We start from the raw sequence: 117,924 nt of genomic DNA, 5'->3' as shown, positions 1-117,924 counted from the left end.
GGGGAGCGGCGGGGCTCCGGCTGTGAGGGAGAGGGGCGGCGGGGAGCGGCGGGGCTCCGGCTGTGAGGGAGAGGGGCGGCGGGGAGCGGCGGGGCTCCGGCTGTGAGGGAGAGGGGCGGCGGGGAGCGGCGGGGCTCCGGCTGTGAGGGAGAGGCGGCAGGAGGGGGGCGACACCCAGCGCGTACCCACTAACGGCCGCGAGGAGGGGGGAACGGGACGGTTGCCACGGCAACGGGAGACGCCCCGCTCTTCCCACCCCCCCCCCCCCCGCCACTTCCCTTGGGAGCTCTCTGCGCTTGCGCGCGCGCGCTCCGTGCCTACGTGAGGTCCGCGTCGGCGCCGCGTCGCCCCGCCCCCTCCGCCGTGAGCCCGGCGGAGCCCCGCCCCGCCCCGCGCGCGCCGCCGTTGCGCGGGCCGTGCCGCCATGAGGCGCGGCGAGCGGCGGGGCCCCGGCGGGGCCGCGGGCAAGGCCGCGCTGGAGGAGCAGCCCCCCCCGCAGCCCAACGGCGGCGGCCCCCCCGCCGCGGCCCCGGAGCGGCCCCCGCCGCCCGGCGCCGAGAGGGACAGCGCCGGCCTGCGCCGCAGCACCGAGTCCGAGGTCTACGACGACGGCACCAACACCTTCTTCTGGTGAGAGCCGCCTCGCGCCCGCGCCCCTTCCCCCCCTCAGGGGCTCCGTGGCGAGCGGGCCCCCACCGCCTCCCCCCCCTCCCGGTTCCACCCAGCCTCCCGCTTGCCCTCCGCGGGGCTCCGCGCTCCTCCCTCGCCTGGGGCGGGCTGCCCCGCGGGGAGCTGCGGGGCGAACGGGGCATGGCGCCTGCGGTTCCGGGAGTGCGAAACGAGAGCTTACCGCGCGTAACCGGCCAGCTTACGTTGCTCTTGCTTCGCTGCAACAGATACCGGCGCTAAAACCGAGACGCCGCAGGCTGTGCCTCAAGATGGTTTTCCTCGTATTGCGGTAGTGCTAATTACCGTTTCCTGGCAATTTATGTAGTCGTTTAGGACTGACTTCTGGGGGTGGCACCTCCTTTCTCAGGCCTGGCGATAAACCCTCTGGCCAGCAGTACCCACGCAGCTGACCAGAGCGGCTGGTCCGGCCAGACGAGCGCTTTGGAGGGGCTTCGGGAGCCCCCCCGGCTGCGGGCAGCCCTTCGTGCTTCATTCCGGTTGTTTTATCAGCATCATTTATATGAACTCTACATCTCCCTCAGTCTCAGCAGAGGCCTTTTCTGGCCATGCTCTTGCCTGTGACCCTGCAAGAAAGCAGAAGTTGTTAAGCCTATGTTCTGCTGGTCAGCTATTTCATACAGTTTTGTGGCATGCTCAGTCCAGAAAATTGGTGCAGAAAACCACAGCTGTCAGTGTTAGGCCAGTGGGGCAAGTCAGGTTTTTGTTAAACTCAATCCTCGCAGGGAGAGATGTGTTTGTACCTAGAAAAGTGCTTCTGAATCCTGTCTGTGCTGGAATTGTTCCAGAAATCCACTTCAGCACATGTGCGTGTACGTCCATAGTTTTTCCGTGTGTGTTAAATGCTTTTTGATTAAGGAAACCACGCTGACGTTGACGTCCCTTGTTTGGAAGATGAGCTGAGGGCGATATGATTTGGCTCGAGTTTGACATTAAGGAGGAGAAGGGGAGGGCGCTTGGCTCTCACCCTGCCAATCTGGGCAGCAGTGGTGCGGAGGGTGTTGATCTTGATGAAGCCGCTGATTCTGGGTGATATTTCTACCAGTACAAACTGCAAAGCAACACTTAGATGCTGCTGGATCGCGGGGTGGTTTCTGCAGGAGCCTGACATACACAAGCGTGGCCGGGGACAGTGTCGTCTTGAGGGCAAGAGGACCTTTCCTGGAGAGCACGCAAGCGTTGCCATATGTAGGCTGAGTGAGCGAGTGAATAACTGCATCCTGCCAAGGTCTGTGGAGTAGTGCCATCATATAAATGGAAAATGGGTAAAGCTGTCATTTTCTTACTATCTAGTTAAGATGGCTCTTGCCAGCTGCTTTGTGATGCCTTAAAAACACCCAGTGCTGTTTTTATTGTATAATCTCACCTTATTGCACCTTTTTCCTGTTGTGGGGGTATGGGGCCAGCGTGCCACTGTTACAGGATTGTCATTCTAAAATGGCTGTAACTGCAGCCAATTTGTCCATATGAATTGTTCCTTTGAAAGCCTGAATGTGCCACCGTTCTTTACAGAGCTTCCCCTGTGTCAGCTAGTCCCTTCCAGGAGGTCAGTGTGAACAGGTGTGGTGTTCAGTTGTTCCTTATTTTATTTTATTTTCCCTAGTAACATATGTCACTAGTGCTGGCAGACAGGAGTTTAAGTGCTTGTAAAAGTTTTAAGGTTTTTCCTACTGTTACTTTTGACCTGTGCATGACAGCGTTGAGTGTGTTATCGTATCCTTTGGTAATGACTCAGTTCTTACAGTGTCAGAGAATATGGATTATACAGAGGAACAAATTTTTTCCCGTGACCCTTGGTACTCTTCTTGTGCTCTGTACTGTGGAGGTGGTCACAGAAAATGGAAATAGAGTAGGCACCCTTTGTCTTTGCCCATGTGGAAAAGTTTGGAAAGTACCTTTTCTCTTTGAAGTTCAGAAGCTAGGTGGTAAGGTTACCCACATGGCTTGCTCGGTTTGGAAAAATTCAAGAATTTGGAACTTGTAGACACAGTCAGGAATCATTCTAGAAGTGGTTAAATTTGCACAGGTAACTTTACCGCTATAAATGCGATCCTTGGGAAAGCTAGTACTTTCTAGCTGTCTGCCTGCTCTTTTGAAAGCTTTGAAAAACAAGTCACATCTTGTGTGAGACTTCTCTTCAATCTTAGTAACTTGAAACTGGAAAATACTATATTTTAATTGCGTTGTGGGAACCTTCTCAGTCAATACCTTGACAGCTCTTTGTTATTGGGAAATGTCAAGGAACGAAACAGGAAGAAGCTTTACGAAACAAATTGGCAGTCTCTGTATCTTTTATCCCTGAACTAATTTCGAAGTGTCTATTACTACTAGCAGAGAGCTGGAAACATCAGGCCTGCCTGGCAAGCTGCTGTTCTAGGCAAACATGTTCACTGTTGTTTCCAGTACCTTTGATTGTTTCTTGCCCGCCTGCTTACAAAATTAGCTTTCTGATTACAAACAAAGGACCTCTTTGTGGCGGAGATGTTGACTTGTATTTTTTATATGGGGTGGAGCACAGTAGATCTGATATTTTTACTGAGCCGGCATGGAAATACCACTGGTTTTGTTTGTTTGTTTTTAAATATCTCCACATAGAGCTTTCTACAACATCTCTGTGGCTTTGTTCTTGTAATCTGCAGTAGAGTAAGTGCTGATGTATCTTACACGTTTTTGCTACTGGGACTTTTTTCTGTGTGGAAAAAGGTGAATCCAGTAGAAGCTGGGGTTTTGCTACCTGTGAGCAGTAACCGAAACAGATGCCTAAAGATACTTGAAACTGGAAAAAGAAGAGCTGGGTATCGTTCTGTGGGGAAGCAAAAAAGTTCAGTGAAATAGTAAATTGACTTATCTCCACTAAATAAAATAAATAATAAATAAACTATAAATGTAGTGATGTGCAGCAACTTTTTTGAAGATAAGTTCTTCCCCTTCCTAGCAGTCAGTGAAAGGCAAAGGAAGGTGGTGTGGTGTTGAATGTTTTCATGCAAGCCCACTCTGGTCTTGGATTACCAGTTTGGGATCATCTGGCTAGATATTGTGCATGATTTTCTCCTAAAATTTCTGTGTTACCCCTAATTTCTGTACATATTTCATAGCTTGTATTTAACTAAAGCATGTCTTCCAGGAAGGCATCCAGTCTTGATTTGAAGATGTTGGGAAGTGCCAGATACATCTTTGCCACCACATTATATTGTGACTCTATGGGTTAATTGCTTTTACTAAGCCTTACTTTAATTTGAATTTAATTAGCTTTAATGTCCTCTGTTGATTATTGATGTGCTTCTGACTCTCAGAATAGATAATTCTATATTGCCGTCATGTGGATATGATGTTAGTTACTAAGGTCATAGTGTGGCAGCAGAGATCTGTGGAGCTCAGGAAGTTTTGTTTTGTATTTTTTAAAAAGACAAGAAAAAAAGGAGAAGGAAAAAGAGAAATGGTGGGTAGAAGGCTCTATGGGCTAATACAGCTTTTGTAGGAATGAATTCAGCCTGCTTGGTGCAAAAAGCATAGCCATTGCAGCTAATGAAAAGGTAGGCCGTACATGCCTCTGCCTGGATGTTTCTCTTGTTTTATTTGTTATTATGAGAAATCTTTTCTGATGGCCAGCACAGGGACATTTCTTCAGAAATGAGGATACATATGTGCAAACCAGCCATTTTTGGAAATACAGGATGGATATTCAAACTGAAGTATTACTTAGCCTTTCCTTGCACATTGTTCTTATCTCTAAAAAAACTAACCTCACAGCAGCAGGAGATTTTCTAAAAGGCTGTCTGGAGGAGGAGATGGTGATTTATCTGAAAGAGGAATTAGGGAGATAGAAGATCTGCAAGTTGGCAGGAACTTTTTTCTATACCCTCTCGTGGGGGTTGGCTGCAGCACTTCCAAGGCAACTCTCCTCAAGCTTGTTGGAAACATTTGCTGTGTTTTTTTTTTTTTTCCACACCATAAGAGCTTGCCGCTTTAAAGCAGGCCATGGTGAGCTTCTGTATTTGCTGACCCACTCTTTTGATTCTCTACCTGGTGAGAACTGACCAACCTTGAGCATGTTGCTTTCCTGATGCAAGATTTCTCTGCTCAAGTTTACTGAGGTGTCACCCGGGCTGTGCTGTTTTAGTGTTTTGGTATGGCCTGGCAGCGTCTGGTTGCTCAAACATCCAGGAGGCAGGTGTGCAATCCAACTAAGCCATGCTAAGTGCCTGGGTGTGTTAACTCTTGTTGCAAATGAGGGTAGCTGTCTCCGGAGAATGCTTTATTAAAACGTTGTTACCCTTTCCTGAAAGGAAGGAAGTGCATAATTCATTCAAGTAAGTTAGAAGTGTAGAAGAAATATCTTTATGAAGAGACCCTGTGAGAGTTTAATGCCCACTGGGCTTTAGGCATAGTATTAATTTTCTATATCTGTTTCTTTTTTGTAAACATGCTCCAGAAGTTTTAAAGAGAATGGGGGAAAATGTGGTGGGAGTCAGCCTGGGGCTCCTAAAGGCAGACCCCCACCAGCACGAGCAATACACGTGAGCCTTCGGTACCCGGTGGAATCAGAGGCTCAGTGTGCCAGGAGTGCGCAGGATTCGTTTCACCCCGGGGAAATCTTTGCCTTCCTTGCGATGGGGTGGGCTGCGCACGGACCGTTCGTGTTGGTGAGTGCGCACGGGGATGGTCGGAGCTCTCTGCAGACGGCTTCTTCCATGCTGGCATTTGAACTCTGGCTCATCAGCACACTCTCATAGGACTTGAATCCTACGACAGTTCACAAAACAAATCATCAGCCTGAAAAAGTAGCTCCCTGCTTTTATGGAGTTAAATCTGGCATAAGAGCACCTTCCGTTCCTGTTTATTACATTTTCTTGAAAGACCTACTTAAAGCATGTGTTATCTGTAATGAAAAGTTGTGCTGTCTCAGTGGAACTGTTTTAAACTAAAACCTGAAACAAACATTAATAGGTTTAAACATACAAAAATGTTCAATATTTAAAATAGATTGTTTTGGGAGCTTTAACTTGAGAACTCTGTAGAACTGATGAATGGAAACTTTGCAGTTTCTCTTATTCAAAGGAAAACGACTAATTTGCTGAAGCTTTGCTTTTTAATCCATTGTTCTGGTTTCTCTACGGCAGTATGTGTTACTGTATTTCTCTTACTGAGTGTTTTATGAGAGACACCAACTTATGGCAAGGAAAATAAATGTTACTATTTTGGAGTGTCACAAGTATATACAGAAATTTAATCAGTGTTGTGTACTTTATAGATGTGCTGAAGACTTGTTACTGGTCTAAGAATAGGTACTTTTTATTATCTCTGAGAGTTTCAACAGATTTTAGAACACAGCCTACAGCTTAAAACCACCAGCCACATTTCTGTTGCATTACAGATGTAGATGCTTGTACCCTTCTGGCAGTGTCATGTACAAAGTACATACGTTGGTTTGGTTGCCACTGATTATTTTTTTGTGATCTACGTGGATGAGAGAGCTCTCATGTCACAAACCGACAGTTAAACTCTTATTTTTGAAATGCTGAGGCCTGACTGCTTGCTTTGGCCCTATGCAGCATGAATGGCTGTTTCGTATGTATAGTTTTGGATGTATTATCCTGATTATGCCCAAGGTTGAATTTTTGTTGAAGGTTTCAGAAACCTTTCTATATCCAAACAGGATTGTTTCCCCATTAATTACAATTTTGATGTTGAATGTCAAAATATCGGTCAATTTTAAATTGTTATTTTTGTTGTATTTTCCTGTATCTTATTCTTCACAATAGCTTAAATGCTGTAGTACTGTTGAAGTAATAGATTTGTTGTACTGTCTATCATACTTTCTTAGAATTCCCAGCATGTGTCAGATGATGTGTGGGTATATGGAAGTTAGAGAGCTTTGACATTCATTCACCTTTAAAAATCTCTTTCAGAAATGCTTTTATGACTTAACCATTATTTGGAATAAAGAAGAGATTTCTTTGTGAAAAAGTTGGTGGTAGGCTAAGACGGGACTCTATTTTTGTTGACTCGTTCTTTCTCTAGCAGTAGCTATTGAGAGAACTTTTTAAACTAAAGAGACAAACTGAACTGGCTGTTGTTTTTTTTTTTTTTTTTTAATTTTGTTTCACTTGGAGAACTGACAAAAAGATTAATTAATAAATCCTTTGCATGGTGTTCTCAATGATTGTTATTGTTCTTAATGTGGTGATTGCATCATTTATGACAAACAAGAACACTAATGCAAAGTAATGGCTAGTAAGGGTGTGGTCCCATGTGCTTGAGCTGATTTTAGTTTGTGCTGGAGATTGATTGGGGTCATTGACCGCCTGCTCCGCCCGGGTATTTCTCCTTCTGTTCCCACTGAGAAGTGGATCTGTGTGAATCTCTCCTTGCCCCCAAAAGAGATAAGTTTCTCCGACTTTTGGACATAAACGCCCCTGGAATTGGCTGTAGTCTGTACCACCTTTGCTTCTGGTGTTTTGCCCCAACTCCCGTAATGTTTCCAGGGGAAGATACCTGCTCTGCTTAGCTTAGCTCTTTTCAGCCTACTCAGACTCCAGGCTAGGAGAACATAAGCCTTTCTGCATAATTCCGGTAGTGCTTACCTTGCTGGGGATGTTCTTAGCTCTGTCTTCTTGCTGTATTATTTTAAAGTGTACATGGAGACTAAAATAATCCCTCTTTATGCAGTTTAGTTAATACTGACTTCACTTGTACAAGTTCTTCTGTATGGTATTAATTTTTCTGGCTACTGTAAATGCTTCACATTTTGTCTTGTCCCATATGACTGTAGATTTCTATTTTATTTGTTCAACTCGCAAGCTGTGGAAAGATATGGTGTGTATCTGTGTTTCCATTTTTTAATTTTTTCCTCTGACAGGTAGGCTTGTATGATGTTCTGCTACCTCAAGCAGCTGCCATCACTTTGCCACTACTTGCCATTTTCTGGTTAGAGCTGCCGACTTGTTCTTTCCAGAAGACAGAGCAATCTAGAAAGTCTTTCACCCTGGCTTCTGGATTTCATGCTAGACTGAAAATATGTTTACATGGCTAACTGTCTTGAAAACTTGCTACAAGAGAATCTGGCTTTGGCTGGAAATGAAAACTGAGCTAAAAGGGGTATGAGATATCTAGCCTCTTTCTTACTAAAGAGAGGAGCTTGTTGAAGTTGATGGTTGTGGCACCAAAAATAAACCGAAAGCAGGGCTCATGAAGCTCTCAAACACCCACCATTTATTTGGCTACAAACTCCCCACAAAGATGAAGGAAACTAGACCGTCCTTCTAGTAGCTGAGTTTCTGGATGTGTTTATCTAAATGAGGATGTGCCGGTAACTGATGTTTTTGGCAATTTACATGATACTCAATTCACTGAAAAAGTAACTGGCTTCCTATAGATGTTCAGAGGGTGAAATGGTAAGATGGAAGGCAACGTTTCTAGATTTATTTATATATATATTTGTAGCCTCTTAGATACTAGTTTCAAAAAAATATACAGTAAAACAAGACATAAAATATAAAGCATAACCTTGCAGTTAATGTAACCTTTTTCTGTGATCAAAATAAAGGTTGTTTTTGTATTAATTATATACATCTATAAATGCAGTGAACGAGCCCATGGTCTGATTTAAGTGAATTAGAGCATTTAATTCAGTCCCCTGCTGTGCTGCCTTCTTTGAGAAGACTGTATTTAGTTTTTTAAACTACTGTAGGTTACAAAATAGGCACCGCGTCACGTGGCTCTTAAATGAATGTTCTGTATGGGATGTCTGAATCACCTGGTGTTCGGCATCCTGGGAGGCAAGTCAAAGGGAAAATGCATCTGTTGAGCAGAAGCTTGCTCCTGCGAAGTCTCTGCGTGGTTTTTTTTGACATGCTGATTCCTTACTATTTTTGAAAATACTCGTGGGTCCTTCTCTGTTTTGTGTTTGGTTTGTTTTTTTTCTGGAGCTGGTTCGTCTGTGTCCTCTGGACTGGAAGGAAGGATAGTGTTAAATGCCAAACACCTTTTTAGCAGTGGCAGAAGAGGATTGCATCTGCTTATGAGGTACTGCATGTGTTTTCCAGTGGGATTAAAAGGATGCTGTGAGAAGTGGCCGTGTTTTGGATTAGCATGAAATTGTAGTTCCAAATAATGCTTACCTTAACTTTCAGAGCAATTTTAGGTAGATTACTGCGTTTGGTGGTGTTTAAAAGTAAGTCGGTGGATTTAGAAATCCTTGGTGATCTCTGGTTTATCATGCACTGTACAAATTGAATATATACAAACTTTGGTCTTTTGGCACAAAATGGAAATGTAATGCTAGCTTCTATTACAATATAACATAAAAAGAAAAGGTAAAAAGAGCCAGTCTGTACAAATACTTGTCACATATAGTCATTTTCATTCACAGTTTTTCTGTGCTCTAAGCTTGATGCTTTATACCTGTGTTATTTTAATATTTTGTTTTAAAAGATGTTGTGTAATCTAAAACAGAACTCGTGTCCTTGTGATTTGATCTTAAATGGCCAGACTTCCTATGCTTCCGAGCTGAGGTCAGATAAGTTTTCCACTGAAAACAACAAATGGCTTCTTATTAGGAAAGGAACTTTAAATTTTAAATAAAAAAAAATGCAGGCAGTACAGTGTAAGAATATTAGATATGTCGTAATCAGTAGATGTACATGTATGCATATCAACTAGCTACAGTTAGTTTTCTTCTTAACTCCCAGCTCTGGCTGTGTGTACTTAGCTCTTTTCTTTCACACACAGTGCTTTACCAGAATCAGTCAGCAAACGGACTCTCACAGATGGGGAAGTGAGAACGTGTGACTTGGTGTACACCGGCAGCGTTCTGCCTGTATGTTACACCGGCAGGGCCACACGTTTTAACAGCGTAGAACAACCACCACGGAGCTTTACTGTGGAGCTTTGGCATGGCTGTGCCCACGGGAGCTGCTTTTCTGGGGATGGCTGCATGTAGTTCTGTGGGCATGGACCGCTAGCCATCAGCCTGTGCCTGCTCTACAGATCTAAGATGGAATGGAACTGTAAGAATTACTGGAATTAAGGCATTTAGAGGCAGCATCGTAGTTCTTACAATTGTAACTGGTCTCATTCAGAGATTTAATTTTTTTTTAATGGCTTGTTTTTCTTGTAAGGTGTAATTCCCACATCTGGAGTGACTTCCCTTCTGTTTAGTCTTAAGAGTGTTCAGTCTGCTGCAGTTTTTATTAACAGGCTTTGAATTAGAGCTGTGCAGCAGCACCATCGAGTATATACCTGACAAACCAGGAGAGAAGTCTGGATGTTTTTAGATCTAAGTGTTAGCATAGTTGGTGCTAATTTTCTTCAGGTTGCTGTTGTTCATTTGGCAAGTGTTTGTCCAAGTCTTCCTTAACTCAAAGCACTGGGGGGAAAATGAATAAGAGCCGTTCTTGTGGTAGGCTTCTGTCACGTGCTAGTGCACTAGGGGCTGATAACTAAATCTGGTGTCATTGTAAATTCTGTTTTCTGTGCTGTACAATACATAGAACTTCTTTTGTATTATTGACCACTGTCTATGTATTAGACTTACTGGTCTTCACTGACAGGGGAAGATGTAAGTTTTTCTGTTTTCTGATGTCAATTCTCTCTGTTCTAAATTTTAGGAGAGCTCATACCTTAACAGTCCTGTTCATCCTCACGTGTGCGCTGGGCTATGTAACCTTGCTTGAAGAAACACCACAAGATACAGCCTACAATACAAAGAGGTAAATATTGAGAAATAGTTTCTGTAAGGTGTATATTAGAAAAGGGTAGCTGTATCAACAAGTTGCCATACATGCCTTTACCTTGTGGATAAGCTACCTCAAATGACCTTTGCATTAACTTCTTTAAATGCCTGAACCCTTGGAAAGTGACAAAACAAAGCATAAGTCTGTAAGCTCCTTTGGTGCTGGTGGTTGAATTTAATTTCTAATCAGTTTAGTGTCACTCACTGTCATGCCTGGTGGCTGCTGTGCATGTGTAATTTAAAACAAAATATGAAACTCTTTCTAAAGCCTCAGTACTGGCTGTGTTTCTTTGGCAATAATTCTTCTTAAAATAGCCTAACTTTCTAAATTATGTGAGCTGTGACTAAACTTTTGTGATTTAAGTGCTTTTTGTAAAATTATGTTCAAGATTTCTATACACCTCAATATTTGTTGTTGAAAATTAACATGTGAATTGTAGCCCAAAGGGAAACTCTTGAAAAATAAGTCTTACATATGTGGTCCATTTCTACCATAACTTAAGCTGATTAAATGTAGTTTAATTTCTCTTCTTTTTAAAGAAATATAGTAAGGAACAAAAAGGGGGAAGAAAAGTGGTCTTTTAAAAATCTAAGTATATTTTAAAAATTATGGGGATGCTTACAGACTGCAAAGCATTCTTGCTATAAGCATGAAAATAATTCCGTTTTCTACCAGTCTGGTTTCTTAAATATAACACTCTTTTTTCCCCTTCCTATTACAGGGGTTTTTCCTCTTTTTTTTTTTTTTTTTAACTAAATTTTTTAATTGACTTAGGATATAGTATTCATTGTCATGGAGATGCAGGAATTAGGGCATTTACTGAGATAATCTTGGTTGTTACTGTCAGTTACACAATGGATGTAGCTCATATAATTCTCGCTCACATGTGTGTGCTGAGCTGAGCGGTTGTATTTTTTTGCGCAGGGGTAGAGATGGAACAAGTTAGAACACAGTGCCCCGTCTGGAGCTGGGAAAATTTCTGCAAGGCTTTGGTGTGAACAAATGCCATTTTATTCCCAGTTATAATGAGTGAGTCTAGGGAACGGACAGAGGCGTGGCATGCTCTGGAATGGCAGTTCAAAATGAGGGGAAAAGCTGAAAGAGAAGTGATGACACATCGATAGGGAATAATACAGATCTAAGGTGACTCAGTGGAATATCTTATTATTGAGATTAGAGCCTTTACTGCTTTAATAAAAACAAAACCAGAGAAGATTAATCAGCAGATTAACCTTTCTTTCATGAAATAGAAGTTGCTTTCCGCATATTCAGTGCAGGGAATAATGTACCCAGTTCTTAAAATCCACTTAACAGCATCATACCAGGCAATGAGTAGCGAATGTTTTTTGATCACTTCTGCATCTCTGATTGTGGTATACTGCCTGAAATATTTAGATGCAAAAATACTTGAAAAGCAGCATCCTGAGAATTGTATATGGTCTTCCAAATACTGGGTTTTTTACTGGTTTTGAAGGGCACATCTGTCTTTCTACTTGGGCTCCACACTTACACTATTGAAATAGTCATTCAAGCTACGTGGCAAATTCTGAGGTTCAAGTTAACTCAGCCAAATTGTTACTTTTTCCAAGCTAGAGATCAGTGCAGACATAACACGCCAGTCCTGTGGGCCTTCCCTAGGCTTTACCTCTACTGCCTTGGCCCCAGTTTACGGAGCGGATGGAAGTGTCTGTGTTGTTCAGCACACCCCTTGTGCTGAGTCAATTTTCAGTGAACTCCCACCTGGTCTCAATTAAATCTCTTTTCAAAGGTCTTTGAGGTAAGTCCTATGCCAAGGTTAGCACCATAAAGCATGAAGCATTCCAGCTCAATTCATGTCCCAGCCATTTGTTCTTACATTCTTCATGATCTGTGTGCCTGCCACACTCTCATCTCTCACTGTTCCTGACCAATTTTATGTGGGTCTTTTAAGAGTCTATTTGAACAAAAAGAGGCATTTCAGAGCAGGAGTAAGATGGTCACAATATGCATAAGTATATCCATAGCCCAAATTTTCACTTTTTTTTTTTAATTTTAGCTTCCATAGCTTAAAATACTTTATCCTATCCTGCGATCTTTTTCAGTCCTAATATAGAGCTGTTGTGTATTTTGATCTAAAATCTTGGCCTGCGTGAGGCTGTCACTGTGTGCACATGTTTCATGGGAACACTTGCCTGCTTAATGAACAGAAGTAGTTTTATTACCAATGAGCAGTGTCTCTAGCTGTCATGCTTTTTTATTTCCAACTACTGCACAATGACAGTGGAGCAGTGTTTCGGTGCTTAGGTGCTAACTGAATACATGCTTGCAGACACTTAAACCTCCTTTGTTTTCAGGCTCTAGCTGACAGCTGCCACAGTGCCTGTGAACTGCATTAGGTGCTTAGAGCAGAACATTAAACTGAAGCAGAGTACACAAATTGCTGTGCTAGCTGCTGTTGCTGTGTTTCCTGGGTTAGCTAAAGCAATAGGAAGTCATCTGAGGCTCCCATCTTCTCTCCTATAAAAGTGCTTCATCCAGTCACTTAGAGAAGCAGCTGAGGGCAGGGTGAGCGGCTGGATTAATGCAGTAAGTCATCAGGAGAAATAATGGACAAAAAAGAAATTAGAGCATGAACCTATAAGATCGTGAGGTGCAGTATCTATAGCTAAGATTTATATTTGCATCTGTTTATATGCTGACATTTGAGTGCTGTTTTCCTTTCTGTAACACGTTAGGCTAATTAAGGGAAGAATTTATTTTTTTAAGATGTATAAGAATGTTTTATGTGTAAATCTAGTCAAAGTTCATTAGGATTATACACACAGATGTTGATGTGATCATGTGATATATGTGATCAGATTGCCTCTGTTGTAAAGACAGTTGTAAATTTACTGTTAGCCAAAGAGATGCTACATTGCAAAGCCCATTGGATCAATGAGACTTTTTATTCATGTAGTTCCTACAGCATTCAGAGCAGCTTTGAAATAGTCTATCGCTGGCAGGACTGAGCTCCAGCTCTGAGGGTAGCTAAATAAATATTCAGTGACCTCCTTTGCATACAGTGGCTGTGGAAGAAATCCACATCTTTCAGATACTTTGAATGCTGAGCAGGTGTCCTTGGGAAAAAAAGTGAAACACATTCAGTTTTTAAAAAATCCTGCATGTATCAGGGTTGTACACTGAATTTCAAGCCATGAAACAGGCTCTCTAAGATGCCTTTCTACACTAGTTTTTGGCAATAACTGATGACTGCTCAGCCATGGTAACAAATCTAGGTGTATGTGCATGTGCAAGTTGATGATCTCCAGTTCCTGTTGCTGAACACCCATAGGGAAAGCAAGATAACAAGGAGGATAGACCTCCATCCAACCGTCCACCGGTTCTTCAGCGTGTGGTACCACTGAGGGGATTGTACCAGTCAGGGCACTGTAGATACAGCCAGAGAAGGGACAGGGAATGTCTCCTTAAAAGCCTAGAGTGAAGGATGATATCCAGATACTCAAAGACAAGCTTCATTGTCTCGTGTCTCTGAATCAACTCTTCAAATAACACAAACAATAGCTTGTTTGTCCTAATGAAACTGTTATCCTGTTCTCCCTTTCTTATTTGGTTAAGTGCTAAAATTATTTTTGTAGGCGCGCTTTGCTGTTTAGTGTCTTCCTGATCTGCTACTCAAGACAGTACATTAGCTCAAGAACGTACATTAGCCATGTCCATCCAGACTGCCTGTAGGGATAGTTTGAAGAACTCCCCTCAAATCCTGAAGTTCTTACCTCAAACCATGGTAAGCCAGCAGGCCAAGCTGCTGGTTAAGCTTTGAAAGCTTCGTAAGGAGGCAGTATGATGATGTTAAGGGGAGAAATTTAGTTACCACAGGAAGAAAAAAATATAATGGAGCTGGCATGGTCATTATGCAAATTTGTGATTTTCTTCAAAACTTCCCACGGTGAATTTGAAGTAAAAATAATATAGCTGAAACTCCAGCTTATTTTCAGCACAGCTGCTTCATCTGTTGTTTGGCTGTGAGTGGATTTTAGAAAAAGGAACATAACTGTAAATTCCTGTGGTGATTTAGGTTCAGATCATCTTCAGCTTTAGGAAAATTGCTCTCACAAGGCCTAAAATGATGATCTTGGACATCTTGGTTCATGGCTGAGCATAATGATAGTGAACAAAGAAACCTGTATTGTTACATGATACAGAATGTGGACTGTTCTCTGTAAATGTAAATTTGTAGTCCTGGTATTTCCTAATAGTGTCTCAAAATGCAGAATATTCTCATTATTTGAGATCAGCTGAAAATTTTTTTAGCATCTTTGAAAATTATGATGATCTATCTGCTGTTTCATTCAGTAGTTAATTTTCTTGTGCTTCCCAATATCTTAAGAAAGTGAAATAACTGAGTTACATTTGTTAAGTAAACCCCATTTTTATATTCAGGAAGCACAAACTTTTTCTACTCAGGTGAATGTTACAAAATAGTTTTCATGAATCCTTTTATTGTCAATTTTGAAAGAAATTTTTAGAATGTTTACAGTATGAATAGTCTACTGTTACTTTTGGTATGTAACATTTTCTCAATAAAAGCAAAATTATTGGGTATTTTCTCTGGCTCCTGCAAACAGAGCCATTTTATTTAGTCAGGGGTTGCATCATTTACTACTAACATGGCCTACACTTACCCTGCAGTGTAGTGAGGTATTTCCCAATTACCTGTCTCTTCAGCTACGTCTTGTGCGGGTAATATGCAAAAGTGTGAAAGATTTATTAGGAGTTAAGATGTAGAAAAAAGAGCATTTTTGGATTCTTTATATTGTTTCATCCATTAAGACTAAGGGAATATGCCCAAGTACAGACCATGGGGCCTTGTCCTCTTGAAAAAAGAGGTGTGACCCCTGAAAAAGAAATGCCATTTTGTGCATGTGAGATGTTCAAAACCTCAATTACTTAAAATCTCAGAAGAATTTTAAGTTGATGTTAGGTAATTTGAAATGAAATGCCAGACCTCACCCACCTACCTCGCATCTCAGTCTCTTCAGGTTTGTTTTGCATACTGAAGGAGTGATGCTCCTGATGGTAAGGGTCAGGCGTTCAAACACAAGTACTTGCATTTTCTAATTTTTCTTTTACTTGCAAAGGAAAACTTTATTGAAAAACATACTGCATGCAATTAGTGGGTTTCAAATACTGGACCTTTCATGTGGCTTGCTTAGTTTGCTGTTTAATCAGTAAGGGTCTCCTCCTGGAGCCTTCTGGCTGCCCTTAAGGGTTCAGTTCCACACTGGCTTAAGCTGGTGGTTGGGCCTTAACTGGGGGCTGCCGTGTCCCTTCCTCGGGGGAGTGGTGAGCTGAGCCCACTGAATGAGAGCTGGTTATTTCCTCGGTTGGTTTTCAGCCAGGTCAGTCCTTGCACCATCTCATTCTGGTAGCGTTCAGAGATGCTGCCTCCTGGAAGGCAGGCTGTGGCAGTCCTTATTTAGGTCTTACCTTGCTGAGCATGAGAGAAAACTCCGCAGGTCTGGGCTTAGGGTCTTGGGATGAGGTGTTGTGGGACTTCAGTATACTTGGGCTCGTGGTCTGATAATAATTATTTTTCTTTAATGTTTCTGTTACATTCTGTTAGGCTCTATATTAGAGTTCCAGATTTTGAAATAGCACCAGTACTGGTTCGGTCTTACAAGGTCCTCATTATCTTTAGTTGATTAATGTTTTGGAGTAGTGACAAATTCAACAGTTCATTTTAAAATTTCACTGAATTTTTACTGGAGCAATGAGAAGATCTCTAACTTGAGAGCTTACCAGCTGCTAAATTTTAAGTGTCTTTTTGACAAAGTGAGCATAGAAGCTTCCCAAAGACATAGGGAAGTGTTTGATTTATGGTGCAGCTCGTGCCCATCTGCAGCTAAGGGTCATCGTGAGGGTCAAGGAACTGTGGATTTGTTTTGTTTTTGCTGGATGAGTTCTCAGCCAGGTCAGGCTCCTGGCCTGTCTGGCTGGGTGCAAGTCAACGGCAGCACAGTGGCAGCGTGCGGTTAGTGGGGAGGGAGAAGGATGGATGGGTAGACTTTGGGGTTTGAGACAGTCTGTCATGAAGCTACGCTTAAAAGTACAGGAATTTATACCTGTTTCCCTGAAATATAATCTCCAAATGGCATCTATTGATGATTGACGTGTTTATTAGTTATGCAAAAAATGTCTGGTCTTTATTTCTTCAGAGAATATAATGTACAATTTCATTAGGAAGATGAAGCAATATAAACAGTTTGTTCTGGTTTTCACTTTCAGAGGTATCGTTGCCAGTATTTTGGTTTTCTTATGTTTTGGAGTTACACAAGCTAAAGATGGACCATTTTCAAGACCTCATCCAGGTAATTTATGTTGCTTAAGTCACTCAAATATTTCTGATAAAATGCATAGCTTATGGTGAACGTAAATATTTGTGTTATTATGGAGAAGGTAAGTTGCAATTTAAATAATAATATAGTTTCATTGATACTGCACACTTATCACATAGCCTCCTGGCTTCCAGCCAGCCTCCAAACAGCATAGTGATCCTTCTGTGCTTCCAATCTGCATGTAGCATAGGATTTCTTTTTTTTTTTTTTTTTTTTTCCTCTGGATCTACCACCCTGGTGTGCTCTGTCTCAGAAACAGCAGTTACTGGGCTGAAGCTGAGTATCTTTCAGCAGAATGACATTGCCCATGAACAGGGTGATTGAAGAAGCACCCACGTATTCAGTCACTTCAATACTGAGTGCATTCATGTGGTCTTTTGCCTTAACTTCACTCTTCCTCTAGCTTGTTTGGTGGGGTGATCTTCTGAAGCGTGGTTTTCGGGGGCTGTAGCAGTTTGCTAGGATAGCGGATACTTCTGCAGTCATGGCAGCCCCCCTGGGTGCCTGTGGAAAGGAGAGCAGCAGCCTCTCTCTGTGCCTCGGAAGGAAGGCTGGCTCTCGTGGAGGGCAGGGCCCTGCAGCCCTGAGAGGCTCGGCGCCAGCTCTCCCGTTACAGGGACGTTATCAGGAGGTTCCCATCAGGCAGCCGAGGCTCTGACCTCAGCTTCGCGGTGCTGTTCCGGGAGGAAGATCTCATCTCAAAGGAACTGGCAGCGCAGGCCGCTGCTGTGCGCTGCTTCCATTTATAGGGCCGAAGGAAGCCTTTGGGCCAGGCAGGTCACTGCGATCACCTACAGCCACATCAGATCTGTTACATAGACTCTTCAAGCTGTATCTTAAAAGTAGCTGGGTTTCATGCTCTGCTTCTGTCGGGCCATTTTTGGAGCCCTGTTACTCGGCATGTGTGTACCTATTTATGACCAGCTCAGAGATGTTTTATATTTTTGTCTGGTTTTTGTGCCTAATGTTGTGCTGTTTAAATAACTCCTCTTACTCAGTGTTTATCCACCTCATTTATTTGTACACAGCTCGCTATGCCAGCTCACTGCTGGTTTTGCTAAAGCAACAAGTTTTGCTTTTAGTCTCCCCCCTCAAGTCTGCTTTCCTTAGAACTTTTTCAGTTTACTCATTTAGCCTTTCAGGTGGCAGAGGTCAAACTCAAACCTCTGTTGATAAATAGGGTGAGTGGCTGGTTGTGCTCTCAGCCAGGCAGCACGCCGTTGTGAAATGTTCATCTTGTGTTCTCAGGTCTCCCTGCAATGGGAGCAGGTTAGTGTTTGAGCACAGCAATCACTAAACTATGAGGTATGTAAATGATCAGCTGAAGCCTACTTAATCAGGAAGATAGTCCTAATTTGAGGGAGGTTCATGGTGACAAGTGCATTTAAGGAAAACAAATATTAAAGGTATGCCAAAAATAACTTTATAGCTAAAGCTGGGGCCAGTCCAGGAAGAGAGAGAACACAATGTTTGTACAGCTTTGAAAACATCTTGTTTCTGGTGTACATGTACAGATCTAAAGTAGTCTTCAAAACCTCTTGAGTACTTATGTCAGCCAGGAAGAAAGCACACTAGATTATAACTAGATCTTATTTTTTCATTATGAAGTACTGCTGAGTGTATTCAGCAGCTGCAAGTCATCTATTGCCAGAACCCGATGTATACAGAGAAGAAAAGCTCAGATAAGGATTTAGATTTTTCTGCTCTCTGAACTGTGGGTACATCTGTTTCAGAACTCGTCTGCCATGTTTATGTCAGTGAGTAGTGTAAAATCTGTCATACGAGGCTTTACAGGTCAGAAAAAACTTGGTATTTTTAAGATTCCTAGTCTGAAGGTGGTATTTGAAGGAAACAGTGCTCAGTGTTTGTGGGAGGTGTGTGTTAACGAAAGGTTAATTCTGACTTCTGGCTTGAACATAATGTTTACTCTTCAAGGTATGCAGAACTATAGGAAAGGATAGAAAACACCTTATCAATTACAAACCAATTTTTTTTTTTTCAATCCCTTAAAACAAATCACCACTGTGTTTCTGTTCTACAGACTCACATTCAAAAGGCTGAAGTATTTCTCAGCAGCACAGTGGTGCCGGCCTGGGGAGAGGTTCCTCTCTTCCAAATAACCCTCTGACCAGTGGAGGGTGGTTTGCTTTTCCCAAGCTGCATTCTAGAAAGACAAGAGTGTGCACACACACTCTCAGGCAGTCCTTCCAGGTGAAATTGGGCAGTGGATTTGAAAGTGAATCAAATCTGAAGGAAGGAGAAAAGTCGCAAGTAATGATTTCTACAACCTTTCTGTAAGGACAGCGGCAGGAGAGGCGCGAGTTATTGTGTCACCACGGAGAAGGTAGGCTGAACTCTGCTGTTCCTTCCCTCGAGGAGACTGAGGGGCAAACCCACCCCATAACATGTGTTTAGAGGTTTGCTTGGTTTTTTTAATGACTGTCCCCCAAGACACTTCATTGTATTGCATAATTAGGAAATGACAGTTATGCTTATAGACTTAAGTAAAAATCTTAAAGTTCCAAATTTCCAGTGAAAGCTGTTACAGATCTCTGAAATTCCTGTTATCCAGGCTACACCTGCCTTTTTTATTTTTCCCCTCTTTTTTTTTTTCCTGGAAGTGCAAAGTAGGACATTTTGATGAAATTAATTTAGCAGTTTTGTTGCAAATTCACAGCTTCTCACATTTCAGTCTATTTTAATGATGGTATCAGAAGCAGGCTGTTAGACAATTCTTTTAAAAATGTGGATTTTTTTTTTATGGTTTAATTTTTTTTGTAACTTGAGGCTGAATTGGGCAAAGACAACATTTACTTTTGTTTTGGTGGGCAGACAAGCCTCCAGGAAGCTCTGCAGCACCATGACTAGTTGGTTTCGGGTTCTGGGCTTATCAACTAGTATGTTTGCAAGCCAGGAGTTTTAGGTCTTGCATTATTTATGTCATGGTCCTGCTTTTAAGCAGGAAAATACCTAAGTTGCCTTGGAGTTAATAGAGATAAATGCCCAAATCAGGCCTGAAGGTTCTTGGTTATTTCACTTCATGGCAAACCATGTTTGTGCAGGTGTATAGCTTGCTGCCTCTGCTCAACCATATGAACGACTGTCTTGATTCCTCTTTGCTCCAGTCTAATTCTAATTATCACCTAGATGTAACCATGGAAGGACAGCTCTGTTTTAAAAGTATAAACAGGAAACACCTGAAGGAAAGTCTATTAAAATCATTCCAGAGTGATTGGTGTGTGACGTTACTGAGAGATTTACATATCCACTTGAGTCAAGCTTTGCTGAATTACCTTCTGCAGATTTTTGGATGTGGTTAGGAAGAAATGCTGGAGCACTCTGTACACACACTGGATCTGCATTAACCAACTTCCTCTCATATAGGAGTTAACAAAAGTGCTGTATGAGATTTCAGAGCCCAGAAATCACTTTACGGAACGAAGGCCAAACCAGTCTCTGGGGTGGAGTAGGTTGAATTAAAGGCAAGAATGTGGCTTATGGACCACACAGCTTATACCCAGGACATTCAGAGAGCCTATTACCTGACGACTGAGTCTTTCAGAGGAACTGAGGTGACAATGATGGAGTTGGAAGTGTACAAATACTTTAATTTGTGTACCCTTTAGATTCAGGTGTTGCTTCAGTGTGAGAAGATCTGTGAATCATACATTTGGGGAGTGTGAGAAATGACTGCAGACACTGAAGCAGCTGAGTTTTGCATGATATTTCTCTTATTATGAAGAGTTTCAGATAATCTCCAAGGTTTTGCATCTAGTACCTGCTAAACCTTCGGTGCATTTTTTTTTTTTATTTAATTCCTAGTAAAAGTGAAAATATCTTTGACATTTTGAAATGCTTTCTGCCTCTTGAGGAAACAACCTTGTCTTCAGGGGAAAAGGTGGGCTTATAAAAGTAAAAGCAGTGATTCCTGCTGCCAGTCTTGGTCTTGTCTGTTTTAGCAGTACGTAGGCAGAAGTTGGCAACGCACATTTCCCATGGTAGGGCTGGGAAAACCAAAGTTTGGCAGCTCAGGTTACATGACATTGTGAAAGAGAAAAATTGATTGAGTTCAGGAAGGATATAGTTCTCTTCCACAAACACCTAGAAAGCATTGCAGGTGGCACGTATCATTCCTTCTAATTCTTAAATGTTTAGTTCATTGGGTTGAAGCGTTCTTATGGATCCTGGTCCATTCTCACTGATCCAGGTTGTTGCCTGAGCAGTTCTGCCAGATTTGCACACAGTTAAAGAGCCTTTCTGGTTGTGCTCTTTAGGAAGGATGGTGAACACTTTACTTGAATGCTGGGCGTCATAATTTCTTGGTGGGAGTAGCTCTTCTTGAAATGTTTAGTTATATTACAGTGAAATGAATAACTGACTACTCTTTTGCATGGAAGGTTGCTAACATCCCATTTGTCTGTTTCTGTAGCTTACTGGAGGTTTTGGCTGTGTGTCAGCGTTGTGTATGAGCTCTTCCTCATCTTTATCCTCTTTCAGGTAAGTAACTTAGACCTCTAGTTAATAAATGCCAGTTTAATGTGGATACGGAATCCTTTGTGGTGTTCTTTAGGATTCTTGCTGACTGCAGGAGATGCTCTTCATTTTTGTGAAATTGAATCATTGTGCTATTTAGTGAGACTTCTAGGTTGAGAAAAAATTATAATCTTATGAAAATACTTCACCTTGTTATCTAACCTCCAGTTAGTCTCAGCCTAGGTGATACACCACAGTGAAGAGTTCTTAAATGAGTTGACAGGAAGTCAGAATTCTTGTTTAGATCAAATGGTCGGGAGTTGGTGCTTCTGATGCTTAGTCTCTGATCTGCTGGACTTGATGTGGCTTGCTGAAGTTGCATACCAGCTACAGATCCTGCAAACTGTGGAGTGAATTCCTGTTGTTTAATCTTTTGAAATACTTTTCATCTCAGATAAGTGCTTTGAACTACTTTTTGCAATAAACCAAAACCATACACAACCTTGGGTAGTGGCAGCAAACTGAGGATTATGCTTTTTCTAGAAAGACATGCTATCAGTACCTCCAAATAAAGCACCATATTTTTTTTACCATATTCTTGTCCTTTAGTAAACAGAATTTTCCCCTGCCTCTTACACCTCTGTGACTTCTCCGAAATGCAGCAGTTAAAATACTTTGAGATAAGCAAGAGCAGTAAACCTGACACTATTAACAAAGTCGTTGTGTTCCTATATGTATACTTATACCACTGCAAATCAAGTCTGAGTGCCAAGAAAGAGCTTGAGATTTTGAAGGAGACTGATCCTTTCCTCAGTTACTCACTCCAGTTATTGCAGTCATCTCCTCAGGCAACAGCGTGATTTGAAACCATAAGCAAGCATAGGGATATTAAATGATGAGAGGTAACTGTCTGGTTATGTCAGATAGCTGGCTACTTTTCAGATTTAGATTCCGATTAGAGTCCCCAGTTGTTAATTTTCAGATAAGTCCTTGCTGACAGTAACGTTTGGTGCTCAGTACTTTAAAAGGGTTGTGTAAGTACCATCAGATACTCATCAGGTAGCTTTAAAAAAATCATATGAGAGAAAGATGAGGAACATGTTTTTTTTTTTTTAAATAATGTTTTGCCACTAAAGGTCAAATGAGCTTGAAGAAGTGGGGCTGGAATTCAGAGGTGTCAGGATCTGTCTTCTGTTGGAGTAGGGTATTTGCTTTGCAAACAAGTTTTTAATATTGATCAAACCCTTTTCAGCTAATCAGAGATTTCCTTTGGCTCTAGCATTTCTTCTTCTGCTTGGCCTTCCTGGAGCCTCCACAAAAGTCAGTGCCAGGCTCTCTTAAGAACACAAAGCTGTCTTTTTTTTTTTTTAATTTTTTTTTTTCTGTCTCTTTTTTTTTTTTTTCCTGCCTGGCTCATTGTTTCTGACAGTGTTTCAGTGGGCAGCTGGAATGTGTCCACAGTAGATCACTAAACAACAATGTGAGCTTCTGTCCCGTTGACATAACTTGAGGGTTCAGTGTAAACTCAGGGCCCTTACATCTCATTAGGGTTTCTTTCAGGCTGCCTGTCCTGCTGGGAGGGAGTGGCGTTCTGACCCTTTCACAGGCATGAACAGGTCTGTCTTGCCTTTTTTGTTGTTATTCCTCTCCACTGAGGAATACTTATTCAGTTCCAGTTTATTCTTATGTTCTTACTGTTTCATGTCACCCTGTTTTTTTTTTTCCAGGCATCCTTGTACATGATACTCCTGACTAGCTGCAGTCAGACTGAATAATATGCTTCATTTTTGATAGTACTGTTGTAGTTCTGATTTCTTGTAGAAAAGCCTGGAATCGCTTTGCTTTCCTGGGGCAGTATGTTATGGTAGCAGCCATTTAGTTGTTAAGGACACTTGCTAGCAGTTGCTCAGCTCTTTACTAAAAATACATTATTACTTTGCACAGGTTTAAATAAGGCTAAAATTATGCTGAGTCTGTAAGTGACTGAATTTCCTTAAAAGCAAATACAAGCTTGCTCATAGTTGAAACTTGTCTTACAGTTAATGTGACTTCAGTGGTTTTATTCTATAATTTTATTCTTATTGCTGTTAACTAATTTTGACCTTGCCCTGCTTTTACTGTATACTGGTCCGTCATAAATGTTTTTGCATCTGTTGTAAAACATTGACCACAACAGGGAGCAATTCCACTGGGAAATACTTATTCAGCAAGTGTGTGTCTGAGTTACTAGTAAATTAGTTCAAGTTTTGGCTGCTGTTTGTAACTAATATTTTGATAATTTCTTCCTTGCTTTTTGCTTCAAGCTGGCTTCCCACCTGTGCTGCTAGTGGGACCTTATTTGAAATGACTGTTTGTTCAACAGGCTGCACTAAGTTTTTTCTGCCATGAAATGCAGCGCAGGTCTTGACTTTCTGTAGCTGAAGTGAGCTGAGCACACATGCACGACTAATCCTGCTCACAGTGTGCCTCATCGGTGTGCTCCATCTGCTGCTGTTTGCATGTACTGTATTTTGTTCAAGCTGCATGTTTAAGGTGCTGCTGGACCTTTCCCATCCTAGGAAACCAGAGGGTCACTACACAGGAGCTGCAGCTGGTAAACGAGCCTTTTCTGAGTTACTGGCTGCTTTTTCTTTATCCTTGCCATGCTCGTGGAGGGGAGAGGAAGGGCAAAAAAGTCAGTGGGAAAGGGTGAATTGCGTGCCAAGTTAAGAGTGCTGAGCTTTTGGGAGGAAGGGGGCATAGAGGAGTGGCTTAGGAAGCAGAATTAAGGATCTCTGATTTTTCATCTCTAAGAAATCTTAAGTTCATTCTATAGTTATTTTTTTTCCTTAATATTTAGCATTAGATGCCCAGAAAGTCAGGTATATATGATGTGTGATGCTTTGAGGTCTGGATGTATTTCAAGAAGTGTTCTGCAGGAGATTTTTAAAAAAAACCACCCAGTTGATACAACGTTGAGCTTAATTATCTCTGCACTTTTGTGTGCATTAATATGGAATAAGAGGGAAACATGGGTTTTGTGTTCCTTTCGCAGACTGTACAAGATGGCAGGCAGTTTATGAAGTACATTGATCCACATTTAGGTGTTCCTTTGCCAGAAAGAGACTACGGTGGCAACTGCCTAATTTATGATCCTGGCAATGAAACCGATCCATTTCACAATATCTGGGTAAGAAACAAATAAAGTTACTTGCTAATAAGTATGACTAGTTTTTGGTAAAAGGTTGCTTAATTGAACTCTTCAAAGTGCAGTCATGAACCTTTGAGTGTTGAATGAGAGGGCAGCTCATGGATGACTCTCTTTAGCTTCCTTATTTCTATTCTCTTGACCTTTCCTGTTGATCAGATGGAGATGTCTCTTTGTACCTATTTACGTTGCCCAGGAGAGAGAGTAAACTGTTTAATAACCCTTGTTTCTCAGATTATTGATGTAAACCTTTTCCCCTAGGAGTTTGGGTTTATTTGTGTGCTTAAAGAATCTTCCACTTACAGTCACCCCAAGGCACAAGCTGCATGTTGCCAAGCAACCCATAAGTTGCACTTTTCTGAATACCAGAAACCATCTGGCAAACAGAGGACTTGAAATTCAAGGGCAAAAGAATTCTGATTATTTACATCCTTCTTATGCTTGGGGCCCCCGAGCTGGCCCCAGCACTGCAGGGGGGTCTCCCCAGAGCGGAGCAGAGGGGGAGAATCCCCTCCCTGGCCCTGCTGCCCCCCCTGCTCTGGCTGCAGCCCAGGGCACGGGTGGGTTCTGGGCTGTGGGCACACGGTGCTGGCTCACAGGCAGTTTTCCTCCCACCAGCACCCCCAGTCCCTCTCCTTGGGGCTGCTCTCCAGCTGCTCCTCGCTCAGCCTGGATTTGTGCTGGGGATTGCCCCGACCCACGGGCAGGACCTGGCACTTGTTAACTTCATGAGGTTCGCCCGGGAACCTTTTTCTTGGAAAAAAAAGTAAGCCTTGAGAATGGGTTATTGTTTGCAGTGCAAAGTGACCTAAACTCTCTTCTTGGTTTATAGGACAAACTGGATGGATTTGTTCCTGCTCACTTTTTTGGCTGGTACCTGAAAGTAAGAATGGGTGTTCTGTTACATTTCTGCTACAGTACTAGTCTACTTTTAAAGCTTGACTGCTTCTGTTTTAGTGATGCCAATCTTCATGATCAATTATATTAGGCAGTCACCTGTGAACTAGAGTAAGTGTGTGTAATACATGAAAGACTTTTTTTTTTTTTTTTTTTTTGTATCCCTGTTAGGTCACCTCATTCCTTTCCAAAGTAACATTACACTTACAAGCTCCTGCTTCTACTTTAATTCATTCTGAGATCAGATCAATAAAAGTAAAAACCTTTGCTCCTATAGCACGATAAATGCTTGAATGACCTTTGAATATAGACTACAGGGAAAATAGTGTTCAGAGACAGCAGTGGAAGTCTGCTGTTACCCAAACATAGGAGCATGATGATGTACTACTATTATGCTAAGGCAGGCTTTTCCCAATGGCATCCAAATCAAGATTTTAAATCATTAAATGGGTAGTGGTTTAATTCTTGGTTTTAGTCAATATCAACCAACTCTGAAAGGAATTCCAGATGTGCTTGTCTCTGGCAGAACACTTTCAGCACATGTTTTGATGATTACTATGGTCTAAATATTCGCTTTTTAACCTAAGCAAACTTACTAACTAACTTTATTTTGCCCTGCAGAGCTTGTTTGTATTTTTTTTACCTACAAGACCACTATAAATAATAAACTGAGAAAGCTCAGACTGTTTTAAATAGAAGCTACAACTGTTGTTTTGTTTTTCCATTTCAAAAATACAGATGTATTCCTAGGAGTGTTTTGTTTTGGTCTGTTTTTTTTCTCCCCATAACCAGAAGATGAGTATGCTAGGCATGGGGAGACTTTCACTTCAGATCAGCTTGTCGGTGGCTTGCTCTGTTAGTATACAGAATTGTAAATTTAGAGAAACTTGAATCATCTTCATCCAAGACAATTACATTTAGAGACTTAAATATCAAGATAGCATTTCAGTTACATTCTGTATTTATTTTTACAAATAATATCATCCTGATGCCTAAATAGTGAGAGCTTGGTAACCAGACATAAGGGAAGTTAGTAGCACGTTCCTGAGGAACTAGAATGGGATAGAGTTCAATGTGCCAGTCCACTCAATCAAGCTATTACCTGCCTTGGTCTGGAAGAAGCCTCATTTTTATTAGAGACTGTCCCTGCAGAAATGCCTGAAGTGACCTGTGATCTTGTCACCCTGCAGTCTGAGTTGAGGAGCCCAGCATATTCCACAGGGTGTTTGTTTCTGTGCTGCTAAGCTTGAAGGAAACTGCCTCCAAAAATTTTTTTTGTCAGTTAACATATGTTTCTATAAAAAGCTGGAAGTTGAGTGAGTTGTCTTCATAAACAGAGATGTGTTTGGATTTTTCCCTTTTTTTTTTTTGTATGGTTTGAGTAACTGCCTCTTAAGTTATATCTCAAAGCACCAGAATGGCAGTATTAGAATGAATGTGTGTCATTCATCAGAAATTATTGTGGGCCTCCCCATTTGCTTTGGAGTCAAATGTTATAAGACTAATTTGTGATAATGCGACTCTTACATTTTTCCATCTTCAGGTTGAGGCAGTCAATGCTAAGCTACATTTACTTTTGCAGATTCAGTATTAGCACACTTGGGGTTGCCATCATCTATCTAGGCACCCTGTTGAGGATACAGAAGGCTAGATGTACAGGCTCTCTGTGCTCTTACCCACTTAAAAATATGCAATAAAGTGTTACCACAAATCTTTTCCCTTGTTTTGACAGTAGGCTGAGGTGATATGTATGTTCTAGGACTTCAGCTCAGCTGAATCCTTATGCTGAATGTGGAAGATGATGCTGCTCTTTATTGCTCACCCCAACAAGCTGCTAGCTGTTAGAGAGTAGACCCAGTTGTCCCAGCACAGTCAGGGCTGAGATTCAGTGCAGGTGACTTTTTTCAAGCCTGCATTGAGCAGGCTCTGAAAAGCCTTTTTTGAGCAGCATTAGAACAATGCTACCTGTGGTGGTGGAGTACGCAATAATTCCATTAATTTAACTCACTTACTTATGAATCCCGTCTTGCTGCCTTTATTCTTTCATGTAATGGTATTAATGTCATCATCTGTACTCTTCAGTGTCTGTCTTGTCTATTGTGCCACATACTTGATAAATTCAGAGGCCTGTGAGCATTTGGCTTTACTAGACTATCACATGATAAAAATAAGATTGCAGTGAGTTTCCAGATCCTTTTCTGAATACTGGAGGCAAGATAGTCAACTGTAGAAATAACCAGGAAACAAAGCACAGCATGTGTGTCCTCTGTGTTCAGAGTCTAGAAGGGTTAATCTCATATTCCTTAAGTGATTGGTTTTGAAATTAGAAAAAAAACATAATTTTTCCACACACTGTTGCAAAACTGTAAATCTGGGCAGTCTCTACAGTATTTATGGAGTTCTCCTTTATTTAGATTACCAGAGGGCATTAGTGTAAGTGGTATCTCAGTCTGGTGTGCAAGTATTCATTTTTGTCATGGTTTTTAGTATGTTGTGCAACTGCTGTGGATACTTGAAAGACTTTTTTTCTCCCTCTATACAGACATTGATGATTCGAGACTGGTGGATGTGTATGATCATCAGTGTAATGTTTGAGTTTCTGGAGTACAGTCTGGAACACCAGCTTCCAAACTTCAGTGAATGTTGGTGGGATCACGTATGTACTGCACAGATCATAATATATTTGTCTTAATGGAAGTATATATTTTTAAAGGGAGGGGGTAGGAAGTGGTGAGAAGTAAATTATATCATGTGCATGTGGCCAAAGATATATGTGGGGCTGCTGCAGCTCAGGAGCACTGGTGCTTCTCTGTGTTGAGTGTGTAATGAGCTTGTCACTGCTTGTATAATTTTTTGGGCTTTCAAACTATTGAACATGGTTAAATATTTGATTTGGTTTATTTCACACCAGAGAAAGAATCTAAAGTTTCACCTGAACATTTTCAAATATTTCGTGATGCTACAAACAATAAAATCTGAAATTAAGATAAAGGTAAAACTGTGCATGAAGTTTCACATGGTGACTTTTCTTGTCTGTTTAAAAAACAAAAACAAAAACCAACCAACTAAACAAAAAAACCCAAATAAAAAACAAAAACACAAAAATCAGAGTCAGTGCAATTGGTGTCCAGCTATTCCTTCTGTGCAAACCTATTTTATCTGTTTTCTGAAAAAGTAAATATTACTGTGTTTAGAATTTGTGGTGTGGTTTATAAAAAGGTTTTAAAAGCTAAATGTTTGGCTATATTGAAAAGCTGCATGGGCTTTGCAAGTGATAGTCTGTAACCATTCTTGTCATTCTTGTATTTCAATACTGCTTGTGTGTATTTTTTCAAACTGGAGGGACTACAGTGATCTAGTTTCTCTGTGGAAAAAACAAGTTCTGTAGCTTAGTCGCAGGTTTTTCTTTTTCTTTTTTTTTTTTTCCCATTTTCCTATGAAATGTAAATTGGTTACCAGAGTGATCAAAATTATCTACGTTCAGAGCACACAGATATGGTTCTTACGCTATTTCAGCTTGGTTTTATTCTTACAGTACAAGCTCTTTGCCAAGCTTGTAATGATTTGCTACATGGTTATATTTATAAAAGTAAATGCATTATGTATAAAGACATCAAGCAAAGCTATTTTGACTTCAGAAAAACTTCTCATGAAATTAACACTCTGCGCTCTGCTGCTTTGAAGGCAGAGGACAACCAACTTTTTTACAGCTCAAGAGCTCCATCTCTAGAATTAACACTTGGCAATAAGACATGGGGAGAAATCACTTGTTTAATTTCACATCTTGAGCCTGGAGATAAGTAATTGCTTTAGGAGGCAGTCTGAAGCTTAAAGAGTATGTTAAGTTATGGGGTACAGTAAAATCCAGTCTGTAGGAACATACTCAGATATTTATTTTTTTTTAGTGTGTTTCTACAGTTGTCACTTAAGAGTGGAGTTGAGCTGCTAGTAAGTAGGAGGAGGTCTGTTCTGTAGAATGAATAAATACAGTGGAAGAGAATCCACAGACGTCATCTGTGGAACGCTTTTGCTTTAGCTGAGTAGGCTTGGGCAGCTGAGATCTCCTCCTGCTTGTGCAGCTCTTCTGGGGATGCTCAGTCCTTGTGACTGAGAGTGTTTGCCTGTGTGTGTACCTGGAGTATCTTCCCTTTTACAAGCGTTGGTGTTTCTTCTCCAGCATCACTGTGTTGTGTTTTTTTTTTTTTTTTTTTTTCTCCTTTCAGTGGATAATGGATGTGATCTTATGTAATGGATTAGGAATTTACTGTGGGATGAAGACTCTGTCTTGGCTTTCTTTGAAAACATACAAATGGCAAGGACTTTGGAACATTCCTACATACAAGTGAGTTGGTGTAGAAAGTAACTCCACAAGCAGTAGCCCAGTGCAAAGTTTGGGCCCATGTGAGAGATCTTGGTAGCTGAAAGGTTGTTCTGTTAGGGTTAAGTAATTTACTACTGTGTGGAAGCTTGTTTATGAGAGATTTATTTAACTTGCAGATGAAATTGTTGAAAATATACCTGTCATGAGCATTGCCCGATGTCTAGGAATTAGGGCATCTTGTGAAAATGAACTTAATGAAATTGTTAAAGGAGATGCAAGAATCCAAGCCAGGATCATACTCTTTCATTCACAGTGAGGATCTGTTTGGTCCTTGTGCAAATAATGCATTGCCTAGTAATCAGAACTTCATGTAGTAATTGGGACACTGAAACTTAAAATTTAATAAACCCCTTGTAGTCTTGTACGAGTAATGAACCATTCTTTCCTGTAGTGTGTCTTAACTTAGCAAAGCAGAACTGAGGAGCTGCTTGCTGCGAGGGGTGTAGTATATTAGAGTTTAAAATGATAGGCCAAATAACAGGCTTCTCTAACTTAGAATGTTAATCTCATTAGAGTAGTAATTTTTATGGAGTAAATGGAGGCGTTTTGCATACATGAATTGGTGTCTCAAATGGAAATGTTAGTAGATGTCTCTTATGCGTTGTTTCTTAACATTGCAAGAATGTGTTCTGCTTTTTTTCAGGGGTAAAATGAAGAGAATTGTCTTCCAGTTCACCCCGTATAGCTGGGTCAAATTTGAGTGGAAGCCAGCATCCAGCTTACGCAGATGGCTAGCAGTTTGTGGCATAATCTTTGTAGTAAGGAAACTTCTCTGTCTTGTTTTTTCTCTATCATTTGATTTAATGTTTTGTAGCAGTCAGGCAAGTGTACCAATGGTAACTTAGGCTGAAACTCTGACCTGGTGATGTTTCTTTAGTTGAGGCCAGAAGAGATCGCTTCCGAATCCTGCAGAAAAGGTGTCTGTTTCCATGTCTCTTGTGGTTTCATTGCATAAATATTTGTTCTTGCTTGCTGAACAATGTTGATTAGCAGTGTGAGCAATATAAGCTATGATCTGCACATAATTCAGCAAGTAACTGCTGCTACCAAAAACATTGCCTTTGGACAAAAGTGGCTTGTTTCTCTCTATCTTAAGCAGCTACGTATCACATTACAGCTGGAGAGGATGTAACCAAAGCCTCTGGCTTCTGTATGTTAGCTGTGAGCAGCATGGCTCCTGAAGTGCACAGTTTTGTCTCGGATAATATTTTTGTACAGACTTCAGTAGTTATCCTAGATTATATTTTTTATGTTTCACTGAATACTTAGTACGTGATGGTGTTAACAGTATCCAGCTTGACCAGTTCAGGTAATGTAGCTCCCCCATCTAGACAAAAAAGAAAGTTGGCTTCTCCAGCAGTCACAACAAATTGACAGTCTGCCTCCTTGATCTAGCCACCTGGGTGGCTGAATCTGTATTATGGGAATGCATCCTCTTGAATTCATAACTTCTGTTTCACAGTTGCAAGTATCACGCACATGACGCTGATAAGGAGGATAAACTTGGCAGTTTAAATGTTTTTTTCCCACGCCTGCCTCTTGTCAGCTGGGGGACCTTGGCCTTTGTGCTGTCCATGGGATGTCATTTGGCTCTGGTCTGAGCAAGTCAAATTTACTTCAATTCAGCAACCATGAAGTTTAACTAAAAAACCCCTTGTGACACTTTAGTGATTCCAGAGACAGTGGGCGTTAACTGGTTTCTGTATTACTGCTGTGGTACAGGATATAACTCTGTGTATTTTTTAACAGTTGTTAGAACAGCATACCTTTAAGCATCTTGAGATATGCAGAATATGAAATCCGGTTTATTTTGGGGCCTGTCCAGTGCAGTTCCCTGTTACGGTTTGCTGAGTGGGACACATTAGTCAGCTTGGCCAGCCACCACCCCTTGCTCTCTCTCTCCTAATAACATTGCATTTTATGCTGATGTCAAATTGCAGACTTGAGTGTGCTTTGAGAACAATGTGCTGTCTGTAAGTAAGCAGGCGGCATACAGCAGTGCCAGCAGTGAGTGCCAGGCTGTTTGCAAACTCAGCCAGTGGAATACAAGTTCACATCACCTGATTTCCACTGCATAAAACATTTGCCAAGTTCACACAGCCCAGCAGACGTGCTGAGGTTCCCATAGTTTATGGGAGAAGTAAAGTAAATGTGCCTGCACAAATAAAATACGTGTTTCTCTGGTTACTGTGTGCATACTCCCAACTTTGCACCCTGGAGAAATTGGGGTTTAGGTGCTGGAGCAGATTTTGCATCTGAAATATTCCACTGAATTTATACTAGTATTTGGTATAATCATGTTTCTTTTAGCAAAGCCTAGCTTCAGCTGACAGTTTATAAGCAGCTTCAGGTACAGGCTCACTCCTTCGGATTAAACAATGCTTAAGGCCATTTGTTATCATTTCTTTTGAAGTGAGAAAGTTGGGTCTACTTGCTCGCTTAATCACGTTGCTGGGACAGCTCACTTGAGATCATTTTGCTATAAATGTATAACCGATTCTCCTAAGCTGGCTTTGGCAGTGATGTTTTCATAACTAAAAAACCTGAACCAAACAAAAAACCCAGGATGTACTGCTCATGCCTCTTGTTATTTTGGGGTTCCCTCAGTCAGATTTTAAATGCTAGTGAGAGGACAAGTTGTTGGTTTTAGGGTTTGTTATTGGTAGTTCTGCAGGTACTTCAAGTTCCCAATAAACTTGTTAAAAATTAGAGACAGTGCTTGTCCTGGGTTTCTGTTGTGTTTTTTTTAATGCCTCTACCAACACACAGAAAAATTTTAAAAACTCTTCTTGGTCGTTATTGCAACTGATGATGGTGTGCAGAGCACAGAGCAGGACTTTGTGGCGTTAGAGAAATGATGGGGGGAGTCGTGCAGGGAGAGAGGGAGTTTCCAGACTTCATTCAGTGAAGTCTTCTGAATGTAATTAAAATGTCCTTTTTCTCAGTTTTTATTGGCAGAGCTGAACACATTTTACTTGAAGTTTGTCCTTTGGATGCCACCAGAACACTACTTGGTCCTGTTACGACTTGTCTTTTTTGTCAATGTGGGAGGTGTGGCTATGAGGGAGATCTACGACTTCATGGACGACCCGTAAGCGAGTCCTCTTGTGTATATACCATGTCAAGCTTCACTTGCTTTATTTTGAATTTGCTCCAGCTTGTTGGCATCCATCTCAAGGCAGTAGTTCAGCTTGCTGGGGACAAAAAGACCTAATCCCAAAGCATCTGCTTTGTGTTCTTTTGTTTTGGAGGTAAAATTCTGAGTACGTCTGGTTAAAGAGCAGCTGTTGTTAAGGGCATTCGATGTGCACTATTTTTAACCTCAGTTTTTAATAAGTGGACATTCTTTTGAGAATGTAATGCGTAAATTAGATGGAGTGCCACTGGCTTGTGGGCAGAGGAGTACTGAACTCCGCTTTCAGTTTGGTAGCCAGGAACTACAGTCCTTAGATGTACCTTCTAAGGACAACAGGGCCCAAACTTTAAAAAAAAAAAAAAAAAAATGTTTCTTAAAGGCACTTCTTTTCTTGAGCTGTCTTCCAACTGGTCCCTGGTCCTCTGGAGCTCTCGTGGCATCCTCTTGCAGATCAGAGGACCCTTTATAGCCAAGTGTATTGAAGGCGAAGTACACCCATACACAACAGTGCATGTACTTTCAGGCTGTTCCTACTTAAGCATCATATTTATCCTTGCTGCTTTTGTTTCTGCAGACCATGTAAGACCTTAAAAAGCTTTGTTCTCAAAATCGCATTTTCTTTTTAAGTTTTGGTAGTAATGTCACAAATTGCCTGAGCCCACATCTTAAGTCTAAGACAACGTCTGGCTTCCAGGATTGTCTGTCACTGACCAACGCAAAAGTGTCTGTGTTCAGAATTTAGGGTTCCAACATTCTCTGAAGATCAGTTTCCCTTGCAAGGCTTTGACACCTAGAACTGGGAAGGAGGGTCAACCCACATTGCTTAGTCGGATTTCAGGACATTCAGCAGTGGCAGGCAGCCCCTGCCTTTGGTGTCGGACCTACTGGTTTGGGACGTGCCTCCAACTCAAAGGTAAGAAGAGGTCTCTGCCTCTCACTGGTGAGCTCTTCTGAGCACCATTCACAATCTTCTGGTCCTTGTGTTTGGGTCAGAAAAACTCCTTTGCCCTCTGTTCAATCACATGGCGTAACACTGAAATTTAGGAGCATCATCAGTCACCAGTGCCTCATTGCTGATTCAGTTTGCCATTCTTTCAGTGAGCTGGAGAAGTTCACCCAGCAAGCAGAGACTCATCCTGAACTTCATGACTTCATCATTGCCACCACCACCTCCTCTTCAGTTTCTCTTGGGTGGGTAAGGTGACTAGCCCCTGTGCTGCTGAGGTTCATAGCTCTGCTTGATGCACCACAGAGCTGTCCTCATCAGACTGTTCATGCAAAATGTCAGAACCTAGCATCTGGTCTTACCTAGTGTCTTCTCTGTGAAGGCTTTTGCAACTGCACTTTGATTCCTTTATGCATTTTGGGTCTTGAGTTTTATCAGCTTAACTGGGGGGTATTTTCACTTGCACATCATTTTGAGCCAAGGAACTGTTTTGATTCTTCCTCTTGTGTTGTAGGGAGATGCTGCTAGGGAAGAGCAGGCTGTACCAGAGGCTAACAGCACATGAGAAACCTTCCTGTCCTTTTCCTTTTGGAAACTCACTCAACTTCTTAATGGACAGAGGTTGGAATATTCCCTTGACCTTCCTTGTCAGAAACATGGCTCATTGCCTTGTCTGGTAATGATGGGATTGTCTGAGATAAACTGATTAGATCTCTTCAGCTAACCTTGCAATATTTAGTCTAGAAAGTGAAGTTCAAATATGAAGACTATCTTGTTCTCATTTAGGATTACTAGTATCTGCAGACAAGTCTAGGGCGTTGCTTTCAGGAACTTGATCTGAGCATGGTGACGGTGAATTATCTAGAATTGAAATAGTCCAAGAGGAGGGGTGGATCTTGAAGCTGTTCTCCAGCTCTTCCGTAGCACGCTCCTATTGTGATTGACATGCTGCCTCTTGTTCTTGAGCTCAGGATATGTGAAATGTTCCTCACCAGAAGTATCTTGATGTAAGACTCCGTAGCATTTGACCTTGTCATATCTTCCTGGTTTCTAGTCTTAAGTCTCTTCCAAGGAGTCTGCATTGACGCCATGAATTTTAATCTCATTCATCAAATAAAGAAAGGACTTTTCTTTAAAATCCCTTATGAGTAGAAGGGCAGGAAGCCAGCTTCCCTCAGCAGCTTTATGTTCTGCATAGCTCCCCTGTTGGGGTTACCTTTGATTCTTTTGTCAGTGTGCTGTCATAGGCTAGTGAAAGAAGACAATGGCAAATGAAGAACCAGTTCAGCAAAGTGGAAGGCTGACCTAGTCATCTCAACAGTTTGAGTTCACAGTGGGACATTTGCTATTTCATTTTATGTGTCTATCCATGTGTTAAGGCTGGTTTCTGCCCTTTTAATCTGTCATACCAGAGGAACCACCTGGAGCAGTTTCTGAAGTGCCTTCATCTGAGTTGGTCTAGGTGGGATACTTTTTTAAATGGAATGCGCTCATTCCATCTGTGTCAGCAGTAACCTACATCTGTGTTACCACATCCTGTTTTTTTCCAGTGTATTTGGATGATCTTGTGTAGTTTGAACTTACGTATTGGTATCAAATATGACTCTCTGACCTCATGCTTAAGAAACTGTATGTTTCGTGTGCTTGACTTCCAATGACTGCCCTGGGATTCAGGAGAAGGAAGAGAAGCTCTGTTTGCTCTTCATGCTTAGATCCCTTCCCAGATAGCGAGGACCAAGGGAGTGCAGTGGAGCGGGTATGTCTGGGCAACAGGAGAACGCCTGCTGAAGGAAGGATGCTTTCCCCAGTGCAGCTGCTTGTATCTGAGAGAGGGGAAGAGAAACTGGGAGCAAATGTGCAGTTGCAGCTCCCTCTGCCCCAGCACTACTGGAGGTGCTCGGGGCTTGCTCTGAACTGGGCAGTGTACCCGCTGGAGGCGGCGGGCATGCTTGTCTGCCTAGCAGAGCAGCCACTCTCCAAGGAAATCCTGATCAGGGATTGGTTAGGTAGCTTCTCTTTTGCCCACTGTACAGCAGAACCAGCAAGAAAACACAGCCCAAAGGGCTTCCATGGCTGCTAAATATCCCAGCATTTCTGGAGCCGGTGCCTCAGCCAGGCAGGAGGCTGCACATCACAGCAGCGCTTGGCCAGAGCAGTGTTCCCTACCGCTGCAGTGTCTTACAGGTAATGCAGAGATCATCTTCACGTGTCCATCCCTCTCCCCCAGCCCTCTGGGGCTTTGTTACCTCGCTTTGCTCCCTGCCTCCTCTGACCTGCCCCAGTAGTTCTGCCACTTTACACCAAATTCTTCCTGGGCGTGTTTCACTTTACGTCTTACACTGTGGTAGGAATGGAGTAACACAGTCAGCTGGACAAAAGAGAAAGGCCCTGGTAGGAAAATGTACTTCAGAATACACTGTGGTTAAGTGAGAGGGCAAGGCTCTCTGCAGAACAGATGCTCCCTGTGATTAAAGCAGGCACGTAGAACAAAGGCAAAATAAGGAATAATAGAAGGCAAAAAACAGCCACCTTTAAGTTTAGTTGGTGGTGCTCCTATTTCCATGGTTCGTTTCAGGAGACATAATAATCAGTTACGGTAGTAGGTTTAGGGCTAACAGGAAGGTACACCAAAGTGCTCCTTTGTGTGTTTTTTAAATAAAAGATACAATCCAAAGGCTGTTGGGAAAAGTTAGTTGTGTGTGCTTGCTGGTGAAACAGTTGGTGGTTATGGTGGTTGAGGGTATTACTTTTATCAAGTTCAGTCTTCCTTGATTCAAATCAGTTGGATTTCAGGAAACATTTAATTAAGTCATGCCCTTAAAAAAAAAAAAAAATCCATACAACTTCTAGAAGCTCTGTCTTGGTTCTTTGCTCTAATGGGAATAAAATCCCATTTTAGATTCAGAAGATGGGCAATGGAAGAAAAAAAATTTAGTCTGCCAAGCGGGAAGTGATGTACTTGACTCGGCTGTTGGATAGCACATCTGCATGCACCAGTGGTGCTGCGGTGGGTAGGATTGCAGTGCAGTCTGATGCATAAAAAGAGGGCTTGTTCTTTTGCCCAGACAGAACCCCATTGGATTATTGACACATGAATCATCTGGTCTGTCAGGTCAGTAAGCTGCAAAAATGACAAGTCTGGAAATGGCGTGAACTGGCCGGGTCAGGAAGCGGAGGCTCTAGCTGGTTTGGGTCTAGCACCTTACCCAGGTTTCTAGCAGGAGGCTGTTACCTGTGAGGGTAAGGAGCTTTCCTGACAGGCAGCCCATAGGTATTCTGGGTTTATATATCTCCCGGGAAGGACTAGGTGACCCGGACGAATGGTGTATTTCCAGTCTCTCCCTCTGCAAATAGAGCCTCTGAATAGATGTCTTGATTCTACTGCAGTTTAATTTCTAGCATTACTGATTGATGAGTCCTTCACTAGACTTGTACATAGCACTGTAGCTTCTCATTGACTTGTCTGGTACTGCTTAAAAATAAACCCTGGGGATTAAGTATTAATCATGTATTTGCCCCAAGGTTGTCTTGTCCTAGACTTGAAACGCTGTCCGTGCATCTTCCAGTATCTTGCCTGTTTGTTGTTATGCGTTCTTTTAAAATCTGTTCAGAGATCATTAGTAACAGCTCATTGAATACCTTTTTGGGAAGAGAGTAAGTTTCAGAATGCAATTATATAGGAGTTAAATATGGTTACGGCAGTGTGGCTTGATATTTGCAGAGGAAATCTAGGAGAAGATCTCCTGTCTCATACCGTACCCTGAACCTGAGCTGATCTCAGGCTGGTCAGATAATTGTTTTATGTGGATTTACCAGTACCCTGAAAATGGGGATACTTCCGTGAATCACATAATGATGAAGTTTAACTTTTCATGTGTTTTCAGAGCCTCTGAGAGGAAACTTGAGTAACACCAACATGAAAGTTGTCAGCCTGCATAGCCTTAGTACATGTGTAATCCAAGCTAGACTTTTAGAATTGTGCAAAGCTGAATTAAATCACCAGCTGTCTCTTTACAAATATGTCTCTGCTTAATTTTATAGCAATAGCTTTGTTTTATCTGTGCATTTATTTTGCAGGAAGTTCCATAAGAAACTGGGTCAGCAGGCATGGCTGGTTGCTGCTATTACTGCCACGGAGTTTCTGATTGTTGTGAAGTACGATCCCTATACGCTCACGCTTTCTCTTCCTTTCTACATTACCCAGTGCTGGATCTTGGGGATTATGCTCGTGCTCACCTGGACAGCCTGGCGTTTCTTCATTCGGTAAGCGGTGTCTGAGCTGCTATGTTCCGGTCTTGCCTGTGTGCTGGGGAGGGGGGAGTCGTTCTGGACATCAGTTCGACAGCGCATCATCAGGCGTGTGCTGTCATGAGCATTCAGGGCCTCCTCAAGCTCCATCACGGCTCCTGGGACAGCTGGAGCTGCAGTGCTTTTGTGTAAGAATTATTAAATAATCAGGGAGCTTTCTGTGCGTGATCCTGGCACTTCCTGGATCAAGCCTCTGGTTGGTCTTTGTGGGACTATTTGTGCTGGTGTTGCCGTAGAAGCAGGTGAACAGTGGTACCTGACTGCACCTGGTCTGCCTGGATGAGTGAAGATGGCAGGCGAGACCAGGGCTTTGTCTTTCCTGTGCTCCGAGTTAGACAAGACTAAGATGTCTTGCAGCTTCATTGCAAGAACAGTCGGCTGTCCTGCAGTTGGCCGAGCTGTCCAAGTGTCAGTGACAAGTGGGCGAAGTTAAACATTTTGGTTTGGATGCTGTTCTGTGCAAGTGAATGAAAAGCAGCCACACAAGGCTGAAAGAATTCCACCGATCTATGGGGGAGGCCCAGTGTCACTGCAGTGGTTGCTCTTGCTGAGCATGCTCTTTCAGCACTGCTGAAAGAGGTGATAATAGCCAGACTACTAGCAAGAAACACAAATTTCAAGTGAATCAATGCCATCAGCAATTTTAGAACTTTACAGCCAAAAGGCTCAAGTGGGTTAAGTTACCCCCAGGGCACTTTTATCCAGAACAGGCTTGCCTTACTGTCTTTAATGGATATTGGAATTACTTGTTCACATCACTGGTTCACATCTGTTTGCTTTTCTTTTTAGGGACATCACTTTGCGGTATAAGGAGATAAGACGACAGAAGCAAGAGCACAAATATGAAAAGGACAAATGCTTGAGCAATGGTGATGGTCACTCGTCAATACTGGATGAACAAAATGGGAACAAACTAAGGGAGAGGAAACTCTGAGCAACAGGCGAAGGGCTAAAAGGAACCTGTAGTGCTCAAGTTGGCCTGGTGGACAGTTTCAACCTTATCCTACCTAACTTGTAATTTTCATTGTTAGCTTTTCAACGTGTGAAAATCCTCTCGAGGAAAAGGTGTCACTTTGACACACACACCCTTTCTCCTTGAGTACACCTAATCAGAGTCGGAGAAAGTCTGTGTAGAGGGAAGTCAGAACCAACACCGTTGCGACAAGATGGGATCTTCGTTCAGGCGTGGTGTCTGGCTTCCTTGAAGACGAGGTTTGGAGACAAGGGGCTTTAAAACAAAGCGCAAAGGGAATCTAGCTGATCTATTTCCAGTAAACTGTGAGATTTCGATTTTGGCGTTTGGGCATTAGGAACACTTGTTTTGGAGTGTACAGATACCAGACACGGGAAATTAATTTTTTTTTTTTTTTCTGCTGAAACTACCTTGAGCTGTGGAGTAAGATTGTGTAGTGTTCAGCCACCACTTAACAGAACTGCAGCAAGATAAACATAGATAAACTGAAACTTGTGAACAAGTTGCGTAACTTGCACAGAATGTAATACAGTACACTACTGTTACAGCCCCTGTAGTACGGGGGTTATTGCCTTTCTCTAAACTGACTTTCAACATCCTAGAATAGCCTACAATAGTTTTATGTTGTATCACAGCACTAGGCACTAGGGAGATAGACAACTTCTCCTTAGTTCTCTTTTTTTTTTTTTTTTTTTTTTTAATTTTAGTCTTGGTCATCTCTTAAATGTAAGGGAAGGATAAATAAGAAAGGTCAACCTGCCTTTCTTTCGCATCGTGGAGTAAAATGTATTACAGGCAGAAAACTGGGAGTTACTCCATCAGTCTTAAGTTATTTGCCTTACTGTCAGCTCTTTTAGTTTGCTTACCAAGGGGTTTTCATTCTTGGTGTTTGCTGTACGGGGCACGTCCAGTTTTGCCATCCTTCAGAGCTGCCCCCTTCCTCCCGAGGTAACTCCGGGCTGAGCAGCCTCCCGAGTCCAGCTGGAAAAGGCGTTCTCTGCAGCCACGCACAAAAAATAGCTGTTAACGTGCTGCCATCCCTGCCAAAAGAACAAACGGAGGCAGAGTGCATCGTTCTTCCCCGAGCGCTGTGTAGCAGTGGAGGTCTGCAGGCTAAGCTAGACAGCGTTTTTGCTGGTGACTCAGCATCTAGAAAAAGAAATTGGAAACCTGGGCTGCATTTTTTATATTTTTGGGGGTCATTATTCCAAAATGTAAAGTGCTACACTAAGCATCAATTTTGTAACCTCTGCTCTAAGCCTTTGCATTGGCGTCTAAGGCACTGACGTAACTGTAACCGTATCACTTTTTAAATACTGTGATCTAATCTGGCTGTTAAAGGGTATTTTCAGGGAAGCGTTTATCCAGAAGAAAGCAACATAAGCACCCCCAGTAAAATTCCAGTACAACCCCAAACTTTTTAAGTGGCAGGAGACTTGCAGAGCTGCTGACTAGCAAACGTCCGCACTTCTGATCTGCTTTGGTCTTGTATGTGAACGACAACCAAAACCTGCATTTCTCCCCTGTTTACAGAGCGACCCAAATACTTTCCACCCCCCTAAAGAATGGGCCCTTAGCAGTGGGGCAGTCTTCAGTTAATCGAGCCGTTTGGTGGCATCTGAAGAGCCCAACAAGGGGAGGAGAGGTGATGGGCTGGGGGCTGCCCCAGCTGCTTAGCAGACGCAGAGGAGGGTGACCAACGCGAGAAGTAGCACCAGGCTTCTTTCTCGAGTATGTACAATGTACTGCGGATAGTCGCTCAACGGCTGCTCTGAAATGATAGTATTTTGCTGCTGTGAGGTAGTGAAGAGTATATGGCTGTGTAACTAGATGCTGACAAGTTTGGGAACGGGCAGAGAGTGCGGAGTTGAGCAAGTATTTATTTCTATGCCTTTCCACCCACCCAGAGTCGTTCTAGTTCCAGCTTTAGACCAGTCTTACGAACTGTGACCTGATTGTTCGGTAGCTCATACCAGTGTGTTGTGCTTGTGCAGTCCCAGCTGAGCGAGGCTCAGGTCAGTCTGTCTCCGTTCTGTTTGTGCTGATGAACACTGTGGCCCCCCGCCTCGATCTCTTTGCAATACAACCTCCTGGGTCTGTCTCGTGATTCGGGTGGTGGCAGGCACACCAGGGGGGGTCAGTCCCTGGACCTCCTTCCTCCTCCCCTCCCCGCCAAAGACCTCCTTAGGTACATTTGAAACAACGGGTGAGGAATAGCTAGGACTCTAGGTATTCTGCATCTGTTCCCTAGTAACAGTTCTGGAGCTTTGACCTAACGCATAAACCACTGACTTGTTTGTCTACATCCATCTAAACAGCTTTTATGGTTAGTCTGGATAACTGAACCGGTGTAATAAAGCGATGTTTGCTGGTGTGTTCTTTGGTACAATGTGTGCGTGCTCGTGGTTTCTCTCTCTTGTCTCCTCGCACATGGAATGTGTGTTGGTCTGAATTCCCCTCTGGTGGAAGGGCCGGCAGCTGCGTTGATGCTGCCCGTAATGGGTGCTGGGCCTTAAGGTAACAAACTTGTCCAGATTTCCAGAGAAATGGGTGTTACAGGCCCTTGCTCCACTGTTGTAACTCAGACACGCTTCTTGCAGTACATTTACAAGGGTGATCTTCCCGCTGTAAAGCAGACTTGGACTATGCACAGCGCTGCGTATCTTTGTAGTCTCAGTGCTTCCCTTACAGACTGATGGCTGGCATTGCAGGTGAGCTCTAATCATTACAATCTTGCCTGGCTTTAGGAATCCTTTTGTGATCATCTCCCGGAGAAGTACTCAAAAGCAGCCTCATATGGAGAAGATGAAAGGACAGCTGATGAGCCTCACTTCAGTTACATTTGGGGTGGCATAAGATGAGACCAACCCTATGGAGATGAAAGAGGCAGCAGTTTCCCACCTTTATACACATCTGTATCTCGCTGTGCATTTTCTTAATGTACCTTCATTGTCAGAAAGCTGGAATGAGATACCTTCCTCCTGTGGGGATGCCCTAGTATGTGTAGTGCAATTTACCAGAGGTAAGTTGCTGACTTTGGAAGGGGAAAATGCAGGGGAATGGTTGTGTGGGTGAGAAATGTGCTCAGCTAATGCTGTTGTGGGTGACTACTTTGAGGTGGTTTATTTTTTTTTTTTTTTTGTAAGTGGTTTCTCTTTGGTTTAGAGGCAGGCTAGCAGGGGATTTGACACTGCTCTGAGGTACGTGGTATTGATGGCCCGCAAGCCCACCTGTGCGGGCTGTTGCATTTGTTAAGGACGGATTTCGGGTGCTTCCAGGTTGTTAACAGTGGGGTGCTGGCCTCTGAGGAGTCCAGCTGCCCGCACGGGGAGCGCCCGTGCCCCACAGCCCAGGGAGCCCCTTCCTCACTCCCTTCCCCGTGTCCCCGCAGAGCCCCGTGCCGGCCCTGCGCCGCGGCCGGTCTGCACGCTGGGTGAAGGCTCAGGGGGAGGCGGCTGCTTCTGGGCACCTCGGGTTTAGTCAGCAATTAGCGTTACTTAATTGTGCCAGGCGCAAGTGCCCGCTGCCTGGGCTTACAGCAAAGCTCCGCGGGCTCGGGCAGTCAGAACGGCGCAGTGCAAGCAGGCTGTGCCTGCGGTCCCCGCAGCTCCGAGTGTCACCAATTTCGGGGTCCCTCTTGCCACCCTTTCCTCTCCCCCCAGTTGCTATTCCAGCTGCCTGTCCTGCAGCTGGAGGCAGCAATACCAGCCAGGGCTGCAGAAGACTCTCTGCTGTCTTTTTTTTTCCACCTGGCCTGTGACTTTGTGGTCCTGTTGCTGGCCTTAGGGCCTCTGTGATGTTTTTGGAGTCATGTTTCTGACACAGTATTGTCAGGAGCTTTTCCAGGAGTACTTGGACCAAGAATAAGCAGCTTTCCCGCATAGTGGCCTGGCTGAATGTGCCCAGAAGCAGAGACGGGCCAGTTAAAAAAAAAAAGGGGGGGGGGGGGGGGGGCAAAAATCCCACAAGGGCTGCATGCTGCTAGCTGAACTGCTTGTGTGCTGGTCATTAGAAGGGTTTATCAGTCTGCATCGCCGAGTTGCTGTTAATTATCCTCACAGTTACCTGAGGCCTGACCTAAGCACGAGGCTGATGACAAACTCATGCCATTTGTTAGCGATGGGAAACTGATGTTTAATAGATTGGCTGGTGGCTGCGTGAGGCTGGATAAAGCTTCTGGTGCCAAACTGGGGTCTCTGCGGGCCCCGAGCTGGAGCCCTGGGGTGGCCCCGCAAGAGGGTGCTGGTGTCCCGTCCCCTGGGAATGTCGCTTCCAGTCTGCTGCAGGTGAGCCTTGGCACCTGGGGCAGGCAGCCAGGGCTTTGCTCCTTTTCCAACTCGTTTTTACACACCCAGGGGAAGGGCTGCGTTTTGGAAAAGCCTGAGTCCCGGCTGGGCTGGGAAGCCCAGTGCCCGTGGAAAAGGACCCTTGCCCGCAGGGTGAGGCTCCTTTCCCACCCAGGCAGCATTTTGGGGTTAGGCTCAAAACTTGGTCTGTTTTCTCCCTGAAAATTCATTCCCTGCCAGGAAAATCAGGGGCCCATCTCCCAGTGCTGGCCCTGCTGCTGGACGGGGCGGCTGTTCCTGGGAGTTAAAGGTCTTCTGGAGTGTCACGCTGCTCTGTGGTCTTTGCTTGGGCTGCATGGGTTTTTCCCTCCCCCCCCCGCCCCTCAAAACTGCGATTATTCCGTTTTCTCCAGTTCAAACAGTGTGACTCCCTGGCTGTTGGAAATGCCGCCTTGCCCCCCTGGGACGGTGGTCTGGCATTCGAAGTGAGGTGGCTGAGAGCGGGGTGGTGAGAGGGGAAGCTCTCCATCGCTGGGGCACTGAGCTTTCGGGCTCCAAACTGCTGAAAGGGATTTTTGGGCCAAGTCCCGTGCGAAAATGCCGCGTGGGGGCTTTGAGAAGAGGCTTCGCTTTCTGCTGCGGCGAGGGAGAGGAGAACTGATGGGGTTTCTTTATGAAAAGGCAGAACCGAAACCTTGCGGCTGGACACACACACACACCCCCCACCTTGATCGGCCGGGACCCCTCCCGTGTCCCTGCACCCCCGGCTGAGGAGGGAGGAGGCTGGTGCTGCCCTTCCCATCGCGGCGGGAGCGAGGAGCAGCCTGGAAGCCCGAGAAAGGGACGGGTGAGGACCCAGGGGTCCGTGTCGTCCCCCCCCCGGGAGATGATCTGCTTTAGGGAGGAGAGCAGCACCCTTTGGGGGGTGGGGGGGGGAATAACTAACCCGGTTCCTTGGGAGAGGGAGGAAGAGCTGAAGGCCAGAGGCAGCGGGGTGGAGGGGGGGGGTCCCTGGGCAGCGGGAGGTGGGATTTGGGGCTGCGGATGCTGCGCGGCCGCGCTCGGCCTGGGGAGCCCCAAACCCGGGGGGGGGGGGGGCGAGGCAGAGGCCGTCCCCGGTTCACCCCGGCGGGAGGGGTGCTGGGGGGGCGGGCAGCGGGGCGGGGCCAATCCCCCCCCCCCCCCAACCCGAGCACGGGGCGGCACCGCCCGCAGCCCCCGCTCCGGCGGCCGCGTCGTTCCCCCCCCCCCCCCGCCATCGGCCGGAAAATGCACCTTTTTACCCCAAACGAGCGGTGAGTCGGATCCCGCGGAGCTCCCTGCCTGTAGGCGCGCAGGGTGGGCGGCTCTGCCCGGGGGGGGGGGACGGGAACAGGAACCAGGCGGGGGTCGTGGTCAAGCCCCGGGGGATGTGACACGGGTGACAACGGGGGGGGGGGTGTCGGTGCACGCCGCCGGGGTTCACACGCGGCGCGGGGGTTGGGGGGGGGGGCGGTGATGGCAGCATCCCTCCCCGCTCCTTGGTGGGGTTTGGGGTGGATTTGGGGGGGGGGGTTGAGTGGTGTGGTTTGGGGTTTTTCCCCACGGCAACTTCCCAAGGAAAGTTGCCAGCCTGCGGGGCTGAGGGCCAGGGAGGCAAATGGGAGCGAGAGATCTCTGCAGCCCCCCCCCTGCTCCAGACCTGCTGCCCGAGGGGAGAGCAGAGCCCAGCATCTCCTCTCCAGCCCCGCGCTGCTGCAGCCCCCGGGCAGAGCCGCGGCGGCCGCCGGTCCCACCCCCCCCCAAGCCCTGGGGGGGAGAAACCGGCTGGGAAACGCTTCCCGGGCGGGGGGGGGCAGGGAGGGATTCTCCTCCCCTGCTTTTCCCGGGGGGGGGGGGTTTGGGATGGGTTAGAGCAAAACCTTCAGGAGCGTCTGGCCAGCTGGGAGAGCGTACCCGTCCCTGGAGGGTGCAGAGACCGCCCGACTCATCGCACTAGTGAGGAGGAGGCGCAGCCCCCAGGCCCCCCCGGGGCAAGGGGAAGGAGGCAAAGCTTGGGAGCCGACCTCAGATCTCCTGCAGTGAAGCATCCCAGCCTGTGCCCCATCGCTGCCGGGAGCTGCTGGGATCCAGGAGCCATCCCCGCTGAACTCCAAATCCGTGGGGAGCTCTGGGGCTCCCCGAGACTCTCTGCTGCACAGTCACTGCTGCTTCCTCGCCTGGGTTAACTCGGAAATTGCTGCATTTCTCTCCCCTCTCGGGGACAGCTGGGGAGCAACCACGCTGCTGCTGCTCAGCTAATGCCGGAGCCTGCGAGGAGGGACCCCGCGCTTCTACCTGGAGCCCCCCAAGATTATTTTTCCTGCTCACGGTGATTTTTACCTGCCCAGGTAAAACACAGCGACAGGCGTTAGGGAGGATCTGGACTTTTGCCGGTTGCAAAGCTGGCGTTTCCCATGCGGAGCCTCGTGGCCATGGGAGATGCAGGATAGTGCAGGGTCATCATCTTTGGGTGTAAATCGGGTAGGATTGGTGCACTGCTTGTTGCCTGAGGTCTGGGTCTGCCAGGGCAGTGGCAGCTTTGTCTCCCACAGCTCCAGTGGTGGGATGAGGAGGGCAATCGGTGAGCGAGTTTGGGGTCAAGCATGAACAAGGGGCAGAGCCCAAATCTGTGTTTTGGGAAGTTTTGGATGTGGGTGGGTTTGGTTTGTTTTTTTTTTTTTTTTTTTTTTGACAAACGTGCCACCAGCAGACTTAGTCCTACTTTTCTGCCTTGCAGATCGAGGCCAGACAGGGCTTTCCCCGTGGGGAGGAGAGGGGTGGAAAAGGCTGGAAAAGCCTTGCTCAGAGCCCGGGGCGGCTGCGTGCGAGCAGCAGGGCCGGTGCTGGAGGAGAGGAGGGGCACTGCTGGAGGGCCCAGCTCAGCAGGGAGAAGAGTTTAGCCCGGTCTCAGCTGAAACACTGGGCTTTGATTGGTGTCTGGGTTAGGGCAAGAAGGAAAGGATGAACACGGAGATCGCTGCTGCGCTTTATAACTTGGCTTGTGAGTGCTCTGGGACCAGCAACCAGCATCTCTGCGCGAGCTGTCCCTCGGACTGCCACGATGCCAGAGCAGCAGCGAGGTGCCAAACCCCTCTAAGGCAGGGGGGAGGTCCCCCCTCTTCCAGAGGGGACGCGTGGCTTCATTGCTGTTTCTCTCCCCACGTTGAGCCATTTTATCATCCCCCCAAGCAGGGAAAGGTATCCCGAGCTCTGCAGCACCTCGCCAGGAAAACGAAGCTGCCCCATCACTCAGCAGAGGGGAAAACCAGCCGTCCCTGTGCTGCCGGCAGTAGGAGAGGTGCCTGTCCCTTCCTAATCCCTCAGATTTGGTTTCCCAGGAAGAGATTTGAAAGGCAGGTTGGGAGGACAACAGAGCATCTTGGTGAAATGCTCACAGGGAAGAGCTTAGTTAACATAAAATGCAATAAATCCCTTCCCCGAGCGCTTTGCACCTTCATTTTTTCACTCAGGAAAGGCTGATACTGTTTTGCTAACAAGAAAATACCACCTAATTTAATTCCTATGCTGAACACTGCAGTCAGTTTGTGTCTCTCTGGATGATACCTTGGAAATCTGCTTAAGTTGCTGCTTAGAGCTCATTAGGAAAGGATGTTTTGGGGGAAAAGCTTTGAAAGAAACGGAAAATTGGAAAATGGAGGGTTTTTAAAAGGGATGTTTTCCCTTCTGCAGAGAAAGTTGGTCCTGAAAACTTCTGTATTTTCACATTCAAAAAAGCCACCAGGAAATAGCGAAAGAAATGGAGTCTGCTACTTAGGCAGAATAGTTTTTCAGTACATCAAAAGAGGCTGTTTTGGGTAAATCTCTATAGTGTTGCACTATTAAGATGTCAATGTGGGCTTCCAGCACTAAACTGCAAAGTGTCCCTTAAGCTGAGCTCAGTCCATATATGACATGAGTGTAGCACGTTCTTGGCCAAGATATTACTGATTGTTTATCCATTGCACAGGGAGGTTTATGCCTGAGGAAGGCGGCTGGGGGACAGGAGGGACATCTCCTGGCCCTGTCCCAGCCTTGCTGTCCTTTTGGGTTAGTGACTCGATTACAGTGAGAAACCCCCCCTCCTGCGGTTGTCCCAGGGCTGGGCCCCCAGCCACGTCAGGCCAGCGTGGCTGGTACTTTAGCTCTAATGCACTGCAATTTCCACCTCTGCTTATTAAAATCCAAGCCTGGATGGTTGGGGGGGTCGATCACCCCGACAGTGCCTGAATGTGCGAGCATCCGAGGCGAGCTGGAAGGTGGTACCTAAACACCGAGCGACCGTCTGTCTGAGGCAAATCCGGCTCTTCCTCCTGCACGAGTGGGCTGCGGGGCTGTGGGAGTTCTGGGGAGGGTTTGGGGGGAGATTTTAAGTGCGGTGCTGAAGATGGGCTGGGGGGATTGTGGTCTGGGGATCACATCAATGGACCGTGGTCCGTGATCTCCCAGCACAGGCGCCAGGAAAGGAAGAGGGAGCTGGCTCGGTTCGTGCTGGATTAGCTTGTTGGGTGCTTGCGGGGCATCCCAAACCCCCTTTGCAGAGTGGGAAATACCTGGCTTGGATAAATCCCCATCGGCATCACGCGATGCCTTCGCCGGGACCTCTCAGATGAGCAGCCTCCTGGTGTTTGGGATGAATCTCGCGTACAACTCACCTGGGAAAACCCCTTCGGGAAGGAAGGCGATCGAGCTTCCCTGCTGCAGGAATCGATTCCTGGGGAACAGCATCATCTAAACCCTGCAGCGACCCAGAAATGGGGCTGCTCCTCTTGCACGTGGCCACGGCTCAGCCACGGGCACAGAGCAGCCCCTCGGTGAGGCTGGGGAAAGCTGTGGAGGGCAAAGGCGAGATTTAAACTGGAAAAGAGATTAGAAAAGCAGCAAAGGGCTTGAAGGGCTCCGGGAGGGAAGACATCCCCACAAAGAGCGATTGAAAATATCACCTGTTAAATACTCCCGAGGTAAATCATGCAGCTCTGCGTCTCGGTGCAGCCACTCTCCCCGTTCCCGTGCGGTTTTCAGTTCCTTCTTTGGCAACTCGGTTAGTGCCTGAGGTGCTTTAGCGCACGTTTGCTGTGTGCCTGGCAGGGGAGCCGAGGCTAGGAGTGATGGAGGGCGAGCAGCTATTTAGCATCCCTGCGAAAAAAAAAAAAAAAAAATCAGAAGGCGGCTATTTTTAAATGTTTTCCCTTTATTCTAACCTGTTGTCTCACGCATTGCAGGCTGTCTCGCTAGTGGGGAGCGTTTGCCATGGACAACGGTCACATAAGCAGATACCGCGTAAGCGGTGAGTACTTCTGAGCCAAGCCCCGGGGGAGGGGGTTCTGGGGGCAGAGCTGGCCGGGGCTCGCGCCGAGCTGCTCTCGGGAGGGGTTGCTGATCCTCACTGCATTCTGCAGGAGGAACCCTTGGTGGCACTTGCACAGAGGGTTTAGTTTCTTAATATAAGGGTAGAACCCTTTAAAGCCCAAAGCTTTCCAACATTAGGTGCTCAGCACTATAAAATGGGCAGGGATGGGTAGGAAGCAGGTTTCCAGCTCAGCTGGGGTTTGTGCCTGGAGTTATTCAGCAGTAGGAGTCAGGAAAGGGTTATTCTGCCCCAGTTTTGCCCCCCTGCTGCAGCAGGAGCATGTGAACTCCTTGGAGCTGGATGGCACCGAAAACCTCCGTGCACAGGGGTGCTCTAAAGAGCTGCGACGCTTCCCCCAGCGTCCTCAGCCGGGGATGCGGGGGATCAATCACGGACCTTTGCAGGGGCTTGGGGTGGAGGAAGCAGGACCTGGCTCCCACCCTGCGGCTTCACCCCACGGGACCCCTCTGGGCTGCTCCTGGCCCTCCGGAGGGGTCAAAGCTTGGCGCTTTGCGTGCGAATAGTTGGTTCCTTTTGATACATCCCTTTGCTGGCTCCTGCCAGAGGAGGTTTGGGGAGGTGGAGGGAGCAGCGGGTTGTCCCTCTGCTCGGATGTGATGTGGGAATAAGCCTGGTTTGGGCTTTTTCTGGCTCTGAAGCTGCTGCTGAAGGAGGGAGTGCCGTGGTGTGACGCGGGAGGACTCCCCGGCAGCGCTCTGTAATGAGAAAGCTGCTTCTTTTCTTTTTTATTTTCTTTTTTTTTTTTTTTTTTTTTCTCTCCCCTTTTTTTGTGATACACTGAGTGATTGGTGTTGGTTCAGTCACTGGTGTGATGGAGGCTGGTGCAATGCAGCAGCAGCCACTCAATGTACCATCACAGGGCTTGTCGGGTCCTCCCCGCTTTGCAGCCACAAGCTCGGGCTTTCTCCTCCCTGGATCACAGCAGCAGCAGCTGTGGGGTTTTGCCCCTGTTTCCAAAAGCTTTCTGTTTGGTTTGTGGTTTTGGGGTTTGTTTTTTTTTTTTTTTTTTTTTCCTATTTCTGGATTTTCTTGGCATCCCCAGCCCGTGGGAAACCAGGCAGCAGCAAGCGTTTCCCTGTGGTGGAAGGGGCGATGCAGACGTGCACCGAGCGCATCTGCGAGCGGGGCAGCTCCGTAGCTGGTGACAGGACCCCCCCCCCCCAGCACCCCTGGGGGTGTTGCAGCAATTCACCGACATCCCTGGTTTGCTGGGGAGCAGGGCTAAAATACACGTGTGCTTCACCTCCTGGGAAAGCGAAGCGTGAGGACTGGGGCGGGGGGGGGGGGGGGGTTTGGCTCACACAGCCGCTGCCTGACGCCATTCACAACCCGCCCAAGTGTGGGACCCTGTGGTTTATCCCCCCACCGCCCCCGAGGCCGGTCCCGTCCTCACAGCTTAGAGCCGAGCTTCTGGCGTGGAAGCAGCAGAGGACGAAGCCTCTGCCCCGGGGTCGCGGCCGGCTCACGGTGCCTCTTGTCCCCGCGCAGTCGCCGCGAGCCCGCCTCGGTGGGAGATCGGCATCTACGCCGCCGGCGCCTTGGTGCTGCTGGGGATCGCGGCCGTCAACCTCTGGAAGCTCTGGCGCTCCGGCAGCTACCCGGCACCTTCCCCCTTCCCCAACTACGACTACCGATACCTGGAGCAAAAGTACGGGGCGGCGTATTCGGACGTCAAACACAAGGTAAAAGGGCGGAAAGTTTGGCTCACCTCCTTTCCCTTCGCGACACACGAGCTGCTGGAGGGGCAGAAATATCACCTGCGTCCTCCTCTCGCCGGGGGCGGGGGGAACGCCGTGGGCAGTGAGCTGGTGCTGCGGGAGAGTTTGGGGGGATCACCGTGGAGCTGTTAAACAGGGCTCGGGAGCTGCAGGAGGTGCAGGGTTTGCTGCCACGGCACCTCGAGGCCAAGCAGGGGCTGATAAGGCGTCCAAAACGGCGGCAGTGAATCCCAGCTGTCCCCGGCTTCGTGTGAAGGGATGGGGTCGCATCACCTGGTTTTCCTTTCCCTGTTGGCAGCGAGGGATGGCCCCGGGCTCGCAGAAGGCGCTGGAGAAGACCTCGCCCATCCGCAAGACCAGCCTGCGGGCGGACGACACCTTCGAGAGCATTAACGAGCTGGGGACCCTGGAGCTGATGAGCAAAGACCTGGGCTTGGCCCCCTACGGCCCCTTGAAGAAATCCATCTCGGCCGACTCGCTCAGCTCCATCTCCTCCATCGGGAACAACTTCGGGCAGGATTTCACGGTGGGGCAGGTGGAGGTCTCCATGGAGTACGATGGGAAGGCGGCCACCTTGCACGTGACGCTGCTGCAGGGCAAGGACCTGCTGGAGAAGGAGGACGCTCGCTTCGAGTCCTGCTTCATGCGCATCAGCCTGCTCCCGGCCGAGCAGATCGTCGGCATCTCCCGGGTGAGCCGCTCACCCCTCCTTGCACAAACCCCCCCACCCCACGCGTGGCATTGCTCGCCACGTGCCCGCTGCAGCCTGTGCTTTTGGGTCGCAGCATCCCTTGGCCAAGCTCCCCAAGAGAGCGGTGGGGCCTTGGGGGTAGGGAGGTGCGGGCACGTTGGGGCTGGGGGTGGGTGGCGCAGGATTTCTATAGCCCTGCTCGGCGGGGATCAGCATTCTGCAGTGTAGGGGGGGGCCCCGGATGGGTTTGTGCATCAGAGACCTGGCAGAGGCAGAAATTTCTCCCTCTTGGCTGGGATGTGTGATGACTTTGTCTCCGAGCGTGGCTTGCGGCAAGGTTTCCTGCTCGGCTTCCCCTGCTCCGGGGCCGGGGCTGCTGCGGGAGGTGGTGGAAGTGGTCTGGGGTGGGATCTGGGGAGAGGCAGCGCTTTGGGCACGTGCTGCCGGTGTCGTGCCCGAGCGCCGTGCCCCGCAGCCGCCTCTCCCTTCTGCAGCAGCCGTGATGCTTTCCCTGCCCATGCGGGACGCGGTGGCCAAAGGTCCGGGCAGCTGCACCGGCCGGGCCAGAGCAGCCAGCGGTGTTTTGGGGGAAAAACTTCCCTTTTTAAGTGCCTCAGAAGCTGCTCTCAAGAAGCAGGAGCCTCGATTTTCTTTCAGCACCTGCTTTTTGCAAAGCTCAGGGTCAGCCGGTTTGAGTTAATCAGGATATTCCAGAAAGGAGCAGAAAGCCTCATCCCACTAAAGTAACCTTGCCACGGGAGTGGAGGTACCATTCTAGCGAGCACAAAACCACTGCCTTTGAAATATTTCCACAGTGCCCTTTTAAGACCATTTCTCCATCCAAAGACCAGGCTCTTTATTTATGCTCTGGAGATATTTATTATTTAGCATGATTATTTATAATTCACCAGCACTATTTACCCTCTCTTGCTGTCCTGAGACAAGTCATAAAGACGCATTCGGTTCTTTTCCTTTAGTGCTTTACAGTACTTATGGGTTTTGGTTTGGGGTTTTTTTAAATAGCAGCTAACGTATCTGTTGTACCTTTCATCCAGAGATCCCAAAATACAATGTTGGCTGCAGACAGACAGTCAGCAGGGCTATAAAGCAGGCAGCTGCCGATCTGCTTTCCCCACAGAAGTACTTTAATCCCCCGGGACTCCGGGGGTCGGTGGTGTCCGAATGGAGAGCGTGGGTCTGTCTGTGCGAGGAGGGGGCTGGTGGAAGGCACCACCTTGTAGCTGCTTCGTGCTCTTCATCCCAGGGATGGAGCACTGCTGGGGACAGACAGACAGACAGACAGACGGTGTGGGAAGGTCCTCGGGATGAGATGAACTGTCTCCCCACCGCTGCGGGGGACTCTGGGTGGCTCTTGGGGTGGTGAAGCCCCAGGGGTTCAGGGCTGGTCCCGCAGCGGGATCCCTTTGCCTGGGCAGTGGGGAGCTGGTGGCTCCGCTTTGCTCCGCACAATCCGGGTTTCCCATCACGAGAGCGCCGGGCCGTTTAGGACAAAGCCCTTGTGTGTGTGTGTGGTACCTCGGAAGCCAAAAGAAATAGGGCTGGAGGAGGAGAAAAAGGTCTCTAAAGCCATGATTTCAGAGCAGTTCCCCCACCAGCGCTTTGGGACCAGGTAGTGGCCAGCACCCTGCAGGATGGGGCCCAGGGACTTGCTGCTGTGTTTGCTCAAAGTGAATGACGTGACATAGAGACGATGTCTGGCAAAAAGCATCGTCCCTGTTAGGGGGTTGTGAAGCCCGTTGGCCCCGGCTTGGAGAGGGGCTGGGGGTTACAGCCCCTCGGCCAAATCCCGTAGCCCGGAGCGGCCGATCTGGGCTCCCAGGGCGTGGGGATGCCCAGCTCTTGCATCTGAGAGCACGAGACTGACTTTACATTTTTAATTAACAGAATTTATGGGCAACGGGGCAGGTCACAGCCCCTGTTTTCTACCCCAATTGCCGAGTGGCTGCTGCAGTCAGGTGGGAAATAACTTTTGTCCCCATCGAGGCTGGGACTCCCCAGGTCCCTTGGGCTGGGGCATGCCCTGTCCTTGCCGCCCCAAAGCCATGCGCTCCTTGCAATCCCCGTGAGAGAAGGGGGGGGCAGATGTTGGATGTGGCCCCAAAAACCCGGCGGGTATCGAGGCAATCCCCCCCCCTTCCCCGCGGCAGATTCAGCGGAACGCCTATGCCGTGGCCTTCGACGAGCGGTTCTCCATCCCGCTGGACCCGGCGGCGCTGGAGGAGAACAGCCTGCGCTTCTCTGTCTTCGGCATCGACGAGGACGAGAGGAACGTCAGCACCGGCGTGGCCGAGCTCAAGCTCTCCGACCTGGACCTGCCCACGCGTCCCTTCAACGCCTGGCTCTACCTGCAGGACATGAATAAGGTGAGGTGGGGGGGGGGTACCTATCACACCCAGGTGTTTTTGGGGGGGGGGGGGGGGGGGCGTTTCTCCTCCCAGCTGGGCTGGGGACGGTGGTGATGGGACGTTGTGTCCCGCAGGCAGTGGACACAGTGGGGGAGATCCTGCTCTCCCTGAGCTACCTGCCCACGGCCGAGCGCCTGACGGTGGTGGTGGTCAAAGCCAAGAACCTCGTGTGGACCGACGGCAAAGTGACCGCAGGTGAGCAGGGGGTGCCAGGCGGGGTGGGGGGGGGGATGGCCAGGGGTGCCTTGGTCTTCTGTGGGCTGGAGCGGGGCTTTCATCCTGCTACGCTATGCAGATATTTACTGGAGCGGCTCCCGTTGAGGACAGACCGTACCGGGAAGGTCCACCAGAGATGGCTTCCCCCATATCACAGGGGAGACGCGTGGCTGACCCCCGGGTTTTTCTCTCCCCCCCCACCCCGAGCAGATCCCTTCGTCAAGGTGTACCTGCTGCAGGACGGGAGGAAGATCAGCAAGAAGAAGACGGCGGTGAAGAGGGACGACACCAACCCCGTGTTCAACGAGGCCATGATTTTCTCAGTGCCGGCCATCGTGCTCCAGGTCTGTCCCGGCTCAGCGGACGCATCCCAGCTTGGAAGGGGCTGGAGGGGGGGCCACATCCCATCGCTCCTCAGGGTCCCCAAATCCCTGTGCTTCTGAGGACTTTGGGGTGGGTGAGGGGTTCTGGGGGGATTGTAGGAGCTGCAGGGTGGGGCCATGTATGTGCATATAGGGTTTGGGGGGATGTATGCGTGGGGTATGGGGAATAGAGGGATGTGTTTGTATGGGGTGGGGCTGTTGGGGGGAATTTGTATGTGTGGGTTGGGTGATGCATATGTGCAGGGTATGGTTGCGTATGTGGATGGGTGCATATGTGGGTTTGGGGGGATGTGGGGAAAGTAGGGGGATGTGTAGGGTGGGGGGTATAGGAGGATGTATGTATATGGGGTGTGGTTGTGTATGGGGGTGAGCATAGGGAGTTTGCAAGTGTGGGGGGATGTGTATGAATGGGGCGGGGGTATAGAGGGATGTGTATGTATGGGTTAGCATTGGGGGTATGTTTGCCTGTGCCTGTCTGGTTGGGGAGGGTGTGGGGATACGTATATAGGGGAGGGGGGTGAGCGCTGGCAGTGCTGGGCCGTGGTGACGGCCCCGTGCTCCCCGGCAGGACCTGTCCCTGCGGGTGACGGTGGCCGAGTGCGGCGAGGACGGCCACGCCGACAACACGGGCCACGTCCTCATCGGCCCGGCGGCCAGCGGGATGGGCATCACGCACTGGAACCAGATGCTGGCCACGCTGAGGAAGCCCGTCTCCATGTGGCACCCGCTCCGGCGAAACTAGGCTGCTGGCGGGGGGACCCCGGGATCCCGCACCCCGACACCGGCTCCGCCGGGGACAGAGGCCAGCGGGGGCTCTGCCAAGAGACTCCCCCCCCCCCCCCGCCCCCGACGCCCTGGCAGCCGGGCAGGGACTCTGCAGCGCGGGGAAGGCAGAGCTGCCGGCGCACCTCGGACGGAGCATCTCGCTGCCGAAACGCTCGGAGGATGCGGCGACTCCTCGGCTGCGTCTCTCCCCATCCGGGTCGCCCTCGCATGCGCTGGGGGCTGCGACCAGACCTGCCGGGAAAGGAGCCCTCCCTTCACGTGGACCAAAACCAGCAACAACCCCCCCAAACTGCTGCCCGGCTGCCGGCCGGGCTCCCGAGCATCCCGCATGCTCCCCGGCAGCCCCGAAATCGGTGGTGCCCTTGACCGTGGGCCCCGAGGGCTGCCGGGGAGGGGGTGGATTTCTTTGGAAGGCAGTTTTTGGTCGAACGGGGGTGGGAGGAAATGGAGAGGGGGTTGATAAAGTGCCAGCGCAGTGTGGCTTCTCTGGGCGTATGTGGTTTTCCTGTTGTTTTTTTCAGGAGGATTTTTCGGGGCTGAAATGTTTCCAATGCAACGGAATGGGAAAAGGCAAAAATAACAGCAGAAAAAGCAATTGTTATATCATAGCCATAGACTGGTTTGGGTTGAAAGGGACCTTAAAGCCCGGGCAGGGCCCCCTTCCCCCAGCCCAGGGGGCTCCCAGCCCCGTCCAACCTGGCCTTCAACCCTTCCAGGGAGGGGGCAGCCACAGCTGCTCTGGGCACCCTGGGCCAGCGCCTCACCACCCTCACAGGGAAGAATTTCTTCCTTACATCTAATTCAAATCTATTCTCTGCCAGTTTAAAACCATCACCCTTCATCCTAACCCCAACCCCTGATCCAGAGTCCCTCCCCACCTTTCCTGTCCCCCCTTTAAGCCCTGGGAGTCTGCTCTAAGGTCTCCCCGGAGCCTTCTCTTCTCCAGGCTGACCCCCCCCAACTCTCTCAGCCCGGCCTCCCAGGGGAGCTGCTCCAGCCCCCCCAGCATCTCCGTGGCCTCCTCTGGCCCCGCTCGAGCAGCTCCGTGTCCTTCTGCTGTTGGGGGCCCCCGAGCTGGCCCCAGCACTGCAGGGGGGTCTCCCCAGAGCGGAGCAGAGGGGGAGAATCCCCTCCCTGGCCCTGCTGCCCCCCCTGCTCTGGCTGCAGCCCAGGGCACGGAGGGGTTCTGGGCTGTGGGCACACGGTGCTGGCTCACAGGCAGTTTTCCCCCCACCAGCACCTCCATTCCCTCTCCTTGGGGCTGCTCTCCAGCTGCTCCTCGCCCAGCCTGGGTTTGTGCTGGGGATTGCCCCGACCCACGGGCAGGACCTGGCACTTGTTAACTTCATGAGGTTCGCCCGGGAACCTTTTTCTTGGAAAAAAAAGTAAGCCTTGAGAATGGGTTATTGTTTGCAGTGCAAAGTGACCTAAACTCTCTTCTTGGTTTATAGGACAAACTGGATGGATTTGTTCCTGCTCACTTTTTTGGCTGGTACCTGAAAGTAAGAATGGGTCAGACTAAAGTCAGACCCAGGCTGAGAGTGATCCTCTAAAGGTCCAATATGATCGGGGTCAGCTTTTCCCACCCGGGCCCCTTTTCCCAACTAAATTAACCCTCAGGGCTGCTCATAACCACGCAGCAAATTCCTGTTCTAATGTCAGTCTCGTGACTGGGGGTTATTTTTTGCAGCCCCTAGTCCTGGAGTCACGCTCTGACTTGCTCATCCCAAAGCTCGCTCATTTTATCTGATGTCGGGGTGCAGAGAGGAACATCTTGGCCCTGTGACCGGAGGTGGACACAAGACACCCCTAATTTTATAATTTTTAAACCCAACTCCTGTTTCAGGGGCAAGGGGGAGGAAGAATCTGGATCCTGTCTGCTCGTGGGCTCCTGGCCCAAGCAAGGACCCAGCCCCTGGGTAAGGTTTGGGGTTTTTGGGGAGCTGATGCCCGTTTTCCCGGGCACAGGCTGGTGGGCAGATGCCCTGGGGACGCATCCCCGCTTGCACTGGAGCCTCGGCTTTCCTCTGCCTGCAGCGTGCTGGCAAGAAGCCAGGCAGGGAAATCTGGGGGTGTTTGGGGCAGTTTGCCAGAAACCTGGTGCCACAGGGTGAGCACGGGGTGGGGAGGATGGGAAGAAAAAAAAAGTGTGAACGAGCCATTTATCCCTGATTAAAGCTAACACCACGGTGGCACCCCGAGGAGCTGGGGGCAATTGTCCTTTCTGCTGCTCTGTCTGCCTGACCTTCATTTTGGGATGAGGCTGCGATTTCTCTGTTGCATCTTCCCCCGCTCCGGCGGGGGAACCGCTCTGGCTCTTTCCCCCGTATATGCCCAGCACCGCTTGCCGATGCACAGATTTTCTTCTCCCACGCTCCAGCTCTTCCTCCTCCTCCTCCCCTTCCCCCCCAGGAGCCCCATGTCCCATCTGCCGCTGCGCGGGCCGGTGCCATCCCTCGGCGGGCTGACGCACGGCCGGAGGCACGAGCCAAGGTGCTGCTCGGAGCCCAGGTGGGTGCAGGCAGGCCGGGCTGGCCCAGGGCTGGGGCTGCACGCAGATGGGTTTTTAAGGATGAGGTTTACCAAAGGGTGAGGAAGGGTTTTTTTGGAAGGTGTTCACAGCCTGTGCTAACAGGCGCTGAGGTTTGGGGGGAAATTTGCTTCTTGGCTACCTCAGCGTTTGGGAAGAGAGACAGACGTAGAAATGCTTGGCTACCTTGCAGCCCCTGCAAACTGCTGAGCCTTTGGCCAGGACGAGGCTTCCACTAGTGCTGCCATCACTAGCGGGTGAGATCTGTGATGTTCAGCCCCGAAACGATGGGGCATGTGTGGTTTGGGGCTTTTTATCGTGCCTCTCTCCTGCCGTTCCTCTGCGGAGGCATCTCAGCCCCTTTTCCTGCATCCTGGGGCCTGCGTGTGCCGCCCTGGGGACACAACGCGGCCGCTGGACCCTGCGTGCTGCACTGGTACCCACTGGGAGTCGTCATGGAGATGGGCCGGGGCTGCGGGCGGATGGAGAGAGGCTTGGGTGGTGATGATCAGCAGGCAGAAGGGAATGGGGGTGGTGGGATAGTTTTGGGGGGTACAGGACCGGGGAGGGACAAAGCTCGCCTGGCCGTACCCTGCCATCACTGCTGCGGACGTCAGCCCCCAAGGAGCTTTGAGGAAGGGCAGCACAGGGGAAGGAAAAGCTTCTCCCGAGCAGGTCTGGGCTCTGCCAGGGGTGGGAACAGCCAACAGTGATGAGGGAGAGACCCTGCCCCTGCTCCCCCCTCGCAGCGGGCTGGGTGTTTCGGAGCAGCTCGCCCTCGTGCCAAGGTAAGGACTCGAGGCCTCGCCAGCCCTGCGCAGCCCCAGGGAGGGGGTGAGCCCTGCATGGGCCGCATCCTGCACTGGGGCTGAGCCCGCAGCCCCTCTGCATGGTGGGAGGGGGATGCAGCCCGGCTCTGCCCACTCCCAAAGGGCAACTTTGGGTCTTGCTGGCTGCTTGCGCGGACGTGCCAGTGCACCCCAACTCCAGCAGTGCTGGGAAAGGGCGCTGAGGGCGTCCGTTTTCTTAGCCGTGCTCCCCGGAGGAGAAGGGCACAGCTCCTCTCCTGGCCCTGCTCACGCACATTCACCTTTTTACTGTAGCAGGGAGAAGTGTCACAGCAACAGCTGGCTGCTTTAGGTGAGCTGATCCCTGCCTTTGCTGGCGCCCTCCAGCCTCCCTGGCTACACCCACTATCTGTCAGTGAGGATAACCGGGACGAATGAAGCCGCTCTCCTTCCTCGCAGCTCTGCGGTTTAGGGAGGCCCAGCCACTCTTTATTCAGGCTCTCTGGCTCCAAGCGCCCTACCACCCCAAAACGAGAGCTCCCCTTTTCCTCTCGGGCTCAGCGCAGCCCTGGAGCTTTAATAGCATCTTTGGTTTATGTAGTCTGACCTGTGACTTCAAGGTTAAAAAAGAAGTATTCAGGTCCTTCATTTCTCCTTGTCTTTCTTTTTGCTCTTTCTCTGGCTGGTCAGTTCGCTGAGCTTCTTGTCTAGGCGCCGCTGGAGATGGGCTCTCTTGGCTGGGTCCAGGGTCTTGTCCTTGGAGCCACTCCCGGGGTAGAGAACCCCTTCCCTGCTGATCCTCTGCCGCGCGTGGGCCTTGGCCTTCTCCCCACAGCCGTGAACCTGGCGGGGAGAGAAGGGACGCTGGTGGCAGCCAGGAAACGTGGGAATCGGGCGATTTTATTCCGGAGCCTGGAACTCCTCTCTTCCACCTGCTTTGCACCCCCCTAAAACCATCTCCTATTTATTTATAGCTCCTCTAACAAAACAAAATTTAAAGGTAATTTTTCTCCCTCTGGAACCTGCACAGCAGGTAAATTATAATTTTGATGGTTTAAGTGACTCTGACCAAAACTCTAAACATCTGGGAAAAACTCGCACTCAGTGTGTGAACAGCTGGATCTTTTACGGTTCTTGCATGAGAGCCAGAAATAAACCTGAGCTCCTGCTTCTGTTCTCTGCTAATATGGTATGATTTGGGAGAAGAAGGAGTGAAACAGGAAAGGTCACTTGGGAAATAAGAGGAGACATTTTTAGCCATATATCTGCTTCTTTAATGTAATTAAATCTGTCTTCTCTACTAGAACAAAAAACCCCTTCATAATGGCAATGTTGTGCAGGCAGACCCTTTCCAAAGCCAGTCTGCGCTGAAGCCCAGGCCAGGTTTAAGGGGCACTAAGCCAAGTTCAACACCATCCTGAACCACCTCCACCGAGTCTAAATTAGAGATCCTACAAGTTTACCCCTCCTGCTTGGTCCGTCCCAAAGTCACTTGATGTTTTTGCGAACATGAGCTGATCTGAGGCTCCCAGCCTGCTCTTCCAGTGCCGTGGCAGACCTCTGTCCCTGCTAGAGCTGCTGGAGCAGGTTGCCAATGGCCAGGGCTAGCCCTGCACAGCACCCTGCTCCTAGCCAGGACTGGGACTGCTGAGCCCGCTGCCTGAGCGAAACCAGCCGTAGCTGCCAGCCCCCACAGAGCAACTTTAAAAGGGGCAGGAATTCCTGTGTCAGTAGGTGCTGGAGGGCAGGTCGGGCAGCACTCTGTGGGGCGGGCTGTGCTGTACTGGATGGAGGGATCAGCACTGGGGGCTGCTAAAGGGGCAACGTGAGCTCTTTCTGAGCAGGGACCCTCCACACGCAGAGGCTCCAGCCCCTCTCAGGCGGCTCCAGGTACGTGCGAGCCCCTCTTCGGGCCAGGGGTGGGTAGGAGGTCCCAGGCTATTTCACATGGAAGGCTGACAACATCTGGAAAAAGGGCTGAGCTTCAAAAAGAAAAAAACCTCGTTGACATGGATTGTATCCTTCCAGTTGTTTCTCACTGGAGTCCTCATCACAATTCAGGGAGAGGCGATTCTGCAGGAAATAAATTTATATCCCAACTGGATTGTGAATGACCATAAATACAACTATTCTTTGCCATGGAAACAGATAGTACTTGACAAGGGGAAAATCTATACTGAGGATTTATAGGTCAGCTTGCCAAATGCTGCTCAGCTCTGGGAGGCTCTATGTGGCGAAGAGCTACACCTGGGTGATGCAGGACATGGGACAATGGGCACAGGAGGCTGTGGCTGAACGGAAAATCGTCACCTCTCAGCCTGGGTACTCGTCACAGCCACCAGCCAGCCACATCAGCTCTGCCCATGGGACTCCAGCCCCAGGGCCAGCTTTCTGTGAAGCACCACGCTGCCAACCCTGGAGGCTTGAACTGACCCGCCGGCCTCTGCACCCGCACAGAAAGATGAAGCCCGATGCCAGTTTAACCTTCGTTTCCTTCCTTCCCAGATGTGGGGAGGAAAGGGCTGTCCAACAGCTATGGAAGAAGAGCGAGGAAGAAGCTGTTGGCTCTGTGGCCCTGGCAGCACCGCTCGCAGAGAGGTGCAGGACAGTACAGGGCTGTGGAAAGGCCTGCTCCAGAGTCCTCCACCACAAGAAAGCAGAGCAGCAGGGGCTGGGGGATGGCTGTCCCTCAGGGGTGCATCAGAGCTAAAGCTGAGGCTGCAGAGTGGAGCAGCTCAGCTCCAAGTCAGTAAAGACATTTAAGGAAATGCCTCGTTGCTAACCAGGCACACAGCACTGCTCTGTGCGGGCTCAAGCCCTGACTCGTCCCCGTGTTGCAGAGGGAATCTGCAAAGAGCTGGGAACTGAGTGTCCAGGCTCCCTCAAGTCCTTGCCTTAAGCTTTCTCCTCTCTGCCTTGCTTTTTCTGCACGACCTGGGAGTGTAAGTGCCAGAGAATGGTAAAGAAGGGCATAAAGCAAGATGGGGGGAAGAAGAAAAAGCTCTCAGGAGGAGGCATGCAGAGCCCACGTGTTAGTGCCTGGCAGCTCTAGCAAAAGCTCTGACAGAGAGGGTTCCGCTTTACCCTCCTTGCAAGGAAATCCTGCCTGGGGAGCTCAGCACGGACAATTCCCACGTTAAACCCGTGCTGCTTGGCACATCCCCCTCCTCTCCAGCCCCCTCAGAGCCCTGGGCAGGCCTCCCGGCCCCACGTACCTCGGGGATGTGATGGCTGAGGCAGTAGCGCCTGTTGCAGTGGAGGCAAAGCTGTCCCAGGGCTGTAACACTGGCTTTGCAGCGGGGGAAGCTGCAGGTGCTGTCAGCTTTAATGGCAGCAGAAATCAGAGCGTCGATATCTTCTTCTGCCGTGCTGTCTGCTCCACTGGTACCCGCTGGCTTTCCTGGGGAGAAGGCAGGGGACAAGACCCGGCTGTTCAACAACCGGCGTAGGAGCTGAGGGCAAAGCCAAGCAACCCGCAGCTGCAGCCTGGGTAGTGAGAAGCAGCACAGGTCCGGGGAGTCGCCGCTTGCAGCACCTGGGATTTCAGCCCCCGTGAGACCCCTTGTGCCCGTGAACCTCAGCCCGTGTTCAAAGGCACGAGCAGGAGCTCGAGGCTCCCACCTGCAGCGTGCCTGCGTGCCTCCCCCTGCCGAAACGGGGCTGGGGAAGAGGAAGGGACTGTGTCTGGCAGGGAGGATGGCAGCTCCTGGCTCTGTTTTCCCTGGCCTCTGCATTCAGGAGGCAGCCACATCCTTCAAGATGGGCCAGGTACTCCTCTTAGTTCCTCTCCCTATATTTGGGAGTCTCCCATCTAACTCCTGAGCCTCTCTTCCTGGGAAAGGGTCCCCTGTGTTTTTCTTTTGCCTGAAGAAATGTGCCTCCAGGCATCCAAATCCCTCTCCCCCGGCTGCTGCACCAACTGATGCACGCTCCTGCCCGTTCTCACAGCTCTGCAGTGACAAGCACGGGGGAGCTCTCCAAGAGCCACATCCCGTGCTCCACGCATGCAGGCAGACACAGCCCGAGGCCTGGAGGCAAAATCATGGGGATTAAGTAGCACGATCCATTCGAGGAAGACCGTTAATCGGGCTGGTTATGAAGAGAGCGACCTACCTTTGGCTTCACTTTTGTCTTTTTTCCTGCTGCTGCCCTGAAGGCCGGCACTGGGCTCCTGAGCCTTCCTCACTGCATCCTCCCGTCTGGCTTTCTCCCTCTGAACTCTCTCCAGGTGCAGGGTTTTCAAGTCCACTTGCCCTGAGCCCTCGCTGCTCCCTCCTGGCTCAGCAGGGACAGGAGTTTCCCCGCCGGGGGGCTGCTCGCTGCGGGGGGTGGCTGCGGGTCGCGAAGGCTGGGCCGGCTCTTTCTTGCGAACGCTGATGTACCGCTCCCTCCCCGCCCCGGTGCTCAGGTGCTGCAGCCTGTACTCCTCTGCCATCAGGTGAACCAGCATCCGATCGTGAGAATTGAGGGACGGGGGGAAATCCAGCTGCACCTCGCTGCCCTCCAGGAAGGCCACCAGCATGGCCCTGAACCTGTCAGCACCATCTTTTGTCCCCGGGCCCTCTCGCCCGGGTCCGCTTGTGTTGGGGGAGAAACGCGCTTCTGGCTTCTGACCCGCTGGTTTGGTGGCCGCTGCTCTGAGTTTCCTCCCCGGAGGCGGCTGCGGTTTGGGGCCCGACGCTGCAGGAAGCTTTGCGCCTTGCTGCCGCTCGCTGCGGCCCTCCTGAGCGCAGTTTTCGGGCACGAGGTTGTCGAGGTACTCGAAGGCGGAGCGCACCTCCCCGTGCCGGCTGAAATAATCCACCAGCCGCTGCAGGAAGGGCTGGCTGCTGACGGTGCGGGTGTCGCAGATGACGGCCACGTGGCGCCGGGCCCGGGTCACCGCTACATTTATCCGCCGCTCCTCCGCGAGGAAGCCCACCTCACCTGCGAGAGAGAAACCAAGGGGTGGAGGGTTGGCTCCAGGTCTAGATTTGGCCCAAGGGATCGGAGGGTTGCTTGGCTGAAGGGTGGGAGTCAGCGTTTGCTGGGCTCTGGTCCCTGAGGCACACGCTTACCTTCATCTTTCTGCCTCTGTTTCAGCACCTGCAAGCCAGAGCGAAGGTCCCCGCTTACCTCTCAGGGTTGCGAGGAGGAGGATGGACGGCACTCAGAGAGGAGAAGTATTTTCCTGGGGAGCCCAGGACACAAGATCAGGCTGGGAGCAAATGCAATACAGAGCAACGTGGAAGAGGCTCACCGTGCGACAGGAGAGGAAAAGAAATACACCCAGGCCTAAACAAATCCCCCCACCTGCCCCCCGACTTTTGGCAGGTTTAAAGCAACATCCATTCAGGCAACCCTGCAAGGTTTGCTTCTGCTCTCTGGCTATTTTCTCAAAGGCAAGCAGTGAGATCTAGCAAATGCCAAGATGACTCAGTGAGGATCAGCTAGCAAGAAGAGGAGTGTGGGCGGCTTTTGAGTTTCCAGCTCCTGGGGATAAAAGGCCAGTTGGGAAGAAAGGAATGTCTCGGCCGGGGCGGTGCCCAGCCTGGCTCTGTTTCTGCCTTGCTGAGCGGTCTAGTTTGCGCTGCCTTTGAGGAATAGAGTGTGGGTGACCCCCTCTCTGTGCTCTGCAGCTTAGAGAATGATTTCCAGTTTCTCTGATGTGGTTTGGCCTGACTGCAGGGGCAAGTCCAGCTCTTCTGAGCTGGCAAGAGGGTTTCCTGCTGGGTCGGGAATGGCTGCAGAGGGACAAGTGCTGCTGGTCAAGGTGCCTGGCCTTCTCTGAACTGCAAAAAGGGCACGGATTTCTCCCAAGGGTCTCAGAGGGTGCTAACAACACCTCTTGTGCCCCACACAGACCAGAGCCGTGTCCAGACACCACGAGAAGCTGCCTCGTGCCCCCGCGAAAGCGAGTGATCCCGGCACCACACCTGAGCTCTGACTGCTGGCCGTGCACGAGAAGGGGCCCGGGGGCCGCACGCCTTCACGGAGGACACCAGCTCCCACTGAGCCATGGTGAGGTGAGTCACTCATGAATAAGGACTATTCTTAGTCCTGTCCCCCACCTCCATTCTCCCCCCAACGCTGCTTTTCTTGCTCAAGGTTTTCTTAAAAAAAAAAAAAAAAAAAGCCTTCTCCTTCCATCTCCTTCCATACATCCTTTCCCCTTTTTTTTTTCCTTCTAGACATCAGCACTCCCAGCACATACACAATGTTCCATCTTCAGCAGCTTTAGCAGCAAAGGTGGTGCAGCAAGGGACAGGTCTCTGTGGGTTTGGAAAGGGCAGTGATCCACGAACAGAGAGGGGTGGTCCACGGTGCAGTCCCACTCATGCCCTCCCCTCAAACTGGCTGCCACAAAACCCTTCAGCACGCGCCGACGGCTCCGCTGAAGGAGACTCACAGCTCCAGGGCAGCAGCTTTTTTCCAGTTATTAACTTTTGCTGCAGCTGCTGATAGGGAAGAACTTGATTTTCCGCTCTAGATTTCGCTCCCAAAAGCAGCATTTTCTGTGCATGACTTGTAATGTCAGCTCCTGATTGCTTTCTTTGGGGAAGTGACCCAGAATAGGCTCCAAACCCAAGAAATAAGCCCCCTGAATTGTCACCTTTTGTGGGAAATGCTTGGCACTCCAGTACATGTGGTGCTAATGTGACATGTCATTCTTAAGACCCTGGTTTAAATAATTTCAGAGGCCTCAACAGCCAGGAAACCTTCAAACTAAGCAGTCCTGGCTCCCTTTTCACCTGCTGCCTAGCATGGGAGCCTTCCTCTGCAACCGTGACAGCAAATATACTTGTTCATTAAAACAGAAAAAGGCTGAAAAGGAAAGTTCTTGCCAGTAAATTAATTCAGAGCAAAGTGCTAGAGACATTCAGAACTGCAATTAAACCACAGCACTTGGCAACACGATGAGCGGCCTTTGAGCAATCACACGGTTCCCGTTTCTTTCCCATTCCCCACAGAGTAACTCCAGCAGCGACCTCTCACCTTTCCTGTTGGATCTCACGAACGACAGGATCACTGCCTCTTTCTCTCTTCCCTGGAAACCATCAACTGATCTAATTTCTAGCTCTGGGTACTTGTGGCAAAGATGCTCTCTGAGCATGTCCACCTGAAAAACACGTGACAGATACCCTTTAAAGAGAAGCGCAAGGTGAAAAGGATCCAAATGGCACTGTTTTGGTGAAGTCCCTTCTTCTCAAACCCACAAGGAAGTGTGCTCACATCCCCTGAAGGTCAAGTGCTGGCTCCTGAGGCTGGGAGTGAAAAATACCCATCTAACATCTCTTCCCTCCAGGGACTCAAGTTGCTTAGATGTGGCGAAGTCGGCCACAAACGCTGATTAACCAGTTTGGCTCTGCTGACTTCCACCCTGCCTCTCTGGGGACGTTCTGGTAGCACTCCTGAAGATGCCAGGGTCTGAATCCAGGCATTTGCTCTGCGTGCAGGCAGAGAGAGGGGAGGTGCCAGAGAGGGCCATCTCACCTGGAGGTTGTAGGGGGCTACAACAGCGATGTCTTTCGCCTTCACACCAGCTTCCACCAAGGCGTGGATGTGCAAACCCGTCAGCTGCACCTCCCCTAGGGCAGAAAGCAGAAGGGACGGTGATGGGAACAGGCTGGCAGGCAGAGGCCGAAGGCACCAGCTCAGACATGCTGAAGCTTGAAGAAATTTGCCCACCTCCCCTTAGACAGCAGGGAGAGGCTGAGGGAAGGCCTGCCTGCAGTGCAGCGGAACGATTCCCAGCCTGGCTTGCCTGGCTCGACAGTGACGTGCTACGCAGCCCGGCTCCAGGGCTCCACAGTGCCTTGCCTCTTGCCTTTCCAAGTCACCAGCTCACCTAAGAAGAGCTTCCTGAGCAGCGCTTGGCTTTCTCTGGCCTTCCCATATTAACCCAAGAGATCAATGATAATCCAGGCAATAGATTATTCTCCCTCTGAAGTGAGACACTAGACCTCACTAAAATTTCAATTCTTTACGCTGCGACTGAAAAAACTCCACCTTTCCTTTTTATTCTGCTTTTTTAAGTCCCCACATTTCTAAACCCCCACGACCAAACAAGCAAGCTGCACGCTCTGGTCCTGCAGGCAGCCTGCCGCAAACAACTGGCTATCCAGGATGACAGCTGGGTCAGAGAGATCTAATGAGGACAACTTAAATACAAATGTGAACTGCTTTACTGGTTTATTGGCTGGACTGACTTAACCCTCCGTTTTGCAGCAAAATACAGGTATAAACATCAAAAATCTGCAGTATGCAGCTCCAGAAGGCTGCTTCCCAGATTTTGGGAGATGTGGATTTAATCCCCTGTGCAAAAGCCATGAGTTATCTTTTTGGCTCTCCATTTAGGGACAAGAGCCTTTCTCTGTTGCGCAGGGCCCCAGGAACTGGTTTAGGGAAAAATGAGGGGCACTTAAACACTGGTGGATTTTCAAACAAAAGAAGGCAAAAGATATTTAAACTGGTAAAAACTGCCCTTGTATTTTACAGTCCATTGTCCCTGTCTTGCCAGAGAGGGGCTTGAAGCCGCAGAAATCTGCTGCTGGCATGAGATCTGCATTGGTAAGCAGAGAGGAAAACAAATGAATCCCTGAAGCAGGCAGCCCTGTTGCCAAATAAGCTTTTTGGCCACATGAGAGTGAATTGGGTAGAAAAGGCAGGGGCTTGGCCATCGGGGGAAGTGTGGGCAGCAGCCAGGCAGGCAGGGGTGGCCAGGGGTGAGGTGGCAGGACCCAGGCACTGCACATGGGGATCGGTCCCCTCCGGCACCGCAGAGCCAGGCTGGGCAGTGAACTTACAATCCAGGGGAAGATGTTGCCCTGAAAGCAGAGTCTCACCTCCTCCAAAGCCAAGGCTTGGTGGGCCCTCCTAGCAATCCTTTTGCCAACAGCTTTCTGGGCTAAAAGCTCTCCCTAATGCTTTTAGGAGAGCTATCTCCGTAACAAGGTTGGGGTACGCTGATTGCCAGATGAAGCACCAGATTTTGGACAGCCTGTGTGCAGCGACACCTGGCAAAGGCCCTTGGTGAGCCTCTGAAGAGCCAGCTAGCAGGCGTGGAGGTACCACACTAAATCTGGAGGAGTGTGAGCAGCACCCCTGAACAGCAAATCCCAACCACCTGCCCTGCTGTGGAGGTGAGGACAGGAAGCAGGGAGCAGCATCATTTTCAAAGTTCTCCTGCTTTATTAGAATGGCTACAGAGCCTGACTTTACACTCAATCTCCATAATGAAACCTGGTATTTTAAGTCAAAAAGCCAGCAGGAAACTCAATGTCTTAAAAAAATTAATGGAGAAGAGCCAAACAAGGACTTTATGAAAGGAGCAGGAGACTGGGGAGCCATTCTGAGCCACGTCTACAGCCTCTCTAAAACAGGCTTGCACTCTGCCTGACATTATTTGCCCTGCCAACTTGTGTAAAGCGTCTGTCCCAGGGATCCCCCCTCACTGTCACAGTTCACAGTATGGAGAAATGGAGCAAGGGAACAAGGCAGCCAGCGTGGCCACCCACAAGCTGCACACTGTCATCGTGACCCTGTGGCCACCCTGCTCTGGCACAGAGTCCTTCGAGCTTGAGGATTTATAAAGGAAATGATCTCTTAACTAAGCAAGGCTCCCTGGGACTCCACCTTCCCCCTGCTACCTGCTCTGGAGGAGGACATCTCTGGGACTTGGCTCAGCTGGTGCAGTGGCCAAGCCTGTGGGAGGCTGAGGACCTCAGACAATCAATTCTGGCCAACAAAATTTTCTGAACAATGGTACCTGGATTCCCCTTAGACTGTTCATCTTCCACTTCCAGCTCAAACAGGCCACAGTCAGCAGTGTCTATAAGCAATAAGGGAATTGTGGTCTCTTCTGTAGAGGTGACACCCAGCAGGTCCCTGCACAAGGTATTTGGGAAATAGCCAGTTAAAAACGCTGAAATTATGCCAAAGGAATGATTAGTTTGCTGTTGCTTACTCCTCCCAACAACACTGCAAGGACAGAAGGAAAACCTAGCTGGCTATCGCTTCCAAGGGACAAGGCCACAGACCAGCAGCGGGGTCCTGTGGGGTGAAAACACAGCCAGCCTGGCTCTGGAGGTGGTGAAGAACAACAGAAAGAGAGACCTGAGGTTCCCCCCTTTCTGCTCCGCCAAGCGTTGGTCCCCTTTGCACCTGCAGTGATGCTACTGGAGAGCATGTCATGTAGAGCACTAAGCAAGCAGGGCCCTTTCGCTCTGGTGGGGTCCTCTGGCTTCCAGCTCCAGGCTTCCTGGGTTCAGTGCCAGGACAGCAGCCACAGCCAACAGCCCAGCAAGGCCTGAGAGGCCCGGGGGAGTCTGGCAACGCCAGCAAGCCATAGCTGAAAAGCCATCCTTGCTCTGCACCACGGGATTGACACTTAAACGTTCTCCTAAAATGCAAATGAAGAGCCCTGGAGAGTCTCACAGGGGCCAGCCGGCAGCACCGAGACCTTTCTCACCGGCTGTGCTACACAGCCAGTTATTGCATGGCAAGGGTACAGTGTGTGGGTGTTAGTGTCTCGCTTAAATGGCCTTGAACAGGAACGATATGCAGACCTAGGGAGATGTGGCAGCTGCTCTCTGTTTTTTATGGTGCTGAGAGGGAGAAGGAGTGCCTGAAGTATTACCAGAGATTTGACAGCAGTGCTGTCAGGCAAGAAAAGAAAGCGCAGCACAAAGAACCACAGAGGAACTGGGGTTTCACATAATTTCTACATCTAAAGCTGCTGCATTAAACAAAAAAAGTATTAATAAACCATATTTTAATACCCAAGGAAGTTGATGGATGAATTCACAGCCTAAGAAGAAGAGGGGCAATGGAAGGCAGGGATGGAAAGCCTGGAGATGGCAGGAGTGCTCTGGAACAACGACATGTTACTGTATATCAAGTACAAATCACGGAGAGCTGTGACTCCAGAGAGTCTGCAATAAACAAGGCAGATGGCAAGCCATCAAAAAGGAGGGTTACCTCCAAATGACAGGCAGGAAAGGGAGGGTAAAAGCAGTTTCCAGTTCAAGACAAGCCCCCAGCTGCAGCCTCTCCTTCCCAGGACTCCCAGCACTGCTCCTCTGCATTGGTATGCCACCGACTGCCCTCGCTTCCTGTGGACGTTACTTACTCCATTGACAACAAAAGTCTCCTCTCCTGACTGAAATTCATTTTTCTTCTGTCTGAAGCTATTGCTGTTGTAATGCATGGCTGGGAAGGTACAGAAATCTGTGCAGCTATGACAGGGCGCCAAAGCTCCTGCAAAAGAGCCTGGGATGCACCTTCTCCAGTCCTACGGCCAAGCAGAGCCCAAGGGAAGAGCCTTTCCCCCAGCTTTGGGGACTGGCTGCCTCAGACCAGCGACTGGACCCAAACGAAGGCACAAGGTATCTTCCCCATTTCCAAGGACCGCAAAGACCAGCAACCAGCGTTACTTTCCACGATCTTCTCTGGAACAGGGGCACCTCCAGTTCCCCGTTGGATTGTTTCCTCCCCTGTGGAGGGTACAACAGGTTTATCTCCCCCTCTTTGTAACATCAAACCAAACAGGCTTCCCATCTCCTTTATACCTGCCCTGCTTACTGTCCTACCACTGTCCATGTTTGTGCAGATGAAAGACTGAGCAAAAGCCAAGTTCTCTGTGTAGATAATCCCCATTCTTTGCCTACTCACAGTGGCCATGGAAAGCCCTTGCAGCACCTCTCAGTGCCAGGAAAAGTCTCGACCCCAGGAATGTCGCTTCAGAGGAGTAATTATCCACATAAATCTTTCAAGTGAGAGAAGAATTCATGCTCTTCTAAGGCAGTGAGATTGCAGCAGAACTGGCTATTTCCTTGGAGAAAAGCTGTCCAGTGCCTTCAGGATGAAGGGGAAAGGCACTTCTCCCACCTGCCACAAACTAGCCCAAGCTGCATAGATGGATTTTTGTTCCTGGAGAGATTCTTGGTCTGTGATGACAAACCAGGTTGTCCCTGCAGCCAGACACTGGACTCAGGCTCGAGGCACTGCCCTAGGGCATGCAGGCACCCTGTGCTTTGCCTGGGAGGACGTGATCCCAGCTGGGTCCCAGCACATGCAACCGAGGGGCATTCTGGCTTCTGAGCATCTTCTAGGTCTCACACTACTGGAGGGGTTCCCCCACACTCCCCATCAGCAAGGGGGTGTTAGTCCAAAATAAAGTGCTAAAGGAAGGGACACCTGATGCTGTACTTAGATAAAAACTGACAGCAGACACAGCTGGTGATTCTCAAACCATCTTCTCACAGACTGAGTCACAAATTTTGTATGTGAAAAGTACTGCTTGCAGCCTCCCTGACATAATTCTGGAGACGTGTGGGGACTTCTGATGTGCTTCGTCACCCATTTCAGAAGGAAGGGAGATTTGGGAAGAAGGTTTTGCTCCCTTGGAAATACTCTGCCCCTGAAAAGATACTGCAGGAAACCAAAGTGTCCTTTTCTGAGAAAAGATGGTGCTGCAGAAATCTCTAACAGATCACAGACCAAGCATTCCCAAGTGCCTCCAATGTCAGAGCAGAAGTTGGTGAGGAAATATGAAGTCGTTTGGACCAAGTCTGATGTCGATGGGACCAGTGGTGGGACACACACTGGCCCTCATAATGTGGAAACACAATAAAAGACTGATGCCTGGTCTTACTTTCAACAAGAGCCTGAGATAGAGAAACTGCTTGGGGTATGCTCACTGCATGTCAGGCCTTCACATCTTCTCTCCAGGTGCAACAGGATTTTATTTCATTGCTTATCATATCAAAGGAAGAAACAGAAGATAACTCTGCACGACTTCTTGTTCCATAGGAAAAAAAGACAAACCACCCTCCACCCTCCTCCAATTAGTGTTTCCTTGATGAAGTAAAGGATGAAACGGAAATGCTGTCACAGGGCCAGGAGGAATGGAAAACTGCATCATTGGGAAGGGACAAACCCTGCATGCGGTGGGATGAAAAAGGCATCTCTGCTCAGATAGCAGTGAAGGGCACGTCACTTACTTGAGCAAATGCTGGGCTACTGATGGGTGAGCAGTGAGCCGGCCGCTGTACATCTCCAAGGACGCCCACTGCATGATGGCCTGGTGCATTCGGTACTGCACCGTCAGCATCTTCACAATCTTCTCCCCGTACCTCTCGATGAGACGCTCCATCAGGCTGAGTGAAAGGCCCTTGGCAGCAGCCCTGCGTGGGAGAAACAAGTCACAAGTGGAGCCTGGATGTCTGTTCTGAAGCAATGACCTGAGGTCCAGATGTAACCCCCTTCGGACTAAAGGCTCGACCAGCGCCTCGCTGCAGGCGCAGCCCCGGCAGTGCTGCAGCTGGAGCAGAACGCAGCGCTGCCCAGTGCTCGGGGGGTTAAGGAGCAGTGCAGTGGGAGCACCCGCAGTACCTGCTCTGGACCCTGCTGAGCACCCTCATGTTGGGATGGACTCACCTCCCTGCCCTTCCCGCTCTGTTTCACTTGGATACCAACAGGCGGTGGGTGGAAAGGGAGCAGGAGAAGGCTGCAGGGCCTCAAGCGTCATCTTTCAGCGTAAGTTCTCCAACAAGGTGAAGACCTCCAGGGACAGACTTCTGCCTTGCACAGAGATCAGGTCAGCTTGAACACACCAGGGTGGAGAGAGGCCTGCTTCCCTTTCCCGGGGGGAATGCCTAAGGGTGCTGCCACTGTAACGTGAGAGATGCAAATGGTATCCGCTATCGCCACCTGCACAGCCCCTTCTCACAGCCAGGTCTGCTCAGTGTGGTTGGAATAAGGTGGGTGAGGATGCCCAAGATCTTCACTGAGGGAAACCATTCCTGAACAAAAACCTCTTAACCTCTTAGCTCATCCCACCAACAACCATATTCATGCTGCTCATAACAAACTCTAGATACTGCATCTGTCAGTGCGACGTTACACTCGCGTTACTGCAAGCTCAGCAGCGGCATCAGAATCACCTAGTGCATTAGTATCAGAGCTGGACCCCAAATCTTGAAACGCTTGATGTCAACACAGCCAGACCTTGCTAATGCTTCACTGAGACACGTGCCGCTCAAGCATTCTCATTACTCCTTGGCCACTCACCCCAGACTAATGCACTAATGCATTTCAGCACTGATTGCTTTATTACCCATTAAGAAAACCAACACTCCATTACTTCTGGCAAAGGTCCCATGCTTATATCTGTGACACAAATTAATAAAGCTCCTAATGAAATAAATCTTTCAGAAGCCTAATTGCTTTTTCTTTGCTGTACAGAAAGGACTTGTTAAAGCATCACCTAACGGTACCGTCTGAGGAAGAAGGACAAAAATCGTTGTACTCTGATTTTGTGTTTTGAGAGTTTCAGCACATATAGAGTTTTTTCATGCTGTGCGTCCAGCGCCTTGTACAATACTGTGGTTCATGGTGAGGGGTTCTGGCTGCTACCAGAATACAATGAACAAGCACAAAGATGATGAAATGATGACAGAGAACATCTCAGGAAAATTATTTCCGTCAAGGCTAAGGGGCACAGCACGCATCCAATTACTGCCGTGGGAAGCATTACATTACTACATGGCACCACAGCAAGCTTCTTGTTTGCTGTACTGGCCAGCCCTGTCATGTTAACCCCAGGGCACTTGGTAAATATAACAAGAGACTGCAAATTCACTGAAATGGCAGAGGAGAAAATTGAGGGTAGATCTTTCCGAGATGTCAAGTTTCATCAGCCCTCCTTCTTGTTAAATCACAGAATGTAGCACACGGGGAAAAAAACAGGTCATAAACTCTGAATGGATGCAACTGCAGGACTTCAGAGACAGCACTGCTTTTTCAAAGGCTGTTGTAGCGTTAACGAGCGTTGAACAACACACACCGGCGCAGAAGCCAGGAGGAGAGTTGCCAGGTTTGCAATAAGGACATTGTGCTTTATGCAACAGAGGTTTCCAGCTGCGCCGCACATTTTGCTGCTGATCGTGACCTGCACTGAGGTTGGCCATGAAGCCTGCACAGCTTCCCGGCCCCAGCGCTGCTGCTGCTGCCCTGGCACAGGTGAACTTACAGAGGCCCTTACGCTCCCAGCTGAGAGCGTGGGATGAAAGCCAGGGGTGGGTGAAAAGCAGTCTGTCAGAAGCGGGCTGGGTTTTCGGGAGGGGAAGGGGATTAGGTGGCATGAGGGGAAGGAGCAGGGCATAGGGCTGGGGAGCTCATGCCAGTTACCAGAAATTAGCTTTTCTCCTTCCAGGCTCACAACTGCCTGCAAAGGCACTGACAAGCTGATCCTCCCAGCTCTGCTCTGCCCCGTGGGGCATGCTAAAAGGCAGCGCCGATCTCCTGGACAAGTAGGAGGGGAAGCAGTTTTAACAGAGCTGGCTGCCCTCAGGTGCGGGCAGCTACCTGACATAGCCATTCCCTTGGGAACAGCCCTTCCTCCTGCGTGACTGGGGAATCCAGGCACTCAGAGCCCACCTCTCACCTGGTCTTTGCCTAGAGCGTGACCACGATCACCAAGATAAAAATGCTTCTGGTTCCTTCCACCAGCCACCTCCTCCTGACAGGCAAATGGCAAACCCAGCCAGATATTGAGTCACCCCCAGGTGCTGTGGCTCTCAGGGCCGAGAGGGCACCAGGAGGCTTTAACGGCCCTGCCCAGCCTCACCTGGGACCCACAACCCCGGCCCACGGGCCCTATTTAAGCTCAGCACTGGCCCTTCAGCCCCTGCCTGAGTTATGGCCTAGCTCTGGCTCCTGCATGGAGAGATCTACAGACCGTGGACCTATGCTGCAAGTTGCTTTGATCCTGTCTAGCTGTATCTTCTAGACAGATCCTGGACCCACATTACGGCTCTGTTTCTCACCCACCTCCTGACAGGACCCCCTGGACCCGGTTCACAGCTTGCTGGAGCTGTTGATGAACCCAGTTGCCAGCCCCTGGCTCTGCCCATTGTGCTCAGACCCCATGGGACTGTGTCCTGCTGCTGCTCCTGTCCTTCGCTGGGGCCAGACGCTGACTGTGGTGGTCACATCAGGCACCGCAAGTGAGGCCTGAGGGACACCGAAATAGGAGGCTCTCAAAGTCTTAAGGGATGCAGTAGGCTTAGCCCTACCAACCAAAGGTACCTCTCATTTGCTTTTGTCCTTTACTCCCCCCGCTTCTTGGCTCACAAATTCTTGCAAATTTAAGAGCAAGCCTAAATCTGATTTTCATGCAGAACTGGCAGGAAAACCCTGGTGTTTTTTACCAACAAATATTCATAGAATCATACGAATTCTGAAGTATTTCTTGTAATGATATACACTAAAGCATGGGGGAGGCATTAAGCCTCACAGCAAGCCTCAGAAATAGTGCTTTTCTTTACACTAACAGCACAGTTTCCACTGCAGGGATCTACATGAGGTTGTATGTTGAATTAATAATGAGGATATTAAACTGCTTGTGAATTTTTCACCTGTTCATAAATTTCCTATTATTTTACCGCTCAATTAATTTCTACAGTGGTTGATTTCTATGCCAACAAAATCATAAGAGCACTGAGCAGAACTTTAAGTATCAATTGCTTTAGAGAAATTAAATTGGGATAGGAGGTTGGACAGACAGAATCATGCATGAGATGCTCAGGTGTATCTACTTTAAAGTACCTAAAGTAAAGCTAGGAAAGCTAATATTACTGAAATAAGCCCCCAGCAGCCAGTAGTTGCTGCTAACTTGGTTTTTGCCTTGCTTCACTCGGTAGGAAAAGGCTGCACTTGGTTCAAATGCACCTTCCCAGGGAGGTGGGGGGGTACCAGGAGAGGTCTCCGGGAGGGAGGATGAGGCCCTGCTGCTCTTTTCAGGCAGGGCTTCCTCCTCCAGCTCTTGGAAGAAATGCTGCATGTGAATGGCGATAGCTGCAGCCAAGCAGAACCAACTATTTCATAGGCTTTTGTGCCCACCATGGTGTGAAATATCCTTTACGGGCCGGGTGTGAGGAGTCACCTTGCCATGTGGATGTGGATGTCAACGCTGACCACTACTAGGGGGAACAAAAGGGAAGTGTTTCCCACAGAGGGATGGAGCTGTGCCTTCTGTCATTTATAGCTTTTCTTATTCATCCTCTGGATGGCTGGTGTCCTCCCTAAGAGACAGAAGATGATGTTGGTGTGACTTTGATCTCTGCTGTACAACACCAAATTCAGACAGCGAAGTCTGGAGAAGGATGTCACTGTTTTCCTACCTGAAGAACTCTGCATTAAGCTCTTGGATGGCAAACCCAGGCTTTAATCCTTGCAAATACGATGGAGGAGGGTAGTTTGTTCTTTCTGGCTGTGGATGTTACCAGAGAAAACCTGACACTTGCTCTGCAGTGACAAAGCAAAGGAAATCCATTTGGACCTGATGTGCAAATCCGGAAACTACTGAGCATGGGGGACTAGCACATGGAGTTGGGATGGTGGAGACGTCCAGACTGACTGCTAACAAACAAGACGGCAAAATATTCCGTGCTTGCCTAAGAAACCAGTTGAGAGCAAGAGGTCTGATAAGTGTCTGAAGATATCTGAAGAGTGTAAAAACAAATTAATAAATCAAAGCCCTGATGTGGAGACAAATTAATTAGGATGTCAGAAAAGGATGGAATGAGGACTAAAATGAAAACAAGGAAAACAAATGTTCCTGTCAGACAGCAGAAAGCGTCTTGGCATTGAGATGCCCCCTGGGACCAGGCCAAAACCCAGCAGGAGGCTTGAAGCTGATGTCCGTGAGCTTTGGAGAGGGCTGCTGAGAGAGGAACAGCAGGGGACTGGCATTTGCCATTGCTGGGAGGTCTTGCAGAAGAAATACATCCAGCACGGACAAGATGTAGGTGAATGTACTAAGGTGTGTCTGGGGATGCCCTCTGCATCCTGAGATAATTCCAGCTATGTCAAAAAGCAAGAAAGAGGAGCACCCTTCAGACTGGGCACCAAAACTCCCTTTGCCTTGAGAAAAAAGCCTGATGATACTAACTGATAAATGCTGAATCCATGGGGGAAAAAGCAGGTAACAAGAAGGCAGTTCTACCAGACAGGCCCCGGCTCCCCGAGCTGAGCAGAAGCTGTGTGGAAGCCTAGCTGTCTGCTCACATTGCAGTATGGCTCCTACAAAGCATCAAAGTATTCTTGTTGAAGCAGGAAGCTGCTGTTAAACAGCACTGACTTCACATCCCGTAGTAACAGACGATCCTTCTGGCAGCCCAGATTCATCCCAGCTAACTTTAGACCCTTCTCTGAGACCCTGAAAATAGGAGTCCACCCACTTCAGGTCTGCTGTCATCAATGGAGGAGAAGGGGAAGGTAGGCGGAAGGGTTTGAGTCTTCTGCATGAATCATCCCTGGAAATAGCTTATCATTTTCCATTAACCAAAGAGGAGACAGCAGGTGATTCGGTGCCTTAATTAGATCTCTGGAAATACCTAACAAGATGGAGTTAGAAGGAATCTGCCTTTGTGTGGCATTTCATAGCCTGCAGGGACTGTGAAAAGTGCAAAGCCGTGCTCTCCAGAGTCTGCTTTATTTGCATCCGGCAGGGGGACAGTGCTGTAAAGATGAAAGCTGTGTTATGGGCCTTGTTCAATGCAGCAAATGCTTTTACCCGGGCAGCAATTAAAAACAAGGCCAGAGTGTGGATCTGTAAGGAAAAGAGCTAATAATTTTAAAAGGCATTTATCTGAAAAGTAATTGGATTTCTCAAAATAAGTTGTTCTAACTGATCAAAATTTGTTAGCTTTTGCATTTAATTAGGAGGCTATTGAGTCAAACTGTCAGCTGCTGTAGCTGGACCTCCCTGTGCATCTTTTCCAGAACAGGCTGGCTGGGGAGTTTCACTAAACAAGAAAGAAACTCTTTTCTTTCATCATTAGGCAGTTTTTGCTTTGTACCAGGATAACACGTGTCATCCCATGTATTTTCTACATGACCAATACTCTGCATTGTGCTATTTAAACCCTTTGCAGATTCAACGTTTCCTGTATGATATGGGATGAAATGGGGTGAGTAATCATTCTTCCCCCTTCATGCTGTTTATTCAAATCGTAACAGGGACCATTTCTCATTATATACACCCTGTGTAACACATCAGGATACTAGCTAGAGTTTTCCAGTGCTAAACTAACGTACTTTAATAACAAATGTAAAAAGCTGGCTTTTCTCTGGTGACCTCCTGTGTGGCTTCTCTTCTAGCCACCACTCTGGTTGAGTTCATATGGTGGCTTTCCCCTGACTGCAGGAACAAACTCAGGTCTTGGCTTTGGTATCTATTTCTTTGGAGCTGAAGACCTCCCAGACATTCGTACTTTGATGGATTTGCTTCACGTTAGCTAATAGGTTTCAAGAGTTACTCGGGGAACTGAAAGACTGCCGGCTGGCACAGGCAGCAGCATCGTAGCACTTTGCCTTTTGGGCTAAACCAGAGAGACCTGCCTGGAGAGCTGCAGCATTTGAGAGCACAGCCCATAATTCTTCCAAATAAGCTGAAGTCTGCTTGGCTTTTTGCACTTTGTCTTCCAAAAGGCAGCTGTCTGCGAGGCTGAGCTCTGGTGACTGGTGGCCGACCACCACTGGGGTCACGGACCTGCTGATGCCTCGAGCAATATATTTTGTTTAATGTAGCAAGCTTTTCAGATCATAATTTACTGGTAAGCCAGGCTGAGATATAAATCTGTTAACACTATTGATTCAGACACACATTCTCTCTGCCCTATTTTATTTTAAATCTGTTGAACTTTAGGAAGGGCATAGAGTGACACAGTGTTTAAACATCCCTACGGTTTCTCGTCCAAAAGGGATTACCCCACAAGAGGTGGGAGCTGACCTAACAGCTGACTTGCCTGCACAGTTGGTAACCCTGACAAGGTTGAAGAGCCAGAAGATCTGGCTTCTACCCACACTCTCTTAATTTTACAACGACCAGTTCTCTCTGCAGCTGGGATTTTAAAAACATGGAAAGAAAACATGCAAAATGCACAACAAAACTGTCAAGCTGCTCTTGAAGAAAAACAATGGGAACAGCAAGGACAAAAAGCTTGGTCCAAGTCATACCCATAGGATCTAAGGAGCAAAACAGTGTTTCTGATGGAGAAAGAGGACATTATGATCAGCTGTGACCACAGGAGAGATGTAAAACTAGTGGCAGCTTTCCACAGCAAAGCCAAATGAACTCAAGACTGAGGGAGAGAAAAGCACAGCTCCTCAAGCAGGACCAGGAGGTGATCCAGGAGATCTGCAGCAGATGGGTCCTACCAGTGAGGAGCTTTTTGCTGTTGGCTCCAGGACACAGTACCAGCAAAGGCTCCTGGCATCAGCCATCGTGACAGAGCAGAAGCAAGCAGCTGGGCAGGTGGTATAATGTTTTTGGAGCTCTTCTGAAGAAAATCTGTTTCATTTCAAAGAGGGGCCAAAACTGACATTAGTTGAGCGTTAGACCCGTTCACCCATAGTAACAGAGTTGTTTTTTCTACTATGTTTTGCCCTTCATCTGACAGCCTTGGGGAAAAATAAGTCTTTAGGCTCTATTCCTGGGCCTGAGCATCCCTGTCTGCCTCACTGGCACATAGTTCCTGCCTGGGGACCACTGTGACTGATTGGTGAGCATTTTCATCCACCTAAAGCTTCTGATCTTGTAAATCAGCAATGCTGTGGCAGGAGCCCAAGATATGAGCAAGTGCACTTCCAGCCTTGGCTAGCCAGGTGGCTTCTGCATAGAGGTGAAATTATCTACTCCCAATTTACAGAGGGGGAAAACCTAGGCACAGAGACACAGCCTGCAAACTCACGGTAAATAAACAGAGAGACGAGAAGGGTAGGGGGGTCTGGACTGGTGTTTTGCAGTTCACCAGCCTAGACATGTCCACCAGACAGTGGAGGAGCGCGCTTATCACCTGCTAAGATCTGCAAAACAACAAGCATTGGTCCATCTGATAACAGCAGAATGATACAGAGCCTTAACGTTATTTGTGCCATCTCTTAGCCACCTGCTGGGAGCCGCTGCCTCTCTTGGATTTTTCATTTCCCTTCTTCAAAATTCAAGTGAGATTATAGATATGTATCTTGCTCATTATTTTTTGGAAGCAGGAGAGAGTGTTTGATGTCAACCCGGTTTCTCTGCTTCTGTACAATGACGGTTCAGTAGTTCCAGAGCTAGATAAACATGTGCACATTTATATTTTAAACTACCTAAAGGCTCCCCAGTACTATTTGGACTATTCCCCTTGAAGCACAGGCAATTTATGCTAGCCACAGATCTTTTCCACAAACTCATTGTTCTTAATACACGTGTTGTAGGTATTGTGAGGTTTTATAATCACTGTGGTGTGTGTGATAATGCAGCATCTTGGTGGGCCAACTCCCAAATTAATACATTAAACAAAAAAATGTGGAACCACAGAAGCAGAATTTAATAAAGAGAAGACAAGACTTGGATTAAACTGGGTATGAGCCTGAATTCACTCTCCAGAGCGTGCAGTCAGCAAAGAGGAGGTAAACCAGGCCATTCTTGCCAGGGTCAAGGAAACCTCATGTAGAAAAACAGATCATCTTTCTTAAAAACAAACATTTTGAAGTTTATACATAAATAGTGGCCAGTGAAAACAGAACTTGTGCCTCTGTTTTGTTCACCTTCTATTTGCTTACCATTTTACTACTTTGAATGGCTGATGTGATTGTTTTAAACTGTTTTTTGAATAACTTTTCTAACCACTCTGAAAATTACTTTGCATAACAAAGAGAAAACAAAGAATTCAAACACAGTGTTGCTAAGCAAGTGGAATCGGAAAAATATCTCTGTTGATGACATGACTCTCAGGAAAAAACATCTGTCAATATATACACAATTTTGTGTAATCCAATAGTAGTACATAGCGTAAGTACTCCTCACTAAAGAGCAAGACCAAAGCAAACAACGCAAGCTCAATGTATTGAATTCTTTGGAGCTGAGGTGTGTTTTGGGTGAGTGATGGAAGGATGCGGACGAGCAGACAGAAAGCAACCATCAATCCCCCAGCAGTACCAGCCAGGACAGCGCCCTCTGAATTCGTGCTGTTTATCTGCTGTGAATCTCGGCAGCACGTGCCCCTTGCAGAGGCCACGGCAGTGAGAGGGAAGGGCCCCGTGTTGTTACCAAAGCTTTTTGAGCAGAGCTCTTTCCATGATGCTGCAGAGATGCCTCTGACATCCCCTGTGGGACAGATCTCCCTGAACCACAGTTTGGCGTGAGTTTCTGCCCATTCTTCCTGCCTCACTGCGCTCACCCTCCTTGTCTGCCCTGCTTTTCTGCAGAGGATCCTCTCCGTTGTGGGTACACAACTCCCAAGTAAATGTGGGACAAGGGCAGAAGGCGATCTCAGAGAAGGCTGGGACTCTAACTGCTGGGTCATGTCCCTGATGCAGCTTAAAGGACCTCTCCAAATGAGCACAGCAGTGTTTCGAAGGCAGACAGCTTCCTGTCTCTCTCTGAGCAATTTCTCCCACTGCGAAGGGCCAGGGCCTGGTACAGAATCACCTTCTGTTTCTGAGGTTTGCTTTAGCAGCTCTACCAAGGTAACTCACCTAGGGTTCTTCCTACAAAACTTGGTCCAGCGTGCAGGGTCCTGCAGGTCATATCTCTGCTCCCTCATGGACGAGAGCCTCAAAGGCAAGGGGCACACACCCCTGAGAGCTCCCAGCAGCTCCAGAGGCAGCTGAAGGCTGCCCGTTGGATTACTCTTCCTGTCTGCAAACTCAAACCCCTTGCAAGCCCTGGAGCAGCTGCCCAGCAGGCACTCATCAGCACAGAAGGCGACTCTCCAGCGCCCTGCTGCCTACACACGCTTTGCTATGATGTGGCTCAGTCAGCAGCAGGTAAAACGACCAACTGTCACAGCCCCGTGCGATAAGAAAGCCTGCTCACACAGAGCTGTGTTAAACCTTAAGCAGTAAAGCTATCAGTAAAACAGGTCTGGTGTAACTCTGACAGCGTGACCAAACCCAACTCACGGGGGATACCAATAATCCACATTAACGAACTGTCTTGACATGTGAGGCACTCAGAAGCATTTGGCTGCATAAGAAACAGGAGGACCTGGGACAACAAACCGCTCCTTACTTGTGAGAGATGATGGTGGGGGGAAGCTGTTTGTGATCCCCGGCCAGGATGCACTTTGGAGCCTTCAGCAGAGGTATCCAGCAACTGGCTTCCAGGGCCTGAGCACACTCATCTATCACCACGAGATCAAAGTGATTTTCAGGGAGCAGCTTCAGTGGGCCATCAGAGGAAGCACCTAATTAAAGGAGAAGGTGCACAGCTTAGCAGGGGAGCACAGAAGAGCAAGCAACCTGTTTCTAAAACAAACCACACATACTTTAATTGTGATTGAGGGAAGCAGGTAAAACAATGTTTCTTCACAGAGGCTTAGAAATTCAGCTCTGTAGTCCATGCCAAATATGTATACATTTATACGTATATGTCAGAAATAGTTTTGCCAATTTCTGTTTGTCCTTTTTGCCCTGGCATCTGGGCCCAAAAGCTTCCAAGTGCCTTTGAAAACAAGCGAAGCCCAGATGACAAACAGAACAATATGCTCGAATACTTCACTCGGAGCAGGAGCGGAGCAAAAGCACTAGTGAACACCCACTTCCCTTCTGCCCTCAAATGCAAGCAAAACTTCACACCAACCAAAAACTGAAAGGATGATGGCCCTGACATTCACCGTGCCTGATACGCCGAGGGACACCCCAAGAGGGAGAGATCAGTTGAGACCCTGACTCCTCTGCCCTGCTACCCCGGCTGTGCTGCTCAGTCCTTCCTCGTGGCAGCCGGAGAGGGGAAAGCACAGGAGGCTGTAAGCAGGCAGCCATGGCAAGGGCTGTTTTTTTACATCAGACATCCATTTGTAATGTGAAACAAATAACCCTTACACACGTCCTTCTATAATGCAGGCATGAACCAATATTGATCCTCGCATTGATCAGAATGGTGAATTTGAGAGGCATCAAAAATATCGCTGCAGTTCAAAAGAAAACGGGATGTGAAAGGACAAGAGGAGGATTAAGAAGCCAGCATGCCAGACATGGAGAATTTTATTCATGGCGTTCACAGAAATGTTTTTTCAAAAGTTCCTGTGCTATTGCAGTGTAGCTCTGAAAGGAGCTCTGATTAGGGCTGATTTTGCTTTGCCGCTGTAAATCCTGCTGCCTCTACAGCTTTGCATCAGTTCAGATGTCACAGTCTGTCAACTGAGACACTGTGTTTTCCTTTAAAAACGTTTTTTCCAGCCTATACGAATCCACTCTGGTAACAAGGGGCTTAGAGTTGGAACTTGACTTTTGCAATTTTGCCATGCTGAAGGTGAAAGGAAAAGAAATAAGTGGAAAGGTTATTTCTATCTAAAAAAGGCTGTACCAACGTGGTACACAGCTGTGCAGATGGTTTTCTTCCCTTGCAGCTTGACTTGAGTTTATCGAACTTCCATTAACTAAAGGTCACTGGTGTCCCTGTGTGTTGCCATGATTAAATTCTCTCTCTGCTGAACCTAGCAACAGAGCAGTTTGGCTTGCATAAACAGTAATTCCCATCAAACTATGTGGTTTCAGACAAATACCAAGGTTGCTTAACTGAGGAAAATACAAACTCCAAACCCCTTGTTTGTCCACCACCTTTTGCTGAAGCAGAATTGCACACACTGCTACAATGGCTAGCAAGCCCCAGAGTCCCAGGAGAGAATCACATCTGATCAACACAATGGTCAGCACAAAATACCAGTTTTACTGAAAAAAGGAAACCTCCCCCTGTTTTTTCAGGCAAAGTTAAAAGTGGGAGGCCAATTCCCAGCAAATAATGCACTGGAAGGATTTACCTTTCCTTTAACCTTCATACTAGTAACTTGTGAATGCCCCATGAGGTTCTTTTGTGTGACCTAAAATTATTGGTGTTTCCCTCCAGCAAATAATCCCTGAGCAACCAAATCTGAAGATTATAAGTGGGCCCTGGAGTGTTACACATCTGATCTAGAAAAACACTTTAGCACATGTCAAACTTTAATCACTTATGCTCCCCTTCAATCACAAGGGTATTACTTTCCTACTTGTCCATGCAGATGTGCATACCTGTGCTGCCTGACGAATACCTGGAACTGTTCCCTAAATTCCACATTGTTTACACCCCTTGGGTGACTTACAGAACTAACCAAATCCATGCAGACTGAGACCAGGCTATGGAAACATGTGCTGTATTCAATCAGTCGTGGAAATTATCCAAGCAGGAAAGCAATTCCATGTGACTTATGAAATCAATGAGCAGATTGCACACTTCCAACAGCACTTGTTTACTCACTGGAAGCTCAGCTCCTACTCAGAACTAACAAAGATGGGCAATGGTGGCACTTCTAGACTCATATTCTTTGCTAAACAACATCACGTGCCAGAGCGATGTTGTTTAGCAGGGAGAATCCCACCGTGGAGGAGTCTGAGAGCTTGCAGCACACTTGACTGAACTCCCAGGAGCTTGGAGCAGGAAGACTAAGTCTTCCTCCCATCCTGGCAGGATGCTGCATTGCAGGGCATATGGTTTACATGAGTCCTGGTAAGTGAGGTAAAATTCTGCAAAGAAAAAGAGGCTCTCGCACCTGTATTTGTAGCAAGGACAACATTGGCATGGGTAAGGGCTGCAGCCATGGCAGCTTCTTCTCGTTCCTTCAGCTCCTTTCTCAGTGCCTTGATCTCACTGAGAAAATGGCTCCGTTCTCCCTTGTCTTGAGCCTTCTTGGTTTTTGCCTGTAAAATAGAAAAATCAAGATAGACCAAACTGTTTCTAGTCCTATGGATGTGTTCAGCTTCTCAGATAACCAAAAATCCTGGATACAGCATAATCAGCCCCATGAAACCTTGGCTTCTCTTCTCTCTCCCTGCCAGAAAGCCCCTTCCACAATCAGCACTGCTTGAAGCATAAAGAGTATGTCTGTCTATGCGAAAGATGAACTATATCAATCCAACCCCAGGTTCTGAGCATGAAGCAGCAAAATGAGACTATCACTGCCCATCAGACCATCCAGGAGCATCAGGAGTAACACCATCACCCAGGGTCCTAACAGTGATTTCTGAGACTTAGTTGATCCATACTTAAACTCCTCTGGCTATACATTTTTATAGTCTTGATTTGTGAGCATAAAGTGTTGAAGAGTAACTCCCCGTCCTTAAATCCTCTGTTCAGTCCCTCCTGCTCTGCCCTGTACTTTCCCAGTGCCCTAAAGATCAGCAGGGAGGTCAGATGCTTCAGTCCATCTGGCAGCACAGTCTATGCACAAAGCAGGGACTAATGTATAATGGTGATTAGGTTTAATGGGAAGAAGGGTCTTGTGCCTTTGCTGGGTGAGGAACCGGGACTTCCCATCTCATTCTGTTGTTCAGAAGCAGAGACCCCCTGGCTCCAAGTGACCTTGAAGCAGGAGGGCTCCCCAAGTTGACTGCGCCATGTTCAGCCAAAGTATCAGCTTTGCATTTTTAAAAAGGTGTCTCTGAGTTGCTGTAAATGATTCAGAGAAGTATCTAGACAGGGTTATGGCTTTTTTTAGCAATGCCTATTAAATATATCTAACACATCAAATCATCACCACTGGTTGCTAGTGCTTCCCCGGTTACAGACCAGCAGCTACAAGACAACAGCCAAGCTATTGTTCACTGCAAGTCTCCTTGAGAAAGATACCCACGCTCTCAAATGGAAATTTGGATTATTTCCTTGGAAGGAAGGCTGATGACTTGAGAAGGCTAAAAGGTTGCAGACAGAAGCTTTTATAAGCAGCCAGACCAGTAAGACCTGATGGTTCCTATAATCACCCTCTGTATGGATGGATTCTCCAGTGTCTCACATGGTTCAGCTCATATTGCAGCCTTTCCCCTAAGACAGACATTCATGTGTCTCACCCCTCTACTCAGCTACCTGGTTTGGTTCTGCCTGTAGGTACTTAATACCCATGAAACCTCTACATGTCTGTCAAGTGTAGTCAGAGTTGGATGAGGGGCTCAGAAATTACAGGGGAGGGATCACAGACAGATAACATGATCACACAGGCATCTTTTCCTTAGCTTGATCTGAAAAAGACAGGGTGGGTGCCAGTCCTGATATTCGTTAAGCTGAAGGGACAAAGCAGATTAGCATCCGCTTCCTCTCTGCTAGAAACAGAGGAAGGTTAGAGAGCAAAACTGATGGTGCCAGTAGGGCTAAGTTTAATGTCTGCTCTGCCAAAAAAGATCTAGTTAGTAAATGAATAGCACCTGCTCTCTGATGTTGGCTGATGACACTGAGATGCAAATATCCAACTGACTCTCAGCTGGGACAGCAGCTGAGGGAGCAGGGAGCCCAGCCCCGAGGTGCCAGAGCACTGTCAGTCAGCCCCAAGGATGGTGCTTGGCACACTGTAGGCCAGGATCCCACTGACTCCTCGTTAGCACCCTGTGGGTGCCAGCAGGCTCTAATTGTCCTGACCTGCCTCGCTGGGGCCCACCCACCCACACTCACGGGGCTGGGGGCTGCATTTAAGGCCAGACCTTGGTGCTGGCCTGGGCCATAGGGTTTGTGCCCTGAGCCCTGCTTCCTTCCTGGGTCGATCACAGACCTGCCGCATCACTGTGGACCTGCCTGGTGGTCTGGGCTGCTGCCTGACCCTGCTCAACAACACTGGACCCACGCTGCCTTTCCTGCTCAGGTACTGTGGGACTGCACCCTTGTTGGTGCAAAGAGTATCCAGGTGCTGATGTCTTGGAAAGCTTGAACAGGTGAAGGAAGGAGACACAAAGGGGTAGAAAATGTGCAAAGAGAGCATGGATTTATATTACTAGTCTCCTGTGTTTGGTGGTAAAGGGGAAGAGAAGGAGTGAGAAGAGTCAAAATGTGGTGTGGACAAAGAAAGAAATTATTACAGGGGCAAGTAGGGGGCATTGCAGGGGAGAAACTGAGGCAGGATGAGGGAAAGATGGGCCAGGACCTCAGAGGTGAGCTCTCTGCAGCCCAGAGAGAGAAAGAGATGCTGCTGAGTCAGGTGCATTGTCTGTGAAAGACCCGATTGTGGGCAGCTCAAAGCATTGCTATACAAGCTGAACCGCAGCAGTATGTTAGCTCTGGGGTTTTTGTTTGGTATTTCAGGGCAGAACAAGCCTTGGTGGCTACTCCCTATCTCCGGCCACCATGTACCTCTTCCTCTAGGGAAGAAGCAGACACAGACCTTAGTGCTAAAGGCTTTATTTTCTCCCTAATTTCCCTTCTACTGTGGAAAATCAGTAGGGGAAAAAAACAACCTCCTCCCACCTCTCAAAGTGCCTCCCAATGAGAGGAAAGGGAAAATTAGTGACTAGTGAGAAAGATGCAAAATAAATTAAGAATAAAGAAAGTCTCACTGTAGAGCTGTGACTACAACCAGGTCTCCATTCCAGCAGATAAAGTACCTCCTTCAGGAACTCGTCTCTCAGCCACAAGTATGACTTTGCCCAGCTCTCAGAGGCCCTCTCCTTCCCTTACGTTATGTGCAAGAACAACCTGTCTGCCAAATGACTTCCTCAACTGCTCAGCAACAGAAACACTGGATGATGCGTAACCACGTTTGGAAAAACTGAAACTGGTGCCATAGTGGTGGCTGCAGATTAATGCTCATGGAGCTCAAAGCCATGTTTGGTCTGCATAAAAACGTAAACGTGCAGTGCCTTACTGAAGGGCAGGGCAATATACCTGGGCAACTATGACATGAAGATGTTCCCCTGCATCTCTGAGACAGGATCTCTCTTGAGCTGGATATATCTGCAAAATGGCTTCTGGACAATGCTGCCACCAGAAGGGGGAAGGGGGGAAGAAAGTCTTGTTAGTATCAAAACCTATCATCTCAAGTAAAAGAGCTACTTTGTAAATTAAGTTGAGGAAAATTAGGTTGTTAAAGAAGAAATTAAGGATGCATTTTTATAGTGTACTCTGCTTTCAACTTGAGGTGGCTGAGAGTGGGAGGGAGTGTCAGGACAGCCAGACATCTCGTTAGGAAGTGAATTAATGATGTGAATGTTTCTCTCGCTCTCTGGTGAAGCGGATTGCATGAACGATGCCAGACATAATCTGGAGAGCAGGGCACTGCAGCATCTCCCCACGCAGCAGTAATGACTGATTTTTCCACTTCAGTGAGGAATTCAGCTAGGAGTTCTGTCCTCAGCTCCTTCTACAGCAGATAAAGATGAGCACTGGTGGCAGGTCGCTGAGGAGGCTCAGGCAGCCCCTGGTACAGAGGCTCTCTGAGATTCCTCTTCAGGCTGGAAGTTTTCCCAATTCTAAAATTGCCAGGCTTGCATCCCAGTTCCCTTCCTCCAAGGATGGGTTAAATGCCTCCCAAGCGGGGTAAATGGGATTAATTCAGACCACACACATCTCCAGCTGTCACTGTTAGTCCCCTGCACTATGCTGCTTTTCTTTTCTCTCCCTTGAAGTGGCCTGTCAACTGTTGACTGACCAAAAAGGGAGGCTCATGCCCACCAATATTCTACCCCTCCCTATATAGAGTAAGATCCAGGCTGGGAGCATCACTGTGGGCTCATGGTGCCCTGAATCCACAAATACCAGGTTCAGCCAGGGTGTAGGCTGGGTGCCCGCTGCCTGTGGCTCACCTCAGGACTAGTCACTGTGACTTGCCTCTAGCCACTGATTTTGGGGCAACCCAGAGCCCCTGGCTGTAGCGATAGTCTTCTAAGAACACCCAAGAAGTGGCGGAGTTGTTCCTTTGTTTTAGAGACAAAGCAGCTTGCCTGGCTAGCAGATCAGCTTCTGCTAATCCAGAGAGCTGGCACTCAGGTAACCCCCACACGGCATGTTGCAGGGACACGTACAAAGGCCTGGTCGATGTCCTTCCTGATATCTGCCACGATCTCGGCATGGTCGCCACGGGCCAGGACTGCGTCCAGGGAATGCCGCTGGATGGGCTCCAGCAGGCGAGCAGGGTGCCCGAGCCGCAGGACACGGGCTTTGTAGCCAGCCAGCCTTTCCACCAGATTATCCACAGCAACGTTGGAAGGGGCACAGCACAGGACCTGCAAGGGGAGAAACCAAGTGCTTGTTACTGCCAAGGACAGCGAAACACTGCAGCAACAGTGTCTGTGCAGGAAAACACCCAGCAGAGAGGGAGACCAACACGTATCTATTGGGAATAAACCACTGACATCTCCACAGCCTCCAGACACCAACGGCAATTCTCACCTTGCTTTGAAGCACTAGTATAGGGTCTTCAATAAATAGCAAAGCTGAGCTTTACAGCTCCTATTTGCACCTAGCCTTGGTAGGAGAAGCTCCCCAGACTCCGCAGTGTAGCACAGCTGTTACTGGCTCTGCTCCAGCTGCCACAAAGACCAGCAAGTTTGCAAAAATCAACCAAGGCGATTGCTGTTCCTACAGTCCTGTCACCGATACTCACCTTCAGGCCTTGCTGTACAGCTTGCAAGATGATCTCTACCAGTGTTGTGGTCTTCCCTGTGCCAGGTGGTCCATGGACGATGGCAAGCTCCCTCTGCGCCAGTGAGAAGGAGACAGCGTCCCTCTGCGATGCATCCAGCGAGTCATTGTAAAGCTTTAGAGGCTCTGGGGAGAGAGCAGGAGAGTCGCTTCGACCTCAGCCCTAACTTGGGTGCTTGCTGAGAGGCACAAATCCATGAATACAAATAAGCATCTCTCAGTAGCTGGCCCAGATCAGTTTGATAATAACATTCTTGGGGAGAAAGGTACCATCTAGGTGGCTAAAAGAGCACAGACTGGTAGAAGCAAGGCTTGTTACGCCTTCGAAACAAACAGGCTACCCATCCTGCATCCGTGCCTTCCCTCTCCTCTCTCCTACCTTGCTATTTTACAGGAACAAGCATTCAGTTGTGAACACAGCTAGTCTGTACTGACACTTTTCAGCATTTGAAGAGAGATTTACCAGCCAGCACATCAAGCATTTAGGATCTCCCAGGTCTGGAGGGTGCTCTGGGTGTATATTAAAGGTGAGTCAGGTATTTAGTAAACCCTCAATAAAAAGAGGGGAGGAAGTAGTTGATCTTAGGAACGAATCACTCCCATTCCAGTTAACAAACCCAACACAGTGCTCATGAAAAAGCAGCAGAAAAAAATACAGTGTCTGTGAGCAGAAAAGAGCAGTCCTGTATTGTTCAGCAACAACTGAAGGGAAAGGCAGGAAAATGATCCAAACCGGCAATATAAATGATGCAAACCAAAATTAGTTTGAGCTTTAATGATCAGAAAGGAAAAAAGGGAAAAGAATACGTAAATTTCATTACAAGAAAATTGTTTTCACTGCAGAGGACCAAATCCTCACAAGCTGCTTCTTACCTCCCAGATTTATCTAATTTAAACCCATGTTTATGCTCATCCCCCATAATACTGCTGCTAATCTCCTTGTTCATTATGGAAGTTAATTACAGCAGAGATGATGACTCATTACACTGAGGTTTACCGAAAATAATGTTCCCATGAAAGCTTATATAAGACAAATCTCTGGGCATCGTTCCCTGCGGGGCATCATGTGCTTTATCACTAGCTTTGCATAAAGGGCTTGATAAAAAGCATGAAAGTTTCTTCTGGGTTTAGGCAGGTTAACTTGTGTGCAACTCCTGAGTAACCTCTGGCACTGACTTTTGAAGCAGCACAACTAAATGAGGTGTCCAGGTTAAACAAATAACATTTGCTAGAAAGATGCTTGGTGAGGAAGAGAGAAATGGGATTGATGATACTTCTTCCTGTTAACCTGCCTCTTGCTTTATACATAATTTTTGAGTTAATGTGCTAATGACTAAGTGAAGATTAGGAAGCATCCCATGGGCTGGGGGAAAAAAGAAAGACCAGCTTAAAAACTGAAAGGCATTTCCCACAATGAGGAACAGCCGGGACGTAGGAGTCATTGATATTTCCTTGCTCAGGGAATGAGATCAGAAACTGGCTTCTCCACACACATGCACACCCTCTTCCCTTTTAATCACACACTGCCAAAAGCTGCTGTGTGGGCAGGTTGGGAAATGTGCCTCTGTTCTGGGCTGGGCACATCAGTGGTGAGGAGGGGGGCAGAGCCTTTCAAGGGATGCTATGGCTGCTCTAAACTCTTTTTCATCTGCCAGCTGGGCTCTAAGTGGGTTCACCTGAAGAAATGCAGTTTATCCACTCCAGCAGGGCTGGCCCAAGAGCTCTCTATAAGCACTCAGTTTAGGATTTGCACAGATGCTCCCAGAAGATGCCTGTTAACACAGCTCTAGCCCTGTGGCATCAACTCAGCATCGCTGCCTCCTGCTCTGCCCAAGGCCATCCATCTCAGCCCCCCGACGCAGGCCATGGTGAGGTGAATGTAAATCTGCATCCTTGGGCCTGGCAGGGATGGGTCTCGCTGGTGGTCAGGTAATTCAGCCCCTGATGCACAACTCAATTTAGGAGTGTAGCATTGAGAAAAAAAAAATCGCCTTGGCCATCAAGGTCGATCCTCCAACAACATGGCCAGGAACTGAGACGCTTTTCTGCACAATACCAGCAGTTTGAATGAAGAAGTGGGTTGGAGGGTGATATTCAAGTCCAGGAAAGGGGTCTTTGCACCAAACACGGGTGGGAACAGTCCCTTCTGTGAGGAAAAGCTGAAATTCTCCAGAGCTGGAGGCCTTTCTTCTCAATGTACCTTCCAAGGTATGTTCCCCACCATCAGTGTGTACAGGCACCAAGAGTGAACTGGACCCCACGACCAGCTCCTCTATACAACAACCAAACTGCAGCCAAACACTGCTGGACAAAATCCAGGTGAGTAAGCCTGAAACAAGGAACTTTCACTGTTCTCCCTATTAAGCATTTGGCAGCTGAGCTGTCCAGACTGCTTAGTTTTCTCCATAGATCCCAAGGGCCTCTTCATGGCCCCTGTGATGACAAGAGGTATCGCGTGGCAGAGGGACAAGGAGCATTTAAGATTTTTGCAAGTGACTTGTCACGTGCACTGGGCTTGTGCTGAGAAGCCAAAGAAGTTTTGCTAGAAATCACTGGTGCTTCCCTAGTGCTCTGCCTGCTGGGTTGGCTTTTACTGGGGACACCTCTGCCTTTCAACTAGGCTTTTTTTTTTCTTCCTTTCTCTTTTCAAATGTCTTTTTACAGCAATAGGCAGAATTAGATACAAGCCATGCCTTTTGCTCTTCATGTGACCATGTGAGCCAGCCAGTGTCTGGGCATAAAGATGAACACCCCCTCGCTTTTTTCTGGACCACGATTCCAGGAGAGAGCTGGCAGCTATTAGTGAATTGCACAGGGTTATGCCTACAATAAGGCATAACCTTATTTCTAAAAGAAAAGGGAATGTGTCCATCCAGCAAGCAGAGCAATGCTGGCCTCTGCTGGCAAGCAAAGCCTCTCTATGCATTCGCCACGATGTATGGGTGCAGGGGTCCCTGCATACATGCTGTGAGGCAGCAGCTGTGAGCAGGGAAAGGTTTCTTCTAGATTTCTGGTGTGAAAGCTCAAAGCGCTTCTGGGCCATAAGTGCAGGTTATGGTGGAAAAGACAAGCAGAGAATTTCTTATGGGTGGACTTCTGGATTTTGCTTCCCAGAGAGTCTGACAAGAGCAGAAATCCCTTTCAGTTCAGTTTGCCTTTAGAAAGCTTACTCACCCAATTGGTATCTTTCTGGGGGTAACAAGGTGAGGGGTGGAAATGCTTTGTGGTGGGGACCAGTCCCATTCTTAGCTGCAGATCCCATCTAACCAGTGGTGATACCTTCATATGCTGCTTTCAACTGCTCCATAGGTTATTCTTCCCACAGCCTGTCTTTTTGTGTTATGCCAAGGATATTTACCCTGAGTTGCATTCTTAAGTGTTTTGAAAGGACTTGGGCTTTGATGTGCAGTGCTATAGGTAATGCCTCAGCCTATTACACAATCCCAGCAGCTCAGGAGGAGAGATGAAAAGCACAGGTTCAGTGCACGACTTCAGAGAATAAAATCCTGCTGGCCATGCAAGGGGTGTGAGCCTGTGAGAGTGCACTGACATTTTTCATCTCTAGCAGCATTTCAGCTGTGCCCTTCGTGTAAGAGAGACAGCCTCCAACACACCCCTGGCACTCACCATCCCATGGGGAGCCACCAGTCTTCTGAATCAAACCTTAAGCCCCTAGCTGTCCCTCGCAGTTCAAATCCCAAAACACTTCTCAGGTCTGGCCCTGCTCAGCCCTGAGCCCAGACAATTCTGGCTAGACCCAGGGGGGCAACCCAAGAATCTTGCAGTAGCAGTGGTGTGAGATCTCCTCGTGCCTATAAAGACCATGGGTTGAGAAGGCTGGTACAAACTAATTTCAGGCTTCTTAGGGTCAAAAGCCTCTCTTCCTTTCCTATTGCAAATGTCAGTGCCAGCTTTTTCTCTGGACAGGTGTTTATATGGTCTCACTCCTATCTCTGGCTTTCTGGGCTTCTGATTGAAGTGGAACTTATATTGCATCCTGGAATGGCATTAATATAGATGTGTGTCTAGACAGTCAGCTTTGAGATCTACAGAACTTATTAACTCTGAGATTTCTGATGGCTTCGTTTCAAATCAGATAATGGATGGGATGAGACAGACAGAGGGAAGCATCGCCCTGAGAAACCAGGCTAAAAGGTGCTTGGTCATGAAAGGAGATACTGTGTCATGGAGGAGAAGCAGCCTGAAACGCTGTGAGGTTTTTCTATCCTTCCATGTCACAGCACGTACCTGGGAAACACTTTCCACCTTCTGCAGGCAGCTCACACATCTGCCAGTTTCTGTACTATTTGCAATGACACATCCCTGTGTCCTGTGGTGTAGGGGACCCCTGGGGAACTGCATGTGCCATCATGTAAGAGACAGGATTTATCCAGCCGGCTGCTGAGTGCCCTCCCCTTCAGCTCAGGGGAAGCTGCCACTCTAAGGCACTTTGCAGGACCTATTTAAAGTTACAATCATTATTATCTAATCCCTGGCTTGTATAACATCCTTCTAGTTGGGGAGAAAGGAGCTATAAAGTGTGAAGGTAAATGGAAGGCCTTTCCACCCTGCCAGAGCATTTTGCCTTTCTCAGGTGATATGCTGCCTTCTCAGACTGCACCTCCTCTGTCTGTTTGAGTGTGGCTGAATGTTTCTATCAGTCAGTATTTTCAGTACTGAGGATTCATCTCTGTGCTGAGTTTGGCACATATGAGCAATTTGGTAAAAAGGAATTTTCCTTCATTAGAGAGGCAGTTCTGCTACCACAAGGGAAAAAGCAGAGTTGAAGCTGCTAAGAAAGTTAGTTCATTAAAATTTAATTCTTTTATCTAATATTAAAAACCTGAGTGCACCAAGGTCCCTAGGTAGCCAAAAGGCTAAGAGGTTTGACTCAGATTAGGCTCAACGCTTAGAACTACAGAGATATGACTCACACTAACATTAATTCTTCGTCCTTGGTATATCGTATCAGAAGCCTAGCCTGAAGGTACACTGCAGGGAGCAGAGCCCAGAAAGGAGTGGGAGTGTGTATGTGAAAAGGGCGAGCCGCTGTGGACAACCAGGTACAGCAATCAAAGGAAGAGAAAGCTGCAGCAGCGAGCACAGAGCGCAAGGAGCTGTGGTGGGGAGGAAACTCAACAGAAGCCTGGCCAGCAAGGAGCCAAGCAGGGGTGGACGGCGTCACCTGCGGCACGCTGCTGTGCGCCGAGAGGAGGGACCCGAGTGCTCTGTGAGGCATCGTAAGCCACCCTCTGCCTTCATTCCCTGATTTTTGCAGCCCAGATGATATTTCCCTTCTGTTAAGGGATAACATTCATTAGCGGTTGCCGAGCACTCAGATATTCTGCTGATCAGAGGCTTTGGTTTCCCCATGGTTTCTCTGAAAGGGTAAGCTGTGTAATTTCACCTTTCATTTTTCAAAACACTCACATCAAAGAAGATCTGAGTAATAGGGGATTCTACTTATATGCAATTTTTTTTTTGGCAGCTGTTGGTAAAAACAAGTTGTGAGGCTTTAAGCATTTGATGAAATCAAAGCAGCCTGCACGTCTCCAACTTGACTGAACACAATCAGAAGGCTGTAAAAATAAAAATACAAGTGTTCCCATGCTGTTTCAAACTGCAGTAGTTCCGCAGCCACTTAATTTCCATGAAGTCTGAGTTATTGGATTTTCAGCACAGAAGCAGCACTGGCAGCTTCTGATCTTTGAAGTTTATAGATAGGGTTGGGGCAGGAAGCAAGTAAGAAATGCCTCAAACTAAATTGAATTTCAGACTCATGAATGTGTGCAAACGACTTCCCCCATCACAAATCCTGCCTGTTTTATGCCAGAGTTCAGCTTCACCTGGTACACTTTGAGAAAAGCAAGCATTAGCTAGCTGAAGTCTCTCTTCCAGCAATGACAAAGGTCTTTACATAAGCGAACTGTGTTCAGTGACCCATAAACCAGTATGAAAAGTAAGTGTTCAATGCTCCCAGTTCTAACACCACTCATTACTCACAGTCAGTACTCGGGTCTTTCCTGGGGCAAAGTTGCATGTTTGGTGTGGATAAAAACTTTGCAAAGATCAGAGTTATTTGTGTTCCCGTGGGCAATTTCAAAGCCTCAAACTAGGAGACCACAAGCACCCTTCTCAGCCAGTCAGCCCCAGAGACAGCATCTGGAGGACTGGGAGAGGAGTAATGGCAGCACAGTGTGGAAGATGACTGCAGAGTCATCACTGGGGGCTCTGGTGCTCTGCCTCTGCCAGATGTGATGTCTGAAGAGGTAACCATCCTCCTAACTGGGCAAGGATGGGGTGCGGAGCCCTTATCCTGTGGGTAGGGAACTTGAGGCCTCACTGATGGCTCTGGAGAGTGAAGATTTGTCCCCCTTCCCCGTCCCCCACAATAATTTTCTGTATCTTTGCTTAGAACTGGCATGAGAGCAGCAACATTGCTGCTCTCGACAGTCCACCTTCAAGAGCTCTCCAACTGCATAACTCTCAGCTTCACATACCAAGGCAGACTAAAACCAGTAGCGGTCTCAGTGCATGTGCTTGGCTGTGAAGGTCCAGGGGTCTGACCCTAGGGGTGCAGAAGATTTTTCTAGAAAGATCAGTTCAGGTATAAAATGCCATCAGTCTGGTATAAAATCTTATAAAGAAGCATTCTTACTTGTTTCACTGAATGCGCTTGGATCAGAAGAAAAGAAGAGGACGTCGATCAGGTCAGAGGCTGGACCACCATGATACTGCTTTAGTGCATTTAAAGCTCTGTTAAAGAAGAAAATAACCAAGTTACACACAGAATGTGAATTCCTTCAGAGACTCCTGCGCACCTCAGGGCCCAGTGACAAAGACAACAGGCACAGATTCAACTCTTCCAAGGCTGAAAAATGTTACTCCACAACAGACTAATCCTAATTGCTGCATCCCCCCAACTCTCACACACATGCATCCCTTATGCTGGTCAGACTTCCACTTTCTGCTGTTACTCCTGTTTGATACAGGCAGACCCTGTGCTGAGCCTTCTCAGCACATTAATTCATCGGAGCTATTCACTTCTCCTGTCAGGATGGAAAAGGCTCTGCACGGAATCCAGTGAGTACCAAAGGTGATACAACATGGGACCAAAATTTGTGGGATGTGAGGTGGGAGAGGAGGGAAGAGCAGGACCATACCAGCCAGCAGGTAGATAAACTTGGGTAGATAAACACTGTAGCATAAGAGATCCAGTTGAGCTATCTCAGTATGGATTCCCTCGGTAGTTAGCAGAAAAAGAAATGCACATCCAAAAGGTGGACACCTCCCCTAAGCGGAGCTGCTATAGGAGTAAGAGGAGTAAGATAGGGAAGGAGAGAAGCCAAGCCTAGTGAAGTAAACTGAGATGTGTCAGAAGAGCTTTCCCAGAATAAACTTGGCAATTTTCTATTGGCTTTTGCACTCCTGAGCAGTAAACTGCAATCCCATGGCCCTTACTTTTTCAGCCTGTTGTAGGTGACATCGTTGGCTAATTTCAGCAGGCGGTAAGAGCTCTCGTGGTCCAAGCTCAGCATGCCATCTCGAGACTCCTCAAAGGCAACAGTCACTGCTTTGGAGGTGACACGTGTTACGATGCCGGTGGAGAGCTGTTCACCCTGGCCAGCTGAATCGTAAAGGCCCACAACGTCCCCTGCAAAGACAAGTTTGAAGCGAGAGTATGAAGCAGAGGAAACATTTTGAAGAGGTGGTCTTTTGGGGAGACCAGCAACCAAGCACGGTCCAATGCAGACAGCTCGAGCATCGTGTTTCCTGCTGAGGTCAGAATTTGTGTCAAGCCCATAATGAAGGAGAATCTCCTCCTCTTAGCTGACAGAGAACATGCAGCAAGAGGGAGCAAAAGGACAATTAGCAGTGAGAAGACACCAGACAGCAACTAACCAGCCGTCTTTATACCTCCACAGGTCATGGGGTGGAGACCAGCAGTGCTCCCCACAGCCAGAGCTGCTGGGAAAGCCACCGTGTGTTCACATAGACCTTGGGAGAACGTGACTTCTCTGAACTCTCAGGCAAATCATTTTACATCCATTTTATTTTTTAATAATAGCCAAGGAGTCTGCATGACAGTATGTACCTCCCAAATAACTGCTATGTGCCAGTCAGCAGAACCAAGACAGAGATTTTTAAGGACCCACTACAGCTTTTCACAGTCACTGTAAGATGACGAGAGTCAAATCACATAGTGTAATGATCAAATGGAGATTCTCAGCAGGATGTTTGACTAAGTTTATAACTTAGCTGGGGCTCTCATTCATTGATGACTAAATTTCAGATTTATAAACTATGGGAAGCTTTCCTCTGTAAGGTCCATCAGCTCTTACATTAAAATGCTTGCATCCCAGAACAATTTACTGCTAGGACAATGTTCTTTCTCTTTGAAGAGCACTGGCACATGCTCTCAAGGCTGAGACCCCAATCTGTAATGAGTCATCGTAATTTCAGAGGTCAGCAGCTTGGAGACCTGGGTGACAATGAATGCATGAACAAATTGTACTTGAACACACTTTGAGATAGTTCCACCATGCGACCAGGGTTCGAAACAGCCCGGTTCCCCATGATGCACCTGCTTAGCAAGCTCAGTGGTCTAGCAAATTAAACCAAGGAACTTACTAAACTAAACCAGAAGATTATCTGGTGCAGCCAGCTTCTCTCTTATAGACCAGTTTTGGAGAGTGCAAGGTAATATCCTCATTGCATAAGAAAAAGAGAAGGGTCTCTGCAGGGAAAAAAGAGAGGGCGTACTGCAGACTCACTTGGAACTACTTCACAGCCAAGCCCAGGTTCTTCTGAGGGGCAAGCCTGCGCAGCTGGCTACAGCACGGCAGAGCGCGTCCTCACCTTCCTCAGGGACCAGCAGCAGCACAGTGCTGGCACCCCTGGTCATGTTTCCATGGAAGGGGTGGCAGGGGGTGAGACACAAGTGAAAAGGGCACTGGCTGATGTGCTGGTGAGTCTGTATTTCTCTAGTACCTTTATTTCCAACAGAAAACAAGGCGTGTCAACTAATAATGGTACTTACTTCACCTCTTCCCCTTCCTTGCTAAAAATAATAGTACAGGGAAGGGAGGAAATAAGGTAACTTGCGAAGGAAAAGGAAAATCCACTTCCCATTTTGCAATTGAAGCGTGACAAATGAACACTTTGCCTTATACAAAGAATGCCACAAAATCTTTAATGACAAAAGACCAAGGCTTTGTTTTTATTGATTCAGGCAGAGGACAGTCAGCTCTTTAACCACCGGCACTATTTCCTGGTGCAGCACACATGTCCGCAACAAGCTGAGGGAAAAAGAGACTGTTACACTCTAGATTCATCCTGTAGCCATAACACTTTCTCCCTTCCTTTTTTGCATCACTTTCTCAGTCTTTGCAAATATCACGGTAGAAAGCTGTTAGGAAAAAGACCTTGGTCATCTCTTTCTTTCCCTACCTCACACCGACAGGAATATCACTTACCAGGCCCGAAGCTGTTATAGGGCAGCTCAGCATCTGAATCGTATTTTCTAGGCTGAAACGTCACGAGCAGCCGTCCGTAGAGGCCGGTTCTCTGGTTGGCAGCTTGGAGCTTTAGCAAGCAGACGCCTCTGCGCTGCAGCTCCTTCAGGGAGATGCTTTCCTGCCAGGCCCTGGAAACCACACGCAGGTGTGAAAACCACGTGCTGGACTGAAGGTGAGGTTTAAAGCTTCAGAAGATGAACCAGAAAAAGACAGGGGGAGGAAATGGAGAAAAAGGGGAAGGGCAATGGCAAGAGAGACATGAGCTTCTTGAAGTGTTGGTGTTCATGATCGCTTTGCAGTGATGTAACTAGACTGGCTTCCACAGGCTTATTTTGGGAAATGAGGCGATGCACACAGAGCCTGCAGATGACATCTGTTTCTGTGTGTTTTCCTCTCTCCTGTCTGGGTATGAAAAGAAAGGACCAGCCTAGTTACCCAGGTCCCATGACCCAGGAGACAATAACCCGAGTTTTCTCCTATCAGATATAAGTGCTAAAATGGAAGATTTGCTATTTTCTACAAGAAGTTGCACTAACCTCTAACAAACACCACGCACATGGCTGCAGAGGGAAGAGGAGCGGGGGCCTGGCGCAGCCTTGCAGGCAAAAGTGACCCTGGCACAAACGCAGGCAGGAGCTTTGCAGGCTGCTGTCCTCTGGGGCCACAGCGTGCTGCAGCAGCTGTGTTTGCTCCACAGTCTCACCTGGGGTCGTGGGGGCGCTCTTTATTTTTTTTATAGGTCGAAACAAAAAAGAAAATCCCCCAGGTTTATTTTCTTTAGTCCCTCAGTTTGGCCTGTTTCCTGTAGGTTGGTTTGTAAGGAGCTGAAGTGCCAGGGAACTTCAGGCAGCTGCGGAATGACCTTGTCCCGTCTCCTGTCACCCTCCGTCCTCGGGGCTGTGTAAAACCAGGTCTCACTGGCACGAGAAGTGGGGGTGTCTGCGCCCCCCCCATGGCCCCACATAGCCCAGGGCACCTGGCGATGCCACGGCCTCCCTGGCCCCACCACCCGCACTCGTCGGGGGGGGTTTGGTTTCAGGGTGAGCGCAGGGACAGGAGGGCTCCAGCACTCCCCCGGGCTCTGGGGGAGGAGAAGGGGAGCCCCAAGGTGCTGCTGGGTCCTATGAGTGACTGAGCTATGTGGGCCTGACCCTAAAAGGTCCAAGCACCATTCCTGCAGTGATGAGCTGCTCCTATAGGGGTGAGTCCAGCCGGGTTTCCCACAGGTTAGAGCAGGCCCTATAGGGTGGGTTTCCCATTGGGCTGTGCTGGTTATATAGGAGTGAGTGCAGCAGCATTTCCTATAGGCAACAGCAGGTTTCCCACAGGTGACAGGAGGTCCTATAGGCCTGAGCCAGCCGGATTTTCTATAGGTGACAGCAAGCCCCTTAGGCATGTCTGTCAGCGTTTCTAAAGGTGACAGCAGCCCCGGTGTGGGTGTCAGCTGCGTTTCTATAGGCGACAGCAGACCCCACAGGGGCGATCCCAGGCCCCGCCTAGATCGGTGGGTCGGGGCGGCTATAGGTGACAGCAGGCTCTAGAGGGGCGAGTCAGCAAGGTTCCCCACCCCGGGCCCGGCGGTACCTGCTCTCGGCGAGCTCGGCCTCCCGCTCCTCCCGCAGCAGCTCCAGGAACCGCTCCGCGGCCCCAGCCGCCATGGCCCCGCCGCCATGGCCCCGCCCACTCACCCGCGCGGCGCTTCCGCTTCCGGGGCGGGGAGCGGCGGGGCCACCGCAATGGCGGCGGCCGTGGCGGCGGGGGCTCGGCGGCGGGCGGCCGGTGAGGCGGGACGGGCCGGAGGAGGAGAGGGAGGGAGGGGGCGTTTGCTGTGGGAGCAGACTGGGGGGGTTCGGGGGCCCTGGCTTCCCGCCGGGGTTCGGGCTGTGTGCTGGGTGAGTGGAGCCTTGGTGAGCTCCGGCTTCTGCGGGCGAGGTGGGTAAGTACGTTCGGCTTTAGGGGGTCTTGCTACTCCCTCGCGTCGGTCACGCTGTGGATGGTGGGTCAAAAAGGGAATGTTCCTGCAAAGAAACTGTGCGCGGTCTGGCTTTTAATTAGGCACCTTGTTCCAGGAAAGGGGTTGTTATCCCTGGGATAACATAGGGATAAATCCCTGAGCATGCGGTTTTTTGGCCTTTGTCTCTTTCTGCTAATTAAGTGTGTTCACGGCCAGGTCCCTTCCAAAAAATGCTGAAACTACACTCGAAGTGTAATTTAAGTTGCAGTAAACCAATCGTTCTTCAAAGATTTCTGTATATAACAACTTCACTGTTTCAGTGAACATTAGCTCATGTATATATAGCTTAGAAAAGCACGAACACATTTTTCTAATTCCCATCTTCTATTGCTGTTACTTGTTTAGCTATGTGGCTCCTCTGCTCCCCTTGTCCAGAAGGAAAAGGCGTGTTTGGGATGGTGAAAACCCAGACACAGGAGCGTTAAAACCAAATCTGCTGAACCTGCCCCACTCTTCCAGTTCACCGTGTTTCACCTGGCAGTGGGGTGTCTGCTCGGGAGCTACAGGGCCAGTGAGTTACTGGCAGTAGGCTTTGTCTTCTCTTTTGGGAGTGGAACCTTTGTAAGGCTGAGTAGAAGTTGCGGAGAATCACTGTGTGAATGTTGTGTAATAGCTCCCCTCCCCTTTTTGGAGGGCTGGAAAGGATCCTTCCAGCAGCACCAGCAAGTGCTCAGAATGAAGAGCGTGCACCACAGTGTTCTTCTGACCACCTCTTCCTCCCCTCTGCCTTTCGGTCACGTTGTTTTCCAAAAGAGATAGGATGACCCAGTGTAACCATGTGTCTAGCTGCAGGCGTCACTTGAAATGACTATATTTGCAGTGGGAGGCTTTTCTCATGCTCTCCTGCAATGCTGCACACAACTGATGGGTCCCTTCTCTTGTCAGGTGACTTGTTTTACTTCCCCCTCCATCTTTGCCTGTCATGATAAAACTGAACAAAGATTTTACAGGCAGAAAAATGGTACCACGAAGCCAACCAGCGCTGTGACGCTTCAGCATTGCTGTAATGCTGCCTCACCAGGGACTAAAGGTGCAGCAGTTGCTGCTTATTTTTAATTCTTTTTCCCTCTCTCCCGTTTAGCCTTCCTGCTTTCATCTGCAGTTCGGCACCAGAGTTCCCAGAACACATCACTGCAGCAAGGGTAACGTCAAATGACTTTCTGCTTTGCTTTTTGCCCCTTGAAATGCTGACCTTGCTGGGGGTGGGGAGGGCAGCTGGTTTTCCCTCTGAAAGGAGCCTTGTCTGAGCCCTTTGTCAGTCTGTCACTTCCCAATAAATTTTGGACTCTCTGCCTGCCTTCAGGCACATTTGCCAGAAGGATGCTTCTGTTGCTTTGTGAAATTAAGCAGCTGAATCTAGAGACAGATAATAAAAGGGCCGCAGTGTGGGCTCAGCCTGTGGGGTAGACAGCAGAGAAGCTGCTCAAGTCAGCACATTGCAAACTCCTCAACTGCAGAAGGGCCTTCAGCTGACCCTCCTCTGTTTAGTTTCAGGTAGTCTGTTCCTCAGGCAAGGTTCATCTCCTGCCTGGAGTCTCGGATAGCTGATAAATACTGAACTTGCCCTGCAGTCTTCATAAAACAAGATTAACAGCTCGGGCACTGCAGGACACCGAGCCAGGACACTCCAGGCTTCATTTGTTTCAGCACTTTGAGAGCTGCTTGTTTGTGTCTTTATTTTGTTTCCTCTGCTGGAATCTCGGGCAAGCCAAAGTTGCAGGTGGTGCTGCTGCTTGCTTTAGCCAGAAGGGGACACTGCAGGAAGCGAGAAGCCCCGTGAGCAGCCTCGGGGGAAAATGGCAAGCTGTCGGCATTCCCTGTGCGCTGCTGAAGGGTGCAGCGGGGTGGCCTCTTCCCGCTGGTCCTCAGGCACCTGGGAACACAGTTTGGATCTCTGCCTCTGTCACACAGCGCTCAACGTCGCTACTAAACCCCACAACAGAGCCCTGAAGCCGTGCTGCTTGTGGTTTACTTATTTGCTCTCAAGACCTTTGGGTTTCTGATAAAGCCCTTCGAGAGGTATTGCCAGGCATTACAGAGTAAACCAATGAAACACAACTGCTCTTGTGTTAATTTTGTCTTCTTTCACTAGCATCTAATGGTTTTTCCTGAATGTTTGATGCAGTTTGTGCATCCTGTGTTATTTAGAGAAGGTATGGATCTCAGCGCACAGGAAATTCTGAACTTCCCATTTGTGATGGAGATGGTATTTACTGAGCAGCACCTTTCTCTTCTCTTCAAATTTCAGAAAACAGTACCTTTCTAGTCATCTCATCAAGATCCAGGGTGAATCTCCCTCCTCTTTAAATCTAAAATTGTCTTTGTGGCATTGTAGACTCTTGCTTAATAAGGAACTATAATCTGATGCCTTTTGGTCATGTGTCTCTTTCTGAGTAAAGGCATTTGGCACCTCTCAGGATAATCTCCGAGTGCTGCAGGATGGGCCTCATGCCTGCTCTCCCTGCCCCCCCTAGACGTGCACTGTAGTTCTGTTGAAAGCACTGCATGTGCAAAATACTGTCCCTGGTTAGAGTGGTGCTTTTCTCTCCAGTTCTTTGGGAACAAATCAGTAGGTTTTTTTAACTGGCTGTTGTTCAGGGATGTAAACAGCTGCCTCTGCTCTTCCTTGTTGTTGCTTCTTGTCCTAGAGATCTTGAAAAACAGCTAATTATAAGCAAGTGACATTTGCATTTTTTCCACTCAAACTCACACTGTGAGTTTCGTGTAGTGTTTCATTTTTGAATTAACACCCCGTGGCACGTTTGAGCAGCGTTAATTGTTGTTCAGCTCTGATGTTTTAAATGGGGCTCTTGTGATTTAGTGCTGTCTGTGCCACTGTCAAGAACGGCAGTGTGTGCATGCAAATACCTGCGGTACTGACTGTACAGGGCTTGAGGCAGTTGGGAATTAGTTCAGTTTGGAGGCAGAGGATCCCTCCCAGTGATAATCTTGAGAAAAGCAGAAGGAATCCACCATGACAGCTGATGAGAACATGTCGCTGGCTGCTAGCTGAAACACCCGTGGCAGTTTTCAGTCTTTTGTTCTGTATCCATACCATAGCCTGCTTGCCTTCAGGCCCCCAGTTTATTCATTAAACTGAAGTGTCACATACTGTGATAGCCATACACCATTTTCAGTAAATAAGAGAGCAACATCTATGTATAGAAAGTAGAGCAGGCTTCAGGTAAGATGTCTTCTGCACAGAACTTGTCATTCAGGTGCTGGTGCAGTTTCAGCTGTGGTTGCTCCCACAGTTATATTGGTGCTGAATGATCCTAAAGGGACACCTCTGATGCTCGGGAGGCCCCTGCGCTCGTCACCACAAAGGTCTTCGGTGACTGATGCAACGTCTTGAAATGGAGAGGCTCTTGTCTTAGCGGTACAGTTGCAGAGTGTTTGAAAAAGAGATGATGTTAAAGCAATTCTCTATCACGACAGTGGAAGCTACCCTGTCAAGAAGAATAAGGATTTAATTTGCACCTTTTAGCAAAATATCTTGGTGCTCAGAGTCATCATGAGGAACAAGGCTTGTGCTTGGCTGGATGGGTGTGGGAAAGTGCACTCTCCCACTCCTTTCTGTGGTCTACTTGAACCAAGATAAGCTTGGGTCTGAGAAGTTCCCCTCCAGGGTGGTGGTGTTGATTGTAGACAGTGGTGGAAATGCCACAGAAGAGGCTTTTGGGCTAAATGTGGTGTTAAATGCTGAATTGCACTGGGAGCGGGAGAAACCAGTTATTACTGCCATTCAGGGAATGCAGCTGTAAGTGACAAAAGAAGAGCAGCCTCAACTCTCCTGTAAAGAACCCAGCTGTGGTCTGAAGGCCCTCCATAAACTATCCATTCTAACAGAGAAGAGCTTCAAAAAATAGAGGAAAAAAAGGACGCTGTGAGTCATTCATGGGTAGCACTCAAGGTTGGCTTAAGAATGCTCATTAGCCCTTCTCCCCATCAAAGGCACGTGGCCTCCTCCGGATGCTCCCCAGCAGGGTAACTTCAGGGCTTTGTGCTCTGTGCTGAAGTGGGTGGAGGAGCGTTAACAGCGTTCTGTGGTGGAAGTAGCTTAGCAAGAAAAACTTAGCAAGAGCCTTTTATCTAAAACTCAGGTGCAAGAAGGGTTTAAGGTAGGTCTGTTTCCATTGGAGTTGGTCACAAAATTCCAGTCCGTAAAAACAAGGCGGTGGAAAGTCACTGGTGGTTGCTGAGCTTGATCACCACTAGCACATCCAGCTGCAGGTCTCAACATCAGGAACAAGGGATAACCTAGCCTGGGTCAATTTTCAGTTAATCTTCAATCTGTTTCTTTCTGCACTCTTCCTTTGTTTCAATCTATTTCAAATAACTTTCTGAATTGGGAAGTTAAAAAAGAAAAAAAAAATCCATTTCCCCATACTAAATTGTATGATAGAATGGGAGTAAAGCAAACTGACCACTGAGGCATTTACCTATTTTTCTTAAAGTTTGCTGCAACTCATGGTGGGTCTAGATGACATTGAGCCCTGGGAGCAGCGACTATGTATGGTAGAGCATTTGCAGGTTGAGCTTGTAAATGAGACCCAGTGTTTCCTGCATGTTTTTGAACAGCCTTCTGATAGAGGTTGCAGCTTCAGCACTTTGAAGCATTTCTTGTCCTACTGGAGTGATTTTGCCAGGATTGGGAGGAAGGTCTGGGGATTTTGCGATACCACGTGGCCTCCATTGGGTTAAGTCCTAGGGAGGTAACGTGGCTTTTGCCTTGACTGCCACACTCTCTCCGTAACACTTAAACCGGAATAGAAAACCTGTCCTTGCTCATGAGCTGCCACAACGCAAAATGTGAGCTGTGGGAAATTGTCTTCTGGCCCAAGTGGGCTTTGGGTCAAGTCTTCCATATTAACAGATCATTAAGTCTCCTGTAAAACTTTGCTCCCACAGTGGAAAACCCCTTTCTGCTCCATCTCCAACTTCTTTTACTTTTTTTCCTCTCTTTGTGTTTTACATCTGTTGACAATATCCATTTGCTACATGTGAATCTTACCTTATCATTCACAGACTTGTTGCCAAAACATCTCTGACTTCACCGCCGTGGCCTGAAGTGAAACTTCCAGATCCAGTGGAAGAAGCGAAGTATCATGCAGGTAAAGGTCTTGAGTCCCCAAGTGAAGACCAGCACTCCAGTAGTGCCAGTGGTGGCCTGACTGAGCGTAAATAAGTGTCCTCAATGGCTGGAGCTAGTTTTTGTTCTTTGCATTTTTGTCTCATTTTGGGATGTGCTCCAGCTGCTGGTATGCGAGATTTGGGTAGAATGTGAGGTCTCCTTAGTTTATGACAGCTTGTAACACTCCTAAAGGAGTCTTACCTGATGGGATGTGTTGCTCTCTAAAGCATGAAGCAAGCCTTTTGGACAGGAGGAAACAATTAGTTTTTCTTTTAATGGATAAATCAAAAAGCTAAAGCCAGCAGAAGCAGTTGGATGGTGGGCACATCAGAGAGCTGGTGTATTTTAGTGCATAAAACAACACTAGAGCCAGCAGAAGCAGTTGGATGGTGGGCACATGACAGAGCTGCAGAGGTGTAACAAAAGGCAATGAGCAGCTGGGAGGTGACATAATCTTAGTGAAAGCATTCTTGTCCCCACATCTATCTGGGACTGCTGCATGCGGCCCGTGGTCACCTGGGGAGGAGCACACGCACTGCACACTCAGCCTTGCTGGTCAGCAGAGGAAGTGCCCACAGCTGTTTAGCAACTGTCCCCATTGCCTGCCTTCCCTTGGACACGTTCATCTGCCACTTGTAACCAGACACAGGTTCCCCTGGCCGGTGGGGGTGTGAAAATCAAATGTGGAGAAGGCACATGTGTGTAGCCTCGTGTTGCCCAGGTGGGGCTGTCATCGTCCAGACTAAGCTAGGGCTGGTAGCGGGGAGCCCAACACACAGGGTGGTTCTCAGAACAAGGCAGTAATGAGCCCCAGCGGGGGAATTGCTTTTACAGTGGTGGTGGTGGTAATTAGCAGCTGTGTGCTTCATGCAGGTGGTGAGCTCCTGTGTTTACTCACAGCCAGTCTTACTGTCTGATTGTGTTAGCCTCTGGGACACCTGTGAAGGCACCTGACTTCTCTGCTTTAGATGGGAGAGACTCAGGATGTAAAGGAGAGGAGTTCCTTTACAAGGAGAGAGTGAGAAGAGAAAAGCTGAGTTGTGTCCACCTTTTTTGCGGATAGTCTCAAAACATCTGGCTGAAGTGTGTTAATAACTATGTGAGTGATGTGCTTTGGCAAGAGCCTCACACTCCAGATCTCCTTTGGCTGTTTTTCGTTCTGCTTTTTATCTCCTTTGCACTCCTGGGATTGCTCAGCTGACAGATGAGTATTCTGTTCCTGAGCATGATTTGACCCCGGAGTGAACCATAAACTGCTGGGTTTGATTTGCCGAAGCCCTGCGGTGAACAGGGTCCCATGGTCCCCTGAGTGATTCACGTGGGATCCTCAGGGCCGCTGTGATTTCCGTGCCTTGTAACCTCCTACTGTTTATGAGCTTGCATCATTATCTTCTGGCTGTGCTTATCCAAAGCAAACAACAGCCAGAGCATTTGAATTCCGCCTTCTGTTCTGCTGCTGGCTATGGAAACAGCCATGGATATTTTAGGAGGGGTTGCTCCATGTGGTGCTGAGACACAAGCCATGCTAACCATCAGATGGTAACATCATTTGATGTTTTCCTGTCACTAGAGGTGCTCGGAAGAGTTACCAACAACTTCAGAGCCCAAGTGAAGAAAATGTGCCTTTTTTTGGCTACAAAAAGATGAGAAAGCGCCATGGGTAGAAAGCTGAAATTTGACAGGAAATAGCCCTTGGTAGAGCATGACTGGTTTTTGCTAAGAGAAAATTGTAGGGCAGTGTTTTGAAATGTTGACCACAGGACTACTGGTATACCTAGATCAGTGGATTAGAGCTGGAAGAAATTTATTGTACCTGTTGTGCAGTTCAGGGTGTAACACAGAGAAGGCGTTTGTATTTCTCCTCTGGGTTTTTTTATAGTGGACCACTATGAATCAGAGAAAAGAGCACACAGTGGGTTTTTCTTCTGGGACAGCTATTCCAGCAACACAGAAGCTAAATGCTTTGTTGTAGTAGGAACTGCAGTAATTACTGCCTTGCAAATAATTTCCATTCTTACCTCCACCTTTAATAGTTTGCATCTGCTGGGTTGAAACTCACTTTCAGAGTGTTCCTGTAAGGGCTGGGTTTGGTTTGACTGGCTGCTAAATTCTTGTGTGTCCCAAATGGATGTTGTTTTATTTGCATTCCAAGAAAAAATGATTCAGCCACTTCTGAGGACAACGAAGCAAATCTGGTTTTCCAGTTATAGAAAAGTTACTCTTTCTCTGAAGAGCTCAAGAGGGTGGAAAACTACTATTTGGCAGTGGAATGGTACTTATTAAGCAATACCTTTTGATGTTCCCATAAAGATCAGTTTTGGCATTGCTTCTCAGGAAGCTGATCACAGAAAATGGAGTTTGTTACTGTGCAGGACCTTGTTCCTGGGATCTGTACTGCTCCTGGCACCTGCTCTGCAGGCACATGCATATGGGAAGAGATTTTCTGGAAAGGAGCAAGGGAAAGTTCTCTCTTGTCTTTGCTGCAGGTACAAGTTCCCAGGCCAGGCTTTGTTAGTATGCTGGAGCCCTTTTTCCTGTGTACGTTGCCGAACTCTTCCTGATGTTCCTGTGTGCCTTACACAGTCGTGGGCCTTCTGCATATGACTTGGAAATTGAGGGGAGCTCCCCTCCAAATGTAGGATGCATGGGCAGATGCTCTCTTCTGAGACGTTTTAGATCTGAATGCAGTGCATCTTAACATGCCTGAGAAATAAACTGGGAAGCCAAGTCTTGGATTAGCTGCATAGTGTGTAATTAAGTGTTTACTTATGCATGGATTTGCCAGCAGCTAAAGTACAAATAGGTCATTAAGTTTACGAAAGGGAGGCTCACACATCATAGGAAACATCACTGCTGTTGATTCTTGCTTAAAGATTCCCAGAAGATAAGAGTTTTGGTGGGAGAGCAGTGTGGCTGAATTAGTTTTGAACAGCTTTTCACACCTTGCCGGGGTTTCTACACTGATTGCTTCCCTGCTCTTTGCCCACAGAAGTCGTACAAAAGGTGAACAAGATGATTGCGATGGGGCAGTACGGAAGGCTCTTTGCTGTGGTCCACTTTGCCAGCAAGCAGTGGAAAATAACCAGTGAAGACTTGATTATGATGGACAATGTACTGGAAGCTGAATGTGGAGACCGAATCCGGATGGAAAAGGTGACGTGCCATGCTTCCACAGTGCCTGTGATGCCATGCTATGTGTGGGGCCAGAGCAAATTGCCTGGGAACATTCCTTGAGGCAAAACCCATAACCAGATTTTTAAAACACGTCCTGAAGAGCTCCTGTTGGATCTCCTGTTCTTACTCCAGTTGTTTGCTTTGCTTTAGTTTTGTTCCAATTTCAGTTACTCTGTTAGTGATAATATTATCGTGATTTCTGTTGAACAGGGTTGGAATGAATTGTGCCAGACTCTGTTAGGAGACAATTTTTTGTTGTACTAACTTAATCCAAAAAAAGAAAATTACAGTTGTTGTTTCTAGAGACAGCAACTAAAGACTGTGTTTACCTTGAGGCTCCAACACCCAAAATACTTGCAGTACTCCCGGGGGGACTGTCACTGCTCTGAGCTTTGCAAGATCCTTATCAGGCTGAGGCTGAGCCTGTTGGGTGGAGGGAGAGGAATGGTGCATGTAGGGGAAAATTGCCAAGATGCAACTCTCTATCTTTATCCTTAGCCTTGGTTAACTAGCAGGAACTTGTAGAGGCTCATTAATCCAAAGCTTAAATGAAAGATTATGAAGTGGGATTCTGCTGGCTTAATCTTAATATTGGTTGTTAGATCCAAGCAAGCAGCTAAGCAAAGCTGGGCAGTGTTTCTACTCATCCACTGCTTTGAAGTCTGATTTTGAAGCAGATTTTTAGGCATGCCTTCAGCTATGTTCTGTGTCCCTGTATGCAACAGAGAGGAGTGATTTGCATGGAGTAGCCAGCTAGGAATGCAAAGGTCTAGATGAGAGTGAAGAAAGTGAAAAACTTGCCTAACCACCATAACCCTTTGGGGATTTTACTGGCAAGTATCTGTCCAAACCAAAAGTCAGAACATCTCATGGTCTTCGTTGCTTCGAACTGCTGCCATGCAATTAGTGTGGGGAAGGCGGCAGTCTGTAAGAAATGCTGCCTCTTCTCACAATATTCTCTCTGTTATCCTACCGGGTCCTTCAGATGGGCAGGTGGTCGAAGTGCCCTGAAACAAAAGGACTAGTCCCTGGGGTGGTGGATCCCCCCGAGATGTTCATTTCCTTATGGCCCATCTTAAGACCAAATGGAGGAAAATGAGGAAAATGTTTCCTCTGCTGGGATATGTAGCAATTGCTATAAAAATCCAATGATTTTAGGAGCTGCCATTCATTCAGATCCCACACAAGGCATATTATTCTTCCCTGTATTGCTTTTCATATATTTTACGGCTGTTGGTGAGCCAGAACAGAAAGGTTCAGTGTGTTCTGATCAGCGTGAAAGATACTTCTAAAGTATGGTTTAGTAGGATAAGCTCTCCTGCAAGACTGTTTAATGAATCAGTTTCTTGCCTGTTAGCTGCCTTTCACCACCATCTCTCCATAGTAACAGTGTCAGGTTTGAAATGGGTAAAGGCCTATTTTAAAGCAGTTTGACTCCTTCATGGTTAGTGTAGAATTTTAAAGATATTGTTTGCATTTATTCTGGGACAGTGAGCCAGTAATATGTCTGTTTTATTTTCCATAGGTTTTGCTGGTTGGTGCTGACGACTTCACACTTCTTGGAAGGCCACTCCTGGGGTAAGATACCTCATACAGGAATTATCTTCAAGACAATTCTCATACTTAATTGTAATTTCAGGGCTCCAACAGTCCCTGAAACTGAAGACAAACCTGGATTTATCAGCACTAGCTTTTTTCCCAGCCACGTGGCTTTTGAAAGCATTGCCAATAAAACAAATTCATCAGCCTTTGCTGACTCTAGTGCCAGGATCGAGCAGCAGTACCCAATTCTAAGGTAGCTGCAGGATATTTGCCTCTGTTGGATCTTTTTCTCATGCTATAAGCTTTGCAAAAGCTAGCAGTAAATCTTGCTCTTCAACGTCTTTACTCCCTTACCCTAATTTTGGTGATAGTCATCTTGGAATAACCCAGAAATCCTTTCCCATCCCTTAATTTGACTTGGGTTTTTTTAATGCATTTCCTTTTGCCCTTGTCTTAACCCAGCAGGCCTTAATCTTAATTTTAGAGTTCCTCATTTTCCCTTCCTCCTAGTCACATAGTCCAGCAATCACAGAACTGGAGAGGAGGAGTTTACCCCCTTGGCACCATCTCCATCCCAGTGCTGTAGGACTTGCTACAGAACAGTTGGTTCTTCAGCCTTTTCTTTACCAAAAGTGGTGTGTGGGCCAGGTGTTACTGCTCAGCTCTTAGCACTGGCAGTCAGGAAACGTTGTTTTCCCCAGGACAAGAGGTTTTAATGCTAAAACACAAGTCAAGGTAAGGTGGGTTGCAGGTGCTCAAAGGATCTGGAAGCCCTGGCTGTGGTCTGGCTGCAGGCCAAACCGCACATGTAGGTCTTAGCTTGAACCGCAGCAGCTCTGGCAGGGGATGGTCAGATAAGGAGGAACTTGTACCTCTGAGGATTACTTCTTGGTGGCTTGTAGATTTCAGATTAGAAATACCACATGGTTTAAGATTGGTTTCACTTCTGAGTGCTTTCTGTGGTACCAGGGGGCTGTTGGTATTTAAGAGTTGCTTGTAATGTGTTTGTACAGTTGATAACATGACTTCAGTTGCACTGGGGGTGACTGCCTCAAGTTCTCTGTGTTAGACAGGATTTTGAGGGCTGCCAGTCCTTTTAACAGTACTGGAGATAGATTTGGAGTAGCAGGTCTTCAGGAGTCTTCGAATTATTGCCAGATATTGCACTTGTGGAAGATTTTAGGAAGGGGAATCTCATTATTAGGACTAGGAATATCGCCTTGCAGAAATTCAAATAAGAGCCCAGGTTCTGCAGACAGGGATATGCTGTGTCGGGCAGTTCAGGAGCCCCATCTGGGCTGATTCTTCACAACTCTCGGTTCATGTGCTGGACTTGGCATGTGGCCTGAGACCCAGGAGCTTCGGGACAGGAAGAAAACCAGCTCTTTGGTTCCTGCAGGTGCTCTAAGTGTGTGGAAAGCGCTGCTGGTTGCTTGAAGCAGACCAAACTGCGTGTCTGAACTCCAACAACTTTGGCAGGGGCAGATCGGTGGGAGGAGGAGGAGGAGGCGGCTGACCAGACAGAATGAAAAGCTGGTGGGGAGATGCCATCCTCCCTCCGAGCTGTAGGGAAACCTCCTGGGTCCCCAGCTCTCCGATACAGGCTGAGGACAGGAAAGCAGAACGCAGCGTGTCATGAGCAACATGGACTGCAGTTCTCTCACACAGCTCCCAGTTGTGCCTAAACCACAAACATTTTGGAGCGGAGATAAGAGGTTGGATGCGAACAAAGGCGGGTTTGTTTTTCTGTTGTTTTAAAAATAAACACATCAGTGAATGCTTTTACCAGTGTCTGCGTAAGACAGTTCATTACAGCTGCACTCCCTGTTCAAACTTGGAAGCGGGTAGGAACTTGTCCTGTTTTGGACAGATGGTCATGTTTTAATTTTCTGTAGCAGTCAGATACCTCCCAAGATGACACTCCTCTAGAGCCTTAAAAAACAACAGTGCAACAAAACGTATCTGCGTGGCAGAGGCTATTCTGGGAACTTCTAGCTGGCTTCTGCTCTGGAATCTCTTGGGTTTTGTGTTTGTTCAAGTAACTTGCTGTCTAGTCGATTGGCACAAGGGTATCAGGCAGTGTGCAGTTGTACTTTGTTTAGCTGTATAATGCAGAAATTGTTGTGCACTCTTAAAGCTGTGATTAGAAGTGAGCATAACCTTGGGCAGGTTTGCATTTCAGGCCATCAGTCGAGTGCTCTCAGCTGTTTCAGACATGAGGGAAATGAATGGTGCCTCTATGAGAAAGTTTAGCTTGTTTCTTGACAAAGTACAGCTGATGGGAATTTTTTCCTCTAGCTGAACCTTGTTCTTTCTCCTGCTACCTGCCCATTTTTTCAGTGGAAATAACAAAGGGCCTTGGACCTGTTCTTTTCCCAGGCAGCCAGGCTGGGATTCAGTTACCTTCTGCAGGGAGCAAGCGAGCTTGTCAGTTGAAATTATTACCTCTAAGAGTTACGGTCCTTTGGGGTTGTAGGGTGCCTGGATCTTTTTCACTGCTTAATGACAATAGTTCTCAGCCCAACTTAGATCTATGAGATTTCAGTGTGAATTTTTCTTGCCTCCTGCAAAAATCTGATGGATGTGCTTTGTCATGAAACATTTTGCTGCTGAAAGCAGCAGGCCTGACAGTCTGTGTCAGGCTCTGGGAAATGTGTGACCCCCTTCTTATTTTTATGGACATTCCAGTCATACCCAAAACATTCGATAAAGACTTTTTTTTTTTTTTTTTTTTTTCCTTGGGCTCTATTTTGCTGAGAACTTTTCTGTTCATATGCAGATCACTAGCAAGTTGTTTTCTACTGTGCTTCAGCCTTTCCACCAGCAGGTCCTAGTGCTTTGTCCAACAGAAGAGGACTTACCGGGGCCCTTTGGCCTTGAACTTTGACTTGCAGAGTGAAGCCACGAGTGGATACTCAACTGTCTCAACAATACCCTTAAAGATTTGCTTGAAAACATGTCAGCATCTATGAGCAATGTAGGGGGACACTTATCTACAGATCTGTGTCTCTGTTTCTCCTTTTGGCTGGATACTACCCCAGGCCTAAGCCAGCTGGGGCAGTCCCGTGGGGAGAGCTGGCTGAGGGCTAGCTTGGCTGTGCCACTGCAGGCCCCGGCTCTCCTGAGAGCAGCACAGATTTCCGTGCCCGGGTCACTTTATCTGGCCTGGCCGCTTTCCCGTTTTCCCATGTGATCATCATTAGTGGGTTTCTTACATGCCTTTACAGTCCAAGCCTGGGAGAAGTCAGTGGGAGTTAAGCTTTGCCTTTGCCTTCAGTGGGCAGGAATCAGACCTACAAAGTATAGCTCCCTAATTACAGTGGTAAAACACAGCCAGCCCCTGGAGTGCAGTTCATTTTTTGGTTTCTCTCCTAGCGTTGCAAAGCTTGCTATGTATTTCAGTAGTGCTGTTGGGTCCTATCACTGGGCTGGATCTGGATAACACCCTTTAGCTGGGATGTCAGGGTCACCCGGTGAGCTCGTAAAATCTAGATTAATTTATGTCTGTTTTCTTCTGGTCTAGTCACTAAATGCAGATATATCAGTTTTTCTCCTCTGGCTGTCATTCCCTCCTCCCTCCAGAATCCAATCTCTGGTACATATTACACCCCAGCGGGTAAATATTAAGAGAGATGGTAAATGTCTCGAAGCCTTTGGCCTCCTGGTGACCTTGCTGGAACAGTTAGGCTAGATGGGCTTCCCCCCTTAAGTGCAGACAGTCATTTGTCAGGAAAATGTTCTTTAAATATCTTCCGGTGACGAAGTGAGCATGCTAATGAGTTTTTAATGGCATTCTATGGTGATGCTGCATGAAAGAGCATCTATTCTTCCTCTGTTGATTAAAACCACACTTTCCAAAGCTTTAGTCTCGCTCCTGTCTGGAGGCACTCATCTTCCCAGAGAGGAGCTGCTGTGCAGACAGGTAGCTGGTCCTCCAGCGCGTGCTTCAGACCACCTTGTTTTCCAGCTCTGGTGCTTTTCAGATAGCAGCTAAAAATCCCAGCACTCTTTTCCTAACTTCAGCAGGACTTCTCCTCTTGGAGCTCTGCAGAATCCCTAGGTGGGCAGGAGGTGTGTGTCAGCAAGGTAATGTGGAGGGATGGATTACTCTGATTTTACTCCCCTGTGAAGGAAGTACGGGACATATTATTCTCTTCATCTCCATTCTTGGGGACAGAGGATGTTTACTTGCTGAGAATTTCCATATGTAGAAATGAGATTTAGAAATAATTTGAGTCTTTGAGTGGTCTCACCACTCAACCTGGACTCCCCCAGCTGCATGGCGGGGAGCAGTACGCGAAATCCTCAGTGAGACCCCATTTTCTCTTTCAATTTGGGGTAAACAAGCAGGACAGACCAAGAGTGGGAGGCAGAAGAGAGGCATGTGGGAGGAGAAGTGACTTGGTCCAGCAGCCAATTAGCTGTGCTTCCTGCTAGAAACAGCGGGCCAAATCTCTTTGCACTGAGCCTTTGCCAGGACTTACTCAGGTGAGCAAGGTGAGAAGACTTTCTCCCAGCTGTGATGCTTTATGGAAGGAGGAAGGACTCCTGTGTTGACCAGCATAGCACAGGAGAAGGGGCCACAGGTAGGTTTAACCTGTGCCATAAACAAAGTAGGACACATAAGATCATATGAATGTGCCAGGGGAATTTATCTTACTATAATCCTACAAGTTCCTGCAGGTTTGTCTTGCTACTGCCTCCGTAGCTGTTTCTGATCTTATCCCTCACATGACAGAGGTGCTGCCCTGCAGACTATCACATCACTTGGCTGAGCCACGTACAGCATCCTGAGGCTTTTGTTTTGGCACCATGAAGCCAACAACCTGACAGGTTTCCCTCCTTCCATGGTGACTTTCTAGTTCCTGTGGATCTGTGCTCTGTAAGGCAGGATGTGTTATCTGTGTGTTGCTTTTCCCCAGAAACCTGCTCACTGGTAGGAGAAGAACGTAAATAATTTTTAAAAAGTGATAATTTTAAATTTATATTTAAGGAAAGATCTTGTCCGCGTGGAAGCTACTGTGATTGAAAAGACGGAGTCATGGCCAAAAATTAACATGCGCTTTTGGAGGAGGCACAACTATCAAAGGAAGAGAAGTAAGATGAAAAGAATCCAGAGCTTCCTTCGCTGTTCTTTTGTTGCTGGATCCAGGCGGGGGAGGTATCATGACGCAAGGGCAGCGCCTGGGGAGGGACCCTCAGCACAGCCCCAGGACCCTGCAGGGCACAGCACCCCTTTCCCAGCCCGCTGCCCAGGGGTGCCCGCTGTGTTCAGAGCACGGTCACTTAATACTCCCTTGGTCCGGCGCCCTTTGTTAGATAGCCTTGTAAAAGACATTGCTGAAAAGAAGAAATATTGTGGGCAGAAAAGCAGTCTTGTTCTTTTCAAAGCCTTAAATATTCGCTATGTAGTCACAGATATTACCAAATCTTAACAGTGTCCCGTGGCAGGCTTTCTGGTTACAAATGACTGCCCCTTCTCAGGTGGAGAAAAGTCATGCCTTTTTTTTTTTTTTTTTTTTTATGGAACGGATGCTAAAACCTTGACCAGCCTGACCCAGTCCCACAGGAGCTGTGCCCAGCCCTCTCGCCCATGCCGTACCCGATGGTATGCGGCGCTCCTGCCAACGCGGCAGCATCTGCCAGCACACCCCCTCCTAGAAACCGTCACGCCTTGGCATGCCTTGGGCTGATGGAGCTAAGCCAGCAGGAGCCTTCCGAAAGGTACGCAACAGTTTTGTGCTGTCATCTGATCTCATTTTTTTCTCTTTTCATTCTTTTTCAGTCATCACGAACCCGCAGACTGTCCTTCGGATAAACACCATAGAAATTTTCCCCTGTTTGTCATGACTGATTGATCGGGTGTTGTGTGGCTCAGGTTTATTATTGCTTTAGGCAGTTACGGAAATAAAACTGCCTCATCATTGGAAAGTTCTGGACTTCTTGCTGTTGTTGGAAATGGAAATCTATATGTACTTTCTTTTCAAAAATACAAAATGAATTTTTTTTTAAAACCATTATTTCAGCCTTGATGGTGTTTATTTGTCAGGAGTTTTAAACAATCCAGGATCCATTGCTAGCTGTCGAGCTGTTTCATGCCAGCTGGGTCTACCTTTGCCTGCACGCCCCTCTCTGTACTTAGGGAATTCAGGCTTTTACCTGTGTCTTAAAAATACCTTGGGCTTCACTGGTTGTGGAAGAAAAGGGCCATCTGCCTCCTCGGTCCCCGGGATGAGGCTCTGAGCCTGGAAGGCAGAACCTGTCTGTATAATTAGTCAGTTTAAAGTGCCTCTTGCTGTGCTTAGTTATTGGTGTCCTTGCAGGCTTCCCTGCCTCGGGACTGTGAGTGCAGGTCAGGCTAGCAGGGAGGCAGCTGGCTTTGGGTGAGCTGATTTGCCCTCTGGAAGCACTCGTTGCTCTCTACAGGCTGCAGTTACATGCCTGTCAATAGGTGAGGTGTTTTTAAAAGTGCAAAGTGTAATTTTGCCCCGCGCCCCATCTCCTCTCCTGACAAAAGCCCTGCTGCTCTGTTGGTATAATTCCTGGCACTGTATGGCTTCAGGGAATATCCTGGGGTACAGTGCAACCACATGGACTGAAGAGAACAGTGAAACAAGATGACTGCAGGATCCCAGATCTACTCCCAGATCACGCTAAGTGGTGAAAATCCTTCTTAAAGGTAAGGAACCAGAGATGCAGCTGAGAAACTACTCTCTTAAAGGTGAGCCGAAGGGTCAATTGCATAGCAATAAATTGCCTGTGTGTACAAAACCATCAAAATAACAGATACCAGTGGCTCAGGAGTGATCTTGTGCCTATTGCACAGACTTGGTGCTTGACCTACTGAGTATATTTTCATGTCTACATCTCAGTATTTTCTCTCCACTTGGTCTGAAGGTCGAGCACTGTCACTCACTGAGCAGCATGTGCAAGGCCAGATTCAGCAGGTTTATTCAACCAAGGTCTGTGTGTGTTTCTGGACTGAAAACAACCAGGAAGAGTTTCTTAGAGCTTTCAGCAGGCTCTCGGGGGAGCTGTCAGATTCCCTGCAGCTAGCATGAGAAGTGATAAGTGGGCCCTGCTCACCTTGTCACTTGTCTAGGGAATGCCTTGCTTCAAAAGTCAGGGGGAAGGTCTGTATGTGGGTGTCCTGCACCCCCACCGCGACTCCTTCGCAGGACCGGGGTTGCCCACAACCCTGTACTGGAGGAAATGCTGGGTGTGAACATCATTGTATCTGGGTCTTGTCATGTCTTTCAAATCTCCCAAGCCAGTATAAAACCTTCAGGAGATCACCTGCGGTGCCATGAGCAGCAAGCTCGGTGGCTCAGGCTGCCTTCCATCTTGCCTGAGTTCAGCTGGAGAAGGATCCAGGCGTGCTTGGATTAAGCCAGTTCTCTGGTCGCTGGAGGGAGAGGTCATCTGCAGAGGCTGACTCATCTCTTCCCCTTTAGGATCATCTGGCACCAACAGCCCTCGGGAGACGCGGTTCCTTCTCTACCGCCTGTACAAGGCGGTTGGGCACCTGGGTTTGGAAGAGCTGATGAAAACAGGAAGGCAGGGGCCGTTCCGTGGCCAGCTTTGATCGTTGCACCCGTGTTTCCAGTGGAAGGCAGTGGGGGGACCTCTCCTCCAGGAAGCATCTCCTGCCTCCTCGCCCTGTCCCGACAGCGGCTCCTGGCAGGAGCCGTGAGTCACAGCACGTCACGGGCTGGCACGAAGACGATCACGGTGACTGCCTTCCAGTTCCAGCTTGGTCACAGTCCCCAGCGGAAGCAGCACTGCCAGCTGAAGCAATTTTACTGGAAGCCTCACAGCCCCTCT

The 117,924-nt window shown here is 48.0% G+C and overlaps 4 protein-coding genes and 1 long non-coding RNA gene across 12 annotated transcripts; 4 read left to right on the top strand and 1 right to left on the bottom strand.

The window, feature by feature from the left end:
- The first annotated feature begins 418 nt into the window (after window positions 1-418).
- On the top strand, window positions 419-41,482 carry PTDSS2 (phosphatidylserine synthase 2). 4 transcript variants are annotated; one of them, XM_042785316.1, is made up of 12 exons: window positions 419-630; window positions 10,296-10,397; window positions 16,686-16,768; window positions 21,225-21,292; window positions 24,303-24,437; window positions 25,288-25,338; window positions 27,895-28,008; window positions 29,576-29,694; window positions 30,377-30,491; window positions 32,679-32,824; window positions 37,893-38,078; window positions 38,913-41,482. In XM_042785316.1, the coding sequence occupies exons 1-12, from the start codon at window positions 425-427 to the stop codon at window positions 39,055-39,057; spliced, it is 1,470 nt and encodes a 489-aa protein (XP_042641250.1). In that variant the 5' UTR covers window positions 419-424; the 3' UTR covers window positions 39,058-41,482. The 4 variants fall into 4 exon arrangements, with proteins under 4 accessions (XP_042641250.1, XP_009971909.1, XP_032848996.1 ...); XM_009973607.3 differs by lacking the exon at window positions 419-630 and adding an exon at window positions 1,764-1,952; XM_032993105.2 differs by lacking the exon at window positions 419-630 and adding an exon at window positions 8,473-8,712.
- Window positions 41,483-44,581: 3,099 nt separating this feature from the next.
- On the top strand, window positions 44,582-55,592 carry SYT12 (synaptotagmin 12). Of its 4 annotated transcripts, XM_042785623.1 has the most exons (9): window positions 44,640-44,677; window positions 45,629-45,751; window positions 48,623-48,687; window positions 50,260-50,453; window positions 50,788-51,180; window positions 53,349-53,564; window positions 53,681-53,801; window positions 54,033-54,166; window positions 54,774-55,592. In XM_042785623.1, exons 3-9 carry the CDS (start codon window positions 48,651-48,653, stop codon window positions 54,945-54,947), a joined length of 1,269 nt encoding a protein of 422 aa, XP_042641557.1. In that variant the 5' UTR covers window positions 44,640-44,677; window positions 45,629-45,751; window positions 48,623-48,650; the 3' UTR covers window positions 54,948-55,592. The 4 variants fall into 4 exon arrangements, with proteins under 4 accessions (XP_042641558.1, XP_042641557.1, XP_032848997.1 ...); XM_042785624.1 differs by lacking the exon at window positions 45,629-45,751 and having other exon boundaries at window positions 44,582-44,677; XM_032993106.2 differs by lacking the exon at window positions 44,640-44,677 and having other exon boundaries at window positions 45,094-45,751.
- A 651-nt stretch (window positions 55,593-56,243) lies between these two features.
- On the top strand, window positions 56,244-65,370 carry LOC122152480. The gene is made up of 3 exons (XR_006164599.1): window positions 56,244-56,910; window positions 63,392-64,314; window positions 65,260-65,370. It is a non-coding gene; the product is annotated as an uncharacterized LOC122152480 (long non-coding RNA).
- On the bottom strand, window positions 58,772-99,922 carry IGHMBP2 (immunoglobulin mu DNA binding protein 2). Of its 2 annotated transcripts, none has more exons than XM_032993142.2 (15): window positions 99,821-99,922; window positions 98,195-98,364; window positions 96,180-96,372; window positions 95,377-95,474; window positions 88,681-88,844; window positions 88,100-88,300; window positions 83,872-84,019; window positions 81,354-81,528; window positions 71,293-71,475; window positions 68,058-68,176; window positions 65,783-65,877; window positions 65,285-65,408; window positions 62,423-63,235; window positions 61,525-61,709; window positions 58,772-59,152 (listed from the first exon to the last, which is right to left on the bottom strand). In XM_032993142.2, exons 1-15 carry the CDS (start codon window positions 99,892-99,894, stop codon window positions 58,955-58,957), a joined length of 2,940 nt encoding a protein of 979 aa, XP_032849033.2. In that variant the 5' UTR covers window positions 99,895-99,922; the 3' UTR covers window positions 58,772-58,954. The 2 variants fall into 2 exon arrangements, with proteins under 2 accessions (XP_032849033.2, XP_042640469.1); XM_042784535.1 differs by lacking the exon at window positions 58,772-59,152 and adding an exon at window positions 59,560-60,382.
- Window positions 99,923-99,953: 31 nt separating this feature from the next.
- On the top strand, window positions 99,954-116,117 carry MRPL21 (mitochondrial ribosomal protein L21). The gene is made up of 7 exons (XM_042784534.1): window positions 99,954-100,015; window positions 101,332-101,392; window positions 105,279-105,364; window positions 108,374-108,537; window positions 110,084-110,136; window positions 115,094-115,197; window positions 115,886-116,117. The coding sequence occupies exons 1-7, from the start codon at window positions 99,973-99,975 to the stop codon at window positions 115,948-115,950; spliced, it is 576 nt and encodes a 191-aa protein (XP_042640468.1). The 5' UTR covers window positions 99,954-99,972; the 3' UTR covers window positions 115,951-116,117.
- Window positions 116,118-117,924: the final 1,807 nt, after the last annotated feature.

The sequence above is a fragment of the Tyto alba genome, unplaced genomic scaffold (genome assembly GCF_018691265.1).
Source record: "Tyto alba isolate M040663 unplaced genomic scaffold, T.alba_DEE_v4.0 Super-Scaffold_8, whole genome shotgun sequence".
NCBI classification, from domain to species: domain Eukaryota; kingdom Metazoa; phylum Chordata; class Aves; order Strigiformes; family Tytonidae; genus Tyto; species Tyto alba.
The sequence above is the reverse complement of the archived record's forward strand: the minus strand, read 5'-3'. Positions and strand labels throughout refer to the sequence as shown.

Coding starts and splice junctions, on each gene's coding strand:
- PTDSS2 (XM_042785316.1), top strand. CDS start 425: ATGAGGCGCGGCGAGCGGCGGGGCCCCGGCGGGGCCGCGGGCAAGGCC. Junction 631..10,295: donor GGCACCAACACCTTCTTCTG/GTGAGAGCCGCC, acceptor TCTAAATTTTAG/GAGAGCTCATACCTTAACAG. Junction 28,009..29,575: donor GTGAATGTTGGTGGGATCAC/GTATGTACTGCA, acceptor TTCTCCTTTCAG/TGGATAATGGATGTGATCTT.
- SYT12 (XM_042785624.1), top strand. CDS start 48,651: ATGGACAACGGTCACATAAGCAGATACCGCGTAAGCG. Junction 51,181..53,348: donor AGATCGTCGGCATCTCCCGG/GTGAGCCGCTCA, acceptor TCCCCGCGGCAG/ATTCAGCGGAACGCCTATGC. Junction 54,167..54,773: donor TGCCGGCCATCGTGCTCCAG/GTCTGTCCCGGC, acceptor GCTCCCCGGCAG/GACCTGTCCCTGCGGGTGAC.
- IGHMBP2 (XM_032993142.2), bottom strand. CDS start 99,894: ATGGCGGCTGGGGCCGCGGAGCGGTTCCTGGAGCTGCTGCGGGAGGAG. Junction 96,373..98,194: donor CTATAACAGCTTCGGGCCTG/GTAAGTGATATT, acceptor TTGTCTTTGCAG/GGGACGTTGTGGGCCTTTAC. Junction 68,177..71,292: donor GTAGCCCAGCATTTGCTCAA/GTAAGTGACGTG, acceptor TACCTTGTGCAG/GGACCTGCTGGGTGTCACCT.
- MRPL21 (XM_042784534.1), top strand. CDS start 99,973: ATGGCGGCGGCCGTGGCGGCGGGGGCTCGGCGGCGGGCGGCCG. Junction 100,016..101,331: donor GGCTCGGCGGCGGGCGGCCG/GTGAGGCGGGAC, acceptor TCTCCCGTTTAG/CCTTCCTGCTTTCATCTGCA. Junction 110,137..115,093: donor CTTGGAAGGCCACTCCTGGG/GTAAGATACCTC, acceptor TTTATATTTAAG/GAAAGATCTTGTCCGCGTGG.